Here is a 144,179-nt window from a genome sequence, read left to right on the forward strand (position 1 = left end):
CATTACTAGTAAAAAATAAAAATAAAAAAAAATTCCATAAATCTATCCCATTGAGGATAGAGATATGAATAAGCACCATGACGGGGCGTGAAACATGTTAGCTATCTTTCCTGTTCCTCCCTGTACATGAGGTGACTGCATTTGGATTTTATTTCTTCATATCAATAAAGATGCCTTCTATGGTGTGCGGCCGTCCAGAATCTTTTTCTTTCCTCAAGCTTGTTCAGAGCCAGCACCCGTGAGTTCTATTGGGGCGGGTGTCTTGATACGGATTTGAGAGATTGGAGCGGCAATCTTTTGCTTATAAATCTATCCCATAGTTTGTAGGCACTATAACTTTTGCGCAAACCATTCCAATATATGCTTATTGGGATTTTTTTTTACCAAAAGTCTGTATCTGAATACATATTGGCCTAAACTGATGAATGAATTAGATTTTTGAATTTTTTTTTATTGGGTATGTTTTGTAGTAGAAAGTAAAAAATATATATATTTTTTTTTCAAAATGTTCGGTCTTTTTTATTTATAGCGCACAAAATAAAAACCGCAGAGGCGTTTGTCAGTTAAAAATTGGAAAAAATGGCCTGTTCATGATAGGGGGGGGGGGGAATTAAACCTTCCGGGGCTTAAGTGGTTAAATAAGAACCATTCATCCAACCTTTACTGTATAAGACTCTGTTCTTCTGGATTGAATTAGCATGCTCATCTTCTGCTGCAAAATAGTTAGTAAAAAAAAAATCAGAAAGTGGCAACCATTTTTAAAATGCTTGGAGCTAGGTATTTAACCTATGTATGTAATTAGTTCAGCATTTTAACAATTTACCTTTTACTATATACTTTCATTATTGCTTCTTCCCATTGCCAGGTGTCTGTTCACTGGTGCGCCTACTGTTGGACCATTTATGGGATCATTAAAGATTAGCAGGTTAAAAAATCATATTGCCAGTGTAAATGCTTGCAGAAAATGTCACTCTCTTTACTGATAAAAACAAAGAAATCACGTATGGACTTATACAAAGGCTAACCTCAAGTTGCACAGAGGAAAAAAAAGAAGTATACTGTAGATACTGTATATACTGTATACTGTATATAAATAGGATCAGCTGGAGAAACATCCAACCGCTCAAGGAAATACAATAAACCATAAAGAAATGGGACAAACAATTACAGAAATAAAAACATTAAAAATGCAAAGTTTATAGTCATGCCACTTGTAGGAGATGACAATAATACCTTATATCAATCTGCAAAGCAAAATCTCCCATTTCATTCATCATGTCCACAAGGAACTCGCAGTCAGCAACAAGCCCAGTCTATTTACAACTAGAAAAAAAGGACTTTTGACTAAAAAAAAAAGGGTTTCAAATTAAAAACTGCTGTAACTACTGTGCATAGGCAGGGATCCATAGGATAGAACAGCTGTGCAGAATATCTGTGGCTGACAGCTGAAAGTTCGAAGAGTAGTTGTGACTGCAGGTATAATGCTGCTTTCACACTACTCCATTGAAAGAAATGCATGCATTTTTTATGCGTTTCTGGTGTGTTTGGTTGTCCGACTCCCAGCATGCACCAGTGAACATGTGACTCAAAAGACGTGCCAAAAATGTAACCGCAGTACGTTTTGACATGTTTTCTATTCATTTTAATGGGGAGCTGCGTTTTTGGTGCGGTTTTGAAAAGGGCATCAAAAATGCAGCAAGTTGGACTTTTAATAATTCAACTGAAAAGCAACTGACTGGTTTGAAGAGTTCAATAGGATTTAAATGCAATTTTTCTGCATGAATTTTTCTTCCACATTTTTAACTGAAAAACGGATCAGTGTGAAAAGGCCCTGAAGAGTGGGAACAGATGTTCATCTGTGGAGCAGTTAATAGGTGGGACATATCTAGGAAGGGTCAGACATAAGCTCTGGCTTGGAGCCCAAAGAGCACATGTTTAGCCACTGCCAGGCAGATTTTTAGATGAAAAGGTAAACATTTTACGATTATAATATAATGTTATAATACAATAGAAAAGCACAAGAAAGGTAATAGGCATACATTATTTTCCAGAAAAAAAATTATTTTTCTTTTGTAAGATGTAGATCCATTTGTTCAGGTAATGTACTTTTAAATAAAACAGTGGAACAGTGCTGCTCTGTATTCAGATTATTATGACAAACTGGACTGCTTAGTTGGCAATAACTTCTTAACCCCTTGGTGCTGGCCGCACGCAAATATGTGGCCTCTCGGTGGGTGGGCCTTGGCGCCAAGCGGCCGCATACTTGAGTGAATTAGTGTAAATATAGCTGTGCCCAGAGCGCACGCCCTGCGCACTCCTGGCACAGTTACCGGTGGTTAACAGAAAGTTAGTTTTCCGATCATGTGACCGCCATGACAGCCAATCATGGCGGTCACATGATCATAAACTCCACCCTACCTCCCGGCATTCTAAACTGCTTAAAGGGCCGGGAGGTGCCAGCGCCAAGAGGTTAATGACTATGGTTCTTTTAGGAAATGTTTTCAAAATAACAGAGGGTAAGAAAAATGTTTAAAGCCCCACTCTAGTAAAACTAAAACTTTCTTGCAGAGCGGCTGAGCTCACATTGGGGAAAGTAAAAGGATTTTACTTCCCTGATCCTCTGCAACCTCCCCCATGCTCCAGCAGTGGATTGTCCCTCGGCGTCCTCCTATCCGATACAGCGCTATTTAATGCCAATAGAATAACTCCCTCAATGCCCTGGGAAGCTACTTCAATCTGGTATGGTCAGTAAGTATTTTATTAGATTAAAGGGAAACATACACTCACATTGCAAATAAAGCAAAGGTACCCAAAAACTTTAAAGAACCATTTTCCAAATGCTCGGTTAAACTCCGATAAAATGTTTTAACTCAATGTCCCTAAACAGATAGGTAAAAAGTCATTTTTCAAGTTTTTCAAAGTCTTAATAAATTGTTGCCGAAATCTGTAAATCAAGTTAAGTTTTCTATTTCTTTTTCTATTTTACTAAATGGAGAACAATGAAAGCATATCCCAGTATTGCAGTTTGTTTAAGTAATACACTTTTATTTAGACTAGTCACACAAAAAGATCCTAACCTCAATCAAGCTAATGCCTTTATATTGTTCAAACTCCACAGTTAGAGAAATGGAAACATACATATCTTTCATGGTTTCCTATTAAAGCCTTAGGCACAGAAAATGCACAAGCCATGAAGTTCAGTGGGAGTGAAAAACTACACAAGCTCAATGTGTCAAATGCATTATGTAAATGGAGGTTTCAGTAGGAAAAGAAAGCTAAAACAGTATGTACAACATTGTTGATGTTCAAATGAAACAGAAATAATGCACACTTTTTGGCTCAGTTCACAACTTTGCCCTGCGACTTCCTTCTGACGTGATCCAACTTGAATGCTATTTAGGCGCCTGTACATGTGCTGAAATTGCACCCAAGTGAGACCAAAGTAGCGCAGAACCTTTCTAAAGTTGGTACGACTTGTGTAGTATCAGTTAAGATGGCTCTCATAGCGAAACATTGAATTTGACATGTCATGCAACTTGGGGTCTCACATGTCAGATCCCATGTCGCAGAGCAGTGTGAACCGAGCCTTAATTAATCCGCTCTCATTTTATGATATAAATGTCTGCAAATAATAGACTATGGGGGTTATTTACTAAAGGCAAATCCACTTTGCACTGCAAGTGCACTTGGAAGTACAGTCGCTTTAGATGCGAAGGGGACATCCAAGGAAAATAAAAAACAACATTTTAGCTTGCACATGATTGGATGATAAAATCAGCAGAGCTTCCACTCATTTCAGATCTACCCCTTAGATTTAGAGCGACTGCACTTCCAAGTGCACTTGCAGTGCAAAGTGGATTTGCCTTTCGTAAATAACTCCCTATGTCTGTTTTCGAAAAGGTGCCGGATGTAGAAGACCATACCATTGTACCTCCCAACTGTCCCTCATTTGAAGGGACTGTCCCTCTTTCAGAACCAAATCCCTCTATCCCACTTTCTTTCTCAGTTGTCCCTCTTTTTTGTCTGGTGTAGGGGTCTCTATTAAAATTTATTTTGTAACTATCATAAGTGTTTTGCTGAAATAAACCGTTTATCTAACTTTCAAATTATTCTATTTCTTATTTTGAAAAGCCAAAATAAACGAAAAGTAGTGATAAAATAATATTGGGTTAAAAACAATAATTGAAATCTGCAGATGGGGGTTGGTCACAGGACATCCTGCTCTGGTTTAACCATAGACTACCCCACTTCGGTGCAATTCCTGACCCAATAATATGGGCATTAAACAACTGAAACATATAGTGGGGGGGAGAAAATTACTTACTTTTGATCAACATAAGGATAAATATAACCTCCCCAACTGGTATTTCTTCCGTTATATTCAGTTGAGACATTCGTCCTTAACTCAGTTCAGCTCAGATACGCTGGAGCTAGGTGCCTCCCCACTAGAGCTCATGCTGGGTAATGAAGTCTTACAAAAACCATTATCTGAAGTTTACAAGGAATTATTTGTGGAAAGGCCAAAAATGCTCAGTAAATGTAAGGATACATGGAGTGCACTGGTAAAAGACTTTGGGGGGGAGAATTGGGATGACATGTGGGACCAACCATTCCGGACTCTGGTGTCGGCTAGGGATAGGCTTATTCAATTTAAAATACTGCACAGGGTCTATTATACCCCAGCGAGTATAGCTGATATTTATGATACTGGTGCAGCAGAGTGCTGACGCTGCACGACTAACCATGCTGATTTTGATTACATATTCTGGCAGTGCCAGCCGATACGGAAGTTCTGGATGGGGGTTACACGCACTATCCAGAATTTGCTATCAATACCCATTCCTCTAACAGTCTCGGTATGTTTGTTGGACCTGGTGGGGGAGGTGGCACCACATAGGGCTCAAAGGACTATGATTTCTCTCTCTCTGTTTTATGCACGTAAAGCAATTTTACTGTGTTGGAAAAAACCTAAACCACCCACAGTGTCCTACTGGAAGGACATAATTAATAAAGCGCTGCCCTTTTACAAAGCAACGTACTTAAGTAGGGGTTGTCCCAAAAAGTTTGAGAAAGTGTGGCAATGCTGGCTTGACGCCAAGGACATGTTAAACTATCCTGCCACAGTAGGGGGAATGCTTTAGCTTAGGTGCTCTTCGACCTTAGGTAAATTAGCCATGAAAAGTTGACCAAATACATTTCTGACTATGTGATGAATGGGTGAAATAATGCTTTATTGGAAGGGCTATGAGCATGTAATGTGATTCTGTAATGTTTGAAATGCTGCACAAGGAACGGGGGGAGAGAGGGAGTTGGAGGGGAGGAGTTTTGGTACATGTTTGTGCTGTATGTGTTGTAAAAAATGTTAATAAACATAAATTTTCAAAAAAAAACAAAACGATAATTTGTTTTGCAATAATCCTCATTTTACGCATTAGTGAAGGTACGGCAGGGGCAGGTCCTTTGCCTATATACTGCATGCTATAATATGTCCCTCTTTCCAATCTTACAAAGTTGGAAGGTATGTACCATGAACCTCCCAGAAGGTAAAGGAATCTGAAAGAAAGTGGCCAGATGCTGCATGTTCTCCATAAAGCAGTTTGATATAAGCTGAAGTATCATATTGAAATCACAAACATTGTAACTGCTGATAAACTGGTAACCTGCAGTTTTGAAAGCATGATAAGAAACACATTTAAGTTTACACACGCAGATATAAGTTTCCTACGCTCGTGATATCATCTGGAATGACCTACACAGCTTCCTGCCTGGCACCTAGCCATCTATTCTGAATTTCTGCATAGGTCTGCATTAGTGAAACCTAAATCACCTTCATATATTTCTCAGACAAAAACCTGAAATAACCTGCAGCATTTGGTTTTTTTTGGGACAATTCAAATCCACAAATTCATGTGGTCACCTAAATACATTTGCTTTTTTTTTTTTTTTAATACAGACCATGTATTATGAAGATACAGAATAAACAAACCCAAAGAAGAAAAAAAAACTGAACATACATAAAGGGCAAGTTGTTCTATTGTTCTATATGTTAAGAATGTATAATGCACAAAGAAAGAAAAAAGTAACACTTTTTTACCATTACATTTATATTTGCTATGTAGCTGTCAGAAGGTTGTTCCAAAATTTCATGTATTTTAGGATAAAAGTAGGAAAATTAGGATAAATGACAGAGTACATTTTCTTCAAGGCTAGAACTTCATCTGAATCATCTTCATTTGTGATCAGCTGCTAACATTTTACACATATATACGTAAATTATATGGAGGCCTCTTTTTTTTTTAATTACATTCCTAATTTCCACTTAGGTATACTGGCCCTTTAAAATGATTCCGTGAGGACGAAACATGAGAGCTTTCATTGTTGCACTGTTTTTAAAGATGCAGGCTCCAGAGCTGTCAGCCTTTTTCAAGCTTCACCGACAAGTTACTGACCCCGACTTGTGTGTTTGAAGGTTAGTGATGTGTTAGGGAGTGAAGAAAGGATGAGGATGACAGCCCTGCAGCCTTTGCATTTATAAACAAGACAGTGACATCTACCATGCTTCTATCATTAAAGGTTCCTGCTAATAATCTAACAAGTGATGCTGAGAGTTGATTGCTATTGGCTCTTTTCCCAAGTCTAGCACACCAGGATAAGGATCCCTTTTTTGAGTCCAATGATTATTTAAGTATAACTAAAGGCAAACATTTTTCACAATGGGTAAAGTAGGAAAGGGTGAAAACCTACTTTAGTTTCTTTTTCCCATTGAAGAGCTTTCCCTTTACTTCCTGTCATGAAGAAACAACAGGAAGTGAGAAGAATCCTCACCAATGTGAGGGAAACCTCTTCTGAGTTGTGTCACAAGAAAAAAAGTGTCCCTGTTGGAAGATTTTCTCTGGTGGCAACTCAGAAGAGTTGATTTACTAAAGACAAATAGGCTGTTCACTTAGCAAGGGAAGTTGCAGTTTGCAAGGGAATTTACCCTAGAGCTTAGTGAATGAGGAAGGCTCTGCTGACTGGCATCATCCAATCATGTGCATAAAAAAATGCTGTTTTTTATTTTATTTTGCTTGCACGTGATTGGGTATTCTGTGCACTGTGAAATTTCACCACATTCACTAAGATCTCTGCAAAGGGAACAGTTTATTTTCCTTTAGTAAATCAACCCCAGAGTGCTGGTTTTGCCTTCCTTATTCATGGTCACCCAGATAAATACACTGTGCCAATCTCTTTAATAGGGACACAGACAGCATTAAAAATTTATCGGGGCACTTACCCTTCACCACCTATCAACAGCCAGGGCTTTTTTTCAGGGGGAACTTGGTGGAACTCAGTTCCACCACCTGTGGCTCAGACTTTTCGCCTGATCACCCAATCACTTGTAAACACAGAAGTCCGGTTTCTGTGTTTACAAGTGACAGCTCTGCACTCTATGTGTAACCCTCATGAACTCTGTATGTAATGCAATCCTGGTATTTAATGCCCCTTTAAGACCCTTCTACTGTTTGTGAAATATGACCACACCCACTATTTGATGTGATTTGGAGGGTGTGTGTGGGGGGAGGGATTTTGGGGGGTCGTGTTTGAGTTCCAGCACCTATTGTTTGAGAAAAAAAGCCCTGTCAACAACTAAAATAAAAATGTGGGCTTTAGACACACTTTAGAAACATTTTGGACACATGGATTAAATAAAGATCCTTATCCTTGTGTTAAAGCTTTGTGCCTATATGTTTTTTGCTATAATGACCAAGTTAAAATATCATTACAATGTAAAATCTCTAGTCCTACCTCACTTTTCCAAACCATGTAGGGTGGACTTATTTGGTTCTGCAGTTTTTTCTGCTGTAGCCACTTTCTAGGTGAGAAGATGCTGTTGGTGCTGCCGCTGGGGGTGAGAGCCAGAGGGCTGCGAGCCAGAAAGGGCAGGTCCCAGGCAGTGTTCCTCTTGAGTCCCCGTAAATCATAGTCAAAGTGAAAGCTGGTAGAAGGTGATTTTTCCAGTGGAGTAGTTGGGGTTGAAAATGAGCCAAGTGGCCCTGATTTTTGTTTTTGGCGTATGGATTTGGACATCAGTTCCACTGATGAAACGGACATGCTTCCTGACATGGGATAACAATCCACTTCCTTCCATTTGTTTCCCTGCAAAGATGCTCCAGTATTCAGCCCTTCGTGTTGAACAGGTGGCTGTTCGTCACCTTCGCTGCTATAATTTCGGATGATGGCAGGATCCAAACTTTTTGTCTGCCGAAGTCGGTGCTTGGAAAGAGTTTTTGGTGCTGTTGGGGATGAGCATGAGAATACACTATTCAACAAGTTTTGTCCTGACATCCTTTCCCTTGGTTTTGTGACTTCTCTCTCGAATATATCCTTTCTTCTGCAATGTGAAGCGATCACACACCACTCTGGGGAACTGCTGTCTTCACGAGCCTCACAGATGTTCCGTCAGATGAGAGCAAATGCCAACAGACTTCAAGACAGACTGTTATTCCATCATGTCCTTCCAAAACAGCATGTTTTCCGCAAGTCCCATAGCAAACGCCTTAACTGTTACAATAAGTTTAAAGCCAGAGCAAGCCTGCTTTCCCTTTTTTTCTGGTTTGCAAATCTTCAGTCACATTCCTTAATTCATTTTTTTTTCAAGCTCAGTGTAGGAAACCTTTCAGGAGAGCTCGTTTACAAAGGATAAGAAGGGGAGGGAAGGACAGCAAGGAGCTGGTGTTCTGTCTCCTAACATAGCTCACCCAGTCACTCCTCCCAGCATTATTCTAGCAATCAGCTGTTCTGCGACCTCTCCTCATTTACCTGCTTGTCAGCTGGATTTTCCTGTGCAGTTATCCATCCTGTCACTCTGTTCTTAAACAATCTCATGACCCACTATAGCACAGTGAATTGATTATATGCTAAATAAAGTGAAGCAATAGCATGATTTCAAAATTCTAAATGGACTGTCAAATATGAAGTTACATACTGGCTTTCTCTGCATAAATATATGTTTCAAGTCCAAGCACTAAGTTGAATGTATACTTCTTCAGCACTCTCCCTGACATAATGAACAGCTTGCTATCTAATACTTAAAGATAAAGGGACATGCTTAGCATCAAGAGGGGATGTCTGTGCCAATGAGTCAGTCTTCTGTGATAAAGCCAGACAGAGAATCAAAAAATAAATTCACTGATGTGAATTTTTTTTTTTTATGCGTGTAAACATAGACGCAGAGATCCAATCAGCCAGACCTGTAAATAAAACTGGCCCTAATAAACTGTTCTTTTGAAAATGATCAGAATATTTTTTTCCCCTCAAATCAACAGTCAGTGTTCACTGCTAGATAACTGGATTTCTTATACAGTGGTATTTACATCAGTTGGTAAGGGGCTACATCAAATGGTAAAGGGGAATGAGCCCAAATCTCTCTCTCTCTATATATATATATAGATCTTTATATATAGATCTATATATAGATCTATATACATACATCTATATATATCTATATCTATCTATCTATCTATCTATCTATCTATCTATCTATCTATATATATAGATAGATAGATAGATATATCTATATCTCTATATCTATATAGAGATATAGATATATCTATCTATAGATATATCTATATATATAGATATATATTGATATATCTATATATATGTATATATACAGGCATGCCCCACTTTTACTTTAAAATCAAAAACACGCATGCATATACACGCACAGCGCATACGCGTTTTTGATTTTAAGTTACTAGCAGAGCTTTTTATCTGTATCCTTGCAAGGAATGTTTTTATTGTATTGGTACTTTTTGTTTAAATAAACCATCAAAGGAATCTCTGCACTACTGGAGTTTTTTCTTCCCTTCTTTTCTTGGATAATCCATTGAATGCTGTGGGAGTGGCTATCCATTGGTGCGCAGCTCCTGTCCCTTCGGTCATCCATCGGTGCACAGCACGTATCTCCTGGAATTGTGCTATGGAAGTTATTCCTAAGGCCCCTTTCACACTGGGGCGGGGGCGGCGTTAGCGGTAAAGCGCCGCTATTGTTAGCAGCGCTTTACCGTCAGTATTCGGCCGCTGGCGGGGCAGTTTTACCCCCCCGCTAGCAGCCGAGAAAGGGTTAAAAACCACAGCAAAGCGCCTCTGCAGAGGCGCTTTGCCGGCGGTATAGCCGCGCTGTCCCATTGATTTCAATGGGTAGGAGCGGGGAAGGAGCGATGAACACACCGCTCCTTCCCCGCTCCAAAGATGCTGCTGGCAGGACTTTTTTTGCCGTCCTGTCAGTGCACCACTCCAATGTGAAAGCCCTCGGGGCTTTAACACTGGATACAAAGCAGCGGCACTTTCGGGTCAGTTTGCACGCGCTATTATTAGCACAATAGCGCCTGCAAACCACCCCAGTGTGAAAGGGCCCTTACTGATGCCAGCTGGTCACCTGTAAGTCTTTAACAGTGTCCCTGCTGTTTCTACCAAGCCTGTTTTGACCCCCCTGAGAAGGGCGGTCGCAGACTTTCTGGTAAGCCTCCATTATCTATTGTAAGGTGACGGGCAGCACAAGCGGTGGAGAACATAGACCCAGGGTCCTATATTGGAATTCTTTCATTGGGACACGTTCACTTATGAACTTTTTTGTTGTCACATTATGTGTTTTATTATGCACATATTTTCTCTAACACATTAATTATGTATGGACTATTTTTTTCACTGAATATTTTTGATTATGATTAATTATATATACTTTACCTTAGTGTAAGCATACACATTATGTTCATTTGGTAAAATATTGGTTTATTATCCGGCGCTGCACTTTTATTTATACATCTATCTTTCTGTGTCCTATATCAGAGTTATAGTGCTTAGCAGCAGGATATCCTTCACAGTTTAATTCCAGTAATTTCTGTTTTTTATTTATCACGCACCTAGCGCAGTTTCTTCCTTTATAATCAGGAATATTTTCTTGCCACACTTTTGGCCTCTTAGTACAAATTGAGAATTGTTTAAACACCACAGCCTACCTGAGTATTGTTGCTGACCATGTTTATCCCTTTGTGACTACAGTGTACCCATCTTCTAATGGCTACTTCCAGCAGGATAATGCACCATGTCACAAGCTCAAATTGTCTCAAACTGGTTTCTTGAACATGACAATGGGATCACTGTACTCCAATGGCCTCACTAGATCTCAATACAATAGAGCACCTTTGTGATGTGGTGGAACGGGAGATTCGCACCATGAATGTGCAGCCAACAGATCTGCAGCAACTGCTTGATACTATCATGTCAATATGGACCAAAATCTCTGAGGAATGTTTCCAACACCTTGTTGAATATATGCCACAAAGAATTAGGACAGTTCTGAAGGCGAAAGGAGGTCCAACCCGGTACTAGCAAGGTGTACCTAATAAAGTGGCAGGTGGGGGTATATATATATATATATATATATATATATATATATATATATATATATATATATATATATATATATATATATATATATATATATCAGCTTAATGCCAGGCAATGTGAGAGAGATACAAAAATATGTTTTGTGGGTAATTTTACACCGGTAGGAAGGTTCAAGCCCATCTCCAGTGCCTCTTCCAGAAATTTAGATCAGTGCTCCGATTCTGCATTTCACGTCCACTGCTGACTCATCATGATGTCACCACCCCGTCTTTAGTACCTGTGAAGACACCACTGATGGACAACCAGAAGAGAAGTTTTCAAGTCACCTGGCAGTTATGTGGACACCCGAAGATGGATCCTCACTCTCTGCAGATTTCAGTGCTTTATGAGTCACTGATCTGAAACACATATGCAGCAGATGCATATGCAACTCCTTATCAGCATACATGTTCTCTGTAAGCAGTCAGGCATCCAGCATTTTCAGAAGGAGATCTTAACTATGACAGTTTCTATATTTCTCTCAGTATATGTTTCCTTTGATTCCTGGCAATACATTTAGGGAAAATGGTCTAATTCTGTCCAATATTAGTAAAAAAAAAGAGTTCACTAGTACAAGGACCCATTAAAGTGGTTGCAAACCCTTATATATACTCAGTGAAGTGACTGGTCTTTGGTGATACACAAAGATGAAACAAATCCTCCTACATAAGTTGTACCTGTTTATTAGCAGTCTTCCCTCTGCTACATCCATTCAAAGTCCAGACTATATGAAGCTTGTCTGAGTTGTCAGAAAAAAGGGGCGGTGGGATGAAATTACACTGCAGAGCTCAATAAGGAGAGCTCTGAGAGCTGATTGGAGGAAAGGAACAAAACCCTCTTCACACAGCACACAGGAACAGAGCTGAGGCTGTCAATCACATGCTGTTTGCTGGAGGTGCATCCCTGTCAACTTTTTTCTCTCTGTGCCAGGAAAACTTTCTCAAATGTGATTCATGCTGACAGCTGAGGAATGAACCAGCACACAGAAATCACACTTAGTGCTCTTAGTGGAGATACGTATACATTATAGAAGGATATGCTCTGTTCACATTTAATGTTTGAGGTTTACAACCACTTAAATTGTTCAGTGACTTTACCAGATATATTTTTAAACCAATCTGGAATCAGCTTTTTTTTAGACAGCATTTATTAGAAGATGTCAAAAGGGAAATAGTCAGATCAAGGGTTTTGTCACTGACAAGTCACTATCCCAGAACATGCAAGAAGACCAAAAGAGTCACAGTGACAATATAACTCCTGATTTGCATTTGTTTTTCATGGTCAGTCACTGATGAAGAGAGCAGTTGTATATCTGACATGAGTATCTAAAATGCATTCTTTAAAATTTTATTGCAGCAAAAAAAAGTACTAAATTGCTATGTTTTCCTAAACATTTTAGGAAGTGAAGAAAATCATCAACATTAGCATAATAATGTGTTAGCATTTAACCTATATTATATCTAAAGCCAAAGCTGTTTTCTTTTCTTTTTTGAATGGAGTAGGGAAAAGCTAGAAACACTGCCAGTTTTTTTTTTTTTTGTCTGAGTCCTGCTAGGGAGATTTCTCTTTAATTTCCTATCCTGGAGACACAACGAGAGGTAATCTCTCCAATGTGAGGGGAATTCCCCTCTGAAGACAGTTGCCACTGGAATAAGTGTTCCTATTGGAAGATTTCCTTTCAACATACTTTTTTGGTGACAACTGTAAAAAGAACAAGCAGGTATAGTTTGTTCTGTCTGTTCGATTAATAAATGTGGTAAGAAAAAATATGTTCCTTTACCTCCACTGTAATTTCCAGGGAATATACTATTGAATCCTTCATAACATGTTCATCCACCAATGTAGTATAGCTACTACAGTGCCCGTGTGGCCTTCAATATGTGGGTAGGACCACGCGAGGACTGAGTGTTTTGCTTGGGCAAACACACTGGAAAAGATGGGACTCACGGAGCATAGTGCCCCAAAACATTATGCAGTAGCACTTAACAAGGACCCCTTGTGCACTATTTGTCTAGGAATCAATACATTTATGATTTTTTATTAATTATTTTTTATGATTTATTTGGGGCACTCCCCACTGGAGGGGGGGTGCCCTAAAAGAGAAATATACAAATTAGAGACTAGGTGGATATATAATTTGAAGGCATACTCCCTCACAGCTTGAACATTGAGTGAGATGTAAATACATTCACTAATAATAGTTAAAGTTTTTCCCCTTTTTTTAATGTCTTAGATGTCCTCTACCCCCTTTTTGTACTATATTTATAATTATATTTTTTATTACTGATTTGTTTATTATTTGTTTTCATTTTTACTGATATGAGTATAACATAGTTTTTATTGCTATTTAAAAGAGAAGTATGGGCTTCTAAAAAAAACATTTATACTCACCTAGATGAATGCAGTATCGATCCATTGCTGCATCCGTCCCCCGCCGGCTCTAAGACTGAGAACCAAGCGATCAAAGACGACTAATTGCTTGGTTCTCTACTTGCAGTGAACAGAGAACCAGTGACTGACAGTCATAGACTCTCTGCTCTGCCCCTCAAGCACTCACTGAAGTGCTGAACTGTGGAGGGGGTGGGAGCGGCTGGCTCAGGCTCTTAGCGGTCTGCTGAGAGCCTGAGCCATCTGCTGGTCCAGGCATTTCGGCGGATCCCTCAACGTCAGCTTACAGCGGGCTTTAGCAAGAGCAAAGTTGCAGTGGTCTACAGCAAAAGCTCTGCAAGTCTAAAGCATGAAAATTCAGCCACAGTGACCCCTGTGGTGGGATGACTATTGCACAACATAACTGAACCAGAACTTACAGCAGACTTGCAGAATGTTTGCAAAGAAAGTTGATACGGAGTCATGCAATGCGGACTTGCTGCAATTGCGCAACAAATCCTGGCAAGTCTAGCAATAGTTTAGATATGCAATCTGGGGAAGTGTGTAGGGCAGGGCATAGGGGTTTGATACTAACCTTTAACATGCTAGTGTAGCGTCTGTGCTGTGGAAACATTTGGAGAAGTGCTATTTGCAGCTTTTAGAAACTTTTATTATTGCTGGAAACATTTTGGATGTTTTAATAAATATATTCTGCATGGTACTTGCATTGGTAGCTTTTTATAATTTTTAACACCGCTGGCATTTTGGTGATTTCTGGTGATGAGCATGATCCTGTGAGAAGTCTTCCGTAAGTCAAGAATGTAGGATGTCCCGGGTCGATCCCCCCCGGAATTACATGGGTTTCCATTCACTTCCTGGCAAGATGTAAAGTGATGAGATAGCTCTCTAATGTGGACAGATAAAAACAATAACACCTTTTAAGTAGAGTGAGGAAAGGCTAGAACTGGTTATTTTTGTCATTGTCTATCCATGTTTTCCTGTTCAGGTGTCATCTGTACTCTTCATTTATTACAGTCATTACAGGAATAGGATGTGAGGGAAAAATTTCCTCAATGAGATCACAGAATTAAAATGGTTGTAAACCATTACCTTGTAAAACAACCCACTCAGTTTGAAATAAAAATGAAAGGCAAAACATTTGTGTATAGATTTAAAAAAAAAATCTAAATATGCTTTTTGTCCTTTTTTATACAGTAAGTGATCACTTTCCCTCTGTTCCTTCTGTCCTCAGCTGCATAAGAGCTGGGGAAGGATAAGCAACAGTACACTAAGCTTCCCAGTGAAAGGCTGTGCGGGGGGGGGGGGTGTCAGGACAGGTCTGATCATTGGAGGAGAGCAGGCTGAGTTCCCAGCATAGCTAGAGAACTTACCATGCTGTGCTTTCCTGCATAGTGTGGTCAGTTTCTAATAGGAAAGCAGAGGGGCTGGCAGGAACACCAGGGATTTATCTCAAAAGAAGCAATACAAAGAGAACAGGATACTTTCTCATACAAGTACATGGTACAGCAGGCACATATCAGGAATATGAAATGTTGCGTAACAAACACTTTAAACCTGACATAAATGTAACTTTTAAGGGTATACTGTAGAGTGCCTGGTACAAGTTTATCTCACTTGAAGGACCTTTTGGAACATTTATTGGTTAAAAGCATCAAATACAGCCAACATACTTCTGATGGGGGGGTGGGAGGGGGAGGTCAGGATTGGGGAGAAGCCTCCCCTTTCTTTAGGGCTTGAGCCATCAATGGCAATAAAATCACAACAGAATGCATTAGGGGACCTTTGTTAAAGTATAATTCCAGTCAAAACCTAAATAAGTTGAAACCTGCTCCCATCCCCATTCTAAGCTTAATGTATCTACCCTATAAAAGTAAAGATTTTTATACTTAATGCATTTTTCACTCCATAAGACGCTCTGTTCCCCCTCAGAAAATGGGGGGAAATGTCTGTGCGTCTAATGGAGCGAATACTGACCAGCCCTCCTCCCCCTCCATCGCTGCCATGTCACAATACTGGGCGGCCATCTCCCTTGGGTGATCTCATGGCTAAGCCTGTCACTCACAGAAAACAAAGCAGCCCCAGCGGCCGAATGGAGTTCAGGCTGTACTGTCTGCTCTGTCTTCTATCTGAGTGACAGGCAGATGTGATGACGTCCTCGCCAGTCACCAGGCACAGGTATGGCTGCATTTCATGGGCAAAGGTCAGGCTGCATTTCATGGGCACAGGTCAGGCTGCATTTCATGGGCACAGGTCAGGCTGCATTTCATGGGCACAGGTCAGGCTGCATTTCATGGGCACTGGTAAATATTTTAGTACACCATTTGGTTCAGAATATTTTTTTCTTGTTTTCCTCCTCTAAAACCTAGGTGCGTCTTATGGAGCGCAAATATGGTACCTTTTCTGATGTCACTCTAGTCACATGATTGGCTCCCAGTGGTGGCTTCAGTGTAGAAGAGGAACAGCTAACAACAGATGCCCCATAGTAAGCAAATGGGTAACATCATTGCCCAGGCCCTGCAGCTGTTCTCACTGATCTCTCCTCTACACTGAAGCCACTGCCGAAGAGATAATGTGACCGGACTGGAGCGACTTCAGAGTAGGTAAGTAAAGGCATATTTCCTTTTACAGTGTAGATAGAATAGACTTAGAATGGGGGTGGGAGTAGATTTAAGCTTAGTTTTGACTGTAATTCCACTTTAAAGTGGAAGTAAACCCATTGATTTGACAGTTTCAAAAAACAGTTACATTCCCGGCACATGCTGGGAATGTAACTGTAACATTGGTTGTGCTCTCAATCAAATTGTCAGACCATCCAATGGCTGGTGTCATAACTGATCACATGTGCAGCATCATGGCAGTTGAAGATTAAACAGAGACAACGATGGCAGCTTCCTTGGCTGAAAATGATAGAAGGGTTTACTTCCACTCTAAAGAGGGGGTCCAGCCCGGGTGAAAAAAATTCAAAGTCATCAGCTACAAATACTGTAGCTGCTGACTTTAAATATTAGGGCACTTAGGTAAGTCCAGGGAGCCCACGATGTCGGCACCCCAGCCGATCTTCGGAACGTCTCCCGGGTGCCGCCGCCGCCATTTCTGGTAAGGGAACCTGGCAGTGAAGCCTTTCGGCTTCACTGCTCGTTTCCTACTGCGCATGCGCAAAGTGCACTTCGCTTTTAAATTGGCCTGGCGGCGGGGGGAAGGAGGCTGAACTTCCGGGATATTGGGCCACGGCCCGTCTCCCAGAAATGGGGAAGGGGACCTGTCACAAACGAGGTCCCCCTTCTCCCCTCCCCCCTGTAATGTGTCAAATGTGACACTGGAGGGGGGGAAGCATATAAGCCGAAGTTCCCCTTTTGGGTGGAACTCCGCTTTAAGTCTTGATGAAGACTTATGTCTCCAGTCAGCACCAAAGGCAGCAGGCTCTAATTGGTACTAATTAGTACACATCTAGGAATTTACCATCTGGCAAGTACTTCCTTTCTCACTGTCAGCGAGTTAGCAGTCTAGGACCAGAACAACGTCCAACTATACTATAATTCAACCACATATCTGCTTCTTTGAAAGAAAAATCACTTTACAGTAGATCATTTCTATTGGTCCAGAAAAATCACCCATACAACAGTCATAAACTCTTAAGCACTTTAAGAAAAAAAATGGAATTGAATGGAATTGCAATGTATGTGTATACCTGGCTCAATTAAACAGAAATCTCTAATAAATTATTCAGCGTTCTACATCATACTTTCCTTTCACTATCACTGATCCATGAAACTAAACAGGATTCAATATGTTTATTTCCAGACAGTTTAAGGCAAGATAATATCACTTTATGTTAGATTCCATGAGCAGGTATCATGTGCTGTGTGATTTTTAGCACCTTGGAAAAGAGACCACTGAACAAACAAAAGATAACATCAGATGTTTTACAGATATAGTGTACCTTGAAGAAATAAAATGTCGTTGGAGTTTCTGTTTTAAATTAGGTTTAAAGATATTAGGTTACAATGATGCATGAAATGTACTTACTAGCATCTCTTTTAAATTTTAACAAATAAAGTAACATGTACATTTACAATATTGGCAGTCTGTCAAACATAACATAAAAAAAATCTAAACACTAAAATCTCATCTTTTAAATGATGTAATGTAGAGGGACTCTGCTTTGCGTCTGACTAACTAATTTCTGAATGCAATTTATATATTAACGCCCTCTAGTGTTTGTTTTAGAAATTGTCTTACAAATCTGAACAAGTCATGCAGGCTTAAAGGATAAGTTCATCTTTCGTAACAAATTACATGTTGCATCCATATTTAGGGTGTAACATGTAACATGTTACTGTTGCAGCAGCCCCCACACCCTCCCTGACCCCCCCTATTGTGACACCGAGTGGGGGATCTTCTCACAGAAAACAAAAAACACAGCTGTGCGGGGCTCCGCCCACCAGGCTGCGTTCTGTCAATGTGCAAACTACAAATCACACCATTTCAAAACCGAGGAAGAAAATAATGTATGAAAATTCTCGTACGACAAAAGCTTTTTTTTTTGTTTCTGATCACACTCAGTCTTTTGTTTCTGATTTTCCTCATCCGAAAATTGTCCGAAAAAACGATACACGTTAAATGAAAATTGTTCGTTTGGTTCCCATATGAAAAAATGTATGGTGTTTGTCCCTTTGGAAATGTAGCACACAACTCTGTAACACACAGATCTGTATATAACCCAAATGAGGTCATACGTCCGTTGGTTTATCCGCAGCTGCTCGTCCTAGCAATGCTGCTGCTACTTACATCGTCCTGTCCCCTCCCCAATGCGTGTTAAAACAGGGATCATGTGTCTTCCTCAGGGGGATTGCTTAGCAATCCCCCTGAGGAAGACATGTGTTCCCTGTGTCATCACGCGTTGGGGAGGGGACGGGACAGTGTAAGCAGCAGCAGCATTGCTAGGACGAGCAGCTGCGGACAAACCAACTTACGTATGGCAAAGATAAATGTAAGAAAGATCCTACGCGCTATCAAAGTGAATATATGCTAATCTGATAAGTTGCAGCTAGATCTAAAGTGTATAAAGTGTATATAATGGTATAAAGTAAATAATGATCAGCGCAGCTTGATGATATATATAAAATATTAACAATAAGCGATAAATGATGTGCAAAATCGCTAATTGCGATTATGCAAATTGCTAATGATGCTGTGCAAAATAACTGAAGCAACAGTAGTCCTATGTTCAATGTAGATGAAAACCGCATAATGATGCTGTGTAAAAATTGCTAAAAAACAATAAACGGTGCTAAACAAACCAATCTGAGTATGTGCATGTAGTGTTGTGCAAATGCTATAGTGTTTCTGGGTATTAATATACTAATGTAAACGCATAGTATATATTAAAGTGCCAATAGCCCTATGTTCAGTGTACATAAACATAGAATGACTATGTTGCAACTGTGCAAAGATGCATGATGCTGCCATGTAAAATCGCTAAGTATGTGCTAATCAGATAAGTTGCAGCTAGATCCAAAGTGTGTAAATGCACTTAAATGGTATAAAGTAAATGATATTCAGCTCAGTTAAATGATATATATGGAATATTTAACAATAAGCGATAAATGGTGTACAAAATCGCTAATTGCGATTATCACTAATTGCGATTATGTAAATAAATAATGATGCTGTGCAAAATAACTGAAGCAACGGTTGCCCTATGTTCAGTGTAGATGAATACTAAAGTGCTTATGTTGTGACTGTGCAAAAACGCATAATGGTGCTGCGTAAAAATCGCTGAAAACAACAATGAACAGTGCTGAACAAACCAATAGCCCAATGTTTAGTGTATATAAACATTAAATGACTATGTTGCAACTGTGCAAAAACGCATGATACTGCTATGTAAAATCGCTGAAAGCAACAATCAGCAGTGCTAAATAAAACAATCAGAGTGCGTGCGCTAAGCGCTGTGCAAATGCAATAATGGTCCTAGGTATTAATGCCCTTATTCCAGTGTAACCACAAAATATGTAAAATAAATAAATAATGATGTATAATACCAATAAAACAATGCTTGTGCTAAAAATTGTGACTGTGTGCTGACAATTCCCAATATTACACAGTTACCGCAATACAGCTGTAAAAGTTCACTTATTGAAAATGATAAAGTCTATGATAAATTAAAGTGCAAATAGTGCTCCAATGTGCTCTTCAAAACAGCCGCTGGTGTATCACTCAGTGTGTACTGGCCTCTTACCTCCATGGAAATGGTAAACAGCAATGGAGATGGGTGTGGCTGGAAATTTTTGCAGGGTGTTGTAATGGATATCCCTCTTAAACCGTGGTATGGTGGATGGTGGCTTAGGATGTGTTCATTTCCAGCAGATATATGCAAAGGATAAAGAAGAATCTCTCATAGTGTAATACTAAATATGCTAATACATTTATTTAAAGCCAAATGGGTACTTACAACAGTGTAAAATAAAAACAGCAAGTCTGTAAATTGTGCGGCTTTACAGGTGCCTCTGTGCGTCACTTCCGGTTCTCGTGCGGTCCGGTTACTCCCTATGCATTACGTCACCTCACGTAACTTCTTTACGTATGGCCTCATTTGGGTTATATACAGATCTGTGTGTTACAGAGTGGTGTGCTACAAGCACATTTAATGTGAGTACCCTGATCAATATTTTAAATAAATGTGGTTTTAAACAATAAAGCACCATATAGCTTTTCTTTATATATACACTGAGGATACAATCATATTATGGCTCAGGAACCTGCAGAGCCCATACATCACAGAGCCCAGGGGAGGTTCAACAGCGCTGTTTGACCAAACTTAACTGTGCGGTCACACGCCCTGAGGTGAGGAGAATCACATAGGGGGGAGCACAAGAGTGTTGATACTTTGGATAAGTTTGGAGCACCATCACAAGGATCCATTTCAACTTAAAATCCTAAAGGATATTGATTGATGGACATTTATTATTGAGCACTTTATTGCACATATGGGATAGAACATTAAATAAGGTTGCAAATTGTGTAATTATATCTATTGCATATGTTGTTAGCACATTAGCACTTTATGCATGTATGGAATGGAATCATATAGTACTACGCACTTGGTCAATATTGAGCACTGAATATTTATTATTGCAGGAATTCACAGGAAATATTTGATTGCAGAGCATAGCATTCACATTGGTTTTATTAATTATCTAGCACATATATATAGGAATGTGAACAGTACCAGCAGCTGGAAAATTATTGCATATATAAAAAATATCTAAAGTGATTATTTCCAGTAGCTCCCAAGATCTTTTACCCATTTTTTTATTTGATCGAGTCAGCCTGTCAGTTTTTCAGGAGGACCTGATCGAACCCTCCAGTCTCTTCTATGGTGCGGCAGATGTCAACGGACATGTCTTCGTGGAGCAGTACGTTTCACTGTGGTGCCATCTGGTGTGCCACAGAAAAATGCATGGCACTCTCCATTGTGTCAGCATTATGAAAGAAGCACATAGAAAACCATTATTTTCTATGTGTCCTAGCGGTGCCTTTTCTTGTTCAGAAAAATGCAGATCTTCTTGGAGGGGGAGGGAGGAGCCGGATGTGGGCGTTTGGCGGATGCCGAGGCTAAGCCCGTGAGGTCGTTCGCATCTCCCCTGTGATGCGAGACTAGGCGTCAGCCCCTTCGCCCCCTCACCTGCCGGTGCCCCCCCCCTACGGACCAGCACGGACCAGCACGGACCAACACGACTGTAGCTTGCGGCGTTCCCGGCGGCGCTCCCGGCGCTCTCTGGCATCTTACAACCTGTGACTTTCAAATACGGATAGCGGCGGCGGGCTTCAGTGTGGGTGCCGGCGGTGTAAGTGCCTCCGCAAACCCCATAGCGGCGTACAATTTGTATCTCGCTCCGGCTCACTCCGACTGACTTCGACTGGCAATAACACCCCCCGCACCACCCGGGTCTCTGTTCCTCCCGTTGCGAGGGTTGTGTGCGGGAGGCCGGACCGGGTGTAGGAGCGTGATAAAGGGGCAAGGAGGAGCTCTGGAGCTCCGGAGACTGTCACCAGCCTCCAGTCAATACTACTCTCAGTGTGCAGGGAGGTTCCTCAGAAAGAAGCAGTGAGACAGCCTGTCACCTCGGTGAAAGGAGAGCCAGTGAGCAGCCGTGAGCAGGAGGACATGCAGACACAGAGATACGGAAGGACACTGAAGGAATAGAGGTAAAAAAAAAAAAATACACACAAGGATGGTGCGGGAGTCGTCAAGAGCAGCCGGTGGGGTAAGTGAGGAAAAAAAAAAAAAAAAGGAAAAAAGTATATATATCTCAAAAATGTTGACTGAAATGTTGTTTGAAGCGGTGCACTTTGCCACATGGTTGTGAAAACCCGCAAAGATGGATTGAGTGATCGGGACTTTGCAATTGGAACGTCCGAGGTTTAGCCACAGAGTCTTGGGGTTTTGTTTTGCTTTCTTTTTTTTTTTTTTTATTTGTGCCTCTCCCCCGGTAAATCTTGGCAAGTACTAACCCAGTGCTATCCACAACAATACATGTATATATATTTTTCATACTATCTACAGAGGAGTAGTATTTTCACATAACATAATAATATATATACATTCCAACTTATGGCTATGCAAAACCTGCTAACCTGCAATATGCAACTATAAGCAAGTGAATGCGTATCTAGCATAACCTAAGGGTACCTGGCTGGTGCTGGTAGCGGTGGAGTGACTGGAGCGATACAACGATACAAACATATATATCATCTATAGTGCTTGTGGAGGAGCAGCATTTCTACATAACAATACATATGGACATATAACATGAACATAAACATTTTTTTTTTTTTTTTTTTACCATACAGTTTCATGTAAGTGGTCTATGCAAATGGTTTATGCAGCTGCCTGGTAGAACTTTTATACAGTTTTGCTCTAAATTGTACTCTGAACTGAACTGAACTGAACTGAACTAATATACCCGAATACCCAAAAAACTCACAGGGCACAAGGAAACGTGAGGGGTCCGGAGTAACCGATTGCACCCGGTACATAAATACAACTATATAGAAAAACTCATACACGCAAACCTACATTCATAAATACACCTGGTAGCACCACTCCTTCACTAATATCAGTGAACAAAAGAGAGGAATGAGAGGAAAATCAACAAAAGGGATGACAGCTAACCCACCCAGAACAAGCGCAAGCCCGGGAACCATCAGGAAGTATATGGTACAGGAGAGTAACAGAGAAAGCCCAGGTAAACAAACAGGAGCTAAAAGTAAAGCCCCGGAGAGCTTGCCAAAGATGGGCACAAGAAGACAAGTAGCAGAGATAGAGATCCATGCAGTAAGTGATGAGATCCGGGAGATAGAAAGAGAAGACTCCCGAGAAAAACTACTACCAACTAAAAGCGAAATGGCGGAGATGTTCGCAAAGCTGGAAACCTCTATTAACGGAAAAATCGACTCCTTACGAGAAGACATGAATCAAACATTAAAAAGGGTGGAAGAGGCAGAAACAAGGTTAGATCAACATGGAGAAGTGCTGGAAGGTGTTCAAAAACAGATAGAGGAGGTCATAAAAGTACAGAGAAGCATCCTGTATAGATTGGAAGATCAAGAGAACAGGAGCAGAAGAAGGAACTTGCGAATAAGAGGTCTCCCAGAGGTTCAGGGAGAAAAGGAGGACCTGCAAGGAAAAATGGATGCAATCTTCGGGGGAATGTTTACCCCACCCAACATAAATGGTAAAATAAAATTTGACAGAGTGCATAGGATTCGCAAACCCCCTGAGATCAAGGGGGACGTCCCAAGAGACGTGATCGCGAGATTTCACAATTTTCAGGATAAAGAACTGGTGAAGACGTGCATAAAAAAGAACCAAGTTGTGCGATATGGCGAGACGAACTTACAAATCTTTGCAGACCTGGCGGCGGAGACGCTGACCAGGAGAAGAGTTTTGAAACCGCTGTTGGCCCAGCTTCAAGCGCACGAAGTTAAATATTCTTGAGGTTTTCCTGCCTGCTTGAACGGATTCAAGGAAGGCCGCTCGGCAACTTTGAGATTCCCAGAAGAAACTCAGAAATTTTGTGACCGCTTGGGGATCCCTTTAGTCGAAGTCCCAGGATGGTGGGAAAGAATAGGAAACAGGGATCCCACTAAAGAACAGCAGGCCTGGCAACCAGTGCTCAAGATAAAATTAAGATAAACTGAGATAATCAGAACGACACCCGTGGGGCAACAGGAAAATACCGTGCGATCACGTGGGGGGGGGGGTTGGGGGGGGAGGGGAGCGGAGGGGAGGGGGGATCGTGAGGACCCGGGCAACCCCCAACCAAGGGGGAGCATAGGATCTGGGGACGCCTAAGCCGAGCTTCACCTCAAGGGGGATAACCAGTGGGCCAGGAGGGGAGGTAGGGCTCATGGTTTTTCAGGTCACCGGGAGACCAGATTACCCCATTGGAGAGGAGGTGGTGGGAGGGGAGGGTGGGGGAAGAGGGAGGTTTTTTGGGGAAGGGGGGGAGGGGGAGAGAGGGAGGGGACGAGGGGGCGCAGGGAAGGGGGAGGGATAAGGAAGCTACCAGTAACAATAGGAAAGAACAAGAATGTGGTCCTTTCTCTCACAAAGTGGTGCGACCAAACATAACAACTGAGCCTCTAAAGGTTATTTCCTATAATGTACGTGGCATAAACGCTCCCAGGAAAAGAGCGAATATTGTGGGTGAGCTGAGATCCCTGGAGGCGGACGTGGTCCTTCTTCAGGAAACTCATTTCGCAATAACAAATAACAATAAGATAGGCTCAAAAGATTACCCCATGTGGTATTATGCTGATTCCCCACTGAGCCGAGCAAAAGGAGTAGCCATAGGGTTTGCCAGAGGTGTAAAATTTGAGCTAGACGAGAGACTGGTGGACGGGCGATACTTGTTTCTAAGAGGAAAATTAAATGGAATAGAGTGCACCCTGGCAAACATTTATGGCCCAAATAAGAACCCCATAGGCTACCTTCTCAGGCGGTTGGCCGATCTAGCGGAATTTAAGAAGGGGGGCCTTATAATGGGGGGCGATTTTAATTTCTGCCCGGAACCAAAGGAGGATAGTACGTCGAGTGCACAGGGGACTGGGATGAGATGGAGGAACAAACTAAAACAGAAATTGCACCAATATCAACTGGTAGACGTATGGAGGCTACAACATCCCAAAACAAGAGACTTCACGTTCCACTCCCCTGTCCACTCGACATACTCTAGACTCGACTACTTCTTAATAGAGCATAGGTGGCTAGAGGCGGCAATTTGCACAAACATCGGTATAATGACACTCTCTGATCATGCGCCGGTAATGTTACAACTAAAGATAGGAGAGGCAAATATAAGGAATAAGGGCTGGAGATTAAATGAAGAACTCCTACACAATAAATTAATAGAAGAACGAATGAAAAAGGAATTAGAGATTTATTTTAAAGAAAACAATACAGAAGGGGTATCAATAATGACCGTGTGGAAGGCTCATAAGGCCTATATAAGAGGTATTATGATAAAAGAGGAGGCGGTGAAAAGAAAGTGCACTAGAGAGAAGACCAGGGCCCTGAGGAAGGAAATTACCACACTAGAACAGCTACATAAGAACAAGAACGACAACGAAACTCTATTAAAGCTTAGCAGAAAAAGGGAGGAGATGAGAGAACTTATAGAGCAAGAAACAAGAAGGACGTATAACAAAGTAAAAAAAGAAAGGTACCTTTATGGGAACAAACCGGGGAGACACCTAGCGCAGGCTCTAGCAAAAAAAAAATCAGCAAATTACATAGACAAAATACAAACAGGTAACGGGGATTTCGCACATAAATCAGTGGAAATTGCCAAGACTTTTAAGGAATACTATGCGAGTTTATATGATATAGGTACTAAAAGTGAGGACGAACAGAAAAGGGCTAAAATAAAATCATACCTGAGAGAGAGCGGTCTAAAGAAAATTACCGAGGAACAAATCAGTCAGAGTCACCCATCACGGAGGAAGAAATAATAAAAACCATAAGAGAAACACCGATGGGGAAAAGTCCGGGGCCGGATGGCCTGACAATTCTCTATTACAGAAAGTTTGAAGACATCCTGATCCCAAAAATGTGCTACCTCATGAACAGGATAGGGGATAAAGAGGATTTACGCAAAGAGGCTTTAGAAGCTACTATGATTGTTATCCCTAAGGAAGGAAAAGATGGAACGTTATGTTCAAGTTACAGACCGATTTCCCTCCTAAATCTAGATACCAAAATCTACGCTAAAATCCTTGCGGATAGGCTGAAAAAAGTTATGCAAAAAATAATACACACAGACCAAGTCGGCTTTATCGCAGGGAGGGAAGGGAAAGATAATGGTATCAGGACCCTACTAACAATCCAGGAGATGAAAGGAAATGGGGCCCCAGGACTACTCCTGTCGATAGATGCCGAGAAAGCATTCGACAGGGTAGACTGGGGCCTCATGTAAGGTACATGGGAAGAAATAGGACTGGGTGTGAAAATGTTAAAACGCATAAAGGCCCTATACATTAGACCTACTGCCAGGGTAAGGGTAAACGGGATAGTTTCGGACCCATTTGAAATGTTCAATGGAACGAGACAGGGGTGTCCACTATCCCCCTTGCTCTTCATGTTGGCACTGGAACCACTTTTAGCGAGGATAAGACAGAATCCTGACATAAGGGGGATAAAGTTGGGGGAGGAAACACACAAGTTAGCCGCGGACGATATCCTGTTCTACATAACCAGGTACTCTTTTAAAGTTTTCATTATACTTGGGAGAGATGTCTTATCTCTCCCAAGTATAATGAAAACTTTAAAAGAGTACGGTGAGATCTCAAACTTTAAGCTAAACCCAGCGAAGTCTGAAACCCTCACGTTTAACATCCCAAAAGGTGAGGAACTCGTATTTAAAAAGAGTTTCGCATTTGTCTGGGGTAAAAAAGAAATAAACTATTTAGGGGTTAAGATGACCAAAACCAACGAAAGTCTATATCAAATAAACTTCCTTCCACTACTAGACGAGATTAAAAATGAATTAAATAGAATAACAACAGGAAACATCTCGTGGGGGGGCAGAATAAACATTATCAAAATGATCATCCTCCCCAAAATCATATATAAAATGCAGATGCTACCGATCCCACTCCCGCACGCCTTTTTTAAAACAATACAAAAGCTATTCACAAGATTTATCTGGAAAAGGAAAAAAGTAAGAATAAGTATGGCACAGTTAATCAAAGATAGAATAAGAGGGGGCTGGGGTGCACCTGATATTAGAAATTATTATAATGCGGTAATATTGGCACGGGTTGTAGAATGGGCTAAAGAAAATAAAGAAAAAAGATGGGTGAAGATGGAGGGCACAATAAGCACAGTTAACTTAGGTAAAATAATTTGGATACCCCCACAATATAGAAAATTAGATAAAGGCACAAACAATATCACTAGACACGCACTAAAAATTTGGGATCACATTCACAGACAGGAAAAATGGGAATTTAACTCACCACTAATACCATTAACAAATACAGAATATTTCATACCGGGAATCGAAGCCTGGTTTGGAAAATGGATAACAATAGAAAACGCACAACTGAAAGATATTATGGACCAAGGTAAAATCTGCACGTATCATGAATTAAAGAGCAAAAGGGAGTGGAGATCGTTAGATGAATGGCAATACAATCAATTAAAACATTTTACTGAGCACCTGCCTCAGCCAATAAGATCGGAAGCAAATCTGCTTCCCCTAGAAAAAATCTGCGTGGCCAAGGGAAAAAAGAGGGTGATCTCAAAAATATATAGCACATTCATAGAAAGGACTGGTCCGGATACTCCACAGTATATTACTATGTGGGAAAACGAACTGGGGACCTGCCTGAAGAAGGAAGAGATTAGTCAAATAATGCGGAGGGTACACACTACTACAGTAAACAGCAATATGAGGGAGATGAATTACAAATGCTTGGTGAGATGGCATATCACCCCCGATAAAGCGCATAAAATTCAAAAGGAAAATTCACAATACTGTTGGCGAGGGTGCAAAGAGATTGGGACGACGGCCCATATATGGTGGCAATGCCCAGAAATTAAAAAATTTTGGGAAGAAATTAGGCAAATAATAGGAGAAATAACTAAGATAAAGCTTCTAGACGACCCATGGAGTTGCCTATTCCATGGGATAAATATCCCGAACAAACAATACCTGAAAAGTCTATTGCCGCCACTTCTAAATGCAGCTAAAAGTCTTATCCCCAGACATTGGAAGGAATCATTGAGACCCACAATGAGCAGTTGGTGCAATAAAGTTAATGAGATTCAAAACTTAGAGTACTTGAGGTATAGTGACGGGGAAGGCTTGGTCACCTATGAGGAAAAATGGCAAGAATGGGATAAATTCAAACAAACGATGAGATATGCCGAAGCTATGGGAGCCTAGGGAGTAATAGAATGCAGGCACCAAGGGAAGAGGAGAAAAATTAGAGGTAGTTGACAACCCAACCGGAACTCAGAAGAGCAACCGAGAGAAAGGCCCGGAAAAGCGACTGGTAGAGAGGGGAGTTGGGGGGGGGGGGGTTTGACATGTGGGAAGGTGGGTCGGGGAAAATATTAAAAAAAAAAAAGAAAAAAAGAAAAATGCAGATCGCTACATATAATGTTAACATACCCTTCTATAAAGAGATAATGACACTAACCCCAAACCTTTATAGTTTTCCTGTAACAGGCAAATCATATAGGCATCTTCATTGTTTTCATCAAAACATTATCTCCTAAAAACTGCAACAGACTGAGATGGCAGAATCTGAGGCTGAGTAGAAAGTATTCTACACCGTGCTCTCTCAGTATGGAAGGCTCAGAAAAAAAATGCATTAAAGTTTAAAGGCCATTTTGATGGGCTGTTGATGGGCTGTTTGGGAACATATCATCTAAAATGTGACAACTATTTAAGATTGTTTCTGGTAAAACATCTGCAATTCATTTGATTCAGTGGGAAAATACTGAAAACCTATTGAGAGCTGTAAGAAAAGATTTAAGATATTAAAAGACATAAAAGAACTAACGAGCACAAATAAAGAAGCATTAGGTAAAAAAAAAAAATTACAGCATTATATACACCTTCTAATGCCGCGAACACACAAGCGGACTTCTTGTCGAACTGAACTCCGAAGGACTTTTCGACGGAGTTCTGTCAGAGTTCCGGCGAAACAGACTTGCCTACACACGATTCCACCAAAGTCTGATCATTTCAAACGTAATGACGTACGACGGGACTAGAAAAGGAAGTTCAATAGCCAGTAGCCAATAGCTGCCCTTGCGTCGTTTTCGGCTTGTCGGACTAGCATACAGACGAACGTTTTTTTCAATAGGAATCAAGTCCATCGGAAAGATTTGAAACATGTTCTATTTCTAAGGTCCGTCAGAATTTTCGACAGAAAAGGTCCGATGAAGCCCACACACGATCGGAATGTCCGATGGATTCGTTCCCTCTGACCTTTTCTGCCGGAAAGTCCGGTCGTGTGTGGCATAAGTCTTTCTCAACCAGGGTTCCTCCAGAAGTTGGTAGGGGTTCCTTGAGCAATTTCTGCCACTCAGTAGAGTGACCACTAACACTAATGATCTTTTTGCTATTTGAAAGGGGGGATTCTTCCCATTGACCACTTATGAAAGTAGCATTAGTCTTAATGTACCATGAGCTATAAAAAAAGTAAATATTAGTAAGCATTCCCTGAGACTGGAAAGTTATTTCAAGGGTTCCTCTATGTAAAAAAAGGTTAAAAATGGCTGTTCTAAGTCCTTTCAGTGTGTCCAAACTTTGAGTAGGGGGTAGATAATAGGTAAAGTCCAATATTTTCATGAAGACACTTTACAGGACCAACAGATTAACCACTTGACGACTATTTACAGTACATTTACTGTGGGTGACAAGCAGAGGCAGGCTGGATCACGTACATGTACGTGATTCAGCCTGATCTGGGTTAGGGCCACACAGCGCCCCCTAAGCACACTGCTTTCATGGCGGCTGTGTCCACCAGACACAGCAGATTGTGAATACTGGCACCTGAAAGTGGCCAGGGGGATCATGTGATTGCTATGAGATCTCATGATCACAATGTCAACAAAGCTGTTATGAATTAATTTCATTCATAACAGCTGTGTTTCCTATAGTGTGATGCTGTGATTGGTCCACAGCTATCACATGGTACCTGGGCCAATCAAAGCACCTTGTACCATGAGATTAGCTGTATCTCAGATAATTAATAATCACAGCTGTTATGAACAGCAACCTATTCATGAAAGTTCAAAACATTGCTATTACAATGATCATCAAAGTGTAAAAAAAAAAAAAAACAGACAGAATAATGTGCTAGAGCAGGGGTTGGCAACCCTTGGCATGCATGCCAAACATGGCACACAGCAGCATTTATGATTGCATGCGAACTGGGTTGCCAACCATCAGTATTGCCATCTTAACCCACTGCCGCTACATGAAATTCCCGACTCCCCATTGATTCCCGGCGCAGCTGCGCTCATTGGCTCTGTCCAGACCCGGGATGGCAACGCATGCAGTTGCAATTGGGCATGACGTCTCATATCGGTTCCCGGCAGTGGCACTGTGTCCGGTGGGACTACTAAGGGAGAGGCAATGGCTGCAGTGCTGTCCCAGTTAGAAGTTGGGATGCACTGTGGAGGAGGGGCAACTGCGAATGGTAGCATTCTGTCTGCTGTACTTTTTGAATTATGTACTTGCTGGCTTTCCTTGTTTTTTCCCCTACCTTTTCTTCAGTCTGGCTCCATGGAGTTTGATTTGTTTGCTCTCAGTGTCTGTTAGCTGTGGGTAAGGGACTAAGAGGCTATGAATGCAGGTGGACAATGTTGGCTGGCAGTGTATTGTTTCATAACTGGGGTGTTCTGATAGTTTGTTGGCTGATGTGTTGGCAAATATGTTGCAGTGTGTGCGTGCAGGAATGTTGTTCGTGACAGTGCATGTTTTATGTGTTGTTATATATGTGGTTGCGGTGTGTGTGTGTGAATGTGGATGGTGGTGTGGGTGTTGTGGTTGGTGTGTGTTAGTGCAGTTTCTCACGAGTGGGGTTATGTGTATGTGCATGTTTTGTGTGGGTTGTATAGAAAGTAGGATATGCTTGGTAGGATATGGTTTGGTGAGAGATTATGGGGGTTATGGTTGTATGCCGTGCATGGTCTAAGTATGATGGGGTGTTAGGGGGACTCTGGGGACCCTGATTTAATGCAGGGAGACTCTGGGAAACCTGATTTATTGTGGGGGGCTCTGGGAACCCTGATTTAATGTGGGAGAAATCTGGAGGCCCTGATGTGTGTGGGGTCTTTGGGGACCCTGATTTAATGGGGGAACTCTTGGAACCCTGAAGTAAGGGGGAGAAACTTTGGGAACACTGATGTAATGGGAGGGACTCTGTGAACCCTGATTTAATGCGGGGGGACTCTGGGGACCCTGATGTAAGTGTGTAGGGTCTTTGGGGAACCTGATTTAATGGGTGAACTCTTGGAACCCTGAAGTAAGGGGGAGAAACTCTGAGGACCCTGATGTAAAGGGAGGGACTCTGAGAACACTGATTTGTTGTGGGGGAAATCTAAGGACCCTAATGTAAGTCGGGGGAACTTTGGGGAACCTCAATGTAAGGGGGGACTCAGGTGACTCTGATGTAAGTGTGGGGAACCTCTTGGGACCCTGATGTAATGTGGGAGAACTCTTGGGACCCTGATGTAAGGGGGAGGGAACACTGGGGACCCTGGTGTAAGGGGGTGGGGAACTCTTGGGACCCCAAAATAAGGGGGAGAAACTCTGAAGACCCGATGTAAAGGGAGGGATTCTGATATAGGGAGGGGCTCTGGGGATCCTAATGTAAGGGTGGAGGACTCTTGATGTAATAAGGATGGGGGGCTCTGATGTAAGAGATTGACTTTGGGAACCCTGATTTAAGTGTTTATTCAGTATTTTCTAAAAGTAGTAGTTAATAAAGGTGCAAGAATTGGGGTGATCTAAGGTGTGAAGGTCCAGAAGTTGGGGTGATCTGAGGTATGAAGGTGCGGGAATTGGGGTGATCTGAGGTATGAAGGTACAGGAATTGGAGTGATCTGAGGTATGAAGGTGCAGGAATTGAGGTGGTCTGAGGTGTGAAGGTACAGGAACTGGGGCTGATCTGGGATCTGATGGCACAGAAATTGGGGCTTATCTGGTGTCTAAAGGTGCATGCATTGGGACTTATTTGAGATCTGAAAGTCAAGAAAATGGGGTGATCTGAGGTACAAAGAAAAAGGAAATTGGGGCTGATCTATGGTGTAATGATGCAGAAAATGGGGTGATTTGAGGGGTGAAGGTGTAGGAATTGGGACGGATTTGAAGTGTGAGGCCAGGTGCACACTTATGCGAATTGGATGCAGATCTCCCTGCATCCAATTCGCATGACAGGAGAGTGTGACCGTCTCTCTATGGAGCCCATTTACACATCTCCGGGGCGGCCGCGGAGAGTAGAAAGGGTCCTGTGTGTCTTTGGCTCCATTTCAGGTCCAAATTCAGGCACAAATTCAGACCTAATTTGGACCTGAAATGGTGAACCCCGGGGACACACGGGACCCCCTGCTGTGCCCCACGCCGCACATAATATGGACCCAGCCTGAAGGTACAGGAATTGGAACAGATTTGACTTAAGAAGATGCAGTAATTGGGGCTGATTTGAGGTGTAAAGGTGCAGGAATTGGGGCTGATTTGAGGTGTGAAAGTGCAGGAATTGGAATGGATTTTAATTGTGAAGGGCAGGAATTAGGGCTGATTCGTGGTGCGAAGGTGCAGGAGTTTGAGCTGATTCAAGGTGTGAAGGTGCAGGAATTGGGGCTGATTTGAGTTAAGAAGATGCAGGAATTGGGGCTGATTTGAGGTGTGAAGGTGCAGGAATTGGGGCTGATTTGAGGTGTGAAAGTGCAGGAATTGGAATGGATCTGAGGTGTGAAGATGCAGGAATTTGGACTGATTCGAGGTACGAAGGTGCGAAGGTGCAGGAATTCTGGTGATCTGAGGAGTGAAGGTGCAGGAATTGGAACTGATTTGAAGTGTGAAGGTGCAGGAATTGTGGTAAACTGAGGTGTGAAGGTGCAGGAATTGCAGTGATTTGAGGTGTGAAGGCGCAGGAATTGGGACTGATTTGAAGTGTGAAGGTGCAGGAATTGGGGTGATCTGAGGTGTGAAGGTGCAGGAATTGGGGTGATCTGAGGTGTGAAGGTGCAGGAATTGGGGTGATCTGAGGTGTGAAGGTGCAGGAATTGCGGTGATATGAGGTCTGAATATGCAGGAATTGGGACTGATTTGAAGTGTGAAGGTGCTGGAATTTGGGCTGATTCAAGGTGTGAAGGTGCAGGAATTGGGACTGATTTGAAGTGTGAAGGTGCAGGAATTGGGGTGATCTGATGTGTGAAGGTGCAGGAATTGAGATGGATCTGAGGTCTGAAGGTGCAGGAATTGGGGTGACCTGAGGGTAAAGGTGCAGGAATTGGGATTATCGAAGGTGTGAAGGTGCAAGAATTGGGGTGACCTAAGGTGTACAGATGCAGGAATTGAGGTGCTTTGAGGTGTGCAGATGCAGGAATTAAGGTGATTTGAAGTATGCAGATGCAGGAATTAGGGTGATTTGAGTTGTGCAGATGCAGGAATTGGGGTAATTTCTTACTATTATTATAAGTAATTTTCCCTTTTAGTTATTGAGAGTGTGAAGTTGACATTTTTTTTAAATTTAACCGACAGTCTCAATTGCTGTTTAAAAATTTCTTGGCACGCTGTGCTGAAAAGGTTGCCTACTCCTGTGTAAAAAAATTTCAACGGAAAATCAAGCCCACCTAGCTAATATAGCTGACATTCTTACTAAGAGCTACATTAAAAGAAAAAGTTAAATGTATCCTATGAGTTATAAGTACAAGTTGAGTTAAGGCATCATTTTCATATACACTTTTCACTAGGCAAGAAATTAAACTAGCTGATACATTGTAAACAATTTTTGACCAATAGAATTTTTTAAAAATCAGATAGAGATTATGTATAAAGAGTAAACATGATATCGAAAAGCTATAGGCCTCAAGTGAGGAGGAATGAAGTGAACTGTACATTTTCTATGGTCTATGCATTTCAAATATCCAATCATGTGCAGAAGAATTTGAAAAAAAAATGTTCCTTATACACTCCACTTCCCATAACTTCACACTTTACTAAATCTGCCCTTATGGATTTAGCTATACTGAAAATTATGTTTCGTGACTACTTTTTTTCTACAAATGTGATACTCCTAATTAACAACTCAAGGGTTTGTCAGGATACTGATGGTGAGTTTGCAAACACTACAATACTAAATCAGCCATAAAAATATTTTAAATAACGATACTGTATGTACTGTAAAAGATGTGGGCTCACAAAACTGAATAGTGTTTGTAATGGCAGCAGCAGTAATTATCTTGGACAGGATTCCCCTTTTACTTCATAAAGCAATATTTAATAAACATGAGACCTCTGCACTCATTTATAAGTGGTGAAAGTATGCAGTGCAGTACAGGTCAGGTTGTTGCTGGTAACATACATACTGTATACATACAAATGTGCAGGACTCTATTCCAGGTCTGCAATCTCACTGGCCACAAGTGGTGTTCTGGCAACATGACAATCAAGTTGGACCCACTCTGCTGCATACTCTGCTGGAATAAGCGAGGATCTCCTCCCTTGTACAGCGGACTACTGCCATCAGTTTCCTGCATTACTCCCATCTGTGCAGGTAATACAATTTGGATATACACTCACCGGTCACTTTATTAGGTACACCTTGCTAGTATCAGATTGGACCCCCTTTTGTCTTCAGAAATGCTTTAATTCTTTGTGGCATAGATTCAACAAGGTGTTGAAAACATTGCTCAGATTTTAGTCCATATTGACATGATAGCATCACGCAGTTGTGGCAGATTTGTCGGTTGCATATCCATGATGCAAATCTCCCATTCCACCACATTACAAAGGTGATCTATTGGATTGAGATCTGGTGACTGTGGAGGCTATTGGAGTACAGTGATCTCATTGTCATGTTCAAGAAACCAGTGGTGAGATGATTTGATCTTTGTGACATGGTGCATTATCCTGCTGGAAGTAGCCATCAGAAGATGGGTACACTGTAGTCATAAAGGGGTGGACATGATCAGCAACAATACTCAGGTAGGCCGTGGTGTTTAAACAATGCTCAATTCGTACTAAGGGGCCCAAAGTGTGCCAAGAAAATATCCCTCACACCATTACACCGCCACCACCACCAGCCTGAACCGTTGATACAAGGCAGGATGGATCCATGCTTCCATGTTGTTTACGCCAAATTCTTACCCTAATATCTGAATGGCGCAGCTGAAATTGAGACTCATCAGACCAAGCAATGTTTTTTCAATCTTCTATTGTCCAATTTTTGTGAGCCTGTGTGAATTGTAGCCTCAGTTTCCTGTTCTTAGCTGACAGGAGTGGCAACCGGTGTGGTCTTCTGCTGCTGTAGCCCATCTGCTTCAAGGTTCGATGTGTTGTGCATTCAGAGATGGTAATCTGCATACCTTGGTTGTAACGAATGGTTATTTGAGTCACTGTTCCCTTTTTATCATTTCAAACTAGTCTCCCCATTCTCCTCTGACCTCTGACATCAACAAGTTTTTTCCTGCACGTAACCACCGCTCACTGGATAGTTTCTCTTTTTCTGACCATTCTCTGTAAACCCTAGCTATGGTTGTGTGTGAAAATCCCAGTAGATCAGCAGTTTTTGAAATGCTCAGACCAATCTGTCTGGCAACGACAAACATGCCATGTTCAAAGTCACTTAAATCCCCTTTCTTCCCCATTCTCATGCTCGGTTTGTACTTCACCAAGTCGTCTTCACCACATCTAGATGCCTAAATGCATTGAGTTTCTGCCATGTAATTGGCTGATTAGCAATTTGGGTTTCCAAGCAATTGAACAGGGGTACCTAATAAAGTGGCAGGCGAGTGTACAGTATGTTAGTGATAGGGATACTGTTATTTATACGGGCACTATAAAGCCTTGCTATTTTGGTTCTGCTAACTGCTACTATTATGTTGGCGTTTGAAAACATCATATTCTGAATTAGTTACAGTTATTCTGATCAATATAATCCAGTGGAGACATTCTTTTATGTCTGATTGCTTCCTGGATACTGCTGAGTGAGTGCAGAGGTCTAATGTATAATACTTACTGCCATTTGTATTGTACTCATAATAGATTACAAGTGCACAATACATATTGTAGCTATAAAATAGTTTCATTGTAGAAATCTGCTTCCTATCACCAACACTTTCTCTTTCCAAGGCACAAGGGGGAGAGAGACAAAACCTGGAATGTGCTAGAGAAGCTGTGATTATTCATGGTGTCCTGTCCATGAATACAGGGACCCTACTACTTTATAAGAAAGCCAGGAGAACTAATATTCAGTTTGGCCAACCTTTGTTCTTGGCCTCTCTATTGTATGTTATATTACATTGCCAAGATTATAAACTCATTTCCAGGCACATGTTGTTGTTAGATATGCATTTCTTTTGACTCACAACACCACCTTGGAGGATTGCTAAATACACAGGTGTGAAATGTTACTGAACTGGCAAATAAATCTTTTGCAGTTTAATGTTACTTCTATCGAAATATATATACATTATTAGAGAAGAACCAATATAAATATGGCTCAGGCGCATAAAGCCCGGAATTCATAAAGAGAAATGTAGACATTGCTTTATGCCTCTGAGCAACAATTGTTGGTGTACAAGAAACCCATACACTTATGGCATGGGGGATAGGGGGCAGCCCTATTCAGCTGCTGACAGCTTAGAGATTTCTGTCATTGGTCAAATATGGGCATTACTATATTTGAGTAATAACGTCACCCAGGATCCCAGACCCTTTGCTTACATTGAGCTGTTGACCAGGAAATCGCCAAGTCGGCAACTGAATTGGGTCAGGAATGCGTCTTTGACTTCCATGATTTTGGCAGCCACTGGCATCCTAGAAACCCACTAGCCTTGAGAAGGAAGCTGTCACATTCATGACAGCTTCCCTGCACATACATTCCCAAATCTGAGCAGTGACATCTCATATGCAGCTCAGAGTTGGCCTTAATTATCACTAGTTTCCTAATCTGTAAACTGGTAGCAATTCTTTTTGAATTTGTCGCAGCCATAGTGATAGCTTACTAAAGTGGTACAGTTATAAACTACTTCAATCTGTTGAAACTGTGAAAAGGCGTTTATTGATTTGGTGCAGGCTGATTTAAACAGACCATACCACCAGAAATGTGTTGCAAATCCTTTATGGAATTGCTCTAAATGATCTAATACTGGAGTTGATCAGAACTGAAAACCAGGCACAGTTCTAGGGACAAATCTTTAAAACCTGGGACTGTACATCTCTTGAATGGAAAGTCATGTGACAACCATAGAATAGTCGGGAGTGGAGCATAAGCATGTCAGTTTTCAAGTTTAAACCAAAAGTTTGAACCCACCATGTTAACATGTAGGGCAGAATCATTCAGATTTTCCTCTCCCTGCTATTCACTACTGGCCAGGAGCCAGTAATCAATTATCATATTTTCTATACAGCAGTAATAGAAGTAAAATTGTATAGCAGCTTGTCCTTGCCCGGATAAAGTCTTCCCATGGGGCAAGACTGGATTTAATCAGCAAAGCTAAAATAAACAGCAGTAATGATAGCCAACTGTTTCCGACAAGAGAATGGCTGGACTGGTATGGCTTATTGCACAAGGAGGTCTGACTCAGGCATCCACTTTATTTTAAAATTATGTTTCAGACAAAGCTATTGTAGTGCTTACCCCCCCAAAGGATCAGCTGTTTTCTCAGGTTCCCTGTATCCAGAGCCTATGACTCTGTAAACAGCACCATGCTCTCTGACACACCAACACACTCAGGCTGAAGAGATGAAGAAATGGCAACAACAAAATGTATAACAAAGCAGCTAATAGGGTTTACAGTTGGTAAACATATATACAGTAGCAATTAAGACATACAGCTGGTGATAAGACAATGGTCAAGAGAATGACCCCTAAACCCTATACTAAGGAGGGCCCAGCCTCAAGGATAATGTTACAATATCTATCTGTCAGTATGTATTAGCCACCATCCCTGCTGATCAGCATGTTGGGGTCCAGATCCCAACGTTGGATGACTGAACATAAATAAGTTCATCCTAACCTGGGTATAGGTGCCTACACTGTGTCTCTTGCAAGCAATACTGTTCCTCTTTAATGGGGTGCAGTAGTTTTTGGCCAGCTGCCTCTCACCAACTCCTGGAGGGACAGCTGGTCTCCCTCTGTTCTCTTTTGGTGGCTCAGCAAAGTCAAAGGCAGCAGCATTCTCCCTAACGATCAGGCAGTAGTATCGGCCATCAACAGCGGCATTCTCAATTATCAGGCGGCACCACTGGTCAGCGACATTGGGATTCTCATGTACCAGGAAATATCATTTATTTCACCTCTCTGCATCCCTGGCAAAACATTCTGCTAACAGCTGTCTCCTACAATATCCTCACCACATCTGCCTCAAACCCAGGAGAAGATGTTTCTTTTCTCTTCCTAGATCATGCTGGTAGTTCCAATGCCAATCTGTAATGCAGACTCAGTCTGTCTGGAAACTACGTCTCCCACAAGTCATAGTTGCACCCAGCAGGCTCTGTCCTCCCCACAATCCACTACAGCTCAGTTTCCTCTTCCTCTCTCTGATCCCCGGTGGTGAGCAGGGTTTTCAACCAGCTCTCTCTTTGGTTGCATACAGTCCTGCAGATGACCTGTACTCTTTCTCTCCATCTGTGGCTGCATACAGTCCTTAAAGTGTAAGTCCACCCTAACACTAAAATCGCTACAGCTACAGACATCCACGATCTAACACTAACCTATCTAGCCCTGTAAAGAAGAAATCAGTATATATACTTTTTTTTTAAGCAACTCCGGTCCGGTCACCAGCGGCAGAGGCTCTGCAGAGGACACAGCTGACAACGGCTCTGAAATGAATAGGATGTGACGTCACCCATAGAGTTACAATGGGGCTTCCAATGTCAGCTGTGTCTTCTGCACCCACCTCCACAGCGAAGCTGTGACTGACAGCTCAGCGTGGGATCGGGTCGGCTTCAGAAAAAGTATGTACAGTGAATTATTCTTTACAGGGCTAGATAGGTTAATGTTAGATCATGGATGTCTATAGATGTAGCAATTTTAGTATTAGGGTGGACTTATCTTTTAAGAATTCGAGAGGAGGAGAAGAAGTGCTAGGCAGCAGCAGTGACAGTAGCCTAGTGATACCAGGCACAGCAGTACTGTGGACCAGGGGCTACACCATATTTTCTAGCTTTGAATTAAGTGGGAAATGGTTACAATTGCTTTTATCAAACATCTAGGAAGCCCAGAGAAATCTACATAACAGGAACAAAGACAGTAATGAAAACCTGACACAGGTCCTAACCCTTTTATCCTTTAGAGATTTTTCTGTGCTGGTAACATCGGAGAAAGTAAAAGGAAATTGCAGAGGAAGCAAGCACAATTTAGTATACTAAGTTATGCATGTTTTTTACATGAGACCTGTACTTTTAAATTGTAAGTTTTCATTTTTGCCTTGGCTTCTTATACAAAGTTATGTATTGCTGCTTTCTACTAAAGACGCTCCAAGAGTACAACTATACAGTAAGTGGTGTAAAATAAAAAAACATGTGAAAGGGGTATGAGATAAGGAAACCTGAAAGGTACAAATTGGGGGATTGTTGCCAAAAACTACCACTATGCTGGCTAATACATTTGAAAACATATGTACCATATGTACACCAATCTGCAATTCAGCCAATGCTGTTGGCAAATGTAAATTTAGACCATGCACAGCTCATATCAAAAATTAAGAAGTTACTAGAATTACAAAAATTCTCGTACAGCAGAATACGGCCCCTTTCACACTGACGGACTGATTGGGTCTGCCTGTCAGTTTTTCAGGCAGACCCGATCGGACCATCCATTGCTCTCTATGGAGCAGCAGATGTCAACAGACATGTGTCCACTGAAACCCGCCGACATCCGATCCAGTCCTGTCTGCTAAAACAGATTGATGGGGATCCGTTCCCCATCCGTCCAGCAGATCAGATGGAAAGGGACAGGTGGTCTGTTTCCATCCGACAGCCCATAGAGAACAATAGGCTGTGTTCGTCTCCACTCTGCATATGGGCGGCACAGTGGTGCAGTGGTAGCACTCTCACCTAGCAGTAAGAAGGGTCACTGGTTCGAATCCCAACCACGACACTACCTGCTTGGAGTTTGCATGTTCTCCCTGTGCCTGCGTGGGTTTCCTCCGGGTACTCCGGTTTCCTCCCACACTCCAAAGACATGCTGGTAGGTTAATTGGATCCTGTCTAAATTGTCCCTAGTATGTATGAATGTGAGTTAGGGACCTTAGATTGTAAGCCCCTTGAGGGTAGGGACTGATGTGAATGTACAATGTATATGTAAAAGCGCTGCGTAAATTGACAGCGCTATATAAGTACCTGAAATAAATAAAATAATAAATATAAAATCAGCGGAGCAGACACAGACCTGTCATCCACATGCCCAGTGGGGATCAGCGGAGAGATCCCCTGCTGAGTGGGTAGATCCGCTGGCGGACTCAGTCAGTGTGAAAGGGGCCTACAACTTCGGAAATGATGTAATGTGTTGCATTGTATTGTCTTGTAATTCTTTAATTTCCCAGCATGCATGGTCTTGGTCTTCTGATTTTTATTGGATGAATACTGTACTGATTAAATGAAAATCGTTCATTCTGGTATTTTTCATTCGATTTTCTGATCATGTACTAGGCATAAGGGTACTAGGCATTTTGGGCGTTTTTATACCCCATACACTGCTTTTTATTTCGTGATCACGCTTTGTTTTATGTATTGTGGTTTTTTAACAATAAAACTACCTGAGTCACACTATGTGGAAGCATCCCTCTTTTATCCACATGCCCTGGTGAATCACTCTCCTTTGGGAACTGTTTGGATCCTGCTCCGGTGGACCGAGAGGGACGTCCAGGTCGGGCAGAGGCTCTACCCTTGCCTCCATCACTTCACATCTTCGCCCTTGGTGGCACAAAGCCTCATTGATTCTATGCTTATGGCAGTAGAATCCAACTTATTCGGTAAGCGTATTCCATCTATTCGTTTATCTTGTTGATACCTGAGCTGACCGTTGAGAAGCTGAAGGAACTGCCACATGGATCAGACATATTCTCTGTGGACTGTTTTTGTTGTTTCAACAACACGTCACCATTGGGACATTATGTTCATGTGCACAGAGACTATTTATATATGAGTTCATTAGCGCTACAATTTTCGTTTTTAACTAGGCATAAGGCCCCTTTCACACAGGCGATCTGATCAGGTCCACCTGTCAGTTTTTCAGGCGGACCTGGTCAGTTGCTCCATGCATCCCTATGGACAGGTGGATGTAAATGGACTATATACAAATATGTTAAAAACATAACAAAAATCAAAGTCAAAGAAATAAAAAAAAAAACACAGAAACTCAAATACTTTGCCAATAGGATCATTGATTCCTAACCTGTGAGTATGTAGAAACATGGAGGACCCCAGAGATATATTAACAATGTGATGTTGGTGGAAGATATATACGTGTTGTAAGGGAATGAGAAGGTAGCCCCCACCTTTCATTGAGAGATGGCAGGAAGGTCATTAGCGTGCTGAGCTGATATCCCCTGAGTAGGCACAAATTAGCAAATGTGTGCAACATCAGACCCACTTGTTTGTATATTACACAAAAACTAAAATATTTTCATCAGTTGTGAAATTTAATTCACTTTCAAAAAGTCAAAACTTCCATATGTCAGATCAGGGATCGGACCCTTCTGTAAGATGATTATTCCTGAATAACCTTTAATATTAGTATCAGACAAAGCTTTTCTTATATGATGGTTGTGTTTGGTCCCCTTTTCCAGCTCTCCAATCTGTGGGGGGTCTCTCAGATCAACTGTTAAATGATTCAACATATGGATTTTATGAGTATCTGGAGAGTCTGATGTGAGCTGGAAGACCTCTCAACTTTTGAACAAAGGAAGATTTTAGAAAAGTCAAATTAAATACATTTTATAATAGCAGGTGTTAATGCCTTTTTCTTAAGATCGAGTTCCCTCAACTCAGCAGATGCCAAAATTGTATGCGCACAGCTCAGCGTACAGTGCAAACAAGGAGGTGAAAATACTTTCAAGTAGAAGAGACATAGTGGGGTTGATTTACTAAAGGCAAAAAGACTGTGCACTTTGGAAAGTGCAGTTGCACACGGCAAGAGCAGTTTCTCCAGAGTTTAGTAAATGAGCAGAAGCTCTGCTGACTTTCTTCAATCAATCATGTGCAATCAAAAATGCTGTTTTTTTTATTTTCCTTGCATGTGATTGGGTATTCTTTGCAAAGCGAAGCTTTACCTCATGTACTAAGCTTTGGAGCAACTGCACTTGCAGAGTGCAATTGAACTTTCCAAGGTGCACAGTCTATTGGCCTTTAGTAAATCAACCCCAGTGTGTATTTTCTGTAGTTAAAAAAGACGGCCTGCAGGCGCATGCGCGGAGGCTCCATGAGCGGTCGCACGTTCTAAGAGCTCCGCTCCGCTCCAGCCTATCTTAGCCGCCGCAGCCAGCATTAGAGGAGGAAAAAGCCGACCGGACCACCTCGACTGTCCCTGAGGACCTGAAGAACCCCCCCCCGCATGACAGGGGCTCTGTCAGACGGGATTTATCCCGACTTCTTGAATCCGGCCCTCAGATCGCGGTCCCTGCAAAAATGGCGGCCTCCAGCGCGGCGCGAGGCCTAGCACAGCATCCGGAGGAATCCCTGGAAGATTTTCCTCCTCTGCCCTCCCGCAACACAGGGAAACAGCTCCAAACAGTGAGTACCCATCAGGATGGGCTATTTTCTTCCTCCACCTCAGAAACCATAAATAGTGGGCTCATTGACGGCTCCCCCCTCACACCGATGGATGAAAGTAACTACATCCAGGCCCCCCCGGGCAATCAGAGCAGCGCCTCTGCCCCCAATCCTACAGACTTTTCCTCTTTAATGGAAACCTTCTCAAATATGCTCTCAAAGGGACTGGCTCATACTGCCTCACAAATCACATCTACCATAGAGGCAGACCTGCAGCATCTGGGGGCGAGAATTGAAGCGATCGAAGCTAAGACTGATCAAACGATCGCTATGGCCAACCAGAACACTGACAGGAGCCATGATCTACATCAACAGCTAGATATGGCGTATGCAAAACTCGACGATCTCGAGAATCGATCACGCAGGTACAATTTTAGACTGAGAGGCCTCCCGGAATCGTTCAAAGACACAGACAAAATCGTCCGCGCTTTCATCAAAAATTTGATCCGGATTATAAGCTGGAACTAGATCGAGCACACAGAGCTCTCCAACCCCCCCCGCCAAGATGGCTTACCCAGAGACATAGTTGTGAAACCTCACTTCTACAGAGTTAAAGAGGAAGTCATGCATAAAGCCCGGGAAACTGAAAACCTCTCCATCTAAGGACACTCCGTTCAAATTTTCGCTGATCTCTCCCCCTTCACCATACAAAGACGAAGATCATTAAAACCCCTCCTGCTTATCCTGTCTCAAAAATCGATCACTTATAGGTGGTCGTTTCCTTTCCGCCTAAATTTTGCTTACTTGAACAAATCGTATAGCTTTACGAACTTTGGAGATGGGGAACGTCTGATGCTACAACTGGGCCTTATATCCCACTCCCCAACTTCTGCTTCTGCTCTGGACCCCAAGACTCCAAACTCTGCGAAAAGACCTCCTCCAACGAGCCCCATCCAACCACTATGGCACAAGCAACAGGCTAAGAGATCAAAAGATGGTCGCCCACCTCAAGGAGAAGTCTGCAATCAACTATGTTCTTCCCTTACTTTGACGTTGGGACACTGATTTTTCATGTCCCCCTTACCCTTCTAGCAGGGTTTGGGCCTTAACTAACCCTGGATGAGGTGACACTATCGTTTTGCCTCACATCTTCATTAAACTTTTTAAATATATTTTTTTTCTGTTTTTCCCCTCCCTTCATTTTTTTTCTTTGAATGGTCATGTTTTTCCATCCTTTCTCCTCGAAAAATTTTAGTAGTGGATCCTCTTTTTGGCGGCATGGCTGGAGCGGCTGCACTTCGCCTCCACTTGTCTCGGAGTGGTATTTTTTCCCCCACTCGGAGACTTGTCTACAACCCCCGTTAGGGGTTTTGGTTTTTGGGAAAAAAACTCGTGTAGGAGGCATGATATCCTCTACTCCTACAGGGGAACTTAGGCTACTATTAAGCTTCATGAAGAACGCCTATAGTGTCATCCTTTATATTGTTCTTGATATGTCCTGTTTTTCTTTCTCAGGTTCGGCCATCCTTCCTCCTCTTCTTCCTCTCTCCCACCTATCCCTAGGGTCACTCAGAAGCCCAGCTGAAGGTCTACAGGCTAGGTACCAAAATTATCCAGCTCCGGGGGTTTGGACACTTATCCAAATCTTATTGGTTCAGGTAAGCTCATTTAGTTTGATGCGTTTATCCCTCCCTCTGATCCATGCACTCGGACACACTTATCCCTCCTCCGCCCATCTGCATAGCTTCGCATAATGTTCAAGGGATGAACTCCCCGGTAAAGAGACGTAAATTGTTTAATCACTACAAATCGCAAAAAATAGCAGTCCTATTACTACAAGAAACACATTTCCCATCCTCCTATAGTCCCTCCTTCTTACATGAGAACTATCCCCAGTTCTTTCTCTCCAAAGCTGACAACAAAACTAAGGGGGTTACAATCTGCTTTGCAAAACACCTTAAGTTCTCCCCCTCTGATGTCATTAAGGACCAAGCAGGCAGGTTTATCTTAGTAAAAGGTTCTTTAGAGGGTGACCAATACTTCTTCATATCTTATTACGCTCCAAACAAAGGTCAGGCCTCCTTTTTCTCCGCTATGATGTCCACGCTAGGCCCGCAACTGGAAGGGAAAATAATTATGGGTGGAGACACAAATCTCCCCTTTGACCTCTCACTGGACAAATCGGGGCCAGGCTCCTCTAGATCTAGGAAACCTCCAAAACAGAGTACTAAAATAGCCGCTACCCTTTGTTCCCTTGGCCTCGTGGACATCTGGAGAGAAATGAATCCCAGATCCAAAGATTATACACACTATTCGGCCCCACATCATCTCCACACTAGAATTGATCATATTTTTATTCAAGCCCGCAACATCCCGTCGGCTACTAAAGCGGTCATTAGGGACTCCTCCATCGCAGATCACTCCATAGTCCTATTATACTTGCAACATTCACATGGTAATGGTAAACAATTCATATGGCGCCTTAATGAAGGGCTTTTAAGCGATCAAATCAATTGCAAAATCCTAGCACAGGAAATACAAGAATACTTTTGACTAAACAACACCGGGGAGGTTTCCCCAGAAATTGTATGGGCAGCCCATAAAGCGGTACTCAGAGGAAAGATCATCCAAATCACCTCCCGCCTTAAAAAAGAACGTACAGCAGACATTAGCAACCTCCAATCAAAATTCCAGTCCCTGAGCAAGGTCCATAAAAGGAACCCTACCAGGGAATCCCTGGATGCCCTGCAAGCGACACGGATCTCCCTAAACCTACCACTTGCCACCGAAGCTGAGAAGCATCTTCGATGGTCAGGGGCATCGTTTATACTATCAGGCAGATAAAATAGGGGCTAAGCTAGCAGCCAAACTGTCTCCAAGACCTCGATCCTTCTCCTTTCCCAAAATCCGTACTCTAACAGGGGCACTCTCTCAAAATCCGAACCACATCATGGATGCATTCCATGACTTCTATACTTTGCTATATAAGAAGGAACACTCAGCATCCCAACCCCCCCATATCAGACTTCCTAAATAACCTCCCTCTTCCAAAATTATCCTCTGAACATTCGGAGCTCCTAGATGAACCAATTTCGGAATCGGAAATGTTCTCGGGGTGATCAAACAGCTCAAACAAAACTCGGCCCCGGGACCAGACGGTTTTTCAGTTGGGTACTATAAGAAATTCGGACCATTACTAACTCCATATTTGGTCAAGTTCTTCAATTCTCTCCGGTCTGGTTCTCCCTTGGATAAAGCCCTAAACCTTGCATTCATATCGGTCATACCGAAACCTGGAAAAGACAACTCTTTGGTCTCCAATTACCGTCCCATCTCTTTAATCAATAATGATCTAAAAATTCTTACAAAAGTCCTATCCAACCGGCTAGCGTCTTGCATAGCTCTCTATATTCATAAAGACCAGGTGGGCTTTATCCCGGGAGACAATGACCGGATCAGATCAGAAGGGCAGTTGACATCATCTCCCTCCTTAACTCCCAATGGGATGGAGGACCCCAACAAAAAGGATACTTGTTATCAATTGACCTACAAAAAGCTTTTGATACTATTACCTGGCCATACCTATTCAGTGTCCTGGAGCGATGGGGTTTTGTTCCAAATTTTTTGGGCACTTTACGAGCCCTGTATTCTGGACCTAGTGCACAGGTCAGAATGCAGGGATACTACTCCAAACCTCTGTCTATAGAGAAGGGTACCAGGCAGGGCTGCCCATTGTCCCCCCTCCTTTTCGCCATAGCGATGGAGTCTCTGGCAATTGCTATTAGAAATCACCCTGATATTAAGGGGGTAGTCTGTGGTAAACAAGAGCACAAATGCGCTCTCTTTGCTGACGATTTGCTGCTTTTTGTCACTTCCCCTCTGATATCTACCCCTAATATTTTCGCTCTCCTCGACAAATTTGGTGAAATTTCAGGCCTTCGAGTTAATGTTTCTTAATCACTAGCCTTAAATATAACGGTCCCCCCCCCGATATTCTAACTAGTGTACAAAACCATTTCCCGTTTTCCTGGAAATCGTCATCTCTTCCGTACTTAGGGATTAATCTCTCCACTAGTATAGCTTCCCTCTACTCATCTAATTACCCGGCCATCTTCCATAAATTAGCCTCAGACCTATCTATTTGGAATAAACACAACCTTTCATGGCTAGGCCGTATCCATGCAGTCAAAATGACCCTCTTACCCCGCTTACTGTACCTATTTAGGTCCTTACCCATCCCCATCCAAAAGTCTCAAATACAGATGCTTCAATCCAAAATTACACAATTCATTTGGGGATCTAAAGGTAGTCGTTGTTCGAACAGCATTCTAATCAGGCTTAAGTCACATGGGGGATTAGCCGTGCCCAACATATGGTGGTACTACCAGGCCGCTCAACTTGCTCAGATCTCCATTGTGTACTCAAAAGGCCCCAAACCAGACTGGGTATCAATGGAACGCCAAGCAATTCCTCTACACACTATTGACTATCTGATCTGGTCACCTACTAAGCGGAGGCCGCCCATTTTAGCCCCCACGCTCTCCCACTCATTAGTTTTGTGTGACCGATTACATAAAAATCCCTCCCTGATCTCTGACCTTAAGCCCCTAACACATATATTTCATAACCCTGACTTTCCGCCGGGAATGAACATCCTAGCTTTCAGTTGGTGGTTGAATAAAGGCTTATTCAGAATAGGCAACATCTTCACATCCACAGGTCCTTTATCTCTTGCCTTCTGCACTAGTAAACTTGAGATGCCTCCCGCTGAACATTTTCGATTCATGCAAATACAACATTTTCTTAAGTCCATCTGGCCAAATAAACCAGACCCTCCTAAGATCACTAGTTATGAATCATGGTGTGTAGGTGCCACGGATCAGAGAGGGGGGATGTCCATCATCTATGCCTCTCTAGCTTCAGTGACATCCAAACCCTCCTATGCCATCTCCTGGGAAAAGGACCTTGATATTTCCTGGGAAAGGGATAAATGGTTCTCCTGCTTTCAACGCTCCTTCAAAGGAATTTTAAATATATCTCTGATTGAAACTAGTCTTAAGTTACTAACCCGGTGGTACAGGGTCCCCTCTCTTCTTGCGAAGATATATTCGGATGCTTCCCCGCTGTGTTTCTGAATGTGTAACCATATAGGCACAATGTACCAACCTGGGACCCGGGGTCCGGGGGGAGGGGGCGGCTCCATACCCACAGTATGCTCCCTTTTGGGGTGGTTGTGGATGCCTCTCCTAACCCTGGCTCCCCTCCAAGCCCTAAGGCTGGTGGTCCACTTTCTCTCAAATGTACCGCACTGTCTCAACAATCTGATCTCTCGGCCTTATTAGGTTGATTGAATCTATAGGATTATTACTCTAACTCCATCTTTGCATTGGGACCCGATGTCTCTGGTTGTATTTTTAGACATGGATAATTGTATCACACGATATACTATCTGATGTGTTGATTGTTGTGAATTAATGTTTGCGAAGCCTTTTATTAGTATGACATGTACCTGTTGTTCCCTTTTACCTTTCTCACTGATACGTTTGTTATACTTGTACTGACCAAATTTGTATCAATAATAATAATAATAATAATAATAAAAATGATTGAAAGAAAAAAGACGGCCTGCTCACATTTTTTTTTTAAATTAAAGTTCTACTTTAAAGAGCTTAAACTGTTACTAAAACCAGGACCCTGGATTCATTATATCTGGTCTCCCACAGTACAAAGAACATGGAAATGCAATTATGTTAGTAAATATAAACTGCTAAATACCTTTTCTCATCAGCAGTATATAGCAGTCTTGTGACTTCTATCAGTGCCTGGTTAAAGCGTGTAGGAGGAGTTTTCATACTGCACTGGCTGTTCTATCAGAATGCAGGACCCCAGGCCCTCTGTCTGGACAGTGCTGCTTGGACTTGCTGATGCTGATCACATGCACTCTCCCAAGAAAAAAAAAATTCTCTAGCAATACACACCAAACTGAGCATGTGCAGACTGACACTAACTCTGTCTTATCTGGATATGTTTTGGGGGCAATACAAGAAGGGGAGGATCTGTGCATACAGGATCAAACAGCCTTTTTACACAATGCAGAGGATTAACCCCTTAGGTTTCACGGTGAGTATAACAAGCATGCTTTACTGCATGCCATATACAGACTGATTTTACTGTTGTAGGTTTAATAACACTAACTGCTGAAGTTTAAATTACAATGCTGAATGAGTGACTGACCACCTGAACACTACCTGTCCTTTTCATTTAAGGCTGCATGGAGATTCAATTAGACAGAGATAGTTCAAAAGGGCTACCACTGTGCATTTTTTTTTTTTTAGAAAACCCAGAATGACCTGCAAAACTAATGTCACTGGTGCAGCCTGAATTACAAATTTATTTTGTAAATTACAAAACATTTTCAGGCTTGAAAAAAACAATTTAAAATTTACCCCAAACCATAATGGTTTCTATGTATGTATCAAAGCACATCATAGGTTTATCATTTTTCTATTTTAGTGCCCCAGATGTGCTAATTTTGGTCCCTGGCAGGGTACCTCATGTGCTCATTATATCCCTAGCAGGGTGCTAAATGTGCCAAGCAGAATTCTCTATGTGTCCAGAGCACTCACCTTCGTTATATGCCGGTACTTTGAAGAGCTAGCTGCCATAACCCCGGTATCCTCTTCTTTAGCGGGCGGTCCGCTTCAATATAAAAGTGGTCTCTGCAGCGGATTCGCCGTGAGAGAGGGACCCCCTCCCGCCGCACTCCGGTGCCCTCTGCCGCTTACCAGAGCCATCGGCAGCAGCGGAGGCGATCGGATCCGTTCCCTAGCCTGACAGGGAGATGAGTGAGGGGAAGATGGCCCCCACCCGTCTCCATATCATTGCAGGGTGGAAGCAATGTCAAAACGTCACTTAGCTCTTAACCACTTGCCGACCATCTGCCGCAGTTGTACTGTGGCAGAATGGCATGGCTGGGTGAAATGACGTTATGTAACATCGCTTCTTCCTGTTGCGACTAGGGGGCATGCGCGCGGCCCCCGCTCGCTGATGCGAGTGCCTGGTGGTCACGATCACCGCCGGGCTCCCGCGATCGCACGGGGCACATGGAGAACCGGGATCTGTGTGTGTAAACACACAGTTTCCGGTTCTCTGAGGGGAGAACAGACAGATCGTCTGTTCATACTGAGTATGAACAGCGATCTGTCATCTCCCCTGCACAGCCCCCTCCCCCTTCAGTTAGAACACACACTAGGGAACACATTAACCCCTTGATTGCCCCCTAGTGTTAACCCCTTCACTGCCAGTGACATTTTTACAGTAATCAATGCATTTTCTATAGCATTGATCGCTGTATTAATGCCAATGGTCCCAAAAATGTGTCAAAATTGTCCGACGTGTCATAATGTCGCAGTCCCGATAAAAATCGCAGATGGTCGCCATTACCAACAAAAAAAAAATTACTAATAAAAATGCCATAAAACTATCCCCTATTTTGTAGACGCTATAACTTTTGCGCAAACCAATCAATATATGCTTATTGCGAATTTTTTACCAAAAATATGTAGAAGAATACATATCGACCTAAACTGAGGAAAAAAATAGTTTTTTTAATATATTTTTGGGGGATATTTATTACAGCAAAAAGTAAAAAAAATGAATTTTTTTCAAAATTGTCATTTTTTTTTTTTGCTTATAGCGCAAAAAATAAAAGCTGCAGAGGTGATCACATATCACCAAAAGAAAGCTCTATTTGTGGGAAAAAAAGGACATCAATTTTGTTTGGGTGCAACGTCGCACGACCGCGCAATTGTCAGTTAAAGTTATGCAGTGCCGAATCGCAAAAAGTGCTCTGATCAGGAAGGCGGTAAAATCTTCCGGGGCTGAAGCGGTTAAAGGGCCTTTTTTTTTTTTTTTTTTTTTTTTAATGACAAAAAATAAAAACCACAGAGGTGATCAAATACCAGAAAAAGAAAGCTCTATTTGTGGGGAATCAAGGACATAAATTTTGTTTGTGTACAACATCGCAGGACCACGCAATTGTCAGTTAAATCGACGCAGTGCTGTATTGCAAAAATGGCCTGGTCATTAAGGGGGTAAATCCTTCCGGGGCTGGAGTGGTTAAACCCACAATGGCTTTATTACCACTAATATTCCTTTACATTGACTTTTCAATTTACAAATGCAGCAATTTAACATCTGGATGAAAGGTTTAACACTGGGAAACACTTTTTGATAAATAAATTGTGCATTTTATATACAGCTATATAGATCAGACCAAAATGAAGGACAAACGAGGAGGAGAGAGGGATAGGGGGACATTGATCCAAATGAGGGACAGTCCCTCAATATTAGGGACAGTTGGGAGCTATGCCTCAGTGACTATCTCCTAAACCAGGCATGTCCAAAGTCCAGCATGCGGGCCAGTTGCGACCTGCATTCCGGTTTCGAACGGCCCACCTGGCAATTTGGATATGTATATCTTTTGTGGCCCCCAATGAATCCCCAAGCGCCGGGGGCCACAAAAGATATACATGCTGGCTGCCTTGGAGGGGACAGGGATGAGTGCCATACATACCGTGAGAATTTCCTGTTTACACGACTGCCTCTGTAATAGGAAGTCCGTCTCCTGCGCTGCCATTTGACAACTGTTCTGTCCATCATAGGAAGCAGGACTTTCTATTAAAGAGGCCACTGAGAACAGATTCTCCTGGATGTAATGTGTTGGCGCTTGTCTCGCCCCTTCCCTGTCTCCTCCAAGGCTTCAGATGGGCATCCATCAGGCTGCACTGATGGCAATGGTGAGTCTTCATTCATGGCGATGGAGGGTGCTGCATTCATGGCAATGGTGGGGCTGCATTCATGGCAATGGGGGTGCTGCAATTACGGCAATGGGGGTGCTGCAATTATGCCAATGGGGGTGCTGCAATTATGGCAACGGCAGTACTGCATTCATGGCAATGGTGGGGCTGCATTCATATCAATAGGGGTGCTGCATTCATGTCAATGGAGTGCTGCATTCATGGCAATTGGGGTGCTGCATTCATGGCAATGGGGGTGCTGCATTTATGGCAATGGTGAGTCTGCATTCATGGCAATGGGGGTGCTGCATTCATGGCAATGGGGATGCTGCATTCCTGGCAATGGTGAGTCTGCATTTATGGCAAAGGGGGTGCTGCATTCCTGGCCATGGTGAGTCTGCATTCATGGCAATTGGGGTGCTGCATTCCTGGCAATGGTGAGTCTGCATTTATGGCAAAGGGGGTGCTGCATTCCTGGCCATGGTGAGTCTGCATTCATGGCAATAGGGGTGCTGCATTCCTGGCAATGGTGAGTCTGCATTTATGGCAAAGGGGGTGCTGCATTCCTGGCCATGGTGAGTCTGCATTCATGGCAATAGGGGTGCTGCATTCCTGGCAATGGTAAGTCTGCATTTATGGCAAAGGGGGTGCTGCATTCCTGGCAATGGTGAGTCTGCATTCATGGCAATGGGGGTGCTGCATTCATGGCAACAATGAGGCTGCAGATGGGCACTGACCCTTATTTTGCTTCACAGTTCTTTATTTAAAATTTAAGTTTTTTCCTGAAACTTCCGTCTTAAAGTAAAGTTATACAGTATATCCAGATAACACGCCCAAGCTCATCTCTTCACCACACACAGCTGCAAAGGCAAGAGAATTCTTATTGAACGAACTAACATACTTAGACCAAACTTTAATGGTTCAAAGAATGTCAGGCAAAATGGTCGGCCCTCACGTATGTTCACTTCATCAAATCTGGCCCTCTTTGAAAAAAGTTTGGACACCCCTGCCCTAAACGGTCCAGGTTTAGGAGATATTCATTGTACCTACAGGTAAGACTTATTACAGGATTACCTGTAGGTGTAAGCTCTTTTAGCCATCTCTCCTATTTGCAGATATTGGCAACTATGGAACAAGTTGCAGATTTCCTTCAGGGCAGAGACAGCTAGTATTTATTGGGACATCATTACATAGCAGCCTTTCTAGTCCTCTTTGGGCAGGATTTCTGTGCAACAATCCATATCCATCATCAAACGTGCCAACTCATTTACATTCTCTGTTTTCAGTCCCCCTCTCCCTGTATTCCAGTCTTGGAAGTATACCTAGTATAGTAAGAGTTCTACTCTATGGCAGCTGGTATCAGGACACTTGCCCACAACAAATAGGGCTTCCCTGCGCAGTCAGCTGGAGGGATTCAGAGGTCAGCTTCCAACGTAACAAAGGATTCCTGATCACGTGCCTAGACGTAGCCTTCCTCACTAATAACAACTTTAAACACGCCTTCCGTTTTCTATTCGATGCATCTAACAGTAGCTCCTCCTTCATTGTAATATGATTGGAGCCATTGTTAGCTCTACCTGGAAGTTGTAGTTTGATTGGTTAGTATCGCGGGAAGGGGCGGGGGTGCGGATGTGTGTGTGTATGCTGTCTTCCTCTTCCCTCATGCTCTGTGCAGCGCTCGGGCCGCTGCGGGAGTTTCGTTTCCTGCTATTCGCCATGATGAACAAATGAACTCGCGGGGAATGAAATTTAAATTCCAGAAAGGGGAGAAAGTGCTGTGTTTTGAACCAGACCCTACCAAGGCTAAAGTCTTGTACGATGCCAAGGTGCGCTATGGGAGAGGGGCGGGGGAAGTCAGCTGTGTATACCTCAGGGCTGCCATTGTAGTCACCCTGCTGCTGACAGGGGCTCATGTGTTGTCATACATGTCTGTACTACGTCCTTGTGTGTTTGATGCAGCATGCTGTGTTATGTGATGCTGTGTTATGTGATGACTGCAGTCTCTGTTAGTCCTGGATGTCTCATTAGGATCACTGACTGCAGTAAAGTACAAGTCTTCCTTGCAGTGGGGATGTCCCTGCATTGCTATGGAGACCTGGGAGAGCACTATTCCTCCCCTGATCCTCCACTCCTGCCGAATCTGCCTTGCTGATAGCTTGGTCTCCCCTATGATCAAGTGATTGCATGTCTCCTGGCGTCAGTTCACACTGCACTATGCAAACCGCTGGGTGTGCCAATTAAAAGTTAATGACGCTCCCAAATCAGTTTGCATATCGCAACGCAAACTGCAAATTCGCACAGGATTTGGATTAGGTGAAAACCCATGCGATCCGATTCTGCTGTGGACTAAAAAAAGGGTCCTGTGCCAGTCAGGTCCGATGCAATGCAAATTCAGCCATACTGTATGGTTGAAATTGCATTGCACAGAGATCGCATGTGATTTGCGGTGCGAAGGACATCACTGCAGTGTGAACCGGCAGTAAAGTGGAACTTCCACATTAAGGACTCCTGACCACCTTACATGCCACATTTGACATGTCTTTTTTTTTTTTTTTTTTTTTTTGGGAGGGGTACATAGTTTGGACAGGTACCCAGCTCCCACTTCTACTCAGGCCACCTAGGCAACTTGAGCAGAAGTTCTCATCTCCCCTTTTCTCTGTGCAATCTTCTGGGACACATCACAGGTCTCAGAAGATAGCCCGGCCATTCAGGATGCGCAGCACGACTCGTGCAGTGTGTACCCAGCTGTGAAGCCGCAAGCTGTCACAGCCAGGTGCCCACACTAGTGATTCCGGTGTTCTATCGATCTGTGCCCACGTAGGACGGAGCGGTGCTCCAGCTGATTTCCCGATCAGCTGAAGTGACGTGACCATGGTGCATGCGCACATCACAGGAGGCATTTTTTGACGGGAGAGGGAATGTCACGGACACAATTGAAAGCTATTCATAGAGCGGAGGGGGACACCATAGTAGTTACATTATGCCTTGCTGTTGCAGGGCGGCTTGTGCCTGTGTTGAAGGGCAGGTTTTGTCTGTGTTGCAACCTGCCCTTAGACACAGGCAACAGGTGCTGATCAAGACACTAAAACCGCTGTGCAACACTGACAAAAGGCGACCTTGAGCAGACTGAAACCCCACAACAGCGAGGCACAATATGAGAACTACAGGGTCCCCCCTCTCTGTGAATAGCTTTTAATAGTGTCCGTGACATTTTCTCCCATCAAAAAATGCTTCCTCTGATGTGCACATGCGCCATGCTCATGTCACTCCAGCTGACTGCCAAATCAGCTAGAGTGCGGCTCCGTCCTGCGCATGCGCGGGCACTTTTCAATGGAGGGCACAAATCGATAGAACACTGGCACGGGGGAGAGTACCGAAGGTTCGGGCAGCTGGATCGTGGGACAGGTGAGTGTGTTTACTAAAAGTCAGCAGCTACAAAAAGTGACTTTTAATAAACGCAGAAACGGCTGGAGCTCCACTTTAAGGTGGGCGTGAACTCTCATCTCCAATTCTTACCTATAAAGTATCAAGTATCCTGTTCTCTTTGTATTGCTTCTTTTTTGTGAAATCCCTGGTGTTCCTGCTTGTCCCTCTGCTTTCCTAGTAAAAACTGCCCAAACTATACACATCCATCCCAGCGTGGTCAGTTTTCTATCTGTGCTCGAGAACAGCCTGCCTGTCCTCCAGTGATCAGACTTGTACTGACAAGCCCCTCCAGCACAGCCATTCACTACGAAGATCAGTGTACTGCAGGGATATGCAATTAGTGGACCTCCAGCTGTTGCAGAACTACAAATCCCATGAGGCATTGCAGGACTCTGACAGCCACAAGCATGACACCCAGAGGCAGAGGCATGATGGGACTTGTAGTTTTGCAACAGCTGGAGGTCCGCTAAATGCATATCCCTGGTGTACTGCATATGATCGCTTATAAAAAATAAAATATAGGTAATTATAATGTGATGTATACATACACAAATGTTGTTTATCTTTTAATTTCTATTTTAAAATGAATGGGTTGTTTTATGATGTGAGGGTTCACATATTCTTTAAGGTGCCGCATGAGGGACAATTTTTAGCTGTTTAACTTTGTCCATCAAGGAGATTGCAATTACCTGAAAATACCAGTAAAATGACATCTATCTATTTATAGGCTTTCATGAAAACCAATGTATGAGTTTTAACCATATATATATTTTTTTTTTTTTTCTGTCTGTATAATTTTGTTCAGGTTGTTGATGTTGTCATTGGCAAAGATGACAAAGGCAGAAAAGATCCTGAGTATCTGATCCACTTTAATGGTTGGAATCGAAGGTAAGTTTTATCTTATGCTCAAGATGCACTGCATTTAGTATTTTGGGACACGCACTGTAATGTTATCCTTTGCAAAAATGTGTTAAGACAGCAAAAGTGCCCATCCCAAATCTGTTTTTTGTTACCGTTTTTGTGAAGACAACATTACAGAAACTAATTGTTGATCTGGTCCTGAGTTCATATAGCTAGACAGCAATTCTAAAGACATTATTAAACCATCCCACCTGCACCACATCTTTTTTTTTTTTACCTGCATTAGATGTGCAATGATCATGTAATTTCATGGTGTCAGTTGTCACCCTCTATCCACAGCCTGTAGTAGAATAAATCTTCACATTCCTTTGTCAGAAATTTTAGTTTGTGTTCAAACATGAGCTATACCACATGGCACTACACAAGTTAATGCGTGACCTCTGACGTCTAAGAACCGACACTTCCTGTGAAGAACCTACATATCCCATAGTCTCTGGGTCTGTCAATTTAGCAAAGCATTCAGAGAGATCACCATGGTGGAAGAATTTCTCCTATCCTCTTCCAGGACAGCCTCTGAGATATAGGGCTCCTCCCTCTGGGACAGGAAACTCGTACACCCAAATAGTTTGAAGGCGGTCCTCCAGGCCTTCCCCTTCAGTTTTTTGTGATTCCTGATGGACAGGAAGGGTGAACGTAGGAACCTTAGGGGAGCTCCATGTCCCAAGGCTATCCTGGAGGAGCCCCTGGCCTACCTTCTCCTAGCCTGCGCACCCCTCTGTCCAGTCAGGGAGCAAGAGGGCTGCGCATCCTACCGCCTAAGCTCAGGGAGAGCAGGGACCCTGATCCTTGTCTCGGTCCCCACCGATGGCTGCATGCACCTGGGCTGCTCGGGTAGAGCAAGCTAGCAGCTGGACGCCTACCTGGCCAGGATCGTGGAATCTTGCCACGGCGCCCGCCCAAGAGCATTGCAGGTGGGTGGTGCTCTTCATCCTGAAGTCTCAGAGCAGCCGGGAATGCTGGCACCTAATTTCCGGGTTCAGGGTGGAAGTACATGGGGCGGGGCTACTGCACTCCAAACGCAGGAATTGAGGTAAACTTCCAGCGGAGCGACATCATCAGTATACGCCCAGAGACAAAGTTCCGGTCTCTTTGGCATGGCGGACGAGTGATACAGGCATCCGGAGCCAGTGCAGACCCAGCAGAGGCTGTAGGCAGCATGGAGGAGCGATGAAGGGCACTGCGACAGGACAGGCAGTAGACTCTGTTTCCTTGGGCACTGGCACATCTTAGGTAAGTGTGGGGGGGTTTGCCCATGGCTTACTCTGGGGGGGATCCTTACTTTCCCTAGTTCCTGGGTGGGGAGCCACATGTGACGGTGGGGGGCACTTTTTTCTGAGATCCCAAAGTGGTGTGGGTTTAGGCAGTCACTTATGGGCAATTGTCTCTCTGTTTTTGGCTTTTAGGTTAAAGCTCAGGACAAAGCCCAGTTGCAGCCTCACAGAAAAAGATGTGCCGTATGTGCGGCAAAGATGAGAACCAATTGGGGGGGCAGTTTGCCCTGAATGTGTCGGGATTCTGGTCAAGGACGATTTGTGACTTCTTGTCATAAGATCCTTTTGTCCGTTAAGCATGAAATTGCATCCACATTCCAGTCCTTTTAAGGGGATGATGGATAGGATGCAGGGTCCCTCTATGTTCCCATCCAGGGCAGCTAGCATGCTTTCCCTATCGGAGCCTAGTCAAGAGGATAGCGAAGACAGAGAAAGGGAACCCAGGTCGTTCGCCTTCTCTCAAGCGGACTTGTGGGTCTGATTTAGAGGGAGAGGAAGATTCCTCTAGAGGGTCCAGATACAGATTGACACTGAACGATATAGGGCACTTGCTGAAAGCTATCTACGACACTTTGGAGATTAGAGAGGAGTCGGTACAGCTTTCAAAGTACGATGTCAAGTATTAGGGGGCCAGTGCACAAAAGACCAGGGTATTCCCCGTGCACAAGTCTCCCTAAAAGAAGACCATTCTTTTCAGGCAGTCTTAAGCGCAGGTTTTCTTTTCGAAAAGGACACGGCCCATCCTTGGAACAAGATTCCAAAGTTGGATGCACCACTGGCCAAAGTCTCCAAAAAGACAGATTTGGCCTTTGACGACCTCGGGTCCCTTAAGGACCCCATGGATAAAAGGGGTGACGTGCTGCTAAGGAGGGCTTGGGATGCTTCTTCCATTGGGCTTAAGCCAGCCCTTGCAGCCACTCGCATTGCCAGAAACTTGGAATGCTGGTTAACGCAGTTGCAATCCCACATTTCTGCAGGCACGTCCAGGCGACAACTGCTTAAATATTTTCCTTTACTGTTTAAGGCAGTTGGCTTTCTAGCGGATGCCTCAGCAGAATCAGTGAAGCAGCGGCTCGGTCAGCAGCACTGGTGCGCGAGAAGGGCTGTGTGGTTGAAGGCTTAGACGGGTGATGCAGCGTCTAAGCTTAAGCTTTGTGGTTTACCTTTTTCAGGTGATCACCTCTTTGGATCTGGGCTTCAGGAGGCACTGGAGCATACCCAGGACAAGAAAAAAGCGTTCCCAGAAAAGAAGAAAAAGGCAGGGTAAACGTCTTTTCGAGGTTTCAGGCAGCAGGCCCAACAGGAGAGAGAGAGAGAGAGAGAGAGAGGGGCGCCCTAAAAGACACTGGACAGGGCATAAGGGGTGAGGAAGAGGAGGAATCTTATTCAATCCTCCTCAGACCAACACAAAGCCCCAGTGACTCCTGCGTCCTGGTGGGAGGAAGATTGAGGGACTTCCTTTCACAATGGACCAACGCAACTTCAAGCCCATTTATTTTAGAAATAATAACAAAACGGCTACAAGTTGGAGTTCAGTTCAATTCCCCCTCCCACTTTTTCTAGTTATTCCAAGACCAGGAAAAAGCAGGGGCTCTGAGTTTGCTGTTAGGGGAGCTGGTAGATCAACAAGTCATCAGCCAAGTGCCACATGCAGAACGCTGCCAGGGGATGTATTCCCACTTATTTGTGGTCAAAAAGCCATCAGGCAAGTTCAGGCTAATTCTCAATATCCATCCTCTGAACAAGTTTATCAGATACAAGAGCTTCAGGATGGAGTCTATCTTCACGGTAACGAATCTCCTGTTTCCAGATTGCTATATGACAACGATCGATCTAAGGGACGCATACTTACATGTGCCGATACATCGGGATTTCCAGAAATTTCTCAGACTAGCAGTCAGGGTGAATTCAGAAGTTTTCCAATTCAGGGCACTGCCATGCGACGGTTCTCCAGAAGTTTTTGAGTGAGAAGATCGATCTCATCCTGATGGCTCCATTTTGGCCGGAGAGGACCTGGTTCGCCGTCCTAAAGAGGCTGGCCATATATCCCCTGATTCCTTTAACGGTGAGGGAGGATCTGGTTGCACAGGGACCTATTCGGCACCCTCAGGTAGAGACCCTCAGACTTACAGCGTGGTATCTGAGGAACAGCTGTTAAGGGCTCAGGGGTTCTCAGAGAGGGTAATCAAGACCCTTTTTAGAATGCCGTAAGTCAGTAACCAGGGTAATTTACACCAGGATCTGGAAAAGATTCAATTCCTGGAGGGCAGGAAGAACCAGTGAGGGTCTGGGACTGTCCCACCAGGGATCTATCCTTGGTCTTCAGGGCGCTTACAGGGAGTCCCTTTTGAACCCCTGGAGAAATCTGAAATTAAGTGGGTGGTTCTAAAGGCAGCTTTTTTTTTTTTTCTATTGCAATCACGTCAGCCAGAAGAGTGAGTTGCAGGCGCTCTCGTTCAGAGAGCCATTTTTGGTAATTTTGGAGGATAGGGTTGTGCTCAAAACAGATCCTAGTTTCCTCACCAAAGTATTCTCTAAGTTTTACAGAACGCAAGACATTATCCTGCCAACATTTTATTCCTCCTCAGAGGTTGATGAGGAAGAAAGGTTTAGTTTAGTAGATGTCAGGTGACGCCTTTTAGCTTATCTAGAGGTCAGCAGAGACTTCAGGAAGTCAGAATCTTTATTAGTGAACTTTGCAGGAGCACGCAAGGGATGTAAAGCGTCAAAGGCCACTATTGCCAGGTGGATAAAAATGACAATTACAGAAGCATACAGGTTGGCAGGGGAGCAAGCGCCCCCTAGTTAAGGCACATTCAACCAGGGCAGTGTCAGCTTCGTGGGCAGAGAAGGCCGGTACCACTACGGAGGAGATCTGCAGAGCAACAACATAGTCCAGCTACTCCACGTTCGCAAAGCATTACCGCTTGGACCTGTTTTCTGATAAAGAACAGGTGTTTGGGTGAAAGGTCCTCTAGGCAGTGGTCCTGCCCTAGCAGAGTACGTTTTTTGCTTCTCTGAGGCTGTCCTGGAAGAAGATAGGAGAAAACCGGAGTTAGACTTACCGGTAACTCTTTTTCTAAGAGTCTTCCAGGACAGTCTGGTTTCCCACCCAGTGTTTTTTGTAGCTGGTGAAAAGTGTATATACTGGTGTATGTCTTTCAGGGCCTTCTGGCCCTGTTATCTGTTTCTTGTGGAAATTGAAGGGGGAGGCCTGGCGGACCGCCTTTAAACAATTTGGGTTGTACATGTTTCCTGTCTGGGAGGGAGGAGCCCTATGTCTCAGAGGCTATCCTGGAAGACTCCTAGAAAAAGTTACCAGTAAGTCTAACTCCGGTTTTAAACACATTAGCACTCCCACATTTCTGATGCAAGGCATGGATTAAATGCTGCATGACCTGGAACAAGAAGTTTCCTATTCTTCAGTGAATAAGGATATGCTAGGTGAAAAAAACAAATGGACATAGGGGTATTAGTCAACCACAACACGTGAGCCCATCCTTACAAGGTAAATTCTCATTTTTAAGAGACCCTGTTGCTAGAGAACTAATTTCTTCAGCAATCTTCCCATATGAATTTATGTGCAATTATTGTATTTTGTGAATGTTATTTGCATGTGAAAGCCTCCCATGTATAGACGTCCAAAAAGCCCTATGGCTCCTGCTGGGCACCACTATCTTGGATGTGATGTCAGCAGCCCCTGCAGACTTGAAGCCCTCATTCAAATGAGATCCTGTTGTATTCCCCTTTTGCTCCTCCTGTCCGCATGGTTATGTAGAGAGGTGAGGGGAGGAATGAAGAAAGCTAGGCCAACACACAGTAGTAAGGTACTCGCAAAAGAGGATGGGGCTGTGCTGGGGAATTGACTCTTCTTAAAGAATTCAAATATGCCATAAAGTTCAAAGGCACATTTTAAGCAAATAAAAAAAACTATTGTTTATGGAAAGGAAAATGCTACAAGTAAGAATTTTAAAATGCCTTTATTGGGTATCCTGCTAAGTGATGATGATCAATAAATCAGAGTAGAGAGCCACTAAGGGGTTAATAGTAGAAACATTAACAAAATACAAAGCATTTCAACGTTAAAGAGGAACTGCAGTCTACTCACATAATTTGTAATACAAACATCTTTGCCATTCTAAAGCTCCCCTCCAATCACTTTACATATCATTTTATATACAGTATACTGTGATTCTGTACTTTCCAAATATTCTGCAGAAATCTCTCTCTACCAAGTCTGGCTGCAGCCATTTTAACTGTGGGCAGCTGAAGCTGCTGCCTGTTCAGTTGTTGGATTCATACATACATACATACATACATACATACATACATACATACAGTTGTGCTCATAAGTTTACATACCCTGGCAGAATTTATGATTTCTTGGCCATTTTTCAGAGAAGATGAATAACACAAACTTTTTTTTCTTTCACTCAGTGTTTAGTTGAAGCCATTTATTATCAATCAACTGTGTTTACTCTATTTAAATCATAAGGGCACCAGAAACTACCCAAATGACCCTGGTTATTTTGGCCTGATAACATGCACACAAGTTGACACAAAGGGGTTTGAAGGTAACCATCCTCACCTGTTATCTGTTTGCTTGTAATTTAGTGTTTTGTGTATAAAAGGTCAACAGGTTTCTGGACTCCTGACAGACCCTTGCATCTTTCATCCAGTGCTGCACTGACGTTTCTGGATTCTGAGTCATGGGGAAAGCAAAAGAATTGTCAAAGGATCTGCTGGAAAAAGTAGATAGATGAACTGTATAAAACAGGAAAGGGATATAAAAAGATATCCAAGGAATTTAGAATGTCATTCAGCAGTGTTCAAACTCTAATCAAGAAGTGGAAAATGAGGGGTTCTGTTGAAACCAAACCACTGTCAGGTAGACCAACTAAAATTTCAGCCAGGAAAATTGTTCGGGATACAAAGGAAAAACCCACAAATATCTTCAGGTGAAATACAGGACTCTCTGAAAACATGTGGTGTGGCTGTTTCAAGATGCACAATAAGGAGGCACTTGAAGAAAGATGGGCTGCATGGTCATGTCGCCAGAAGAAAGCCATTACTACGCAAATGTCACAAAGTATCCCGCTTATAATATGCCAAACAGCACAGAGACCAGCCTCAGACCTTCTGGCACAAAGTCATTTGGACTGATGAGACCAAAATTGAGCTTTTTGGCCACAACCATAAACGCTACACTTGGAGAGGGGTAAACAAAGCCTATGATGAAAGGTACACCATTCCTACGGTGAAACACAGAGGTGAATTGCAGATGTTTTGGGGATGTGTGAGCTACAAAGGTACAGGAAATTAGGTCAAAATTGAAGGCAAGATGTTATCAAAAATACCAGAGGAACATTTGCATTCATCAGCCAGGAAGCTGCGCATGGGACATACTTGGACATTCCAATATGACAATGATCCAAAACACAAGGCCAAGTCCACCTGTCATTGGTTACAATACAATAAAGTGAAGGTTTTGGAGTGGCCATCTTGGTCTCCTGACCTCAATATCGTTGAGCCACTCTGGGGATATCTTAAACGTGCAGTTCATGCAAGACGGCCCAAGAATTTACAGGAACTGGAGGCTTTTTTGCCAAGAGGAATGGGCAGCTTTACCATCTGAGAAGATAAAGACCCTTATCCACAAATACCACAAAAGACTTCAAGATGTCATTAATGTTAAAGGGGGCAATACACGGTATTAAGAACTGGGGTATGTAAACTTTTGATCAGGATCATTTGGGTAGTTTCTGTTGCCATTATGATTTTAAAAAGAGTAAACACAGTTCATTGATTAAATGGCTTGAGTCAAACACTAACCATGAGTGAAATGTTTTTGTGTTATCCATGTTCTCTGAAAAATGGTCAAGAAATCATAAATTCTGCCAGGGTATGTAAACTTATGAGCACAACTGTATGTACATACACACACACACACACACACACACCTTTTGCTTACCTGCTCATTTCTCTTCTGTGGATGAATACACATGGATCGCTGCAGTCTCCTGTTATCTCCTCCCTCCACCTCTGCAGCTTTCATTGGACCTCCTATGACTCATTTCACCCCCCCCCCCCCCCCCCCCTTGCTGGCAAACTCTAACGATAGTTGGAGAGCTGTGCATGATGTCATTAGCCTAGGCTAATTACCAGACAAGAAAGAGGAAGTGGGCTGTATAGGTTATTTACTGGAGGAAAAAAAAGTGTTTTACTATCCAAAGTTAAAACAACAAGGGCAGATAATTTAATAGATGGAGAGTTGCAAAAAATGACTGAAGAGCCGCTTTAAGTATTTCTAAGGCATAAAATGATGAATGAACCAGTTACATGTTAAAAGTCATTAGTTTGAGCTTGCATAACATTTTTTCTTGGTTCGAAGTATTTTGTTTAGCTTCCCTTTTCACTTTTTATTTTCCAGCTGGGATAGGTGGGCAGCAGAAGACCATGTTCTTCGTGACACTGATGAAAATCGGCGATTACAAAGAAAGCTGGCAAGGAAAGCCGTAGCTCGCATGTAAGGATTCGCTCTAGGTAGACGCTAGCCGCTTGCTACATTTCCATACTCATGTCTGTAACCTTTTTTTTTTTTTTTGTATTTAAAATTTTCTTAAGCTTTCTGTTCACTTTGGATTGCCCGTGCATGTGCCTGCATTAAAGTGAATTTCTAATTTCTGAATTTTTTTTTTTTTTCCCCCCCAATTACCAGATTTGAAGTTAAAATAGTTTTTAAGATGTATTACTTGATCTGGAAAGTATCCTCTCTCTGCATGTATAGCGTGGCAGTTACATCAGGATATCTCCCCACAGGGACCCCAGTTCTGGTCCCTATCACTGTGGTTGTAATTCTTAACATTCCTTTCATACCTTAACTTTCTGCTGATCAGAACTGTTTCTTATATTATGCTTGGTTTCTCCATGCATGCCATGGTAGTAAGAAGAGTGGATATTCTGCTGAAAGCTTTACTGTATGTGACTTTGACCTTGTCTAATAAGTCTCTATGATTATAGTGTGAATCTGCAAGCAGCTTGTGACTTCAGGTACCTGTTCTTCTTCAACAAGGCCTAAAATGTATCTCGTGGTTGATTTTAAGCCATGTCCCTATCATTCAGCTGTGAAATGCCTTTACTGCCCTCTTAGCCTCTGGCATTTGATAATTAAATGATGGTCGGGATTAGCACTGGGAATATTGGAAGTTCATCTTTATTTAAAGCGACATCATTGTGCATGTTCTGGGACAAAGAAATCCATGGAGACTTGGATATTGATCTGAAGACTTGCACAAGTAGTGCCTGCTCTTCAGCACTTTTGTTTTAATTTTTATGGCTGTTAAATTTTAGTTCCAAGTTTAAGTTTAGTAGTCGCTGTTAAGCAGGGACTGGCCAAAATGCGATCCATCCATGGCAGACTGATTCTACCCAAGTTGATCCATCAATCTACTTTGGTACAACCATCATGTCGGATTTCTAGCATGAGATTATTGCTATAGCTAGCAATAATCATTGTGTTCTCCTGGCAGGGACGGCTTCCCACACACTTCTCTGCCAGGGGACAGTCTTGCAAGCTAGACCCTGCAGTATTATGTTTACAGGTAGCCTCTTTAGGTCAGAACTAGAAACTCTATTGGACAGATTAGCAAACTGAAAGGTGTGGTTTTTTTTTTTTTTTTTGCTACACTTGAAATGCCAAAAGAAGTTTTAAACCACAAGAAACCAAAAGAATTGGACAGTCAAGAAGCTCCTGGCTAATGTTCCTTTTTGCAGTGAAACGGCTATTTGGGGATGTTTTGGATAATACATCCAAAGAAATTCTAGTGGAAAACGCCCCTTTTGCCATTTTAGAAAAGGAGTAAATGTATTTTCGTTTTAAAGCTCCTTCTCCTGTGCCAGAGGCATCAGCCTCCAGGCAGTCACGGCGGCTTCCACCGTCGGGTTCAATCGAATAGGGGGAATTCTTCTGCAGTTCTCAAGGATCTGGCAGGAAGAGTGTCGAGTAGAATGGGGGACTTCCTCAATAGCTCTAGGGTACAAACTAGTTACAAGAGTTCCCATCTACTTGTTTTCTCAGATCAAACGTTTCCAAGGATCCAGAGAAAAAGAAAAAAGTCATCATGGGGGTACCCATGTAAGAACAGAGGTTGGGGTTTGATTCAAACCTCCCTTTTTTTTTTTTTTTTTTTTTTTTTTTTTTTTTCACACGGTGCCAAATCCGAATGGACATTCTGGATCTCAAAAATCTAAACTCAATTCCTGAATATAACCACTTTTTTTTTTTTTTTTTTTTTCTCGTATGGGGTCAATCCAAATCAGTTATCTCCATCCTACAAGGAGGAGAACTTTTGGCGTCAATCGACATCAAAGATGCATACCTCCTTATGCCTATTTCCTCGCTCTCTAGTAATATCTACTTTTCAAGGTGGAAAAGCTTCATTTTCAGTGTGTAGCTCTGCTTTCCGGCCCAGCTACTGCACCTTGAGTGTTTACAAAGGTTCTGGCCCCTCTTCTAGCCAGATTAAGGGCCCAAGGTATAACGATTATGGTTTACCTAGTCAATCTGTTCTTGATAGACCAGTCAGTAGCCCGCTTAGACCAAAGTATGGTCACCACATTCAACTACCTGGAATATCTAGGTCTAACTGTCAACCTAGGAGAAATCTTCTTTAAAATCATGACGAAGGCTAAAATACTTGGGTCTGATCATAGGTTCACCCAGAAAAGGGTATTCTTACCCCAGGCAAAGGTCAGCGCCATAAAGGAACTGAATTAGGTGGTCGAAGCAAGATTAATTTCTTCTATTCAACTTTGCATGAGGTTGTTGGGAAAGATGATGGCTTCGTTCGAGGCCGTCCCTTATGCTCAGTTTCATTTGAGACTGCTGCAAAACAGTATCCTATCGGCTTGGAACAAAGGGTTCAAGCTCTACATTCCTAATGTGTCTGACTCCAGAGCCTACAGCCACATCACCCTGATAGCACCCAATCTCGTCTGATCTTGGAAGCTAAGCAGGGTCGGGCCTGGTTTGTATCTGGATGAGAGACCACCTGGAAACACCAGGTGCTGTAGACTGGGTGTGCCGGAGCCTCAGTTTCTGGTTAATATCCAAAAATCTACTAAGGGGAAAATCCTTCCTTCAGTTACCTGGTACAGTCCTGGAAGAGGTGGCTGTCCAAGAGAAGTGGCCCAGATCCGAAATGGTCTTGCCCATTAACATTTTAGAAATTCAGGCAGAGCTCTTGGTCCTGAGGGCCTGAACGTTCAGCTTATGGTATTGTCCTGCAAGGATTCAATCCAACAATGCCACAGCAATGGCCTACAGTATATTAATCACCAAGGGGCACAAGAAGTTGTGTGGCCCAGAGAAAGGTGAATCCGATCATATCCTATCCTGGGAAGAAAACAATGTACTTTGCCTATCGGCAGTCTTCATTCTAGGAATAGAAAATTGGCAGGCGAACTACTTGAGTCGCCAGCAGTTGTTCCCGGGAGAATGGTTCCTTCACCCCGATATCTTCCTGTCAATATGTCAAAAATGGGGGGGGAATCCCAGACATAGATCTGTTTGCGTCCAGGTTCAACAAAGAAATCGACAACTTTGTGTCAAGAACAAAGGATCCGCTAGCATGCGGAACAGATGCCTTGCTATTCCCAGGGAATCGGTTCTCACTGATTTATGCATTCCCTCCTATTCTGCCTGCGTCCATGACTTCTTCGCAGGATCAAGCAGGAAGGGAAGTCGTTGATTCTTCTGGCCTCCAACGGGGCCCAGGAAATCTTGGTATGCATAGATCGTAAAGATGGCAGTAGGGGACCCATGGACCCTACCATCACGGGCAGACCTTCTCTCGCGAGGTCCGGTGTTCCATCCTACTCTACAAACGCTAAATTTAACAGTCTGGCTATTGAGACCCATGCTCTGAAGAAGCGTGGGCTGTCAGGTTCGGTAGTTTCTACCTTGGATAATGCAAGGGAACCGGCCTCCATAATTATATATTATGGAGTCTGGGAAACATATGTCTCCTGGTGTGAAACCAGGAGTTGGACCCCAGGAAATAGGTCAAAGGTAGAATCCTTGACTTTCTAAGGACAGGTCTCTGCCTTCTCTGTATTATTTCAACGACCACTTGCTTCGCATTCTTTGGTTCGTAACTTTATTCAGGGGGTAACAACACGGTTTAATCTCCGGTTAGGTAACCCCTGAACACTTGGGACTTGAATTTAGTTTTGGCATTACAAAACAGCCTTTTTTTGGGCTGATACGACATATTTCCTTTTTTGACAAGGAAACTATTTTATTTTTCTGGTAACCATATATGCTGCAAGAAGGGTATCAGAATTGGCTGCTCTTTCTTGTAAAGAGCCATATTCTTATTGTTCCCAAGGATAAGGTAGTATTGCGTCCTCATCCTAACTTTTTACCGAAGGTAATATCAGGTTTTTATCTAAACCAGGATATTGTGCTACCTTCATTTTTCCAGAACCCTGTTCTATGGAAGAAAAATCACTACATTCTCTTGATGTGGTGAGCGCAGTCAGTCTACGTAAAGGCGATTGCTCAGATTCTGAATCTTATGGTTTAAAGAGGTAGTTCTACCCTCTCAAATCAAATCGCACTCCTCAAGGGCTGTTAGTGCTTTGTGGGCAGTGTATCACCAAGCCTCCAATGGCTCAATTCTGCAAGGCCGCAACTTGGTCTTCAATCTATACATTTACCAGATTCTATCTGATGGATGTAAAAAGACATGAGGATGTCGCCTTTGGGCGCAGTGTTCTGCAGGCAGCAGTATAAATCCTCTGATCTCATGGTGCCCTACTTTGGTTGTGTCTCCCTCCCCTCAGTTGGCATTGCTCTGGGACATCCCACATAGTAATTTAATATGGCTCTGTGTCCCGTGATGTACGATTAAGGAAAATAGGATTTTTATAACAGCTTACCTGTAAAATCCCTTTCTTTTGAAGTACATCACGAGACACAGAGGTCCCGCCCCTCTTTCTAGTATACACGTGTATTGCTTTGCTTCAAAACTGAGATACTCCCAGTAGTGGGAGGGGTTATATAGGGAGGCAACTTCCTGTCTGAGGGTTTGCCAGTGTCCATCACCTGAAGGTGGCCTATAATCCCACATAGTAATTACTATGGCTCTGTGTCCCGTGATGTACTTCAAAGAAAAGGATTTTACAGGTAAGCTTATATATATATATATATATATATATATATATATATATATATATATATATATATATATATATATATTTTTTTTTTTTTTCAATTTATATAGGTTAATTGCTGTGTTGGCTATTCCTTAGAAAAATTGTTGAGGATCAGTTGGCAGGCAATTATAGATTTTCATAAAGTTAAAACCTGTCTGAATCATTTTTATTTACTGGTTTTTGTACTAAAAACTTTTTCTTCTTAGGAGAAGGAAGGGAAGAAAGAAGAGGCGGTGCAGATTGCCTGGGGTCGACTCTGTTTTAAAAAGTTTTCCTGCTAATGAAAAAGAAGAGAATGATAATAATTGTAAGTGTGATACTGTAGTTGTGACATGTTAAGCTGACCATAGATTAATAATTTTGAATCTTATGGCAGCAACACCTCTCAGAAAAGGATAGGGCAACAAATAGCTGACAAAGTAAGTGAGAGCTAAAAGGACATTTTGCAACTAAATTAGGTTAATTGACAACAGGTCAGTAACATGATTGGGTATAAAAAGAGCATCTTGGAGAGTCAGTGCCTAAAGTAAAGACGGGCAGAGGTTCATCAGTCTGTGAAAAGCTGCGTCTAAAAGCTGTCGAACAATTTCAGAATAATGTTCCTCATCCTAAAATTGAGACTTTAAATATATCGTTGTCTACAGTACAGAATAACAAATTCCTAGCATCTGGAGAGCTCTCTGTACACAAAGGACAAGACCAAAATGCAATGTTGGATGCCTGTGATCTTTGGGCCCTCAGATGGCAGTGCATTAACCACTTGCTGACCAGCAGTTAAATTTTTACTGCTGGCCAGCAGCTTTGTTCAGGTACGTCGGGGGGGGGGGGGCGACGACGACGACTTCCTGGTTTACAGGTGTGTGCATGCGCCCTGTGCTTCTCATGCTATGGTTGGGCACAGCACGAGTTTGTCAGCAGGCTCACAGCTGCGAACCCGCTGATGGCTGTGTGTTGTGTTAGTAAACACAACCCAGATGTGTGGGTTTTTTTTTTTTTTTTTCTCTTCCTGATTTCACTTGGGCTCCATTAACACCTTGGCATTCCGTATTGTGGGACGCCCTTGCGATCCCTGCTGTTTTGAATGGCACCAAATCGCTGTGCGAATTTTTGTCCGACGAATCGCGATAACGTGCAAGCAGAATCGCGGAAATGCCCGACGCCCAAAATAAGTTTTTTACCGCAATTCGTCGGACGCATTCATAGCAAATCGCATCATGTTTTGGTACCATTCAAAATGGCGGGATAACAAGGGTGTCCCACGATTGGCGTTGTGGCAGAACCGCGGCTATTCCGCCCGCAAAGCGGAACGCCAGGGTGTGAATGGAGCCTTACTGTTCAAAGCTGAAATGGGAAGCAAAGCCAGTCTGTGTAAAGTTAGGCACACAGTTAACCCTTACATTTCACTCCTAATCAGCCAGTGCCATTAGTACAGTGACAGTGTACAGTATTGTCGCTAGTGATGTCGAATTGTCAACTGGCATCCATCCCAGCCAGTGTCAGTCCCTGATTGCTGCTACACCTATATCTCGTTATTCACCACCATTACTAGTATAGTGTCGGTCCATGTCATGGTCAGAAGCAGGTCTTCCATTTGCATGGAAGGTGTGTTTTTAGGGTCCCTGTAGTTGCTAAGTGATCATCATCATGAAGTTGGGCACAGACCTACCTCTGATCTCTTGGGCCGGGGGGGAAAAAAAAAAAAAAAAAAAAAAAAAATCTGTTGCTGGGTTGGATTTACTGAACTCTGGTGATGGTTAGTAATGGTGCTCATATACCATTTTAAAGGCTTTCTCTACCCTTAGCGAAATGTTACACCAGTATTTGGGGTGCAACATGCTGCCCTCGTGACAGCGTGCAGGGGTTCATCTGCCCTTCAACCACTGTGTGTGTGTGTGTGTGTGTGTGTGTGTGTGTGTGTGTGTATGTGTATGTGTGTGTGTATATATGTGTATGTGTGTGTGTATATATATATATATATAAATTATTTTAATTGCTGCAGCTCTGCTAAATGCAGGTGCAGTGCTTTGGAGACTTCTTAGGAAAAGAGAAGTGCACATTTTATTTATTTATTCCCAAAGTGTTTAAACTTTCAATATAACTGAGCTTGGTTTTCATTTTGGTTAAACCTTTAATACAACTGAGCTTGGTCAGCATTTTATTAGAGGGTGGCTAAAACAAAAATGTAGAAATAGGAGTATGATTCTCTTCCTTTTTTTTCTTTTTTAACATTCTATTTTAAGAAACCTTTTGGAGCTTCAATTACTTTGTTTAGCCTTGCCATTGTTCGTGCCTTATGTGCCAAATAATGCTGATCCTAATTTATAATCTGCATATTATATTTGTTCATGTGCAAATTCTTCTTTGTAAAAATGTTTATGCTAAAAGTAAACCTTTTCCAGAGCGCATAGTCCTGAATGTTTATGTTCTGTTGTGCAGTGCTGAGAGATGAAAGTATGTATAAGACAAACACTTGAGGTAACCAGTCACTGTATTTATCTCCTAGCACTAAGTAGTTCATCAGAGGACAGCGATGAAGGGACTGATGTAGAAATAAAAAGTGAAGAAAGTGAGTTTGAAGAAAAAGCAGAAATGGTAGGTCATTTTATTTCTATGCTTCCTATTAAGAAACTAGTGATACAATGCAGTTATTTTATGATTGGTATAAATAAAATAGGCACTTAGTCTGGTAATGAAAGAATTCTATAAAAGTTATTTTAAAATTCAAGTGGGAACCAGAAGTCTGTTACCCTGTATGCTCAACTGGGCCCACGCTTTTTATGGTAAAAACCTATTTTTGCTTTACGTCTTTTGTAGAAGGAAGAGCATGAAATTCACTCGAAACGGGAAATGGAAGAAAAGAGCATTGTAATAGAAATTCCTGAAATGTTAAAAAAGAAGCTTGAAGAGGATTGCTACTACATAAATAAACGCAAACGGGTATGTTATTTCAGGGACAAGACTTTAAAGGCTTGCTAATGCAAGGATGTGGCTTCTAATAAGAGGTTATGGTGTACACGCTATAACAAGTTATATGTACTTAACTAGTATAGTGAGCTGGGATCTCACAGAATATCCTAGTGGTGTGTGTTGTGTGGGTTCTGTTTTTTTTTTTTTTTTTTTTTTTTTTTTTTTTCCTCCCAGATTGTTAGATATTTTGTCTATTCAGTTTGCTATTCCTCATTTTAGATCCTAGATTTTTGATAAACAGACGTGCATTTATCTGGAAAAATGTTTCATTGGTAGAACTGTAGCTAAGACTCTCCAATGTAGTGAGGAAATCTTCCACAGGGACACAGCGTCAAATTCCTAATATATTCCACCCCTATCAATTCTGTACAAAACTAAACCAAATAGTTTGGGCTGAAGTTCTTGAATTTATTTATTTGTATGCATTTTTATTAACTTTTTTTGGAATCCATTTATTTTTGCTTCTGTTTTTAGCTGGTGAAACTGCCTTGTCAGACCAACATCATCACCATTCTGGAATCGTACGTAAAACACTTTGCAATTAATGCAGCTTTTTCAGCTAACGAAAGAATAAGGCATCACCAAACTACTTCCAATGTCAACATGAATGTACATTATATTCCACCAGAGAAAAAGTAAGCTCTGTAATATGTTCTTTGGATTTTACAATGTATTTCAAAAGCTCTGGATTTATGTATGCAAAGGCAGTCCTGTTTATAACCTTTAGTGTCTCAAATGTTCTTTTGCAATCCTGAATTGTGTTTTTTTTTTTTTAGCACAGGAAACTCTAGGGGTTTTTTTTTTTTTTTTTTTTTTTTTTTTTTTTTTTTTTTCAGGATTAGATCCTAAAATGCTTTTGCAGTCTTTTTTGAAGTAGATATTCTTTATGCTTACAATTTATAACTTTTTTCTTATAGTGTTGAACTTTGTAAAGAAATGGTGGATGGCTTAAGAATTACCTTTGACTTCACCCTTCCGCTTATACTTCTGTATCCCTATGAGCAAGCACAGTATAAAAGAGTGACATCATCAAAATTTTTTCTTCCTATAAAAGAAGTCGTATCTTATGGCAACAGGTACATTATCAAAACGTGAGCAGGTGCTTATTATTATTATTATTATTATTATTATTATTATTATTTTCTTTTTTCTTATACTTGCCTTTTACCATTTTGACAGATGGAGATAAATGTTTTCCCAGTAATATTAATGCTTGTTTTTTATGCTTTTTTTTTTTTTTTCTTTTTTTTCTTTAGGAACCAAGAGGAAGTATCACCAAGTCCTCCGCTCCTAAACCCTCCAACTCCTCAATCCACAGATAGCCAACCTACTACTGGAGAATCCGCCACTCCTAAAAGACGGAGGACTGAACCAGATACTTTACAGTCCTTAAGACGCTCAACACGTCACAGTACAAGCTGCGACAGGATGTCGGAAAGTAGTGCTTCTCCGCAACCCAAACGTCGCCATGCAGAGACTCCAACATCAATGCCCAAATTGATCCTGCATTTTGAAAAGAGTATGTGTGTGTGTGTGTGTGTGTGTGTGTGTGTGTGGTGTGTTTTTTTTTTTTTTTTTTTTTTTTTTTTTTTTTTAATTATTATTATTCACTTCATTTTTATTTTACTTGAACCCCCACCAATCCCATGTATGTGTTTTTTTTTTTTTTTTTTTACTCTTGTAGTACTGCATTCTTAGATATTCATCCACATGCTTGAACTCATGTCTGTATCTCCTAAAGACATCAGCATTAGTTAAAGTGTGCTTGCATTTTGTTCTAGAAACACCTGTTCACAGTGGTTCATCGTCACCAATTACATTAACTCCAAGCAAAGAGGGTGGTTCCGTGTTCTCTGGACTTGAAGGGAGGCGAAACAATGAACTCAATGAGGTATTGTAGAACTGTTAACAGCCTTGTAATTTTGTTTTCTTAAATGGAATCAATCATTTTAATGGTGGTCTTCTTCCTTCTCTTTTACTTTTTTTCTTTTTATACTTTTTTTTTTTTTTAAACATTTTCTGTCTTCTCTCTTAAAATTTAGGTTTCAGCGCAGATTCTTTCTTTTTCTGTCCCTGCACCTTGTTGTAAATGGCGGTGTTTACGCTATTTAATTAGATGAGCCTGTACTAATAAAAATTGTGGAACTATTTCATGTACACTGTTGTGCTTATGAAGCCATCAGAAGTTCTGGGCTGCACCTTGGAAGGGTCCCCCCCCCCCCCCCCAGACTGAGTCGGGTAAAGGATCTGCATCTAAAGTGTGGTCATCCTTGAAATAGTTTCCTGTTATCTTATTACAGTACAGTTTTTTTATTGGTGAGAAATATGTAATTCTGACTGGTGAGCTGCAGATTTTCTCTATAGACCGTAATAGTGAAGCTTCTACTCTGAAAGCACCACTTTTTCCATTGGAGCCTAGGAAGAAAGGAGTGTGGGTGCCAAATATGCTGTAATGCCCATACCTGGGCAAATTGCATCCTTACTGAGGAAGCTGATAGGCTCAGAGAGGCATGCTGACTGACAGATGTCTGTGTGGAGAACTGAAGGAGAGCCTAAAGAGCTGATCAGTAAAGTGAGTAGGCTCGGTTCTGGTGGAAGAGTGTTACCTGAGAGACCTCCAACGCTCTTCCCCCACTCTGCTACCTTTTTAAGGTCTTCCTATGTTAGCGCCTGCATGTTGCAAACCCAAGAATCCATGAACCTGTTCTTCACTCCAGGTCAGGATTTGCAGAAATTCCCTGTGCGCCAATCTCGGGATCTTTTCGTTCACTGGCAGTGCTTTTCAGTAGGCATTTGACAGGCAGTGAGGAAAGAGGTGGTATATAGTTTCCTCACTGCCTGATTCAGCCCTATAATGCTGCGGTTGGTCCACAGAAGTGGGTGCAGTACGGGTGTACCTGGGCTTTTCATGCGGGCTACCTGAGGTTTTCCGTAGACTTTCTATTGTGTCCCTTGTTTTTGGCGTGTTTTTTCTGAAAGCGCATCAAAAGTCCTGCATGCTGCATCTTTGGTGCGCTTTCAGAAAACATGGCAAAAACACGGGACATAATAGAAAATCTATGGGGAAACTATGGATTAACTGCACAAAACTTGCGGTACTCATGCACTGTGGCCCTTCACAACTGTCCCAGTTTCTCATGTGGCCCCTTGGGAAAATGATAGTCTGTAATACAAAGCAATTACTGTATTTATTGGCGTATAACATGCACCTTCATTTTAGGAAGGAAGTTTCCAAAAAAAAACTTAATTTTTAAATGAACTTTGAAGCAGAATAAGGGTCAGTGCCCATCAATGCATCCTGATCAGTGCCCATGTGCAGCCTTACCTTTGCCCATTAATGCAGCCTCACCAGTTCCGGATTACACAGAGCCAGGATCTCCTTTTGTACTCTGCACTCGCAGTCACGCACAGCCCCGCCTCCTGGCCTGGCACCTATGATGGACAGAACACCGGTCCAATGCCGGGACATGTAACTTCTATGCTAGCAGCCGGGCCAAAAGGCAGGACTGTGTGTGACTGCTCTGTGTAATCCGGCAGCGCTTGCCCCCTCCTTCCCCTCCGAGGTGGCTAGGTATTGGCTTGTAACACGCACACATGATTTGCCCCTTTTCAGGGGGAAAAGGTTTGTGTTATACGCAATTAAATATGGTAAGTATAACTTGTGTATCCCAAAATACAGTTCTGTAAAGTGCCCAAATAAACTTCTATGATTTGGTAACAGAAACTCTAATATTGCAACAAATTATATACTTTGTAAAAATGGAAAATGAAGAAAACAACAAATGTAACAGAAACAAATAAGTTTTATAATGAATTGTCTTCTTTTTTTCATAACGCCATAGTTTATTCAAAATGAAATGGTTGTGTTGCTCCACACCAGTGCTCTTATAGTGGAGGAGCAGAGAAGGATTACTAGGGTGAAAAGTGCTTTAGACCTTTCTTAACACAATGATCATTTACCTCTGGTGATTCACCTAAGAAAGCATTTGTGTGGGGCAGTACAACCTTTTCATTATGGAGTGAGACTTTTTATTTTTCTCTTTATTTAATTTGCTGCAATATTGGATTCATTTTGTGAAATAAACTATATGTTTATGCATTTTATATAATTGTACTTCATGATACGTGGGTTATGCTCAATTGTTTTGTGTTATTGAGCAGCATTGGTGTCGTGTGGAGTGTGTTGTGTGTGTTTTTTTTTTTTCCCCCCTATGTAACACATTATTCTGTTAAGGACTGCAGAACTGTTGAATGGTTGGGTTAACATGTACTGTATTTCTTAAGTTTTGTGGGAAAGGGCTAGACTAATGCCCTGTACATACGATTGGTTTTGCCGTTGTAATAAACTCTGAAGGTTTTTCCAATGGAATTCCACTCAAGCTGTGTTGCATACACACGATCACACCAAATTCCGACTGTCCAGAACGTGGTGACGTACAACACATACGACGGGACTAGAAAACGGAAGTTCAATAGCCAATAGCTTCCGTCTCGTACTTGCTTTAGAGCATGTGTCGTTTTTGGTGCGTCGGAACAGCATACAGACGAGCTGTTTTTCTGATAATAATTTGTTCCAATCTGAAAAATATAGAACATGTTCTCTATCTAAGTCCGTCTGAATTTTCGACAGAAAAAGTCTGATGGGGCATACAAACGGTCGGAATATACGATGAAAAGCTTCCATTGGACTCTTTTTGTCAGAAATTCCGCTCGTGTGTACACGGCATAACTGTGTTTGTTTTTATTGCAGTTTGTGTACACATTAGGGAGATTTAACACTCTACACACTGTATTAATGAGAATTTTTTGGTCCAGTAGGTGAACCCAACACCCTTAGCTAAAGACACCTCATCCCAATAGGTATAAATACAAAGCAGGGGGGGGAACGGACATTGGGGGGATTTTTGCGGTGTCTAATATAAAAGTGCGCAACTACTGTATTATGAATAAAATACAATTTTTTATTAACATAACATGGTTAAAAAATGAACATAATGTTACAAAACAATGAATGGTTATAAGCAGTTGGTGGTCAAGAATCGTTTACAGCTGAGTAGTAAGTCGCAGCTAGACAAATTGCACATTAACCCGACATGTTTCGCTTTTATAGCTTCCTCAGGGGATGTGCAAAAGGCTTTAATTTTTAATTTCTACTGAGACCACTAAATAAATAAAGAGAAACAAAGTTACAACAAATGATTGAAACGGTACAATAAAAAATCAGTACAGAGATATAGATATAAGTATGAACCCAGTTGCCTGCAAAACTCAACACTTACCCTGTACAAACTTTACACCCATGAATCACCCGGCCGGAACCCTACCCAAGCCTCACAAACCGAATCCAGGGGGGTCAGTTTGGCACAGCCATAGAGGGCTGATAGGGGGACACTGAGGAACAACAAGATCACCAAAGGGTTATATTGTTGTATCAGTGACTTTAAGCGCAGAAAATTATTATATGGTGTGGTATAATAGTAATCATTATATAGAAAGGGGGGGACATAAGTCTCTTAAGTTAAATTAAATACTTACATCAGAGTCACTGATGGTATGAGTATTCTAATTGTCTGTATGGAGAATATGTTGGTAAGGCTTCAATCAAGAGACTGTGTGGAGTTGAATGCAAGGGCAGGCTAAAAGATGGTGAACAGAGTATGATAATTAATAATTAGTGGAATTAGTTTTAATAATTAAGTGAGATAATAGGGTGCTATAAATTTGATTGTGGAAAGTGATATTTAAATGGATGGTGATAGGAAACCAAGAAGTTGGGTGAACATCAATAGTGACTAGAAAGGGTGAATAGTAACCAACTAGCCACACCAGGGCACTGTGGAACCAGAAAGACTGGTTATTTGTATACACACAAGGGCAACAAAAAAAAGGAAGTAGCAGGAACCCCAAGAATGGAAAAAAAAGGGGAATGTGGAAAGCCTCTTAACAGATAAATGAGTGGTAATGAACAATAGGCAAAGGGTGTAGAAGTAAATGGAAGATAATTGATTTATTCCATAGCGTCTTACCATTACAGATTAGGCCACAATATAGTGTCTCCCTCCGGCTCAGGCTGAATGAACAGCCTGATAAGCCGGTTTAAATCGGCCCTCCGACGAGCCGGCGTGTGACGTCGCCGGCTCGACGCGGACGTAAGAGACGCCAATGCGCATGCGCGCGCGCACAGGCTGACACCCAGCCTCTAACTTTGTTGACCAGGAGACTTAGTGGCGAGGGGGAGGGGTCCAGGCACGTCCAAATCAAGTAGGAGCATCCCAGATCGCCTCCAATCACCGCAGCTCCATGCCAGCGCAGCGATGGTAATGGGGGGGGGGTAAAATCCCAGGAGGCCGAGGCCAACATGAGATTTTGGAGTGGCAGCCCGGCGATGCTGGACGTGAAACGGACCTGCTATGGAGTGGAAAAGGCAAGCCCTGCGTCCGTATGGCTAGCCGATACGAACACCCCGGGATAGCGATTAGGGGACATGGATCATGGACCAAGTGTATTCCAAGGAGAGAATGACACAAGGGACGTTCTACATGTATTTCGATCATAGAGCAATACCACATTTTGCTCAAACGCCATAAAGTGGAGTGTAAAGCAGGCAACATTACGTTCACATTACATAATTTAGAACAATAGAATCAAGCTAAATACCATATCACAAGCAGATGTATTTATGTTACCACATAAAGACAAAGACATTTAATCATCTACTGAATATAAAGTTAAAATTAATACATGCTCTACCACAAAATATTGAGATTATAAAATGAAAGCATATGGTATAATTTGTAGAATGCGCACAGAAAAGAAGCTATAGTTCTGCAAGTTATACCATGGGGGACACTGTATTAATGTTTTTATGGAAGTTTTAAAAGTTACGAAACAATTGCTCAGTGTAGAGGCAGCAAGATCCTTGGCGTTAGCCAAGGGTACAATTGCAGACCAGGAACGGCACCTCCAAAGTCATATCCGTTAGAACACCCATACATGTGTTACATTGACAAATTATTGGGGGATGACCCAAAATCATTGTCATCCTGAAGAATAGGAGAACAGTATGAGCCATGGGATGAGAAAGGAGGGCCTAAAGGTAGAGAGGAGGTATAGAAAATGGCAAGTCAAGGGTAGAGAGGGTTCAAGAGGAGGGAGGAGGGAAGAGGATTCCAGCCATATTTTAGTGAGTGTTTTATATAGTCCATTTTTTTTTGTTGGGTACCAAGCGCATATACCAATGTAATAGCAGCTTATAGTTGGCTTCCACCATAGAAGAGTTATGTGATCTGTGTACTGTGTTTCCCTGATTTGGATTCAATTTTCTTTTTCCAAGTGGAGCCCGGGTCACTTTACCATCTTAGTGAGATACACAGGTGGGTAATATTCAGAATACCCTTTCCTAGTGGAATCCGAGCACTGGCCCTTGAAAGGCACTATGGTAAGTGACAATGGCATATGATAAAGAGCACTTTGAATGAAATTTTTAAGCTGTGGGTAACAAAGCTGCTCTGAAGGAGGAACTTTTTAGGAGGTTTGGAGGGAAGGGAAAGACTTCTTCCTATGCATTGAAGGTAAAATGTACATTCTGCAAAATCCACGATTCTTCAAAACCAAGTGTAAATTTGCTGCCCCCTCAAAATAACTCAACGCGCAACCATTAATATCTAAACTGCTGGCAACAAAAGTGAGTACACCCCTAAGTGAAAATGTCCAAATTGGGTCCAATTAGCCATTTCCCTTCCCCGGTGTGTCATGTGACTCGTTAGTGTTGCAAGGTCTCAGGTGTGAATGGGGAGCAGGTGTGTTAAATTTGGTGTTGTCGCTCTCACTCTCTCATACTGGCCACTGGAATTTCAACATGGCACCTCATGGCAAAGAAGTATCTGAGGATCTGAAAAAAAAGAATTGGAGCTCTACATAAAGATGGCCTAGGCTATAAGAAGCTTGCCAAGACCCTGGAACTGAGATGCAGCACAGTGGCCAAGAGCATACAGCGGTTAACAGAACAGGTTCCACTCAGAACAGGCCTCGCCATGGTCGACCCAAGAAATTGAGTGCACATGCTCCACGTCATATCCAGAGGTTGTCTTTGGGAAATAGACGTATGAGTGCTGCCAGCATTGCTGCAGAGGTTGAAGGGCTGGGGAGGTCAGCCTGTTAGTGCTCAGACCATACGCCACACGCTGCATCAAATTGGTCTGCATGGCTGTCATCCCAGAATTAATCCTTTTCTAAAGATGATGCACAAGAAAGCCCGCAAACAGTTTGCTGAAGGCATGAAAACCTGGAACCGTGGTCTGGTGAGACCAATAAACTTATTTGATTCAGATGGTGTCAAGCGTGTGTGGTGGCAACCAGGTGAGGAGTACAAAGACAAGTGTGTCTTGCCTACAGTCAAGCATGGTGGTGGGAGTGTCATGGTCTGGGGCTGTATGAGTGCTGCCGGCGCTGGGGAGCTACAGTTCATTGAGGGAACCATGAATGCTAACATGTACTGTGACTTAATGAAGCAGAGTATGATCCCCTCCCTTCGGAGACTGGGCCGCAGGGCAGTATTCCAACATAACGACCCCAAACACACCTCTAAGACAACCACCGCCTTGTTAAAGAAGCTGAGAGTAAAGGCAATGGACTGGCCAAGCATGTCTCCAGACCTAAACCCTATTGAGCATCTGTGGGGGATCCTCAAACGGAAGATGGAGGAGCGCAAGCTCTCTAACATCCACCAGCTCTGTTATTTCGCCATGGAGGAGTGGAAGAGGACTCCAGTGGCAATCTGTGAAGCTCTGGTGAACTCCATGCCCAAGAGGGTTAAGGCAGTGCTGGAAAATAATGCTGGCCACCCAAAAAATTGAAATTTTAGGCCCAATTTGGACATTTTTCAGTCAGGGGTGTACTCACTTTTGTTACCAGTGGTTTAGACATTATTGGCTGTGTGAGTTATTTTGAGGGGACAGTAAATTTACAAAGTTATACAAAGCTGTACATCACTACTATTATTTTCTTCAGTGTTGTCACATGAAAAAAAATATAATAAAATATTTACAAAAATGTGAGAGGTGTGCTCACTTTTGTGAGATGCTGTACATAATGCACTGCCAAGGGGGCCCTGTAATAAAATGTAATCTGCAAAACTCCCCAAAGCTTAGGTTGAAATGTTGCATTCCGAGAAACCCTCGCTCTCTAATTTCTCCATGTAAACCTCAGAGAGGACACTGAATAGTTTGAGATAGAGATATATATTTACTCTAATATTGCAGTGTGTGTTGGAATAGACTTGGGTAGGCTCCTAAATGGATAGAGACGTTTAGAAATGAGGGTCATTTTTGGGGCAGTGATAGCCCTAGCTGCAAATCTTATATTTTTATAATATGCAGCCCTGGTTCATATTGATGCAATTTGACATTTCAAATCTGCAGCAATTGCCCCATCCTAATCGGTGCAACGCCGCATTTGCGGCACCGCGCTGATTCCCAAAATTAGTTTCTGTACTACTTTTGGCCATTTGGGGGTGCGATTTCCATTAACATCTGTGCAACAACCCGCACAGATGTCTCTGAAATCGCCCCCGAAAGTCAGGACTAACATGCGGGAATGAAATTGAGTTCAGCTAAACTCGCACAATTTCATTTCTGCAGTCCGTGTGAACCAGGGCTAAAGTTTTCATATGACTGAGCTGTATGCCCGAATAAGGATTTCTTGATCTCCAATGGAATGGGAAGATGGTTTGTAGCACCTGCATGAGAGATGTTGGAAGTTTAATGCTGAGCATGTAAAACTTGGTTTTAAAGAGGAAGTAAACCTCAGGCTGATATTAGGGCTGCAACTGATTATTTTCATTATCGATTAGTTGGCCGATTATTGTTTCGATTAATCGGTTAATAACCTTAAAAAAAAGTGTAGTGTATAATTTAGTTAATATGTAAAGTTTAAAAAAAGGCAATTTATTCCTAAATATCTTTATACGCAGGGGTAAATATAAATAACCAACTGTTTGGTTAGGGACTAAAATCTTTAATCCTCCCTGAGAATAACAGACAGAATAGATATACTCTATTAGAGGTTGAATTGGTAAATATCATCAGACTCAGATCAAATTTTTTTATTTAAAGAAAAAAAAATTCTAGACTGTTTTGCAGATTTTCAAACAGAACTGTAATATTACATGCTTTTCTGCAGCTTCTCCATTGAAGTATATTGAACCAAAAAGCACCCTTTCCAAATACACAGCAGCTGAAAAAAGCATAGATGTGAACATTAAATGAACTGTAGTGCATTTCTGCAAAAAGCACCAAAAAAACACATGGGTGAGAACCAGGCCTAAGACATTTAATAACATAATGGAGTTAAAAAAAACAAAAACAAATTAGCCCTTCGTTTTTTTACTGTGCAACAGTGAAAGTAATATTTACAGTAGAGATTGTTTGCTCTTTTTGTACTATATAGGGCTAATTTTTAGCTTTTTTAACCCCATTATGTTACTGGCCGATTAATCGATTATGAAAATAGTAATCGATTAATTTCATAATCGATTAGTTGTCGATTAATCGATTAGTTGTTTCGGCCCTAGCTGATATCATCATTTAAATTTTGTTTTTTCCTGACCTGTAAAGTAAAGGCATAATGTACTAGTATGGATCGCATACTGGCACATTATGTTAAACTTGCCTGCAAACGAAGCCCTCCACTGATGTGTTCCTTCCGGGTCCGTGGACTCTAGATGTATGACTGGCCAAAGCCGCGTGACGTCACTCACACGAATGCGCGCAGGAGCTGCCGGTCACGGCACAGGGCTCTTAAGAAATTGCATGGGTGAATGTTCCTTCAGAGCACATACGCTGATTACGTCATCGGCTGCATATACAGTAAATACCTCCTAAACGGTGCACGTTTAGGAGATATTTACAGTACCTGTAAGTAGGGCTTGCCTATAGGTACAATTCATCTATGTAAATTTACAACCACTTTAACTTAAAGACCAGAAAGTATGGATCATCTCTTTAGCAAATACGCCGTCGGGTAGAGATTGGGGAAAAATAGGGAGAAATACCCAACATATGGGCGGTGGGAACACACAGCAATTGAAATGAAAACTGTGATGTTCCTCGGCGCTCTGATCATCCGGCCGCCAATTCCTCTCCTCTCTTCCCCTGCACGGCAGGCTACATTGTTGGGCATGGGCAGGCTGCATTGTTGGGCACGGATAAAATTGTTAATGTTTTTATAACTTAATTCTGCATAAAACATTGTGTCAAAAACAAGTGTCATTTCATGAGATAATTTTGAGGGCGTGTTTAGGGGCGGAATTGGGGGCAGGGTAGGGGTTGGGTGGGACAACTGGTGGCGAGTAACCCTAGGGGCCTGGCTAGTAGCTCAGGACTTGACATTTTGAACCCTGAGTTGCCCATCATTTTAATCTTGCTATACTGTAGCAATGGCAGATGCTATGTAGTTTCATAATTTGGTTAATATGTGTCTGTTCTTTCCTTCCTTTCCCCAACATCCCAAATAGTGTATAAATAAGGAACAGGCTCCGCTTATGTTTCTGTGCAAACCACGTCCACTGGTGCGTTTCACCCCACCCATCGGGGTTTAGTCATAGAAGTTCTTTCTTTAGCACTGTTGGATATGAAAGCTGAAGAAAGAGAAGCAGACCGAATTTCTCTTTAACTGCATAGCATGGCAAAGTTACCATTTTATAGAGAACAGCTAGAGTTACCCATAAATATGGTAAAATCATATGTTATTTTGAGTCCCCAAATTGGTTGTCTACTGTTGGAGGTAACATTGATCAATCAGATTAGAAAAAAAACTGTCCCAAATACATTTGTTCAGCGTTTGCCCTTGATAAACCGACACTATCTCTTGCTTCATCCTTATCCACTATTATTGGTTTAGCAGGTTTTGACTTTTTTTTCCCCCATTCTAACTTTCTTTTTGTCTGAGTATTGTCAAATGCATGGCCAATTGCCTTTAAAGTGGATATAAAACCTCTCCCATACCCTGTGAAGTAAACAGCCTCAGATGTTACAGAGATGAAACAAATCTCCCTACATATGTTTTACTTGTATATCTGTTGTCTTGCTATATTCTTTAGAAAGTGCACATCATGATAGAATTTGTTTTTCCTGTTCCAGCAGGTGGAGGGGAGTCTTGGTATACACTGTGACAGCTGATTCGAGGAAAGGCACAACCCCCCACCCCCCTCCACATAGGCAGAGGAGCGAAGATACTTTCAGAGCTGTGCTGTGAATAGACCAGCTCTCTGCTAATCTATTCATAGCACCCACCTTGACACACATTTGCAGCTGCTTTTATCTCCTGTGTCAGAACTTGTCAGAAATTATCATGCTGATAACAGATGAATGAAACAGCAGAAAGACATGGGACTTAATGCTTTTGGAGAGAGATAAGAAAACACTGCAGATATATATGTCCAGGTCATATGTCATTAATCAGGTTTACATACACTTTAAATCTATGGGAGGCTTAAGGGCCAGTGAGTGAGAAAAACCTCACATTAATTCAGGTTAAAAAAAAATGCTGTTTTTTGGGGGGGCGGCTAACATATTAAAATACAGCAGATCTCGATGAAGTTCAGTAAAGTGTGACTGAATGCAAATATTTGTGCAGTCTGTAATGTATGTGTATGCTTTGCCTGGATATTGATCTGTACAATTTTGCAGTAGCACTTGATGGCAGACACAAGATTATATCAAGATTTTGACTATATTTCTACCCTGAAATTTGTTGTACTTCACCTTTTCGAAACTTGTTTGGCTTGGTGATGTTTTACAGTTTGGTTAGAATGGAAATCTCTGCTACCCCCTACTGTTTTATATTCTTGCAGCAGCTCTCATAGTAGCAGTCTGATTAGCTAACAGACAAAAATGCTTCAATATATATAGCATAACAGGATCAGGGTTATCTACCTAATGAGTATAGCAAGTTTGATTTATGTTCTGTTTGCACTCCTTTTTGTAGTAATATTTGAAGAGTGTTCAAATGTATTGCTAAAAGGACAATTACACATTTAATTTTGATCTAGCAAAACTGGTATAAACCTTCACCTGATCAAATTCAAATATACTTCCAGTGCAAACTAAAGCTGGTTCATGTTGTGGCTTGGCAACGTTCTCATCCTCCAGACAGTGGCACCCTCTGCACATGCATGAATACTTAGTCACAGAGAGTCATGATTTTCAGTTTGCCTGCTCAGTGCCAGAGGTTAAAATTCCATGGCAGTAAAAGCCGATGAGAACTTCATCGAAGGTATAATAATGGAGTATGAGGGTCATACATATAGTTGGCTCAAGAATGCACTTGCCCTTTTTGGTAAACCCTTATTTGTCTTTTGTGTACTGCAGTGTTTTAGGACCTGTTTTTGTGCAAGTCTTAACAAAAAATTAGATGAAGAGTTATTATAATGTAGAGCTGCACGATTCTGGCTAAAATGAGAATCACGATTTTTTTTTTTTTTTTTTTTGCTTAGAAGATAGATCACGATTCTCTCACGATTCTCGCGGCATAACATCATCTTTCACATTAAAACAAAAAAAAAAAAAAAAAATGGGCTAACTTTACTGTTTCATTTTTTTTTTTATTCATTGAAATGTATTTTTTCACAAAAAATTGCATTTGAAAGACCGCTGGGCAAATACAATGTGACCTAAAATATTGCAGCAATTGCCATTTTATTCCCTAGGGTCTCTGCTAATATATATATATATATATATATATATATATATATATATATATATAGTGTTTTGGGGGTTCCAAGTAATTTTCTACCAAAAAAATATTGATTTCAATTTAAGAAGTGTCAGAAAAAGATTTAGACTTTAAGTGGTTAAACTTCCTGCATTTACACTTGTTGAAAACTTGGCAGACTGCCCAGATTTATTTACACAGAAGTTCTATCCCTTTGATCTAAGAAGGAAGCTTAGTTACAATGTTTCAAGTTAAAAATTTGGCAGAATTCCTGGATGCTTTCTTGACAGCTTAGTGAGCAGATAAAGTCTCTCCACTTGTTTATATGAAAGAATCGGCAACCTCTGCAGGAGAGATTGTCAGGGGAGGTGAATCGAGATCACAATTTTTTAACGATTATTTGTGCAGCTCTATTATAATGTAATTTTTATGTGTTAATAAAGGTGTGTGTGTGATTTTTAAAATGGCCCTTAGGCCCTATTCACGCAGGCATTTTTAGGACCTATTTTAAATGCTTATAGTGATTTTGAATAGTAGAATTCACACTGTGCATTTTAGGTGTGCTCAGCAAAGCTGTTTGTAGAGAAATAATTTTGTGTGTCCAGAGGCAGATTAGATACTTTGAATACATCTAAACGCACAACAAATTCATCAGGGAAACTCTGTTTGTTTAATCCTTCCCAGATAATTTCTAGACGATCGGTTTTCCCGATAGGAATTGGTTCTGTTGGAAATATTTAGAACATGTTTCATTTCTAGGTCCGTCAGAATTTTCAAAAAAGTCCGATGAGGCATACGCACGATTGGAATAGACAATGAAAAGCTTACGCCGGACTTTTTCTGTCAGACATTCCGCTCGTGTGTACAGGGCATTATAGTGTCTGATTTGGTCTGGTCTGTTTTACATGCAAATTTGAGGCAAAAAGGCAAGTGATTGGTTGGAGACTGTACCTTCTATAGCCCTGGGAATAATCTGTTGGGCTTTGCTGTTTACATCATTTTGGCTTGTCCGTGTCTGTAATGATAAATTTATAGTTTACTGCATTAAGGGGTCCTAAAAATACCCTTTAAGATACATAAGTGGTATGTTAATGCGCTTGTGCACAGTTTGATTCGTATTGCTTTTTGTAAACACCTTGTGATATACAGGATGAACTGACATCTGTAGCAAGCACTGCAGATAACACAGTCAGCCTAGGTTCACGTTGGTGTGATTTGGCATGCGATTGGACATGTCGCATGCCAAATCAGCGGTTATTGCCAGAAACGGCACCACCCGGTGTGGTCAGTGTGGTGCCGACTTTGCAGCGCTGCACCGATTCCAAAAAGTAGTTCCTGTACTACTTTTGGCGACTTCGGGTGGCTAATTTTGTATGGACATCTAAGCAGGAACCCGCACAGGTGTCTGTCAAATCGCCGCTGAAGTTGGACTGCATTGCCGCTGAACTCGCACAATTTCTAACCCGCAGCAATGTGAACCTAGGCTGAAACAGGCCCTCTTCATTGCTGACGCGTACACTGCGCACTCATAAACTCACCACATATTAGAAATTAAATACCACGTGCAGCACCAACTGTGTTCGCTCAACCTGTGATGAACAGATTTTACTTGTACACAAAACACAGGCGTCAGATTTTATAACCTAAACACACACTGCTTTTTTTTTTTTTTTCTCAAGCCTTAACAAAAATACACTTCATTTTTTTTTTTTTTTTTTTCTTCAGAAGTTCTGTTGGTGCTTTTATGTAAAGCTGGTATTAACATGCATTTTAGTAGAATCTAGACACTGCTATGATAACATTAGCTCTTTGTTTCCATAGGTGTTGTCTTGGAAACTAATGCCAGAAAATTACCCTCAAAGTGATCAGTCCCCACCTCCTTCTTACATATATGGGTCACAACATTTGCTCCGCTTGTTTGGTAAGAAAGATCTCTCATTAAATGGCTAAAAGTAACTCCATATCATTGACAAATTTCATAACTCCAGTGGCAGATTTCATATTTGCAGTGACTCAAGACTGTAGTTTGTATGCTTGAAATATAATTTATCAGGCTTGTCACTTCTCAACATTTCACCACTAAAAGGCTTCCCATACACAAACGCGTGTTTTTTTTTTTTTTTTTTGTTTTTGTTTTTTTCTTCTTTCCTTTTCTGCATTTAAAGCAGGATTGGATCCTGCGAATTGGAATTTTAGTATGGCCTGTTCTAAATAGTGACATGTTAAGTGTTACTAAATGGAAGCTATTTTATTTTTGCAATGTTGCTCCCTTGGCAGTCCCTGCTCTGCCTCACTTAGGTTCCACCTTAGAACAAGAACAGGTCCAGCCAGGATTCTTATTGCTTAAGTCTGGCCATAGATCATGCAGTGTACAAAATCTCATACTTGTACCCACATTCTTCAGTGTGCCCTTTTACAGTCAAGAGGTCTGGGTTATTGTAGGATATAATATTGTCTTTAGTGGGACAATGTATTATGTTTGTCTATCCGCCACTAGAAAATACCCTCCAACATAACATATTTATTCCAGCAGTTACAATTAAATTGTGCATGGCTTAATATACCAGAGGAAGGGTTGTTTTTTCTTTCCAATACAAGAGACATCTTAATTTACAGGCTCATGTTCTAAAATGTATTTTTTCAGAATATGCTGTGCCAGCCACCTGCATCTAAAACCCAGATAATGTATTTTTCTATACGTTCCATTGTGCTATGATTTGTATTTTATTTTTTCTGATAAAAGGCTTTAAATTGAAATTTCAGTTTTGGGTAGATACAGGAAATTATATTTGAGGGATTTGACAATCTATGCTACTGCTATAAACCCCCCCCCCCCCTTTTTTTTTTTTTTTTTTTTTTTTGGTCTATAATGTATGTGTATTTTATTTGTTTTCTGGTTTGCTAACCAATCACCATTGTAATATCCAATTTTTATGTATATTTTATAACTAGATACATTTCAGTGGTGTGAAACTTTACAGTTATGTGCCAAAATATTTTTACAAATTTACTAAAGCAGAATTATAAAATACATAGAATAAAGGTTTAAATCGGACATGTCAAAAATTTGTGTTTTTTGTTTGACATGCAGCTCTCTTTCGGTCTCTGTGGTTTAGGAATTAAAGGGGGGGGGGGGGGAAACGAATCCTTAGCTGTTCTCTATCAGAGAACTTATGCCCTGTACACACGGTCGGATTTTCCGACGGAAAATGTGTGATAGGACCTTGTTGTGGGAAATTCCGACCGTGTGTAGGCTCCATCACACATTTTCCATCTGATTTTCCGACACGCAAAGTTTGAGAGCAGGCTATAAAATTTACCGACAACAAAATTTGTTGTCGGTATTTCCGATCGTGTGGACACAAATCCGACGCACAAGTGCCACGCATGCTCAGAATAAAGAGTTGAAAGCTATTGGCTACTGCCCCGTTTATAGTCCCGACGTACGTGTTTTACGTCACCGCATTCAAAATGATCGGATTTTCCGACAACTTTGTGTGACCGTGTGTATGCAAGGCAAGTTTGAGCCAACATCCGTCGGAAAAAAATCCTAGGATTTTGTTGTCGGAATGTCCGATCAATGTCCAACAGTGTGTACGGGGCATAACAGTTATTACGGTAATTATTATTTTTCTGGAATTAAGTGCAGCCCTCAGTCGACATATTGCAACCAACAGTAGCCATAATGTAACGTGTAAATGTCATATTTGGACATTTCTACAGATTTCAAAATTCAGCAATTTTTAACTTCCTTTTTTTTTTTTTTTTCCCTAGTGAAACTTCCTGAAATAATGGGAAAAATGTTCTTTGATGAGAAGAACTTAAAAGTTTTGCTCAAGCATTTTGAACTGTTTCTAAGGTATGTGAATAGTTCAAACTCCTGTACTGGACTGCTATTTAAGACTATGTAACAAGAGGAGCTGTGTATGTTTGTATATTAAGAGACAAGAAGGTTATGTGATTTAGTATGCTATAGATATAAATCTCTTATTCCCACCCACCGCCACTTGTATTTGTCCTATGTTTGGTATACTGTGTGAATGTATAAATGGAAAATTAGTCATCATTTGCTTTTGATTTTCACTTATTTAACTATACTTTTAGAACTTTTTTTTTTTCTTCTTTTAAGTTGCCCACCTCCAAAGTCTTAAGCCGGCCATAGACGGGTTGAATCCTGTATGGGCAGGCTGAATGTACCCAAGTTGTTCTATCAATCAACTTGGGTACAACCAACCTGTCATCAACTATTTAATGTGATAATTGCCAGCAGCTATAGCCATTGGCAATAATCGCTTTGTGTTCTCCCAGCCGGTACGACTCATGGTTGCAGGAAAGTAAATGAAATTCTCTATGGCTTCCTGTGTGTACTCTTTTAAATTTCTGCAAAATCAATGGGAGGCCCAATAGACAGCCTTTCCGTTTTTGAAATAGTCAGATAATTTTTTTTTTTTTTTTTTTAAGCCATGCCTGTGCATCTCCATTATGGACCAGTGAGTGGCTTTTAGGGTTGAAATTAAATGATTAAAAGCTTTATAGTTAACTCTATACTTTTACATAAGCGGATATATCTGCATATTATTTTTTCTTAATCGTACATCACGGGACACGGAGCCGTAGTAATTACTATGTGGGTTATAGGCCACCTTCAGGTGATGGACACTCGCACACCCTAAGAAAGGTGGTCCACTTCCTATATAACCCCTCCCACTACTGGGAGTACCTCAGTTTTTTGCCAGTGTCTAAGGTGTTGGCCACAAGTAAAGCTGTGCTGAGCTCCACTGGAGCAATCCTTGCTGGGGCTGGCTATGCATCCAGATTCATTCAAATTGTCTTTTTAGGCCAAATTGAATGGTACCCAGGCCTCGTGGCAGAAGAAACAAGGTTTAGCCCATAACGCTTCTCTTTTTAGAGAGCTGGACCCCGGGATCCAGCGCTTTTGGTTTTTTCAGCCGTAAGGTTTTTTTTTTTTTTTTTTTTCTGGCTGGGTGCTATTACGGGTCCAGGAGTGTGGATCCCCTGATGAAAGGGGGTCCCAGTTCCTGAAGGTTTTTTTAAACTGAGCCCACCATGAGAGGTGACGATTGGGTCTGTTGATTTTACCACAGAATTCCCTGCGGCAGGAAAGGTAAGTGGAGACTTCTAAAGAATTTAAGTTTCCAATGAATTGTCTCCTTTAAAAAGTAAATGTTGTCATGCCGAAAAGTCACCACTGGGGGCTGTATAAAGCACGTACCTTGTCATGCTTTCTCAGATCATGCTGTGTCAGCAGATTCCAGACAGACCTCTCTCTGGCGAGCAGTCACAGGACTCCGGTAAGATGTTGGGTTGGGATTTTTCTCTAAAAAAAAAAAAAAAATACCCCCCACCCACCCGGACACAAAAGCTAAAAAGAGACATGTAAATGGTGACACAGGTATTCCTTTGGCACATTTACTCAAAGCATCAGGCTGAGCGTTAAATAGCAGAGGCAGTAGCTGGACTATTTGCTTAAGCAGTGGATGCGATTTCTTCTGGTAGTCCCTCTGCATTTGTGCATAGAAACACCCCAAAAAAGGGCTTAAAAGGGACTCCTACAAGCTTTAAACACTCTACATTGGCATTTTCCCCTGAGAGTTCTGCGGTGGCTGGTCAGAGTAAGCGATCGGGGGTATCAAATATATTGCAATTGTTTTCAACACTGCAGCCCCTGTCTATTTTACTGAAGAGGGTTTCCTCAAGCCATGATGGGATTGGCTGGTGGCTTTAATCGCATCCCAGAATGGGATAAAATGCGATTTCCCTCGGGACTGTGAGAAGGCTGATGACTCCCCTTCTGAAGGGCCAAATGCGGGGGATCAGCTTCACTATCTGAAAGATTGATGGTGCAGTTCTTACTGAATTTGTCCGCTCCACATTTTTTGCTACTCTTCATTGAGTCGGTCAATATGCACCTGTTCAGACTGGTCTCTCAAGGACACCAAGTGTTGCTAGCGCAGGTTGAGACATCAGAAAAAAACTTTTTATCCATTGGATCCCTAAGCATTTCAGCATTGTCTATCGGAGAGGTCAAACTTTCATTCACAGAGGATATAGCAGTGACAATTGCTGGTATCTCCCACTTCTTAGTGAATTTTTCCTCCATAGGAAAAAGTGTTAAAACTTTATAGGAGGGAGAAAATGTTTATCTGGGTGATTCCACTCAGAATATATAAGCCTTTCCAGCAATGAATGGACAGGAAAGGCATGCCACAGCTTTACAAGGGGAACAGTGGGCACACGATGAGGTTCTACCCTCAATCGATCAGGAAGAGAAACAAACCGATGATTCTTCTGCAGAGAAAACAACGGTAGATGAACCTTTTTCAGCTTCTCAATCTGAAAAATTGTTGATACAATCTCTTATGGCGCGTACACACGGCCAGACTTCCTGACAGAAAAAGTCCGATGGGATCTTTTGTTCGGACATTCCGACCGTGTGTATGCACAATTGGACTTTTTCTGTCGGCATTTTCGACGGACTCTGATATAGAACATGTTCTAAATCTCTCCATCGACAATGCCGACAGAGTTTAGCCCATTGGCAAGTCCGCTCGTGTGTACGTGGCATTACAGAAATGGTTCGTTCTACTTTCATGCTGCCTCTAACAGAGTCTCATGAAAACTTGGCTTCTTCCTTAGGTTCTTTAAAACCTTCCCATCCTTTGTATGCGTTTTTCCTGCACATGCATTACTTGAACAGCTTATTTTTGCGGAATGGGATAAACCAGATAAACATTTTCTCCCTCCTAAGGCTGGATTCACACCTATGCAGTTTTTGTGCTTTTTGCATTTTGCAGCTTTGCACTGCAGTCCATTTAACATGGTTTCCTATGGAACACGTTCTGTAGTGCAAATCAGCAAAATGCGAAAAGCACTAAAAATGCATAGGTGTGAATCCAGCCTAAGAGGTTTTTCAATTCTCTATCCTCTGGCGGAGAAATTCTCCAAAAGATGGAAAGTACCAGCAATTAACGCTGCAATTTCCAATGTGAAAAATAACTTAACTTGTCCTGTAGACAATGCACAGATGCTTAAAGATCCAACAGATAAGAAGTTGGAATCCCTACTAAAATCTGCTTTTTCCATAGCAGGTGCCGTCACTCAGCCCGCAGTCGCCGCGATAGGCGTCTGCCAATCCCTAAAGGACCAATTTAAACAGGCCCTTAGAGAGCTTCCTACACAACAAGCTCAGGATTTGGCTGAACTACCTAAGGCATTATGTTTTGCCATAGATGTCATTAAAGACTATTCACCAGGCATCCCGCCTTACGCTTATGCTTGTACATGTGTGCAGAATCCTGTGGTTGAAAAATTGGTCAGCTGAAACCCCATGTAAAAACCTCCTAATTGGGTGCCCCCTTCATGGGGAGCGACTGTTTGGAGAAGACTTGGATAAATATATCAAGAAAATTTCTGCAGGGAAAAGTACATTTTTACCAGTCAAAAGAAAATATAAACGCCCTTCATTTAAACGGGCTCTTTTCCCTGCGCAAGGGGCTTCCCGCCTCTAGGCAGTGGCGACTAGGCAGACTCTAAAGGAAAACCTCAGGGTCAGACCCAGGCTCAAAAGAAGCCCTGGGGTAGGAAATCTGCAAAACAAAATCCTAAAGCCTCATCATGAAGAGGCAACCCCCCTCACCAAGGTGGGGGGAAGACTTCTGCAATTTTCAGAAGTCTGGAAAAAGGAAATTCAGGACAGATGGGTCATCTCCACGGTAACACTAGGGTACAAGCTGGAATTTCAGGACTTTCCACCATCTCGTTTCCTGTGATCAAGCGTTCCCAAAGATCCAGAGAAAAAAATCTGTTTCAGGCACTAGACTGATTTTAATATCTCAAGGGGTCATCATACAGATACCCACAAAAGAGCAAGGTCTGGGGTTTTATTCAAATCTTTTCATGGTACCAAAACCAAAGGAGATGTCGGACCCATTCTAGATCTAAGAAAGCTAAATCAATTCCTGAAGATCCCCTCCTTTCGCATGGAGACAGTCAGGTCGGTGGTTTCTATCCTTCTAGGAAGAGAACCTCTGGCGTTAATCGACATCAGGGATGCATATCTGCATGTCCCTATATTTCCTGCTCATCAAAAGTTTCTGCGGTCCGTGTTAGAACAGTTGCATTTCCAATTTGTAGCCCTGCCCTTCGGGCTAGCCACAGCACCTCCGGGTGTTCACCAAAGTACTGGCCCCACCTCTAGCCAGGTTAAGGGCACAGGGCATAACAGTCGTAGCTTACCTAGACTATCTATTACTTATAGATCAATCGGTGACTCGTTTGGAGCAAAGCTTATGCACTACAACCAACTATCTGAAAAGTTTGGGTTGGAGTCTCAACCTAGAGTAATCTTCCTCAATACCGCTAAAAAGGCTGGAGTACTTGGGTCTGATTTTATAGACACAGCCCAGGAAAGGGTGTTCTTGCCTCAAGCAAAAATCAATTCCATAAGAGAGCTGGTGGGGAGGGTCAGGTTAAATGGCAATCCCTCCATTCGCCTCTGCATGAGGTTGCTAGGAACCATGGTAGCTTCATTCGAAGCACTTCCCTATACCCAGTTCCATTCAAGACTGTTGCAAAACAGTATCCTGTCTGCTTGGAACAAAACAAATTTCAAGCTTTAGACTTACCAATATGGCTGTCCCCAAGAGTGACCCAAAGTCTCACTTGGTCATTAACTCAGAATCTGCTTAAAGGAAAATCCTTCAGACCAGTCATCTGGAAAGTGGTAACGACGGATGCCAGCCTTTCAGGCTGGAGAACAGTACTAGAAAAGACAACTGTCCAAGGACAGTGGTCAAGAACCAAAAGAATCTTGCCCATCAATATCCTAGAGATTCGGGCAGTACGTCTGGCTGTAAAGGCCTGGACTTTCAGGTTACGGGATTGTCCTGTCAGGATTCAATCCGACAATGCCACAGCTGTGGCCTATATCAATCACCAAGGGGGCACCAAAAGTCTCTCAGCGCAAAGAGAGGTGAACCATATTCTAACTTGGGCAGAAAGGAAAGTTCCATGCCTTTCTGCAATCTTCATTCCGGGAGTAGAGAATTGGCAGGCGGACTACTTTAAGTGGAGTTCCACCCCCCCAAAAAAAAAAATGAGTAATATGCTTAAAAAAAAAATTTGGAGAATTATTTTTTTTTTTTTTTTATTCACCTCTAAATGGCTGTTGCTAGGGAGTCCCTCGTGGTCTGCCTCCTTCGGTGCCTGGGCTGGTGACATCACTTCCTTCGGTGCAGGAAGGGAGATCGCCTCTCCACCTTCCCTCTTGTCAATCATCTGGGACATGTGACCGGTCCCAGGTGATTATGGGGCCAGTGGCGGCGTGGCTTGCGCATGCGCAGTGGGTGCTCGGCTGTGAAGCCACAGCCGGGCACCCACAGTTAAAATGCCGGCGCCGCCGAGCGGAGGGGGGGATAAGCGGGGCTTAGTTTCCCCGCATCGCTGGACCCTGGGACAGGTAAGTGTCCGATTAAAAGTCAGCAGCTGCAGTATTTGTAGCTGCTGACTTTTTTAATTTTTTTTTTTTTTTTAAATAGGAACCCCACTTTAAGTCGCCAGCAGTTATTCCTAGGGAAATGGTCTTTTCACCCCAACATATTTCGGGCTGTTTGTCAAAGATGGGGGACTTCGGACGTGGATCTTCTAGCATCCAGGTTCAACACAAAGTTGGCCAGAACAAGGGTTCCATTCGCATGTGGAACGGATGCGTTAGTGACCCCATGGGATCAGTTCTCACTGATCGATACATTCCCCCCTATTCAGTTGCTGCCTCGACTTCTTTGCAGGATCAAGCTGGAAAGAAAGCCAATAATTCTGGTGGCATCAGCATGGCCCAGAAGGTCGTTGTACGCAAAAATCGTAAAGATGGCAGTGGAGGGCCCAATGTCCCTCCCACTATGGCCAAATCTGCTCTCTCAGGGACCGATATTCCATCCTTCCTTACAGTCTCTAAATTTAACGGCTTGGCTATTGAAACCCACATTCTAAAGAAACATGGGCTTTCCGGGTCAGTTTTCTCTACCCTGATTAATGCTAGCTTCCAGAACTATATATTATAGAGTCTGGAAGGCTTATGTTTCCTGCGGTGAATCCAAGGGTTGGCACCCTTGAAGATATATCATAGGCAGAATTCTTGCCTTTCTACAATTAAGGGTAGAAATGAAATTGGCCTTAAGTACTATTAAAGGCCAAGTCTCAGCCTTATCGGTCTTATTTCAAAGACCACTTGCTAATAATTGTTTAGTTCGAGGCTTTATACAAGGGGTAAAGCGGCTTAATCCGCCCGCCAAACCTCTCTTGAACCTTTGGGACTTGAACTTGGTTTTGTCTGTGTTACAAAAATAGCCATTTGAAGCAATACAACAGATTCCCCTAGTCCTTCTGACAAGGAAGTTGTTTTTTTTTGGTTGCTGTATCCTCCGCAAGGAGGGTTTCAGAATTGGCTGCTCTTTCTTGTAAAAAGCTATATTTGATTTTTTTTCGTGAGGACAGAGTGGTGTTAAGCCCTCATCCAGGTTTTTTGCCAAAAGTAATTTCAGGTTGAGAAGGGGACACTCATAGGAGTACAGACAAAAAGAGCTGCGCACCCCGAGTAATGGATAAGAAAATGGGAAGTCCCCCTAGTGGGGCTTTAATAATAAATAATTTTATTGGTACAAAAAAGTATAATGAATACTGACCTCAAAAAGTCAGGGCATGAACTAGAATACAAGGGTAAACAAATGAAAAAATACCAATGGCAAAAGGGCAATGTACGATGGGTTACACCATAAGCAACAGTGATACAATAACAGAAAGATGTAGGTTGTGTAGAAACTGACGCGTTTCGACTCCAATGGGTCATCTTCAGAGGATAAATACGTTAAAAACTGTAAAGATGAAAACATGTGTCAAATAATTTCAAAACCGAAAAGAATATATGAACAAGTCCATATATTACATCTTTACCAGTCACGATGTACTCAATGGTTACGGATAGCCATGATATGGAGGGGTTTACCTCTTGTTGTATCCCCGATCTCCCGGCGGATAGGCCAATCACAAGAGGAGCACATGCCACACACACATGCCTTACAGGGAATCACACACTAGATATCCCCAAAAATTGAGGGAAAAGAGGAGTGTGCACTGCACCTGTGATGAAATAACAATGTGTATGAAGTAAATGGTTCCAAAAAGTAATTTATAAAGGTAAAAAAGAAAAAGAAAAACGTATCTTTATATAACTATTTATTTAAGTTCTAATTGGGTTGAAACTAGGGATGTTCACGGACGTGGAGGAAGAGTGGGTCCATACGAAAAGATCTAGGAAAGGGACATGGAATGACGTGAAGTAGGGGAAAAGAGGGAGGGAAAGGTAAGGGGAAGGAAAGGGGGGGGAGGGGATGGGAAATGGAAGGAAAATGAGGGGGAAAGAAGAAGGAGGGGGAAGAGGGAAGGAAAGGGGGGGAAGGGGAAGGTAAAAAGGGGTGGGAGAGAAAGTGTGGGAAGGAAAGAAAAAGGAAACGAGAACGCACAATCAAAAAAACAAAAACCGATGACAAAGACAACATAAGAAATATGGACTGACTCCCATTACAAACGTCCAATTTTCAAAATTGAAGGGTAATGACAATAGGGTATAGGTGTATAAAGGCCAAAAAGTGTAGAGGAGGCCCATCAAGGGGCCAAGAGGGGCAAAAGGTGAACAATGATAGTGAACATGAGCAAAAACAAAAGCCATGCGAATGTGTTGTGTGGGTGACGTGTGTGGGTGAACAAGAGCGCACGCGCATGACGTCACAGCGCCTGCGCAGTTGCGGCGGAGGTTGACGGTGGATCCGGGAGAATTTCTCTTCCGGAACGCCGAGGGAGTCACACACTGAGCGCCGCCATTGCGTCGCTCTCCTCCTATGGGGGAATGGATGGAGGGGGAGGGATGCCTGCACCTGTGACACATTTAGGCAAATTACTTTCCTTATAAATTACTTCTGCAGTATGAGAGGTTCAGTGGTATTGCCCGTTTCCAGCGGACGCTCCTGTGCTGCCTGAATATCCGATCTGTTGGTAAGAATTCATATACTCCTTCATTGCTTTCATGATGTGTGGCTCACATCATGATTGTGTTACCCCTTTCAATCCCAATAATAATTTTGATTTATTTTTTTAACACTTTGTGACATTACAGATTGTTTCTTCGGTCATTTGCCTTTTTGACCGAATCTATCGATTTTTACATTTTAAGGTGATGTCCCCCTCACACACCCTTTCACCCCACACGCTTTTACCAGATGTCACCCACACACCACATTCGCATGGCTTTTGTTTTTGCTCACGTTCACTATCATTGTTCACCTTTTGCCCCTCTTGGCCCCTTGATGGGCCTCCTCCTACACTTTTTGGCCTTTATACGCCTATACCCCATTGTCATTACCCTTCAATTTTGAAAATTGGACGTTTGTAATGGGAGTCGGTCCATATTTCTTATGTTGTCTTTGTCATCTGTTTTTGTTTTTTTTGATTGTGCGTTCTTGTTTTCGTTTCCTTTTTTCTTTTTCTTTCCTTCCCACACTTGATCCCGCACTTTCTCTCCCACCCCCTTTTACCTTCCCCTTCCTCCCCTTTCCCGCCTTTCCTTCCCTCTTCCCCCTCCTCCTTTCCCTTCCATGTCCCACCCCCTCCCCCCCTTTCCTTCCCCTCCTTTCCTTCCCCTTACCTTTCCCTCCCTCTTTTCCCCTACTTCACGTCATTCCATGTCCCTTTCCAAGATCTTTTCATATGGACCCACTCTTCCTCCACGTCCGTGAACATCCCTAGTTTCAACCCAATTAGAACTTAAATAGTTATATAAAGATACATTTTTCTTTTTCTTTTTTGCCTTTATAAATTCCTTTTTGGAACCATTTACTTAATACACATTGTTATTTCATCACAGGTGCAGTGCCCACCCCTCTTTTCCCTCAATTTTTGGGGATATCTAGTGTGTGATTCCCTGTAAGGCGTGTGTGTGTGGCATGTGCTCCTCTTGTGATTGGCCTATCCGCCGGGAGATCGGGGATACAACAAGAGGGAAACCCCTCCATATCATGGCTATCCGTAACCATTGAGTACATTGTGACTGGTAAAGACATAATATATATGGACTTGTTCATGTATTCTTTTCTTTTCTTTTTGGTTTTGAAATTATTTGACACATGTTTACATCTTTACAGTTTTTAACGTATTTATCCTCTGAAGATGACCCATTGGGGTTGAAACGCGTCAGATTCTACACAACCTACATCTTTGTGTTATTGTATCACTGTTGCTTATGGTGTAACCCATCGTACATTGCCCTTTTGCCATTGGTATTGTTTTTTTCATTTGTTTACCCTTGTATTCTAGTTCATGCCCTGACTTTTTGAGGTCAGTATTCATTATACTTTTTTGTACCAATAAAATTATTTATTATCCACTCCTCTTGCATTTTGTAAATTTACACTACTGGCTGCTTTAAAGCGCCATTAGGGGGGATTTCCTGTTTTTCTTATCCAGTAATTTCAGGTTTTCACCTGAACCAAGATATTGTCCTGCCATCATTTTTTTCCAAAACCATGTTCCAGGGAAGAAAGATCACTACATTGTCTTGATGTGGTGAGAGCAGTGAAAATCTATTTAAAGAAAACTGCCCACATTTGTAAGACTGATGTCTTATTTATTCTGCCAGAGGGTCCTAAGAAAGGACAGGCAGTGTCGCAATCCACTGTCGCTAAGTGGATTCGGCAAGTGATAATTCAAACTTATGATCTAAGGGGTAAGATTCCCCCGTTTCAAGTTAAGGCGCATTCTGCCAGGTCGATTAGTGCTTCTTGGGCAGTGCGTCATCAGGCCTCCGTGGCTCAGATCTGTAAGGTCGCAACTTGGTCTTCAGTGCATACATTCACAAAATTTTATCAGGTGGATGTAAGGAGGTAGGAGGATATTGCCTTTGGGTGCAGTGTGCTGCAAGCAGCAGTATAGATCATCAAGTCTGGGTGTACCCTGCGGGTTGTTTCCTCCCATCACTCGTGTGGCATTGCTATGGGACATCCCATTAAGTAATTACTTAGGGCTCTGTGTGCCATGATGTACCATAAAGAAAATAGGAATTTTATTACAGCTTACCTGTAAAATCCTTTTCTTGGAGTACATCATGGGACACAGAGGTCCCTCCCCTCTTTTTTGGGATACAAGTATATTGCTTTGCTACAAAAACGGATTTGCTCCTTGAAGGAGGAGGTGTTATATAGGGAGTAAACTTCCTTTTGATTGGGTTTACCAGTGTCAACACCGGAAGGTGGCCTATAACTACTGTGTCCCGTTATGTACTTCAAGAAAAGGATTTTACAGGTAAGCTGTAATAAAAATCCTATTTTTATTGGCTTGGAACAAGTAGGTCCAAGCTCTAGATTTCCCAATGTGTCTGTCTCTAGGGTGCACCGGACCCTCAGTTGGTGGTTGATAACCAAGAATCTGCAGAAGGGAATATCTTTCCTACCAGCTACCTGTAAGATGGTAATAGCAGATGCTAGCCTTTTGAGTTGGGGGAACAGTCCGGGAAGAGGCGACTGTCCAAAGGACATAGTCCAGATTAAACATTGCCCATCAACATTCTGGAGATCCAGGCAGCGTGCTTGGCCCTGAGGGCCTGGATATTCAGGTTACGGAATTTGTCCTCTCAGGATCCAATCCTACAATACCCATTTTTTACCTATAACCTCTTCTACATTCTGTTTGTTCAGTTTGTGTAGTATTTTTATATATATATATATATATATCTATAGTTGCAGTGGATAATTTTTTAGGTTGCCTGAAATCATGTGCGTATCCCTATTGAGACAGGATACCCTTCCTGGTTATAGGTAATGGAAATCTAAATCTGTGTGTCTAATTGGTTTTTGGTTTACAGATTTCTTGCAGAGTATCACGAAGACTTCTTCCCAGAGTCTGCCTATGTGACTGCCTGTGAGGCCAACTACACCACCAAGAACCCTCGTGCCATTTACTGAAATTTCTCATCATTCATACAGTCTGAACTCCTTGGATGCCCTATCATATTGTTGTATATTTTAGGAAATGTGAATTTGTGGAATGAACTCTAAGAAAAACATGTATAAATCAACATACGGGAAATAAGACTTACTATTTTGCTTCTCAACCTTGTGTTTGAATGAAGAAATTAATGGGTTGTCATGGTTTTGCAAATTTTCAACTCTTCTTGTCTTATAAGTTGCGTTGCTAAAATGTGTTTCTTAAATAAAATGTTCTATAAACAGTTGGAAGGTGCTGGTGACGTAGAAAGGTGGGGTTGGCACTGTCAGTGTTTTTATCTTCAAGGGACTCACACATAACCCATTCAGAACAAACTGAGAATATCTCTTGAAAACCTGTCCACCAACCCAGTTATACTTGCCTTTTGATGTGTGCCCTAGCTGACAGAGTTATGATTACAGGAGGAGTAAAGAACCAAGACTTCACACATGCATTTTTTTAGTGCTTTTTTTTTTTGCATAAACGCACTACAGTCCATTTTAACATGGTTTCCTATGGGACACATTCACATCTATGCTTTTTTTTCATCTGCTGTGTTTTTGGAAAGGGTCTTGAGATTTTTTTTTTAAAAGCAAAACGCTTTTTTTGGTTCCTTAGACTTCAGTGGAGAAGCTGCAGAGAAGCATGTAGTGCTTTTTTGCCACGATTTGCATTTTTTAATCTGCCCAACAACAAATTGGCCAAAAAAGCATAAAAAAAAAAAAAAGCAAATCACGGTTTAATTGTGTGTGCAAAAACGCACAGCAAAATGCACTGTAGAACACACCAATCGTAAACTGTATAGATGTGAATTGAGCGTAAAGGGAAAAAACTTTTTTTTTGGATAGCGCAAGCATGGGTTATAACCCCTGTTAGGTTTTTTGCCATCTGTCTTTTTTTTTTTTTTTTTTTTTGAAGTTTCTATCCAGACCTGAGTGAATATTGCTCTGGGCTATCTAGCAGTTTCTGGATTGATTTACATTTTGTATGTACCTTGGGGACTGTACCCAGACCCCGCTCATTTTGGCACATAGTGTCTGGCACGTCTGTAATTAGCTGCAGGGTGCTATACAGTTTCAGGGCCGTGGTCAGTAGTGGTGTTTCGTTTTTTTTTTTTTTTTTTTTTTTTTTTTTTTTTTTTTTTTAGGGATATGCCCACTCTGACGCTAAAGTCTGGACCTAAAATAAGTCCAGTGTTGAATAAGGTAAGAGTATTTTGGATTATTTTTCTGTACATTTACATTGGTTCCTGGCTTTTACTTAAAGCCCCTTTCACACTGGTGGCTGCGGCTTGTTTTAGCTGCGCTTTACCGCTGTTTAAGCAGCGCTTTTTGGCTACTAGTGGGGAGCTTTTAACCCCAAAGAAGGGATTAAAAACTCCCGTGTTGTGGCGCTTCCGAAGCGTTGCTCATTTATTTCAATGGGCAGGACATTTTGGTAGCGCTAAATACAGCGCTCCCAACCCACCCCAAAGATGCTGTTTGCAGGACTTTTCGAAACGTCCCGCAAAGTCACACTTGAATGAATGGAAGGAGATTTTCAGGCGCTTAGCAGAGGCTATTTCCAGCGCTAAAGTGCCTGAAAACCACCACAGTTTGAAAAGGGTCTAACACAGTTCCCCACAAGCAATTTTTTAAACATGGTTTTCTCCTGCTATCCAGACTTTGTTTCAGGAGAATGAAGTAACTGCATTAGGCCTCCTAGATGATGCCTTCACTTTTTTTTTTTTTTTTTTTTTTTTCTGCCAAAAATGCACACCTTATGGTTCTGCACTCTGCTGCCATCTTCTACAGATGGGCACAACCCCATTCACTCTACAAATCTGAGTACTCCACTAGGGATCCCCCCACTTAGCAATGGTGGATTACAGGCGCAAGGGAACTGGGCCAAAAACGGTCTGGAGACTCCAGTCACTGCTCAGGGTAATGACTGTCCCCTTGTCCCGGGGCAATGTCTTATGACACCGCCCCCATTATCTGACTGTGGCTTCCCCTCTGCATGCAACATGCAAAAGCAGATTTCTCTGCCACCATGCCTGAATTCTTCAGAAAACTAGAAATTTTATAGAAACTTCAGTTTCCAGATGTCGGAAACTATTCACGTCCTCTCTTCCAGTGGATCCCATTCAGGATTCAGAAGCGAAAGCTCCTTTCCTTGAGGTTATTATGGGGAAGTTTTGTGGATCCTAACTTTGTGTCAGAGCCTGCAGAGGATTTTCCCTTCCTTTCATCTTATGAGGTACAAATTGCGGTTTTATGTGGAATGCTCTGAACTGTGGACACACTAATTGGCACATCTTTGCCTAATAGCAGCTGTCTCACCACACCTAAAAACAAACCAGCATGGACAATAAAAATCTAAGTCCTGAAAAGGATATTGAAAAGAAATGGACTGTTCCAGCGCTGTGCTGAACCCTCAATAAACACCTTACAATTTCTATTGCGGATATTCTCCCTTTTAGGGATTCTGTTGATTTGGCATCTGGAATCCCTTTTAAAGGCCATTTTTGCCCTTGCTGGTCCTACAAACAATTGCTGCTATGTTCATTTACCAGACTATTGCTAACTGGGTAGGATATGTGACTAGAGAACATGAACCTGCATTTGAGGACTCTGTCTTGGAACAATTACAGTTGGTACCGTCGTCATTTTAGTATTGCATTGATGCTCTAGAGATTGTGATTTACCATGTCTGTAGAACAGGGGTCTCAAACTGGCGCCCCTCCAGCTTTTGTGAAACTACAATTCCCCATGAGTCATTGCAAGGCTGAGGATCACAAGCATGACTCCCACAGGCAGAGGCATGATGGTACTTTTTGTTCTGCAACAGCTGGAGGACCTCCAGTTTGAGATCCCTTGCTCTAGAATGTCTCTGCATATGCACAAGATTATGTGGCTAAAAGATTGGTCTGCTGAACCTGCTAAAAAGCTGCTTCTGTGCAAGCTTATAGATGATGATTGCCCGTATGGGGAATCCTTTGTTAAATTCATCAAGGAAGCCACTTGGGGGGGGGGGGGGGGGTGAGTAGTAATGCTTTTACCCCAAAATAGGAAGCCTATGCCTCCTACTTCTAAGGCTACTACTACTTCACAGCAAAAGTGTTCCTTTCATTCTTGCCAGGTGTGTACTTGTAAACTAAGGCTTAGCACCTCCTTCCTTCTTTCACAAGCCCTGGACTACCACGTTCACCAAGCCTGCCCAGAAGGCCTCCACACAATGAAGGGGCATCCCCAATCTTAGAAGTAAGAAGATGTCGGTTGGTGTTTGAGATGTCCTGGACTGCTGGGTCCAATCTGTAATTTAAAAGAAGCCAAAATGAAGCTTGTCTCTACAATGTTAACCCCACTAAATGCAGTGCTCAAAATTCTCATTCCACAACGTATTGCTAAATCTTAAGATTATAAAGTGCTTCTACTGATACAATGACTTATTTTCTCCTTCTAAAATACTGAAATCAACCATAACATTTCTACTTAATTCTGTTCTGTAATAATGGAGTGCTTCATGCTTCGTGTGAAATAAAACTTCTAAGATGCACTCTTCTGTTTTATAAAGTGCAGTTATGCTACCTGTGCAAAAAGAGCATGTTAAAGTGGTCAGTTGCGTCATTCGTAATCCATCTTGGAAACAATTGTTATGCCTAATCTTCCAGCATTCAGTGAATTCCCTTCTTACACATCATACCCTTTTCTTTTTTTTCCCTTCACACCTACTGTGTTCACACACCACCCAGAGTGTGTGTGTTCACCTTTTGTGAGTTGGACCCCTTATTACCAAGAAGATCTTTGTGTACCTTCCTTTACCCCTTCAGGAGTTCATTGTAACCTCCAGACTATTTTCGAAGCCCATATTCTGTAGGAAAGTGCTCGGAACAGAACATATAGCAGATTCAGAGTGCTTTCCATATTAAACAAAAATAAATAAAATTGCACTTCATGAACACCTTAAATTGTTTGTTCAGATTAAATGCCTATTTTACCCTATTTACTTACTTTTCCTATGGAACCAGTTGCCGATGTTGCTGTCCCTTATAACCCTCATTCTGTCTCCTCTCACAAACGTAATGACATTATGTCACAATCTCTGCCCTCAACTCACTTTTTGACTTCCCATCTGCCAAAGGCAGATTTAATGACTGCCTTGCACCAACTTCAGGCACAAGGTGTGGTTATACCAATTTTTTTTTTTTTTTTTTTGTTAACGTTTTCTGTTCAAACTCATTCAGTCCCAAAACCAAATGGCCCGTTTGACCAATACTGGACTTAAAATTTATAACTGGTTTCTTGGTGTAACAAAATTCTGGATGGAATCTGTGAGATCTGTCATTACTTCTCTTAAGTCGAGGAGAGTTTCTGGCATCAGCGGCCATACAAGATACCTATCTACACCTCCCCTTTTTCCCCTCACATCAATGTTTTTGTGTTTTTACTGTGGGAGACCAACACTTTAATTTGTAGCACTACCGTTCAGGCTCTTCTCTGCAACCCAAGTGTTCACAAAAGTGATTGCCATATTTCTAACTTTTTCATGAGCCTAGGTATTTATGTCACAGGTTACCTGGACAACCTCCTACTGAAGGACTTCTAAGCGACAACCTTGTAGAGGATGATTCAGTGGGGGTCATTTACAAAAGGCAAATCCACTTTGCACTACAAGTGCACTCGCTGTAATCCAAGGGGGACATGCAAGGAAAATAAAAAACAGTATATTAGCTTGCACATGATTGGATGATAAAATCAGTAGAGCTTCCCCTCATTTCAGATCTATCCCTCAGATTTACAGCGACTGCACTTGCAGTGCAAAGTGGATTTTCCTTTCGTAAATAACCCCCAGTATCTTCGAACCTTTTGAAATGTTAATTATCAAACCAAAGACTGCTCTGGAGTACCTGGGTCTAATCTTGGATACAGCCCAAGCTGGCACTTTCCCTCTCCAAGAGAAGGTCCCACATGAGGGCTCCTACCACAAAACAGCTCTCCTCCGTTTGTTTCTGCATGAGGGTTCTGGGCTTGATTGTAGACTCCTTCCAGTTTCTGTTGCACCGTTTCACTCCAGACCTCTTCAATTCAACGTATTCATGACATGTAACAAGCAAATCCAATCTTTGGATCACACAGTGCTTCTTCCGAGCCAGGTAAAGCTCTCCCTGACTTGGTGGATTTCCAATTATGCCCTAGAATTTGGAAAGTCTTTCTTTTACACGTCCCGGATGGTGGTGACGATGAATGCCAGTTTTACAGGCTGGGACGGAGTTTGCAATTCTAAAAACTGAAAATCCTGAAACTGAAAGCCATCAGATTGTACAGCAGGAGACCTTCGTTCTGCAAAGTCATCCAGTCATGGTACAGTCGGACATTGCCACACAGTGGCCTACATAAACCATCAGCAGGGCACCAGAAGTGAGACTGCACTATGACAAACAAGTCTGATACTTTCCTGGGAGGAAATTCAGATTTCAGCTCTCTTGGCCATCCACATCCCTGGAGTGCACACTTGGCAGAGGTGGACTTCCTAAGCCATCAACTCCAAGATCTGGGCAAGTGGTCTTTGCATACAAAGATCTTTCAAAATTACTGCCAAAGATAGGGAAAACCACTTGTGGACATCTTGGTCTGGAAACCGACCATATCGTCTGTTATTCATATAGATTATACCACTTTTAAATGTGAGAATTAACTTTCTACTTCTAGCAGTGTTTTTCCCAGCCTATGCTTTATTAGAGTCTCCAAAACCTTTCCAGTGAACCTGTTTTCCAACACCCTCTACTGATACTGGATGAACCTTGACAAGGTGTTTACACCTCCCAAGCAGCTATCAGTCTTGTACCTGTTTGAGGAAGACTGTTAAAAGTTTGGCTGCTTGCTTCCAGCAGTATTCTCTCCTAAATAATCTTTACCCATCCCTGTGGCGGATGCATTTTCAAGGACTCCACTGACAATTGAGTGTGGGGGCCCTTTTCTAAAGCATTATTCTCTCTTGTAGGCCCTGCATTGCAACCTGCCCTGGCCACAGAACTAGTCTGAAAAACTCTAGCTAATTGGGCTAAGGCCATCAAAAGGGATCACGCTGATCCTTTTAACCACTTGCCGACCGCCTCACGACGATATACCTCGACAGAATGGCACGGGCAGGCAGAATCACGTACCCAATCCCGATCCCGATCGGACCCCCCCCCCCCCGGTGCCTGAGGCGGTCGGCTTTTGTCCAGCGGTGATCGGAGGTGAGGGGGAGGCCATCCATTTGTGGCCCCCCCCTCGCGATCGCCGCTGGCCAATGAAATCATTCTTATGCTGCTGTATGGTAAACAGCAGCAAAGGAAATGATGTCATCTCTCCTCGGCTCGGCAGTTTCCGTTTCGGCGCCGAGGAGAGAAGACTGTAATGTGAGTGAAAACACACACACACAGTAGAACATGCCAGGCACACAAAACACCCCCGATCACCCCTCCCCCCCGTCACACTGACACCAAGCAGTTTTTTTTTTTTTTTCTGATTACTGCATGGTGTCAGTTTGTGACAGTTAGGGTTAGCCCCCTTTAGAGCCGGTTCACACAGGGGCGACTTGTCAGGCGACCTAGCCGCCTGACAAGTCGCCTCCCGTTCTGTACAATGGAACCGTTCTAATAGGAGCGACGCAAGTCGCTCCGACTTAGAAGAAGGTTCCTGTACTACTTCGGGGGCGACTTGCATAGACTTCTATACAGAAGTCGTTTTGCAAGTCGCCGCGGAAGTCGTTTGCAGGTCGCCTCGGTGAGGCGACCTGCAAGTCGTGCCACCCCTGTGTGAACCGGGGCTTAGGTCTAAAGTTTTAACCCCTTGATCACCCCCTGTCACCAGTGTCACTATGCGATAATTTTTCTGATCGCTGTATTAGTGTCGCTGGTGACGCTAGTTAGGGAGGTAAATATTTAGGTTCACCGTCAGCGTTTTATAGCGTCAGGGACCCCCATATACTACCGAATAAAGGTTTTAACCCCTTGATTGCCCCCTAGTTAACCCTTTACCACTGATCACTGTATAACTGTTACGGGTGACGCTGGTTAGTTTGTTTATTTTTTATAGTGTCGGCACCCACCGTTTATTACCGAATAAAAGTTTAGCCCCCTGATCGCCCGGCGGTGATATGCGTCGCCCCAGGCAGCGTCAGATTAGTGCCAGTACCGCTAACACCCACGAACGCAGCATACGCCTCCCTTAGTGGTATAGTATCTGAACGTATCAATATCTGCTCCGATCAGATCTGTACTAGTGTCCCCAGCAGTTTAGGGTTCCCAAAAACGCAGTGTTAGCGGGATCAGATCAGATACCTGCTAGCACCTGCGTTTTGCCCCTCCGCCCGGCCCAGCCCAGCCCACCCAAGTGCAGTATCGATAGATCACTGTCACAAAACACTAAACGCATAACTGCAGCGTTCGCAAAGTCAGACCTGATCCCTGCGATCGCTAACAGTTTTTTTGGTAGCATTTTGGTGAACTGGCAAGCACCAGCTCCAGGCAGCGTCAGGTTAGCGCCAGTACCGCTAACACCCACGCACGCACCGTACACCTCCCTTAGTGGTATAGTATCTGATCGGATCAATATCTGATCTGATCAGATCTATACTAGCGTCCCCAGCAGTTTAGGGTTCCCAAAAACGCAGTGTTAGCGGAATCAGCCCAGATACCTGCTAGCGCCTGCGTTTTGCCCCTCCGCCCAGCCCACCCAAGTGCAGTATCGATCGATCACTGACACTTACAAAACACTAAACGCATAACTGCAGCGTTCGCAGAGTCAGGCCTGATCCCTGCGATCGCTAACAGTTTTTTTGGTAGCGTTTTGGTGAACTGGCAAGCACCAGCGGCCTAGTACACCCCAGTCATAGTCAAACCAGCACTGCAGTAACACTTGGTGACGTGGCGAGTCCCATAAGTGCAGTTCAAGCTGGTGAGGTGGCAAGCACAAGTAGTGTCCCGCTGCCACCAAGAAGAAGACAAACAGGCCCGTCGTGCCCATAATGCCCTTCCTGCTGCATTCGCCAATCCTAATTGGGAACCCACCACTTCTGCAGCGCCCGTAATTCCCCCATTCACATCCCCAACCAAATGCAGTCGGCTGCATGAGAGGCATTTTCTATATGTCCTCCCGAGTACCCCTACCCAACGAACCCCCCAAAAAAGATGTTGTGTTTGCAGCAAGCGCGGATATAGGCGTGACACCCACTATTATTGTTCCTCCTGTCCTGATAATCCTGGTCTTTGCATTGGTGAATGTTTTGAACGCTACCATTCACTAGTTGAGTATTAGCGTAGGGTACAGCATTGCACAGACTAGGCACACTTTCACAGGGTCTCCCAAGATGCCATCGCATTTTGAGAGACCCGAACCTGGAACCGGTTACAGTTATAAAAGTTACAAAAAAAAGTGTAAAAAAAATAATATATAGAATTTTAAAAAATAGTTGTCGTTTTATTCTGCTCTCTCTCTCTATTCTCTCTCTATTGTTCTGCTCTTTTTTACTGTATTCTATTCTGCAATGTTTTATTGTTATTATGTTTTATCATGTTTGCTTTTCAGGTATGCAATTTTTTATACTTTACCGTTTACTGTGTTTTATTGTTAACCATTTTTTTGTCTTCAGGTACGCCATTCACGACTTTGGGTGGTTATACCAGAATGATGCCTGCAGGTGTAGGTATCATCTTGGTATTATTCTTTTCAGCCAGCAGTCGGCTTTCATGTAAAAGCAATCCTAGCAGCTAATTAGCCTCTAGACTGCTTTTACAAGCAGTGGGAGGGAATACCCCCCCTCACCGTCTTCCGTGTTTTTCTCTGGCTCTCCTGTCTCAACAGGGAACCTGAGAATGCAGCTGGTGATTCAGCCAGCTGACCATAGAGCTGATCAGAGACCAGAGTGGCTCAAACATCTCTATGGCCTAAGAAACCGGAAGCTACGAGCATTTCATGACTTAGATTTCGCCGGATGTAAACAGCACCATTGGGAAAGCATTTTATCACACCGATCTTGGTGTCGTCAGATGCTTTGAGGGCAGAGGAGAGATCTAGGGTCTAATAGACCCCAATTTTTCCAAAAAAGAGTACCTGTCACTACCTATTGCTATCATAGGGGATATTTACATTCCCTGAGATAACGATAAAAATGATTAAAAAAAAAAAATGAAAGGAACAGTTTAAAAATAAGATAAAAAAGCAAAAAAATAATAAAGAAAAAAAAAAAGCACCCCTGTCGCCCCCTGCTCTCGTGCTAAGGCAAACGCAAGCGTCGGTCTGGCGTCAAATGTAAACAGCAGTTGCACCATGCATGTGAGGTATCACCGCGAAGGTCAGATCGAGGGTAGTAATTTTAGCAGTAGACCTCCTCTGTAAATCTAAAGTGGTAACCTGTAAAGGCTTTTAAAGGCTTTTAAAATGTATTTATTTTGTTGCCACTGCACGTTTGTGCGCGATTGTAAAGCATGTCATGTTTGGTATCCATGCACTCGGCCTAAGATCATCTTTTTTATTTCATCAAATATGGGCAATATAGTGTGTTTTAGTGCATTAAAATTTAAAAAAGTGTGTTTTTTTTCCCAAAAAATGCATTTGAAAAATCACTGCGCAAATGCTGTGTGAAAAAAAAAAATGAAACACCCACCATTTTAATCTGTAGGGCATTTGCTTTAAAAAAATATATAATGTTTGGGGGTTCAAAGTAATTTTCTTGCAAAAAAAAAAAATTTTTTCATGTAAACAAAGTGTCAGAAAGGGCTTTGTCTTCAAGTGGTTAGAAGAGTGGGTGATGTGTGACATAAGCTTCTAAATGTTGTGCATAAAATGCCAGGACAGTTCAAAACCCCCCCAAATGACCCCATTTTGGAAAGTAGACACCCCAAGCTATTTGCTGAGAGGCATGTCGAGTCCATGGAATATTTTATATTGTGACACAAGTTGCGGGAAAGCGACAAATTTTTTTTTTTTTTGCACAAAGTTGTCACTAAATGATATATTGCTCAAACATGCCATGGGAATATGTGAAATTACACCCCAAAATACATTCTGTTGCTTCTCCTGAGTACGGGGATACCACATGTGAGAATTTTTGGGAGCCTAGCCGCGTACTGGACCCCGAAAACCAAGCACTGCCTTCAGGCTTTCTAACGGCGTAAATTTTTGATTTCACTCTTCACTGCCTATCACAGTTTCGGAGGCCATGGAATGCCCAGGTGGCACAAAACCCTCCCAAATGACCCCATTTTGGAAAGTAGACACCCCCAAGCTATTTGCTGAGAGTGAAATAAAAAATTTACACTCTTAGAAATCCTGAAGGCGGTGATTGGTTTTCGGGGCCCCATACGCGGCTAGGCTCCCAAAAAGTCCCACACATGTAGTATCCCCATACTCAGGAGAAACAGCTAAATGTATTTTGGGGTGCAATTCCACATATGCCCATGGCCTGTGTGAGCAATATATCATTAAGTGACAACTTTATGCAAAACAAAAAAAAAAAAATTGTCACTTTCCCGCAACTTGTGTCAAAATATAATATATTCCATGTACTCAACATGCCTCTCAGCAAATAGCTTGGGGTGTCTACTTTCCAAAATGGGGTCATTTGGGGGGGTTATGTGCCATCTGGGCATTTTATGGCCTTCAAAACTGTGATAGGTAGTGAGGAGTGAAATCAAAAATTTACGCCCTTAGAAATCCTGAAGGCAATGATTGGTTTTCGGGGCCCCGTACGCGGCTAGGCTCCCAAAAAGTCCCACACATGTGGTATCCCCGTACTCAGGAGAAAAAGCTGAATGTATTTTGGGGTGCAATTCCACATATGCCCATGGCCTGTGTGAGCAATATATCATTTAGTGACAACTTTTTGTAATTTTTTTTTTTTTTTGTCATTCAGTCACTTGGGACAAAAAAAATTAATATTCAATGGACTCAACATGCCTCTCAGCAATTTCCTTGGGGTGTCTACTTTCCAAAATGGGGTCATTTGGGGGGGGTTTGTACTGCCCTGTCATTTTAGCACCTCAAGAAATGACATAGGCAGTCATAAACTAAAAGCTGTGTAAATTCCAGAAACTGTACCCTAGTTTGTAGACGCTATAACTTTTGCGCAAACCAATAAATATACGCTTATTGACATTTTTTTTACCAAAGACGTGGCCGAATACATTTTGGCCTAAATGTGTGACTAAAGTTGAGTTTATTGGATTTTTTTTTATAACAAAAAGTAGAAAATATCATTTTTTTTCAAAATTTTCGGTCTTTTTCCGTTTATAGCGCAAAAAATAAAAACCGCAGAGGTGATCAAATACCATCAAAAGAAAGCTCTATTTGTGGGAAGAAAAGGATGCAAATTTCGTTTGGGTACAGCATTGCATGACCGCGCAATTAGCAGTTAAAGCGACGCAGTGCCAAATTGTAAAAAGTGCTCTGGTCAGGAAGGGGGTAAATCCTTCTGGTGCTGAAGTGGTTAACTGGTGAAGCATTTCATGCTCATGTCTGCAGCCTGGAACGAATAAGGCCTACCATCTCGTTTCCCATTATGAGTTTCCTGTCAGTAAACATTAGGAGGGCTGTTTGGTTCAAGTGTTGGACTGCAAAACTAGCATGTGTTTGAGGAACAGTGTCTCTTTTTAAAGCTGCCATTGACTCCCTTATCAAGGGGGCAGAAGTAAGTGAAGTTTGATTCCTCCTCGGAGGCCAAGAAGACTTCCTTTCATTATTCCCAGACCTCACCTAAACTTCCAAAGCCAAGCCCAAGCCTGGCACTCAGTCCACCTGCAAACCCTAGACTTCCAATTCCCCCAAGCCCTCGTATAAGTCCTTGTCGGCGTGAAGAGGCATCCTCATTTTCCAATAATGGAGAATTACTGGGTGAGGGAGGTGGTTCCCAGAAGCTACAAATGACAAGTCTGCTCTCAGCCCCCTACTCTGGTCATTTCTGCTAATTTGTTTGTCACTGCACAGATTAGCAGATCTCCAATCAGCATTTGTTGACCTCCTGGAGGAAGGGGTCATCACCCCAGTCACTGTGGTGGAATGGTTCCAGGGTGTCCACTCCAACAGAGTTCCCAAACCATGGTTATATTGGCCCCATCTGGGTTCTCAAAGCCCAAAATGCCCTAATTTTAGCAGAGAAATTCTTCAGGTCTGTCATAGCCTCTCCATTCAGGAGCGTTGTTGGCCTGCTGTGGACATCAAGGATGCATACTTTTATGTCTTCATTTCTCCAGCACATCGGCAGTGCTGTGCTATGGGTTCCCAGCAACTACATTTTTGGCACTGCCATTTGGTCTATTTTCTGCACCTCAAGTGTTCACAGACACCAAATTGCTGGCCCCCATCTTTGCCTTGCTACACTCCCAGGACAATTACACTGTGGGATATCTTGTTGATCTCCCGATGAGGGAACCATCGGCACAAGTTCTGACAGACAATGTGATTTGAACTGTTCAAACCTTGCAAAGGTTCGACTGGGTCCTGAACTTAATGGAGTCAACACTGGAACTGATTGCTTGGAGTAAAAAAATAATAATTACTGTCTGCAAAGACAGCCAGAAAGGTGCTGATGGACTTTGTGCATTATCTTTAAAAACAACAAACATGCATCAAGTAAAAAGCTAAATTTTAAAAATGTCAATTCAACCTAACATACCAGGTTAATTGACACTAAACAAAAACAAAACAAAGCAAAAATGTTAAGACATCTGACTATTATGAGAGTGACAAAATCCTCTGTGCTCATAGCCCAGTCCACAATGTGTACATACTGTATACATACAAATTACATTTAGCTGCTTCAGAAAAGGCCACAGAATTAGCCCACAGGATGTATAACGATTCAGTATGATGCATGGAATGTTGTATTATGAAAACAGATAAAGGTTGGGGAGGGGTTACAAATTTTAAACTTGTTTTACAGGCATGCTCATTCAGGAAAGAGCCATTCAAATGTATCCAAAAATAATCTCTCCAAACCCCCTCATGTTGAATGAGGGACTGTGCGACTTCCCACAAGTGTGCAGCTTGGAGTATCTAGGTCTTATCTTGGACACAGCTCAAGACAGATTTTTTTTTTCCCCCTAGGAGCAGCTTTAAACTTCCAAACTTGGACTCTCCTGTCACCCAACAATGTGCTTCTGCGTGAGAGTTCTGGATAGTAGCCTCCTTTGATGCAGTACCATTTGCCAGTCCCACTCTAGACCCATACAACCCAAAACCCTGCCATTGTGGGGCAAGCCAGTTTAGTCCTTGGACAGACCACTTCGCCTGGCACCGAAGAGGGTTGTCCCTGACTTGGTGACTCAGGAATCCTGCTCTGCAGTTGGGAATGTCCATTCTTCTCACCTCCTATAAGATCCTTATGATGCATGCTAGCCTGTCTTGCTAGGGAGTACTGCTGGACAGCTGAGGAGTTTGGCCTCCTGATAAACACTTTGTAAATTTGCATGATTTTGATATCCCTGTAATGCTAACTACAGGGTAATTTGCTCAGGATTCAGTTGGATGGCAGTGCTGTACATCAGCCATTAGGGAGGAGCCAGAAGTATTTCTGTGGCATAAGAGATGGAAAGGATTCTGTCCTGGGCAGAACTACATGTTTTAGCCCCATCCACCATTTACATCCCAGGCATGAACAGTTGTCAAGTAAAAGTGCAAAAATTCAACTTATGTAACCCATGCTAAAATGCTCCAAAAATATCCATTATGGATAAATGCACCAGCCGCAGAAAATGTGTTAAAAAATAGTGCAAAAATAAACTTATGTAATCTGTGCTACAGGAGCCATCGGGCTTTTGTGTTATACATTTTACCTTTTCTGGTTTGTGAGCACATGGAAATTTTTATATAATTAAGTGTGGTTGGAACATACTTCACGATTAGTATTTTCCTCTTTCCTTCTGTACGAGTGATGAATGTGGCATTGGTCTGAGCACAACACATTTTTTTGTCCTTTTTATGGACAGTTTTCAGGGAGACTTTCTCAGCCAGCAGCGCCTGGCCCCAAAGGAATGGTCCATACACTTGGAGGTGGTCTAGGATCTGTGTCGCAGGTGAGGGATGCCAGATCTGGCTCTCCTGACTTCCAGGTTAAACCAAAAATTTAACAGGTTTGGCTCCCAGTGCAGAAATGCTCTGGTGGAAGCAGTGGATGGCTCAGGTGGCTTAGTTCAGCTTGATCTATGTCTTTTCTCTCATGAAACGCCTTTCTTGTCTGCTGAGCAGAAATCATTATAGCTCTGAACTGTTCCAGGTGCATGTGATACTCCAATTTTATCAATCTCCTGGCAGATGCTCCTTGGGCTCTTCCAGATCACCTTCCAGCTTTAATGCAGTGGCTATTGAACTGGTGATTTCTACAATAGGTTAGTCTGCTTTCCATATTGTCTTCCATTGCACATAGAAGGCATGCTTTGGTTTGATGCATTTATTGTTGCCATCACTTTTGTAAAGTGTCTAAGCTGTTGGGTTTTGTCCTATAAAAGAACCCTTCAATTTCTGCTTACCCCAAGGACAATACAGTGCATTTTGGTTCAATTGACATATAAAGTGTTTGTAAAGGCTGTTTTTTAATTTCTAAATTAACAAACATTATACTGACCTGCTCTGTGCAATGGTATTGCACAAAGCAGCCCCAAACCTCTTCTAGGGTCCCTTGCCTGCTCCTCTTCTGCATGCACCCCCATAGCAAGTCACTTTCTATGTGGATGCATGTGTGGGGTCACTCCCAAGCTGTGCTGTTTGCGTCCATAAACACATACAGTGTGGTTCGGCCCTCCCCCCTGCTCCCTCCTCACAGAATTTGAGTGACAGCAGCAGGAGCTAATGGCTTCCATTGATGCCTCTGTGTCCTGTGAGGAGAGAGATAGAGACACCAGCTCTGCTGCAGATGGGCACAGCATTGTATCAAGATACAACTCAGGTAACTATAATGGGGTGAGGGGGCGATACTACCACTGGGACATTTTAATTAATCTTAATGCATTCTCTGCATTCAAGTAAATGCTCTGCCATTAGAACCACTTTAAATGTAGACCAGCACCACCACAACAGCCATACCCAACGCAAAACACATCCAGAACAGTCCCTGCAGCAGGTGAGTTTGTGTTGTACTGGGATGAGGCCTTGGAATTTCTAGTCTCATCTGCTCACATCAGCTTCCTACCCCCTCCCCCCCAGCTTCTGATGTGGCTCATACTGCCACTGTCCCTGATTGACTTCTGCTGCTGGCCAGGAGGACTGCTGGCAGATCCTTACACTGCGCTTGCAACCCTGACCACCACGCCATTCTCCCAACCTCCCTCCTTTCAACACTCACTACTGCAGCTGGCCCCCATCCTACTCCGCCAACATCAAATCTGCACCTGATTGCTATCTTCCTCATATCTGCACCTCACTTGCCATTGTACCAATGACCTCAACACGTTCTGCCATTATACCAATGTCCACTGCCTGTCAGAAGACTGACATATAGGAGGCTTTAGATGTACTTTAAAGCACAACTCCAGGAATACATTTTTTTTAGCTTAAATGTTTGTTACATCTAGGGGTGCACAGAAACTCCTGGGTCCAGCAGGGTCCCTGCAGTGCTGTGACTGGTTCCCTGCAGCTTGCTCTGTGAGTTGCGACTGACTCCAGTCACACTTCTAAATATCAATGTGCATTACAGATGTGATAAGGCCGAGGCTCCCCCACAAACCAGAGCTTCATTCAGAGGAGAAAAGAGCATGTGCTGTGCACTACTCTTTATAAATTTAGGCCAATGTATATTCTGCTACATATTTTTGGAAAAAAAATCCCAATAAGTGTATATTGATTGGTTTGCACAAAAGTTATAGCATCTACAAACTATGGGATTTAGGGACTTTTTATTTTTTTTATATTTTTTACTAGTAATGGGGGCGTTCAGCGATTTTTAGCGGAACTGCGACATTGCGGCGGACAAATCTGACACTAAGTGACACTTTTTGGGGACCAGTGACACCAGTACAGTGATCAGTGCTAAAAAAAATGCACTATCCCTGTACAAATGACACTGGCAGGGAAGGGGTTAACGGGGACAATCAAAGGGTTAAATGTGTTCCCTATGAGTGCTTTCTAACTGTGGGGGATGTGCTTACAGAGATCTGTGTTTCTGCTTATCAGAAACACAAGATCTCCATTTTCCTCTCTGGCAGAACAGCGGTCTGCCTTGTTTACATAGGCAGACCGCTGTTCTGCCTCTCTACGAATGATCGCAGGGCTCCTGGCGGGTCCGCCGGACCTGCTGATTGGCTCCCACTGTGTCCAAATACAGCAGGAGCAGGGCTCCGGCAGTGCGCACGCACCCCAGAGCCAAAGATGATCATGAACAGGTACGTGATTTTGTGCTTAAGGGCCGCCCTGCTGCAGTATATGTACGAGGGGCGGTCCTTAAATGGTTAATGTGTTTTTTTTTCTTTTTATATCTTTCTAGACTAACTATAAAATCACAGTCCAAATTCAACAAAAATGTAAGTGATAGGTCTTAAAAGTGATAGTCTAAAAACCTTAAATATTTTGAGTTTCAGTGTGTTGAAATAAAAATTTCACAGAATAAAAAATTAGTGTAGGATCTTAGTACAATGTTGGCATCGGACAAGGGGTTTTGCATGCTCCTGCAAGGCAATGTATATTTCCTCCAGTTCTAATTACATTCACCATAACAGTACATTTCATATCATACCATGAAGTAATATAGAAATTACATCAAACTTGTGTCATTTATCGTCATATCATCACACAGATCATTCCTCCAGTGTACCGTTACCATTTATTAAATTATATCTAAAAGCTTTGTGTCTAACATCTTAACTGTCAATGAAACATTATAGTTTAATGCTTGTAAGCAGGGATTCTTCATTCTAAATCAACAGAAATTGGTTTAGGGTTTTTTAAAGTCAAGTCTTCACAGGTTTCAGATGGCTTCAGTATCTGACCAATAGAATAGATAAGAAATATTCAGAAGCAATATGACTTAATAGCAGCTTAATACGAACCTCAACTCCTTCACCACCCCACTCTACATCCAAGCTGTTGTAATTCTTTTGCATAACACAGTGGTCTGAGATGCATTCTGGTAATCTCATCACTATTATATAATAGTAATAAAAGCTATCACTTGAAAGCAAAGTTATCATGCTGTTTTCAGTAAGTATTCATTTTGAGATGTTAATTTATTATTCCTTTGAAAGCCATTTTAATACAGTTTTCAGCATTTTCAATATAATATTTGTGTCATACCTAACAATGCTGCTATTTGCATTGAGTTTTAATGTTCTTATGTTTTTGTGGGATTCCATTGGGCCTCAAGTTTCATCTCAAATTAAAGTCAGTAGATCAAAAATCACAAATATGCTATGTTCCAATCCAAAATAAAGAGTAATAAAGGTGCTGCGCTAATTAATAATAAAATTAAAAAGGTCTCATTTAATTTTTAAGTGGGTTAAAAAAGTGTGCAAACACCAAGAAACAGTTAATTAATTGTCCTCATAAAGACTCCAAAAGGTGGTGAATGTTGTCAAAACAAGCTGGAAAGTGTCCTCCACCATCAGTGACCAAACATAGCTGCTTAGCAGATAGCCATGACCACTACAAGGACAGGTCAGGAGCACAGTAAGCATCAACATTGGGGGCCAAATAACAGGTAGAATGGATCTTCCACTCCAGCCAACTCCCTCTACTTCTTCCAATGGCCGGATCAAATTGCCACCAGAAAAGTAAATGGATCTCCCAAGACCGACAGATCACAAAGGAAGCAAAAACCTCTTATAGTGTAGTATGTTCTAAAACTAATCTATTTATTTAACGTAATAATGCACTTGCATAGGTAAGAAGAAAAACGGCATGTCACTATTCTGTAAGTTCTATATTTCCAGCCAAGAAAAATGGCCACCGTCTGTTCCAGTACATGATGACGTTGGCTCCACCGTATGCATTTCGTCATCATAAGATGTTGTCAGGGGTGTGGCCGACGGTGGTCATCACGCTATATATAGGTCAGGTAGAAGAGAAATGTTGCATCACCATTTGTGTTCCACAGCCAAATAAGGCCAGAAACCGCAACTATTAATGGAGGAAAAGTCCAACAGACATTAATAAAGAACAAACTTAACAAATTTAATCTGATTACTCAATCTTCCTAAATGAGAGAAAGAGAAAATAGAGGCCCACCGGCCCCACAAAAATTAGATTAAAGCACTATTTAATAACGAGTTTCATCCTTAGACGGTGCCATCTTGTGGTTAAAGTAGAAAAGGACATATACATGTAGCGCTGGTAGATCTATGATCTACCATCTGATAGGTAAATTTAGTGAATTGCTCGTTAGGGGGAGTTGGATTTGCCTCTGTTCCAGCTTGGCTGACGTTGTGTATGGTTCCACACTCAGCCAGTGGGTGTCGTTGTTACCATTGGCTGGTGTTGGAAGGGCAACGTGTCGAAGCGTATGGGTGCTCCTCTGTCCCGGAGACAACTCGGTGGAGGTGGTCCTCCTAGGTGCATTCTGGGAGAGGGTATTTATGGGCAGACGCCATGTTTTAGGGTTCGTTTTACAGCCACCTGCTGGCCCTCCTGGCCGACAGGTATGCGTTAGAGTGCTATCTCGCGGTCCTCCGTTCCGGAGGCCCGCGTCGATGCGGCGCATGGGTGGGCCCAGAAGTCTGTCTGGGGCCTACAACAGCAGCTGAGGAATGGTCCTGAGCTGTCTATCCAGAGTGAAGAAGCTGGACAACCGAGGATATCCCAGGGGAGGACCCGTCATGGAAGGATCATGCAGAGTGCTGGTCTGGAGAGGGGCCTGGTGACTCGGTTGGAGGACGTATCCTAAAGTAGTTCTACAGCATAGTACTGCCAGGTTGGCTTAGAGGTCCAAGTACTGTGTCTAACGTTCACCACTAAACCAATACATCCTGTGGCAGAGGATCGTACGGGTTTATTTCAATCAAGTCTGTGGCAGAGACTTTTGTTCGTGCTACGTACTGGCTGCTAGGCAAGTGAGAGAGGCCTATCCAGGCGAGCAAAGATTGTGTCCCACAAGGGGATTGCATCTGATTACAATATTCAACTTTAAAGGACGTTCTCAAGAATCCTAAAGAAAGGTATTTGAGCTTCCCTGCAGTTTCCCTCCTGCCTCTTTCCTGCTACTTCCTTCGTTACTTGATTCAATAAAGCATTGAAAACGTACTCAAGTGTTGGTGCTTATATCGTCCAGAGGTAAACTCAACGGAACCCTAGACCCGGTGCCGGTGAAACAGAGGTGTCGAGAGTGAAGGTAACAAGCCCGCTTAAACCAGAAGCTCCACCGAGAGTTAGTGCTACATGTGGGGGCATCGTCCGGGATTTGTTGACCGTCAATTCTCGCAACCCAGAGAGGTGTTTTACCGGGAGTTTACGGTGAGAGCTGGACTTTGTCAAATTTTTCAGGTAGAGAAGAGGTTAAAAGTTGCAGGACTTTATTTCTGAGTGCATAGGCGGCGGGCGCCAGTAAAAGCCCAGGGAGCTACATTATCAGAACAAGTGGGAGGAGCCTACCCTACTTGATAGCGCGTGGGAAGCGTGTGTGTGTTTGGCACCAGAGAAGAAGAGAGGCCTCGTGATCCTGCTGCGAAAATCAGAGTGTGTCCATGTCTTTTTCAGCGATGCAGCCAATTATGGGACCAAGAATGTTCCCTGCAAACACTGTGTTGAATACTGTGCTGACCGGAACCCTGCTTACAGATACTGGTGTTCGTCTGAAGCTGCAGGGGAGGTTTGTTCTGTATACCTCAGGAGATATTGAGGGACTGGGCATGATCTGCCACAGATGTGAAGGACTGGCCGTACATCTCCTTCCATTTGGCCGATATCCGCAATGTGGAGAGTATTTGTTTGTGGTGGAGCAACCTACCATGTCGCCCCGTGCTTATCGGATGGATTGGGCAACAGGTATCGCCACAGTAGAAGCTGCTACTACTACGGAGAGAGAATGGCAGGCCATCACTTTGCCTGTTGTTGCCTAGAGTGTTCCGGAGAGAGACACTGCTGTTGCCGTCTCATTAGCGGACATTGCTTTAAATTCTGAGTCCACCGCGCCTGCCTCTGTTATACCTGTACAGAGGAAGGTAGGATATGTGAAGGCTTCCCGCGGCCGTGGCCGAGGCCTACCCCCGAGGCTACCCGAACCGGATCCAACAAAGTCCACAACAGGAATGGGTAAGCAGCTGATGGGGAATGTATCTGGGACTGTAAATAAGTATCTGCCAGCGGAAGAGTTGCGAGATTCGGAAATAGAATCCATGTCGGATCTTTCCGGTGATGATGACCTATTTGAGACTATGTCACAAGAGCTGTTATGGTCACAAGGCGAGGATGTCGCCTCTGCTATGACTTTCCCTGAATGGACAGCCCTAAGTTCTGGGAAGACGTCACCCTGTGTGGAGTCACACAGCACTGTAAATGAGACTTTGTCAAAAGTTGTTAGTTCACTGCAGACACCGGCTGGGTCTATGGTGAGCAGATCTTTGGATTCCTATGTGCCTCCTGGCATGGGAAAGAACAGATACTTGCACGTTTGCAGAGAATGTTAAACAAACGTGTAGCTGTGGAGTATGGCTTGGAGTTCCCTATGTCCCTCAGGACGTAATGCAAGTGATTGAAGTTAATCAGGAACTTTGGTACAGTGAAGCTGTTTGGGACTATTTGTCTGTGCCTAAGCCTTTCCGAAAGACTGGATGTTCTGTTAAAATGGATGAACGTTTTAGTGGATGTTTTATGCACTGGAACTTCGGTCGGGACATCTATGATGACAAAGTGGTCATCTGCAGGCCCGGAAAAGATGATGCTTTTATTACCACAGTGGATAAACTGGGAAAGACACTAACCTTGGCAGATCCCTGGTTTTATTGATAACTATGGACATAAAAATTTGAAGTAAGTTAGTATCAGTATAAAGAGATCTTTGTGGTTAAGGTCTGGATATTCATCTCAGTGTTGTAGCCTCCCTGGCGGTATTCCCGAGTGTGGCTCAGGGTTAAAATTCAGGACCATTAGCGGTAACCCCGAGCCACACTCGGGATTACATCGAAGGATCCTGGTGTGGCTTTACTTACCTTGTCCCCAGGATCCTGCGATGTCCCCCGCTGTATCCGTGGGCTCTGTCTCCTCCGAAGCCTCTCTGTGCCAGGCTCCGCTCCCTGCGAGCGGCGCGATGCACGGGGGCGGAGCCTGGCGGCAAATTCAAAAAAATTGTAAAAACATAACACATACAGTACTGTAATCTTACAGATTACAGTACTGTATGAAATTATTTCACATCCCCTTTGTCCCCAGTGCTTTGTCCTATGCCCTGCATGCAGTTCTTTTCTGCCTGAAAACTGGAGATTGTCCATAGCAACCAAAAAGTGTCCCTTTATGTCAAAAGTGGCTTTAGATCAGCTAGAAAACAGCGATAGTAAATTAGAACACTTGCAGAATTGAGCGATAGTGAATCGTGGGGAAATTTATTTTATTATTATTAATATTATTTTTTTTTTTTTTTAATTAATTTTATTTATTATATTATAATTTATGTTTTTGTGTTTCAAACTTTATCATACCCGGGATATCTACTAGACTCTTGTTTGGACAGATTTAAGTGTGTTATTGTTAAGGATTACAGACCTACAATATAAAACGCCAAATTTCCATGCAAAATAATTGTACCGCTTTCAGCACCTAAAATCCGAAATAATCATACCGCCAGGGAGGTTAAATCCAAGGACTTCTTTTTGCTAGCCGGATTTCTTTCATGTGAAAAAAAAAATTATACAGGGATGGACTCCTAAAGATTATTTTTGATAATAGATTATGGGAAGAGAGTCTCATTTTTTAATGAGGCTTTGCTCCTGAAGTTGTACAAGATATATGTGTGTTTAATATGTTTTCCTTTTCAGGAACCATTTGATCTCCTATCAAGCTGTGAGGCTTTTCAGCTAGATAGATAGTGAGGTTATGTACAGTCATAGGATGGTTTTGTTTACGGACGTGAACATATTGTTTTATAGATGTTAATCTCATAATGTCTTTCCACTGTCTTTCCTTCTTCTCCTATCTAATCCCAGTTTTAAGCTCAAATACCTACTCCCAGGCTTGAGAGTTATTACCATTATTTTTGGACAGACGTTGGGGACAACGTCTATTGTAGTGGGGGGAGTATGTAGCGCTGGTAGATCTATGATCTACCATCTGATAGGTAAATTTAGTGAATTGCTCGTTAGGGGGAGTTAGATTTGCCTCTGTTCTAGCTTGGCTGACATTGCGTGTGGTTCCACACTGAGCCAGTGGGCGTCGTTGTTACCATTGGCTGGTGTTGGAAGGGCAACGTGTCGAAGCGTATGGGTGCTCCTCTGTCCCGGAGACAACTCGGTGGAGGTGGTCCTCCGAGGTGCATTCTGGAAGAGGGTATTTATGGGACAGACGCCATGTTTTAGGGTTCATTTTACAGCCACCTGCTGGCCCTCCTGTCCGACAGGTATGCGTTAGAGTGCTATCTCACGGCCCTCCGTTCCGGAGGCCCGCGTCGCTGCGGCGCATGGGTGGGCCCAGAAGTCTGTCTGGGGCCTACCACAGCAGCCGAGGAATGGTCCTGAGCTGTCTATCCAGAGTGAAGAAACTGGACAACTGAGAAGATCCCAGGGGAGGACCCGTCATGGAAGGATCACGCAGAGTGCTGGTCTGGAGAGGGGCCTGGTGACTCGGTTGGAGGACGTATCCTAAAGTAGTTCTACAGCATAGTACTGCCGGGTTGGCTTAGAGGTCCAAGTACTGTGTCTGATGTTCACTGCTAAACCAATACATACTGTGGCAGAGGATCTTGCATCTGATTACAATATTCAACTTTAAAGGACGTTCTCATAAATCCTAAAGAAAGGTATTTGAGCTTCCCTGCAGTTTCCCTCCTGCCTCTTTCCTGCTACTTTCTTCGTTACTTGGTTCAATAAAGCATTGAAAACGTACTCAAGTGTTGGTGCTTATATCGTCCAGAGGTAAACTCAACGGAACCCTAGACCTGGTGCCGGTGAAACAGGTGTCGAGAGTGAAGGTAACAAGCCCGCTTAAACCAGCAGCTCCACCGACAGTTAGTGCTACATACATAATATACAATACATGTAAAAAATACAATTTCATAGACAAACAGATTAATAACAAAAGACAAATTACCCCTTGATAAAATTCTTAAAGCGGTATTATTAGAAAACAATACCTATTTAAAATAGACTAGAATCCTAATTAATAATTTTAGCCAATAAAATTATTATAAACCTTATATGTTTTGACATACCCATACAAATAATATACAGAAGATATCCAGCGCAGACCCAAGAGGACTTAAACAATACTAAATGCTAGCAAACACTAAAAGGCTAATTCAAAACAAAACCTCAGATCAACATATATATAAATGAAGTGCTGCGCAATTTAAAAAGTCCATATAACATAAAATCACAGTTGGTGCCAGTGTGGATACAGCAAAGAACAAATGCAGTGCAGGTGACACACTTAAGAAATGGATCTCAGATGAGTGCCAGTGATCCCTCCACCGCAAACAGATGGCCTCTCACCTCAACGTCTCGACCTGAGACAGGTCACAGAGCGGGAGTCAGTAACAGCTGACACAGCAATCCAGGCAATATCACTAGAGAGAGCCGCTCCAGGGTCCGTCCCAGTCAGTACATTAATATGGCGTATGAAAAGAGATAACAAAGCGATCTAATGCTCTCTGTTTATCAAAGTTTATTGAAGTAAAGAAAAATATGATCCCCGTACGCGTTACGTCCAAGGCGGGACTTCATCAGCGTGGGGCAAGGTGCGTACAGACGGCCCGCTAGTGATATATATTGCCATAACAACCAACAATGAGCCAATCAGGGAGCTAGACACAATGGTCAAATGACCGGCTCTGTTGTAAAAACATCCCATCTGGCTGCAACTGAAGATACAAAACAAAAGTAAAAAAAAGTAAAAAGCTGCTGTGCATATATTTGCCAATACTGGCGCAGATATATTTAAAATTACATATAGGGATAAATCATTCCTCTTATATGTTAACATTTATTTTACAAAAAAGGAAAAAGAAAAAAAGGAAAAATATATAAAAACGCCATTTTTTTGCATAAATATAAAGCAGGGAAAACAGATCCGGTACAGCACATTAATGAATAAAATAAGATTTAAAAATATAAAATATAGAAGTAGACTTAAAAATAGACGTCATCCATGGCCATCTTATCGACAAATCCATACAGAAATGAAACCTACAATGGATACAATACAAAAATACATGAATAATAAAATCAAGAATAAATAAAGTCTAAAACATAAATTTAAAAGGGAGTGGGTGGAGCTACAAAGGAAACCAAAAATTGACTATCTGTTAGAGATAAAACAGGTCTCAGCACCCTCATATATAATGGAAAACCATTTCTTTCTTAAGGTTTCTCAGTAATTCATATACTAATGGATCAAACAAGATGAATTATTAACTATTTTTATAAAAGCATTTAAGTTCCATTCTATATTGAGATCATCCAGGACATGGGTCTTCAAAGTGTAGATTTAGCAGGTCTCTAATTCTAAAATCTCACGCCTAATATGACTAACTACCAAACTGGGGGTACATTTATCTATGGTCATAAACAGGGTTCCTTCTGGATTCCTATTATGGAACATTGCACATAGTTTTGATACACCACAATTAGCAAAACCCTTCCGTATGTTCGCAATATGTTCATTCATCCTAGTTTGGAACATACAGACCATACGGCCCACATATTGTAGGCCACATGGACATTGGATTAGGTAAACCACATTCTTAGTGGTACATGTAATAAAGGACCTGACATCAAACACCTTAGAGGTACTCTTAGATTTAAACAAATCATCTCCTATTCATCATATGAACTGTATTCTGCTGGAGCTAAACACAGTGATTGTTTGACCTATCTGATGTTCATAGCTTATGATCCGCACAGGTTTTTGGATTAAAGATGTTTACGATCTGCAAGATGTTATTTGTATCGAGTTACTGTGTGTAAAGATGCTGAGACTAAGTTTAGCTATCTGACCACAACTGGATCAGTTATAGAGTCCACACTTTCAGTGTCTGCTGGAGCTAAACACAGTGATTGTTTGACCTATCTGATGTTTATCGCTTATGATCCGCACAGGTTTTTGGATTAAAGATGTTTACGATCTGCAAGATGTTATTTTGGATCGAGTTACTGTGTGTAAAGATGCTGAGACTAAGTTTAGCTATCTGACCACAACTGGATCAGGTATAGAGTCCACACTTTCAGTGTCTGCTGGAGCTAAACACAGTGATTGTTTGACCTATCTGATGTTTATCGCTTATGATCCGCACAGGTTTTTGGATTAAAGATGTTTACGATCTGCAAGATGTTATTTGGATCGAGTTACTGTGTGTAAAGATGCTGAGACTAAGTTTAGCTATCTGACCACAACTGGATCAGTTATAGAGTCCACACTTTCAGTGCTTAGATTGTGGAAGCAGAACAGATAGACATTAAGGCTGGGTTCACACTGTTGCGAATTGGATGCGAGTTTCTCCGCATCCAATTCGCATAGCAGGAGATTGTGACTGGCTCTCTATGGAGCCTATTCACTCATCTCAGCAGTGGCTCCAGTTCAAATTGCACAGGAGTCCTGTGCATCTCTTGGTCCATTTCAGGTCCGAATTCAGAACTCTCTGCCACAACATATAAAATGAAAATTCTATCCCTGGGGTGGTCCATGAGATGGGCCTCCCAGGGACAGAATAGACAGCTACTTCTGGTCAGAAAGGGCACTCTACACACTTATATAAAAAAGTTTAGTAACACATTTTATTATGGTGATATACACCCAAATTATTGATTTAAAAAACAGTCAAGTTGCTTCCTTAAAAGCTGATACAAAAGTATCTTCTAACAATATGTTATTCAAAACTATACTGACACTTTAACTATGTTGCAAGTGACTGACATCCGACAGACAATACTCACAAAGAACAATCAACAAAAAACATATAATGCAGGCGCCTGAAGTTTACCACTACTGATCGGCAATCCCAGTGGGCCAATCGCCTCTGTGTTTTAATTTTAAATGATTATTATTGGATCAAAGCCAATTCTTTAGTTAGTTACGGGGTGCTGAGCAGTAGTGATCCCCGGGGGATATAATTTATGTTCACTGAGTTGGCCGGGGTTTTGGTGGAAAGAGTGGGGGGCAGTAATTGGGGCGGTAAAAAAACGATTGTATTGCTAAATTGTCTTAGATCGTGCTGGGTCCTCTAAGTTACAATGGGGAGTCCTCTTTGAGCTGATCCATGAAGGGGAAAAAATAAGTATAGGTATGTAAGGGATTGCTCTAAGTTCAGATCCTCTTTAATCTCTATTATTGCCGTACTTAGCTATTATCTTCATGGGAGCGGAGTGCTGTAATTCCAAAATTGGACAGGTGAGGGTAAGGCTGGATTGCCTTAACTGTTGCTAATTACTGAAGGGTTCTCTGAAAAGTTCATTCAAAACCCATCCGTGAATAAATGCAAGTAATTATATAAGACCTTAATTCACTTTGACTCGCTGATTAGATAAAATAGATGTGCTTCCTTTATATGACTACTCAACAATAATAAGAGGGGCATTAAATTGTTAGTCCCCTATTTCTTTGATCATATAGGTATTAACACAATCTATGGATAAAGCAGAGTATCAATGGGTAAATGTCTGTCTTATTAGCAAAACACGGGATACTTTGGGTTAGATGAAAAAGATATTGTGGTTACTTTACCAGTTTCTTTTCTTGTGTGGACTTCTGTGAAGTAAACCTCTTATCTCTCCTTGCTGTTCGTGTTTAAATTGTAAAACAGCTACTGATAAGTGTCAGTTCACGGAGATCAGGTCTTCACTTGTCCCGCTGTTCAAGATAACTGGTGATTTGCAGGTAAATTGAAAGCTCCCCCAGTTATTAGCCGCTCATCTGTCACTTTTCTGGATGTTTTTCCAGCTAATCGCTCTTCAGTGGTGAGGCATCTGTTGATGAGTTTTGAGTCCTTGCTGTTTGATCGTGATATACCTTGTATACCTGTATAGATGGTCATATATACACCGATCCGATGGACGATTTTAGTTGCTCCCAGCTTCCGCTGTACTTCCGTTTGATTTCTGCTCCAAGTGGGCTTGCTAAAAGCTCTTCTTTTGTTGGTATTCTATATATAGTAGGACCCTGCTACAACGCTCCTCCGCTACCCGGCATTTAATTCAGGGGTCACTTCACATGGCTGCCTTGCCTGCTGTTAACGTGACGCGTTTCGCAACAAGTAAGTTACGTAGCTTCTTCTGGACGTCTCTGCCACAACACCTGGTGTGTGAAGTTGCTGTGGCAGAGAGTGTGGAGGTGCACAAGTGCAGTTGTAGGGTGTGGTGGTGCATGGCCGTTCAGAGGCAGAGATTGCAGAAGTACTTAGCAAGGCAATGGTATGCAGCAGAGGAGTGCCAGTGAGTGGTGTGTGGCAAGGCAGTGGTGGAGTGTTATGATGTATGGTACAGCAGAAGCAGAGATTTTTTTATGACCTGCAACAGGAGTTTTTGTCTCCGCTCTCTGTTCACTTACGCGGGAACATTTGGCCATGCATTTGGCAAACAATCTTGCTTGTGGATCCACTGTAAGACTGACATACCTAAGGCTCCAATCACACTTGTATGACTCCAAATTTACATCGACTTTGGAGTGCAACTTTGATGCAACTTTGGATGGGTGCAACTTGGATGCGACTTTGGCTTTGACCAGTGATAATGGACAACTGTTGCACACAAGTTGCATTGTATAACATTCAGGTATGGTTTTTATGCAACTTGTGAGGGTTAACATTGAAGCGTATGGCCCTCAAGTTGCATAAAAGTCGAACCAAAGTAGTGCATGAACTAATTTGAAATTTCTGCAACTTTAAGTTGTGCATATATGAATAGATATCATTGGAAAACATGGGGAACGGCTTGTCATGCAACTTTGATGTCCAAAATTGCATGACAAGTGGCACAAGTGTTAATGGAGCCTTAGTGTGGTTAGAATGTGAGCTCTTTGATATTTGTCGGTACCTCCTAGGTGGCATCAACTTTTTATTAGCTAACAGTCCTAATTTCAGTCATTTCTGTTGAAAGAATAAGGTACTTATCCACTCAGAATATTGGAAAATTTCTATCCCCTCACACCTAAGTTAGAGGCATCTCGCAGTCACTAGCTTGTGCCAGAAAGCTGCACTGTATAGATGAGGGGAAGCTTCCCAAACCTTAAAGTGTTTGATACCCTAAAAAAAAAAAAAAAAAAAAAACAGATCCTGTTACCTTAAAGCATAAATAACAGCACAGTGATTGTGCTGTGTAATTTGCCCCCTTATATCAACAAAAAAAACCTGACTGATCCTGCCTGGCTATACCCTCCCCCCTGTAAACTGATCACGGTTTATCATGGCTGTTGAGCCCTGACACCGTGGTCTGTTTATGTGCTTCCATCATCCGCAGTCCTGCTCTGTCCTTCTCTGTCCTCCTCCCTGTTTGTTCTGTGTCAGTGCCTGCCCCTACCCTTTTTTGCTGCTATCATAACTACGATAAAAACATCCAATCCCCTCTGTAACATAACGTTATGTGCCCCTGTGTCTGTGTTACATAAAAAAAGCTGCCGATCTGTACCTATATGAGAGCATCTCCCGGCGCTCACATGACTGCTCGGCTCTCTCTCCTCCCCTCCTCACTGACTGACGTCAGTGGGACTGCTTAGCCCTGCCTGCTATAGCTGTCAGCCGGGCAGAAGGGAGAGCCGAGGAGTCACGTGAGCGCCGGGAGATGCTCTGATATAAGGTACAACTTTTTTATATAACACAGACACAGGGGGACATAATGTTATGTTACAGAGGGGTGGGATGTTTTTATTGTAGTGGCTTAACAACCACTTTAACTCGAACGCTGCATTTACTATAATAATACTTGTGGGCCAGTGAGGGGGCAACACTTACCCTCAACATTTATAAATCATAATATCTTCTTTCTTAGTTTGTTTTGGTCATCTGACCACCACTGAACAGTTGCAGCTAAACTCAGCAAGAGTACTTTAGTGGAAATTGGGTGCAGAGGATGTTGAGAGGTGTCAGTAAGCTCTTTATAGTTTTGAAAACACAAAACCATCTCTACTTTATCTTGTTTTGTGGACTGTACTGTTCTCTACATACATGCTACCTTCATGACAAAAAGGAAGAAGATGTACAAAAGGATATGTTCATTTAGGTGTATCTAGTACATCTTGATGTCTAACTATGGCCTTCCTAAGTCTTTTATTCCCAATATAAAGTGAATGGTCACAAAATCATGTTTTATTGCATTTACAAAATTTTTTATATAAGACATTTTAACAATGGTAGTACAGTATATAAAATGTTACTTTATTGTGAAAAGAAGGAACACTTCAGTGTATGTAATGCTGATTTTGTTGTGCCAATCTACCACCCACAGTACTGATGAGCATGTATTTTCTATGTTAAAAAAACTGCTCCCACTACCAGATGCTACTGCTTTACAGAGAAAAGAATGCATATAATTATCTACAGCATGGATATCTGTGTTTTGGAACATTAGATCCATTTCAAAGCCTTATAAAAAAAAAAAAAAAAAAAGGTGTAAAAAATATTGAATTTTTGGTATAAATTGTACTATTTAAACATTTTGATTACAAGGTGTGCAGCAGAGACTGTAGAGTAGTACCACAACAAATATGCAGTTCTTTAGCTGATACCCAGCAAGTCAGCATGCAAGTTGCGGGCAAAATTATCTCAAAATAGTGTTTTCTACATCCCAATAGCCTATTATAAGAAGCTGATAGAAGTATCGGATGTTTTTATTCAAATTTTGATACCATTTATGATGGCTTTTCTACATAGCCCTTGATCCTCACTGTTCAACAATGAGGGTGGATGACTAAAAAACTTTTAAGTGCTCATAACTGTGACCTTTGCAAGCCGGCTGTATGGGACAAAGCTGGAAAACTCAACTGGTGGTAATTTCTGGGAAGGAAGTTACAATAATTATTACAGAAGGGTTACACTGGACAAATTTAAAGTGGTCCAAAGGGTAAAAGAGTCAACTACACAGTTAAAAATACATATGTATGTACATTATCTTTACCTAGGTACAGTTTTGTAATTTTATTTAGCAAATCCAATAAATTACATATCACTGCCAGCCTGTATTGCCAGGCAGATGGCATGCTTATTTCCTGATTCAGCAAAGCAGTGCCCTATGTCACCTCTTTAACACAAGGGCAAGAATTTAGCATTATCACCAGTATCATAGAGCAAGGATCCAGTAAGTAGTAAAGCTGAACCTGGAAGTGGAAGAATGACTGCTGAAGGCAGCATAGTGTGGCAAGGGTATGTGACGCACAAGAGCAGCAGAACAAAATTACAATTGCATTACATTGGTAAAACAGCTGTGTATATATTCCAAACATGCATGTAGCTGTTTGCATGGAGTTACTTTGTATTAATTTAGATGAGATCTTGTTTGAACACCACCCTGGTTGTCATTTTTTTTAAACAGCCAGCCTACAAAAAGAAAGTTTATACTTACCAGTCCAGCCACTGGTGAGTCCAGTTTTAAAGCATATGTTCACATTTTGGAGCATGTTGCATGTTATACTCAAGGTGAACTTAGCCTTTAATCTGGTCAAGGATTCTTCAGCATGCAACACTTGCTGTGGGTTGGATCCCCTCATCCCCTAGAAGTGCTGAGGTTGCTATCCCAGATTGCTACATCACAATTGCCCCTGAGACACACTATTATCTTAGTGGCTGGTGGGTAGAACTACAGTATGCAGCAAAGGGCGTAGGCAGATTACAAACAGTAAGTGTCACATGCTGAAAATTGGAGGAAAAAAATGGAGGCACCAGCAGCAGAACTGGTAAGAATTATTCCTTTCTTTTTGTAGGGTGACTTTTTCTTTTTTTTTTGTGACAGAGTAGCTTAAAGTGTTACTAAACCCAGGACCCTGCATTCACTATATCTGGTCTCCCACAGTAGGCAGAACATGGAAATGCAATTATTTTAGTAAATATAAACTGCCAAATACCTTTTCTCATCAGCAGTATATAGCAGTCTTGTGACTTCTATAAGTGTCTGGTTAAAGCTTGTAGGGGTTTTCATTCTCCCCCGATTGTCCTATGAGGCTACAGGACCACTGACCCTCTGTCTGGACAGTGCTAATTGGACCTGTGCCGATGACATACACTCTCCCGAGCAAAAAAAACCTCTCTGGCAATACACAAATTGAGCATGTGCAGCATGTCCCCAGGGCTCTGTTCTGCCAGGAGATGGCTTGGGGACTGTGAAGAAAAAGGGGAAGATTAGAGAAGACAGGATCAGACAGCCTTTTTTACACAATTCAGATGCTTAACCCCTTAAGTTCCACAGTGAGTATAACAAGCATGCTTTACTGCATATACAGACTGATTTTACTGCTGTGGGCTTAGTAACACCTTAAGGCCTCATGCAGAAGGGTGTATTAAAATACTCCTATCTATGCTGGAAATCCATCTGCCAGGAGCTGGCAAAAAAATCTATCATTAAAAAGTGCAATTCTGACAAAAATATGCATCTCCAAAACACCTCTCTTACTACTGTTCAGTTACAGTGTGTCCAGGCAAGCAAGTTCTGACAACAGCATCACCAATACTACTCAATGGATTCATCTTTGTCTCTTGGCAGCCAAAAATTATTCTAAAAATGTCGACTATCACACCTCCCCCCTCCCCCTGCTGCATCAGCAGTTAAAAAAGGTTTTATTAAAGAGAAATTGAACACACAAACTCAGAACTACAGTGCCTTGAAAAAGTATTGATACCCCTTGAAATTTTCCACATTTTGTCATGCTACAACCAAAAACGTAAATATGTTTTATTGGGATTTTATGTGATAGACCAACACAAAGTGGCACATAATTGTGAAGTGGAAGGACAATGATAAATGGTTTTCCAAATTTTTTTACAAATAAATATCTGAAAAGTGTGGCTTGAGTTTGTATTCAGCCCCCTTTACTCTGATACCCCCAACTAAAATCTAGTGGAACCATTTGCCTTCAGAAGTCACCTAATTAGTACATAGTGTCCATCTGAGTGTAATTCAATCTCAGTAATAATACAGCTGTTCTGTAAAGCCCTTTTATAGAACAACCTTAGTGAACAAATAGCATCATGAAGGCCAAGGAACACACCAGACAAGTCAGGGATAAAGTTGTGGAGAAGTTTAAAGCAGGGTTAGGTTATAAAAAATACCCCAAGCTTTGAACATCTCACAGAGCACTGTTCAATCCATTATCCAAAAATGGAAAGCGTATGGCACATTTGCAAACCTACCAAGACATGGCTGTCTACCTAAACTGACAGGCCGGGCAAGGAGAGAATTAATCAGAGAAGTAGCCAAGAGGCCCATGGTAACCCTTGAAGAGCTGCCAAGATCCACAGCTCAGGTGGGAGAATCTGTCCACAAGACAACTATTTGTCGTGCATTCCACAAATTTGCCCTTTATGGAAGAGGGGTAAGAAGAAGACCATTGTTGAAAGAAAGCCATAAGAAGTTCCGTTTGCCGTTTGCGAGAAGCCATGTGGGGGACACAGCAAACATGCATAAGGTGCTCTGGTCAGATGAGACCAAAATGTAACATTTTGGCCTAAAAGCAAAACGCTATGTGTGGCAGAAAACTAACACTGCACATCACCCTGAACACACCATCCCCACCGTGAAACATGGTGGTGGCAGCATCATGTTGTGGGGATGCTTTTCTTCAGCGGGGACAGGGAAGTTGGTCAGAGTTGATGGGAAGATGGATGGAGCCAAATACCGGGCAATCTATAAGAAAACCTGTTAGAGTTTGCAAAAGAGTTGAGACTGGGGTGGAGGTTCACCTTCCAGCAGGACAACAATCCTAAACATACAGCCAGAGCTACAATGGAATGGTTTAGATCAAAGCATATTCATGTGTTAGAATGGCCCAGTCAAAGTCCAGACCTAAATCCAATTGAGGACCTGTGGCAAGACTTGAAAATTGCTGTTCACAGACGCTCTCCATCCAATCTGACAGAGCTTGAGCTATTTTGCAAAGAAGAACGGTCAAAAATGTCACTCTTTAGATGTGCAAAGCTGGTAGAGACATCCCCAAAAGCTGTAATTGCAGGAAAAGGTGGTTCTACAAAGTATTGAATCAGGGGGGCTGAATACAAATGCATGCCACACTTTTCACATATTTATTTGTAAAAAATGTTGAAAACCATTTATTTTCCTTCCACTTCACAATTATGTGCCACATTGTGTTGGTCTATCACATAAATTCCCAATAAAATACACTTATGTTTTTTTGTTGTAACATGACAAAATGTGGACAATTTCAACAGATATGAATACTTTTTCAAGGCACTGTATATCCACACCAAACAGTTCTTTACAAGATGGCACTTTTTAAGTACACAGACTGGTATCTCAAGGCCTCTCTAACCAACTCACTTGGCAAATCCCAGCTCCATGACCTACTCACCTTAGCTCATTTACCCAAGTTGCAGGCATCTATGATCTTTATGTTCGACCTGTGTTTTATCTGGGGGCCGACTAGACATGTGCAGGATGAAAAAATTTGTTTCGTTTTGTTTCAATTCGTTATTTAACTAAATTTGTTTAGTTAAATCCGTTGCATTCATTACATTCGTTTTCGGGAGTCATTTAGTTTCATATTCAAATTCGAAAAATTCGCCCATATTCGAAAAAATTCGACCGCATTCGAAAAAAAATATCAGATTCGAAAAATTCTGCTGCATTTGAAAAAATGTGACCGAATTTGCAAAAGTAAACTATATATAACCATTTAGCGAAATTCGAAATTCGTATAGAATGAAAGTGAATTCGAATAGAATAGAAAATAATAGAAAAGAATAGCAAAGAAAAACAATAGAACAGAATAGAAAAAAATATAATATATTATATTCTAATCTTTTCTATTCAAATTCATTCTGTACCAAATTCCAATTTCGGAAGATGGTTATATATATATATATATATATATATATATATATATATATATATATAAAATATTTTTTCTATTCTATTCTATTGTTTTTTTTTTTTCTAGTTTCTATTAGAATTTGATTTCATTCTATTTCTATATAACCATTTTCCGAAATTCGAATTTCCTATAGAATGAATTCACATTCAAATAGAAAAGATTAGAATAAAATAGAACAAATGGAAAAAAAATTGCATAGAAAAACAATAGACCAGCATAGAAAAAATATTATATATAAATCTTCCAAAATTTGAATTTCGTATAGGATTAATTTGAATTCAAATAGAAAAGATTAGAATAGAAAATAATAGAAAAACAATGGAACAGAATAGAAAAAAATATTATATATATTCGAATTCGAATTTCATGTAGACTGAAATCAAATTTGAATAGAAAAGATTGGAATATAATAGAAAATAATAGGACAGAATAGCATAGAAAAACAATAGAACAGAATAGAATAAAAATATAATATATATATTATATTTTATTCTATTCTGTTCTATTATTTTTCTGGTCTATTCTTTTCTGTTATTTTCTATTCTAATCTTTTCTATTCAAATTCAAATTCATTATATACGAAATTCGAATTTCAGAAGCCATCTTCAGAATAGAATAAAATAAAAATAGAAAAATAGAATAAAATATAATATATATATTATTTTTTATTCTATTCTGTTCTATTGTTTTTCTATGCTATTCTTTTATTTTATTTTCTATTCTATTCTAAACTTTTCTACTCGAATTTGAATTCATTCTATATGAAATTCGAATTTCGGAAGATGGCTTCTGAAATTCGACTTTTGTATAGAATGAATTCGAATTTGAATAGAAAAGATTAGAATAGAAAATAATAGAAAAGCATAGACTAGAAAAACAATAGAACAGAATAAAATATAATATATTTATTATATTTTATTTTATTCTGTTCTATTGTTTTTCTAGTCTATTCTTTTCTACTCTATTCTAATCTTTTCTATTCAAATTCAAATTAATTTTATACGAAATTCGAATTTCAGAATTTTTTTTTTTTTCCAAAATCATGTTTATTGTCAGTAAAAGTCAAGTTATACAGAAGCATAACAGAATAAAGGTACATACAATTGTTTTGGTGTATAATATGTGATGCAATAAACATCTCATTCAGTACTATACAGCATGTTCAACTGTGCCATCAAAAAACCAAAGTATGATATAACCGTGAATAACTATACTCCAGTAGTAAACATTGGAACAGGAAGGTCTGTGCCTAGAGGCAATTCAGTGAATATGTGTTATTTTGGATACCTTGAAAGGTCTTTGTATGATTCGTGTGGTGGCCCCGAGCATTGTGTAATTAAATCCATCGGGGAGATTGAAAGTTATCAATTATCTCAGGTCGGAACTCTATGAAGGACGTGGATAAAGTTGCATGGCCGTCAGGTGTGAGCGAAGATATTTGTGGGTCCGCTCCGTCATGCGTTCAATTATCCATTATTAGTGTGGGGTCCTGGGGATGTCTTCGTGTGAAGTGCTACTTTTTAGTGTAATTTGCCTCTGGGCGTGTTAACGTGTGATAGGATTGCGGTCACCGGACCACAAGCAATCCTAATCTTAGTTGGGTAGGGAGAATGGAAATTCCTATCGGGAGGGGATGGGGTGATTAGGAGGTGTAGAAATATTAGGTAGGCGAGGAAGGATTAGAGCGGGTTTGGGCTACTTATTATGACTTTGTTGTCTACAAGAAGAGTCCCAAGTACGTAGAGGGGAGTCGAGGAGTAGGGTGGAATATAAGAGGGGGGGAGAGTTTAGGTGTAAGAAGGGTAAGAAAAGAAAAAAGGTATAGTGAGTATAGTGAGTCCTCCTCCGACAGAGTCCCAGATGTTAGTATAAGATCTCATGACAAGAGATCCTTATATTCGGCTGTCGTTTGGAAATGTTGCCAGCATGACCAAATAGTTCTGAATTTGGAGGATGTATCTTTGGCTTGGTGGATCAGTTCCTCCATTTTGGCTACTTTAGAAATTCGTTTGAGCCAATCTGCTACGGTTGGGGGTTTAGAAGATTTCCAGAGAGTCGGGATGCACATTTTTGCCGCATTTATCATATGTAGTGCAAGAGAGCGGTGATAGTCTTTTTTTGGAATAGAGGAGTGGTGTAACAACATTTGGGCAGGGGTGGATTCAATCTGATAGGTGGTAATATTAGTGGTAATACGTTGGACTTCTTTCCAGAAGGGTTGAATGAGTGGGCACGACCACCATAAATGGACCATGGAACCCTCTGCCTCTGAACATCTCCAGCAGGTGGAAGGGATAGAGGGGGACATTTTGTGGAGTTTAAGGGGGGTTTTATACCATTTAGAAAAGATCTTGAATCCGTTTTCTTGTGCTGACACGTTAATCGAACCTTTGTGTATGTAGGAGTAAATGTTTTCCCATTCTTGTTCTGACAGATCTAAATCTAATTCTCTTTCCCAAGCGCGAGTGGCTATGTTGGATTTGGGGGTGTGGTCCGAGAAAAGGAGAGCATAGATTTCTGAGATCACATGTCTCTGTGGTTCTGTCTTGGAGCATATAACTTCAAAAGGTGTGAGTTGCCTGGAGTAATCGGTATTGTTGGGGGGGTGATCAAGAAAGTGCCGTATTTGATTATATATCCAAGGCGGAAAGGGTTTGCCAGACATGTGTGTGGGCAAGTTTGTAATAGCTAGGAAGGTTTTTCCGGAAAAGAAGTGTTTTGCGCGTATATCGTCCTGGGGCCAGTGTCCCTTAAGGAATGTAGTGGATAAACCCGGTGGGAAGCCTGCATTGTTTCGGATTGGTGTTAAGGAGCTTGGGATGGAGGAAATGTGGTGTTTTTGGCACATGGACTTGAATGAGTGAAGTGTGGAGGAGATCAATGGATGTTGTGAGCATGCCGGAGGAGTCTGTCTTGAGGACGTCCAAGGTAGTAGTTTAACAGGGATCGGAGAGAATTCATTTTCGATTTGCGTCCAGGCTTTAGTGTGGGAGTGGACATTCCAGTCAACTATTCTGGACAATTGGCATGCCTTGTGGTATTTCACAATGTCTGGGAGAGCTATTCCTCCTTTTAATTTGGGCAGAGAGAGTCTTTCGAGGCTAAGCCTAGGACGGTTTTTCCCCCATATAAAATCGCTGCACGCCCTGCGGTATGATGCAAAGAAGGCTTGCGGTAATCTTATGGGGACTGTTTGCAAAAGATATAGTATTCTTGGGAGAATGTTCATTTTAATTATTGATGTCCTCCCAAACCAGGAAAAGAGTCCCGTTGACCAGGACTTAAGGTCTTTTTGAATTTGTTGGAGGATCGGTATGTAGTTTTTGATATAAAGGTCAGAAAGGTGGATCGGTATGAGGATCCCTAGGTAGGTAATCGCATCACGAGTCCACTTGAAGGGGAAATTAGATTGACAGGATTCTAGGGTCTCTTTCTGTAAGGAAACGTTCAGGGCTTCGGATTTTGTGAAGTTGATTTGTAGGTTGGTCAGGAGGTTGAACGTATTAAGGTCCTTAAGTAAGTTTGGTAGTGTAATGTGGGGTTCAGTCAGAAATAAGAGAATGTCGTCCGCGAAAGCAGATAGCTTGTATGTAGTCTCTGATATGGAGACACCTTTGATGTCTGGATTAGATCGAAGACGTTGGAGGAGTGGTTCTAAGGTAAGGATGAATATTAACGGGGAAAGCGGGCATCCCTGACGTGTCCCGTTTGACATGTAGAAGGCATTCGACAGGTGTCCATTAACACGGACCTGTGCGGTGGGGGAAGCATAGAGGGCCATTATAAATTGTAACATACGGTCTTGTATACCGATCTTTTTAAGTACTTCCGCCATATAGTCCCACGCCACCCTATCGAATGCCTTCTCCGCGTCAAGCGACAAGAAGAACCCTTGCTGTTGTTGTGAGGTTAACCATTTGTGTATATTGATCGCCTTGATTGTGTTGTCTCTAGCCTCCCTGCCAGGTATAAAACCCACCTGGTCTAGTGAGATGAGGTTAGGCAGGAGAGGCAGGAGACGATTAGCTAATATCTTGGCGTATATTTTGAGATCAACATTCAATAAGGATATAGGGCGGTAGTTCGACACGCTAGATGCATCTTTATTGGGCTTAGGTATTACAGTTATATGTGCCGTTAGTAGGTCTCTAGGTGGGGGATTATCTGAGGACAGAGAGTTGAACGCCTGCAGGAAATGTGGTTTGAGGGTTTCAGTGTAAGTTTTGTAATATCCGGTCATTAGACCGTCTGGGTAGGGACTCTTACCAGTCTTCAGTTGTTTTAGAACCACGTCCATTTCAGCTGGGGATATGGGCTGTTCCAGATCGGCTGCTTCGTCAGTTGAAATGTGCTTAGGACAGTATTTCGTGAGGAAGTCTTGGATGGCTTTTGTTCTGTGGTTGTCTATCCTCTGTGTGTTGGGGGTATGTAGGTTGTACAGCTGGGAATAATAGTGTACAAATTGCCCAGCTATTTGATCATTGGAGACTAATCGTTTCCCAGTAGGGTCCATTATTGAGTGGATCGTTGTTTTTGCTTTTTTGGACCGGAGAGCTCTTGCCAAGATTTTGCCTGATTTATTGCCGTACTCATAGAATATTTTTTGGGAGAGTATATAATTGCGTTTTGTTTGCTTATTAAGAGCCTCTAAGAGTTCAGATCTAGCTTTGAGCAATTCCGGGAGAGATGTCACTGCTAGGGAGTTTTTGTGTGCTCCTTCCAAGGATTGTATCCTGGAAGTCAGTGTATTTATGTGCTCCTGTCTTTCCTTCCTACGTTTGGCTGAGAGTGCGATTAGTTCTCCTCGTATGGTGCTTTTATGTGCTTCCCATCTCATCATAGGTGAGATATCAGGGGAGTCATTTTCCCTAAAGTAAAGCAAGAGGCGTTCTTGTATGGATGTCATGGTTGCGTTATCCGTGAGAAGCGAGGGATCCAGGCGCCAAATATGGGGTCGGGGCTTAGTGTGTGAAAATGCTAGCGTTATGGATATTGGGTGATGATCCGAAAGGTACATGGGGTCAATGGTGGTTGTCATTAGCATCGGCAGGTCTCTTTGCGAAAGGAATAGATAGTCTAATCGAGAGTATCTGTTGTGGGGGGTCGAGTAAAATGTGAAATCTTTCTCGTTCGGGTGAAGTGTACGCCAGGAGTCGTGTAGTGATAGTTCTTTCAGTTGCGATTTAATTGCACGTAGTGCACTATATGGTAGGCTGGAAGAGCCGGTCGAGGTATCGTGTAATGGGTTCAGAGGAATGTTGAAATCTCCTCCTAGTATAAGAAGGCCGTCTTGGAACAAAGCGAGTTTTTGTAAGGTGGACCTGAAAAAGGGTACTTGTTTCGTGTTGGGTGCATATATGTTGGCCAGGGTTATTCGTTTTCCGTGAAGTGTGCCTTTGACAAAAAGGTATCGTGCTTCCGTGTCTATGCAAGTTTCTGTAATGTGAAACGGGCAATTTTTAGCGAATAGGATGGAGACTCCTTTAGATTTTGTGGAGTTATTAGTTGCGTGGATGAAGGTTGGGAAGCGGTAGTTGGAGAGTTTGGGGGTGGAGCCTGTTCTAAAATGTGTCTCCTGGAGAAAGACAATGTCCGCTTTGTTTTTATGTAGGGAAAGTAGTAAATGGGAGCGTTTTTCAGGGATGTTAAGTCCCCGTATATTTAGGGATATTACTTTGATTGTTTTATTTTTGGCAGAGGGTGTTTGCGGCATATTGATGGCGTGTTTAAAATTTAGATGTGCTGGAAAAGGAGGACGGGAGGGTTACGTATAGCTATGAGTCTCTGTCGGAAGAGGAGGAGGAGAGAGTTAGAAAGGGGATTAGAATGAGATATCAGAGAATTTGCGTCTTTGGAGGGGGGTTTTGAGAACTCTTAGGGGTTTGAAAACGTGGATGGGGGACTAAGAATATGATACTTTTGTGTTGCAGTCCGATGCTTATATGGGAGGAAATGGTCGGGTAGGTCGCGTGCGGGTGTGGTCGTTTCCGGTGATCAGCGAGATCCCGCTCGCTTATCCGTAGAGAATGAATACCTGTAATTAGGTATGACCGGATTGAATCAGCGGCGTGTAATGAAATCTGGTATATAGATCAGCAAGAGTGCTTATGGGCGCCACTGAGGTGAGGAGCGGCTGAACTCGGTATGAAGAGGTGTGGTTCGAAGAGGAGAGGCTACCCGCTTGACAGGGAGGAGATGTGAGCTTATGGAGGAGGTTGAAAATTGTGCTGAACTAGTGTAAGGGTGGAACCTGGGGATTGTATGAATAGGTGGGAGGATTATTAAATATTGGGCTCAGAGATGATAGTGTTATGATGTAGGCAAGCAAATTATATGTAGGGAAATACCTATAGATCTGAGTAAGGGTGCCGTCTGAGTGTTTAATCCGTGTGCCCCTGGTTCGTGACACTCTCAATTCAGGGTGCCTTCTAGGCAAGAGTAAACTAATACTTGTCTCATATGCAGTTCATGGAGTTTGATTATTGTATGTATAAAAGAATCCTAGACAAACCTTAAGAATGACAAGAGATTAATAGACTTATGCTATACAAAACTCATAACAGTGGAATCCCATACACGTCATGCTTTCAACCTTGGTTTAACCTGTGTGGACTGGATTAGCTACTACCCTTTGTGCGGGGTGTGTAAGTCCGAGCCCTATGTCTTATCCTCTCAAGGATCAGTATGATGTGCGCAGCATCTGTGACATGTTGCGTTGCTCAGCCGAGCCATCAGCTGGAAGGTATGAAACTGAAGTTTGAATCAAGTGGGAACAAGAGCCACGCCTCAAATGTGCCCTGGGTTACACATAGGTGTTCAGTATCTTCCGGAACGTTTATATGCTGGGTGGAGTCTAAACTCCTACGTTACTGTGTGCAAAATAGGAGCCGGCAGATACATCAATCACCGACTTCTCAGGTCGACAGTGTGTGCGTCAATGGAGTTACCCTATTCTGGAGGATGTGATTTGGAACAGTGTGATCAGTAAGCCTCTCAGCCATCTGTGAAGAATAATGTCTTGTGTTGATGTTTTCCCATTTTATCAGAGCCTTGTTTATAATGTTGTTAGAAAACTGGGGGTGATCTAGATATCACCTACGGGCGTCGCTTCCTGAACAATGCCGTATGTGATCGGAACGTGCGGGTAATATGATGCATCTGGGGCACCTCCCAACGCCCGTGAGTGTAGGATAAGTCACAGAACTGCCGATCGATACAATTATGAGACCATCGATTGTGGAGTTCGGTTCTAGGACCCCAGCCCTTAATTATATATTTTCATTTTATCAACATTTCATCATAGGAGGTGATGATCCGTAGGAATCGCGTCCCCCTTACTTATAAGCATTAAGTGGAGTAGCCGTGCTAGTGTCTAATTTAAGTGTGTCAGTGCGATATGCAGTCTCGTTAACATCGAGCTGTGTGTAGGGTAATAGCTATGTGAAATCGGATCATGTCCACATCGCATTGCTCTTAGAAGTTTGCTCGGAGCAACGGTTGTGGATTGTTCAATTGTAGTAGTATAATATGTGAGACCCTGTAATGCATTCCCACGGATCATCACTCCTCTCAACATTGTCTAGTCATGTCTAGAGCAGAGATATTATTAGGTAACGGAAAACATCAGGAAATAAAAGTTTGGTAACAGCAAGAGAGCTATAACATATCATTTGAATAGTAGTGCTTTACGATCTCCCCTACCCTCAGTTTAAAGCGTGAGGGAGTGAGGTTTCAGAGCAGGAAAGGATACATTGACTGTATGCACAAGAATGTCAAAAATGACCAGAGCCTTGTGCGTTGAAATGTCATTTCGTGATAATTTTTGGTTGCCTCCTGCAATGAAGACATTGTTGATCCATAGCTCTTGTTCCTGCACCCCACAAGCATTCAGTGTGGTTTCAGTCTCATCGTGTTTGTTGTGATGCCCGGAGCAGAATGGAAAAGGCCGGTTCAAGGGCTTAGGGCTGCAGGGTAACTGGAAGCTAGCAGCTAGTGATAACAAAGCATGACACAAACCAGGGAAAGACTGGAATGGAACTTCTTGGAACCAGGGAAACGAAGGGCAGCGGGCAAACCGAATCTCTGTGTATCGCACCTTCCGGCATCGCTGATCAGTGGTCCCGGCGTGCTCTCCTGGTCTGCAGGGTGTCCAGCGGGTTGGGACTTCTATCTGTGCCTGGCGGTTGGAGACGCAGTCTGGCTTTGGATGGAGATCGCTGCCGCCTGTAGCGGTGCGGCTGAGTGTCCATTGGTTCGTTTTCAGGCGGGAGTTTTCTGGGAGCCGGAGGCCGGAATTCCCCATACCACTTGGGAACATCCGTGAACGGTATGCCTAGGGTGTCGCAGAAATAGCGCAGATCTTCTGGCACTCTGAGTAGTGCGGTGCGACCCTGGTAGGAGGCTGACAGGCAGAAGGGGAATTTCCACCTGTATGGAATTTCCCTGGAACGTAGCACTTCCAGCAGGGGGCGCAGTTCTCTCCGACGTTGTAATGTAATTGTTGAGAGGTCTTGAAAAAGGCGTAAGTCAGTGCCATTGTGTGATAGCTTTGTAGCTATGCGGGCCTTACGCAAAAGTTCTTCTTTCAGTTGATAGACTATTATATGACAAATCACATCCCTAGGTGGATCCGCTTCTCTCCCCCGAGGACGTAGGGCGCGGTGAATGCGTTCCATACCTATGGGGGTGGTGGGGGGTTTATCCATGAGGCTGTTAAAGAAGCATGAGACCTCTGCTTGGAGCCTGTCTGCTTCTATTGATTCCGGCAGGCCTCTCACCCGCAGATTATGGTGCCTGCCGCGGTTGTCCAAATCCTCCATGTGTCTATTCATGTCCCGTAGCTGTAGTGTGTGTGTATCCAGGACCTGACACGTACGGCGGAGCACAGTGGAATGGGTTGTGGTCGTCTTCTCCACTTCTAGGACTCTGCCTGCAATCGCTTGAATGTCGATCTTTAGATCCGTGATTGCCGCTGTCAGAGCTGCCGTGAGGGTGTGTTTTATATCCAGCGCTACGGAGTGCAAGTCCTGGAGGCTAGGTTGTGAGTTCGGCGTGAGGATCACCGCTCCATTGTCTGGGGGCGGCATGGTTTCTGCCGCTGGGCCTGCTGTCTGAGGTGAGCCTCGTGTGGGCGCCATGTTGCCAGAATGGGAGCGAAACATTTCTGGTATATTTTGGCTAATCCTGCCAGTCAAGTCACGGGGGGACCTTGATCTGGAAGCGGAGGAGCTGCGGGATGAAATCCCCATGTTTTCTTCGTGGTAGGGCGGATAAGTAACCTCCGTTTTAGTTATAAAGTCCTCTCTGTCAGCGGGAGCAAAAGACTTAAGCTGCCATCTTCTCCCGAGGTCAGGCCACGCCCCCGAATTTCAGAATATGGTTATATATGAAGTAGAATGAAATAGAACTCTAATAGAAAAGACTAGAATAGAAAAAACAATAGAACAGAATAGAAAAAAATTGGAAATAAATTAAAATATTAAATATTATATACAGAATTAATTTGAATAGAAAAGATTGGAATAGAATATATATTATATTTTTTTCTATTCTGTTCTATTGTTTTTTTATTCTAGTCTAGTCTATTAGAATTCAATTTCATTCTATTTGTATATAACCATTTTCCGAAATTCGAATTTCGTATAGAATGAATTTGCATCCAAATAGAAAAGATTAGAAAAGAATAGAAAAACAATAGAACAGAAAAAAATTATATATATATATATATATATATATATATATATATATATATATATATATATATATATATATATATATATATATATGTGTATATAAAACCATCTTCCGAAACTCGAATTTCGTAGAGAATGAATCCAAATTCGAATAGAAAATTTTAGAATAGAATAGAAAAGAATAGCATAGAAAAACAATGGAACAGAATAAAAAAAAAATATAATGAGGATG

General features: G+C 42.2%; 1 protein-coding gene and 1 non-coding gene across 3 annotated transcripts; both read left to right on the forward strand.

Annotated features, from left to right (window-relative positions):
- Positions 1 to 53,165: 53,165 nt before the first annotated feature.
- MSL3 (MSL complex subunit 3) lies at positions 53,166 to 100,393 on the forward strand. 2 transcript variants are annotated; one of them, XM_073614848.1, is made up of 13 exons: positions 53,166 to 53,412; positions 55,818 to 55,900; positions 63,635 to 63,730; positions 68,628 to 68,728; positions 70,925 to 71,013; positions 71,236 to 71,358; positions 71,863 to 72,023; positions 72,306 to 72,479; positions 72,645 to 72,907; positions 73,170 to 73,279; positions 86,920 to 87,019; positions 88,873 to 88,957; positions 100,025 to 100,393. In XM_073614848.1, exons 1-13 carry the CDS (start codon positions 53,314 to 53,316, stop codon positions 100,122 to 100,124), a joined length of 1,584 nt encoding a protein of 527 aa, XP_073470949.1. In that variant the 5' UTR covers positions 53,166 to 53,313; the 3' UTR covers positions 100,125 to 100,393. The 2 variants fall into 2 exon arrangements, with proteins under 2 accessions (XP_073470949.1, XP_073470950.1); XM_073614849.1 differs by having other exon boundaries at positions 72,306 to 72,464.
- LOC141130578 (5S ribosomal RNA) lies at positions 66,161 to 66,279 on the forward strand. The gene has a single exon (XR_012242353.1). It is a non-coding gene; the product is annotated as a 5S ribosomal RNA (ribosomal RNA).
- Positions 100,394 to 144,179: the final 43,786 nt, after the last annotated feature.

Source organism: Aquarana catesbeiana, linkage group LG02 (assembly GCF_042186555.1).
Source record: "Aquarana catesbeiana isolate 2022-GZ linkage group LG02, ASM4218655v1, whole genome shotgun sequence".
Classification (NCBI taxonomy): Eukaryota; Metazoa; Chordata; class Amphibia; order Anura; family Ranidae; genus Aquarana; species Aquarana catesbeiana.

Bases quoted from the DNA above. Each gene is read 5' to 3' on its own strand.
- MSL3 (XM_073614848.1), top strand. From the start codon at position 53,314: ATGAACTCGCGGGGAATGAAATTTAAATTCCAGAAAGGGGAGAAAGTG. The intron at 53,413-55,817 runs GTGCGCTATGGG...AATTTTGTTCAG, and splicing joins AAGTCTTGTACGATGCCAAG to GTTGTTGATGTTGTCATTGG. The intron at 71,359-71,862 runs GTATGTTATTTC...TTCTGTTTTTAG, and splicing joins ACATAAATAAACGCAAACGG to CTGGTGAAACTGCCTTGTCA.